This window comes from Megascapheus bottae, chromosome 3 (genome assembly GCF_031878675.1).
Source record: "Megascapheus bottae isolate mThoBot1 chromosome 3, mThoBot2.hap1, whole genome shotgun sequence".
In the NCBI taxonomy this organism is placed as follows: Eukaryota; Metazoa; Chordata; class Mammalia; order Rodentia; family Geomyidae; genus Megascapheus; species Megascapheus bottae.
In genome coordinates, this window is record NC_143511.1 from 87,997,478 (window position 1) to 88,137,849 (window position 140,372).

A 140,372-nucleotide genomic window follows, 5' to 3' on the forward strand; every position below is an offset into this window, starting at 1 on the left:
TAAACAGCTGTATGTATTGCAATACCAGATTTTTTAAAATGCAGATTTCAGGATCTTTAGAAAAATACTTTTTACCAGTTTTTCTTTAAAACAATGCAATAATACTTTTAAGACATAGGAAACATTCAAGCATAATAATTTTCTTGAAGTTTAGACTTAGATTTACCCAATTGCCTTTGTTTCAAATGAGCTCAACCATTGTTTTATACAGCATGCTGACAATTTAACCTTGAACATGTTCACTCACTCATTCACACACATTCATACTCAAAGATCATAAAGCGCGCAAAATTAATATCGGCCGTTCGTTTTCTGGAAGTTTGTGTCAAGAGAGTTTTGCCAATTTTACTCTTATAGGTGAGAACCAGGTTCAAAACAAAACTTTTTGCAAGGCAACTTAGCTGGAATTTATTTTTCCAGGGCTTGTCACAACTGCAGACATGGGGGAGCGGCCATGCTAGGCCCAGAAATGTTCAAATAAATAACAAGGATGTGTGCTTGAGTACGCACAGAAAAACCATAAGGATCCATACTTAGAAATGGTACCAATTTTAAAGACAAAACTGGACAAGAAAAAATATGTAACACAAACAAGACAGAGAAACGGAGACTTTTAAATAATCAGACATTGACATATAACAAGAAAATTGGACTCAATCAGATACACTTAACACAAAAAACATGAGCTCAAATGAATGTTTTCACCAAACAGTTATTTTTAGATTTAGACATGTCTTGCTGGTGGGACTCTCAGGTATGCCTTGTTATCGACAAGAAACTCAGAAGGGGAGGGGGGGTCAAGGCGTCCCTTGACCACCCAGGCCTCTCTTTTAGGCCCACAGTGCACCTTTTCAAACAAAAATAAAATAAAATAAAACGCAGACATACAAGGGGGTCGGCCGACTTCTACTTACCTCTGGAGGCCTTTGCTTTTCACCTGGGCATCTTTTACAAAAAAGGTTATTAAGAAGAGGGCTGGTAAAGACAAAATAATGTCACATATTAAATTGTGTAGAGTCAATAAATATGTTAAAAGGTCCCTACATAATAGTAAAAGGAGGAGAAACACAGCTCATATGAATGTGTGGAACAAGTGGATCAGTAGTAGTCCCGATTGACATGTACAAATAACTCAGGTCCTTCCCACGTCGCAGGATGCACCACTGGAGGGTTGGGGGTGTAGGCCCAGTGAGTCGCTGCTTGGATGGCCACTGTCACTCTCCACGATCCGAACGCAACGTTCAGGCAGCCAGCGGGCGTCATTTTCTCCTTGTGAAAAAACACATACATGCCCTCGACCCCAGGTTAGAACAGGATCGGGTCCATGCCAAGCACCAGTTAGGGGATCCTTCCACTTTACTAAGGCAAAAGGACGCTGCGCTCTTTTTTCCCAGAATCGCTGAGCAGCAGATAAATTATTTGAATCCAAATTCAAAAAATTTAAAACAAATAAGGCATGATTAAGTATATTCACAGGGGTAGCGGGATATGACTCTCCTTTCTGTATTTTAGCAATTTGATGTTTTAATAATCCATTAGCTCTCTCCACGATGCCTTGACCTTGAGGATTGTAAGGAATGCCTGTAATATGAGTGATATTATAGGAATGGCAGAAGGATTGAAATGCTCGGCTTGCATAGCCAGGGCCATTATCTGTTTTTATTTGCGAGGGAATCCCCATCTCAGCAAAGCATCGAATGCAGTGAGAGATACAATGTTTAGTGGCTTCCCCAGCAAGGGGGGTGGCCAAGATAAAATTAGAATAAGTATCTACAGTAACATGAACATATTTTAATCGGCCAAATGATGGAACATGTGTGATATCCATCTGCCAAATGTGATTAGAAAGCAGTCCTCATGGATTTATGCCTAAATGGGGGGCTAGTGAAAAAGGGACACAGTTGGAACAAGTCTTAACTATTTGTCGTGCTGCTTCTCTAGATAATTTAAACTGTCGGCGCAAGGCTCGACTGTTTTGATGATGGATGGCATGTGACTGCTTAGCAAGTTCAACCTGAGTTAAGTAAACTCTGGTGGCGGAGTCAGTAACCGCATTGCCCTCACTTAAAGGGCCAGGAAGATTTGTGTGAGCTCGAACAAAGCCAAAAAAACAGGTGTGGTTGCGAGAACAAAGCAAAGTTTGTACTTGGCGAAATTGGGTCTGAATATTGGAGTTAGTAGTTCCAATAAAGGGAACAGTTTCTATGACTTGAAGAGCACGAATTACATATTGACTGTCTGAGTATAAGTTAAAGGGCTCGTCTTGTAACAGGACGAGTGCTTGTAAAACAGCCTCTAATTCCACCTCTTGGGCGGAGGAAAAACCCGTAACCCAAGATTGAGTTTTCCCATTAATGGTCAAAGCAGCCGTTCCATTAGAGGATCCATCTGTAAATACCAAAGCAGCAGAAGATAAAGGCGAGGCCTGTACTATGGAAGGAAATAGAAACGTATGACACGCAGCAAATTGGAGAAGTTTGTTAGACGGGTAGTGATGCAAAATTTTCCCCGTATAATTGGCCCAAGCAATGGCCCAAGAATCGCAATGGGCGAATAGCCAATCTTGTTGTTGTAGATTATATGGGACACAGATAAAATGAGGTTCCTGACCTAAATATTTACGGGAATCCACTCAGCACATATGTATCAGATTAGCTACCAATTCGTAGTAGGGGGTCAGCACTTTGCCGGGTGTTGATGGTAGATAAAGCCATAAAAGTGGGCCATCCTGCCACAATACAGCAGTTGGGGAGTGAGAAGTAGCTAAAGTGTAAACTCCCCATGGTTTAGAATAGTCACAATAGGTCACTTGTTGCTGGGAAATTGCCTTTTCTACAATTTGGATGGCCCTCCTGGCGTCAGGATTTAATTCGCGCAAGGATGTAGGGTTGGTATCTCCTTTTAAGAGATCAAAAAGGGGTTTTAACTCTCCTGTGGAGAGCTTTAGATAAGGCCGAAGCCAATTTATATCTCCTAAGAATTGCTGAAAATCATGAAGAGTTCTTAAGTGTGAAGTTTTTAATTGTATTTTTTGGCTTTTAAAATAGTGTGGGCCTAATATATGGCCTAGATATGTAAAAGGGGGGTGTTCCTGAACCTTTTCAGCTGCTATTATAAGGCCAAAGAGGCTCAGATCTTGCTTTAGTTGTCCAAAGGCTTGTCGTACGACGATAGGGTCAGAACAAGCCAACAAGATGTCATCCATATAATGAACAATATAAACAGAAGAAAATTTTTCATGAGTGGAAGAAATGGCTCTAGCTACAAAACTTTGACATAAAGTTGGGCTATTTGCCATGCCCTGTGGGAGCACAAGCCAGTGATATCGCTTCATGGGTTCTTTAAAATTAACAGAGGGGACACTGAAGGCAAAGCGCTTACAGTCTTGAGGCGCCAGGGGTATAGTATAGAAACAATCCTTCAAATCTATAATAATCTTATAAGTATCCTTTGGGATTGCCATGGGTGAAGGCAAGCCAGGCTGTAGGGCCCCCATCAGTTCCATAGTGGCGTTGACTTTTCTCAAATCCTGTAACAGCCTCCATTTACCTGATTTTTTCTTTATAACAAAAATTGGAGAATTCCATGGAGAGTTAGAAGGGGCCACATGTCCCAAGTCCAGCTGTTCCTGTACCAGCTGCTGTACTGCAATGATCTTTTCTAGTGAAAGAGGCCACTGTTCGACCCATACCGGTTGTTCAGAGAGTCAATTTATGGGATCAGCATGAGGGAGGGGCAGGACAAACTACAGCCCCCGTTAAAGAATACCCTAATCCTTGTCTCGTAGGGTGAGACTGGGGTTGGAGTGGCTCTAGCTCCCCCTGTGCTGCTCGGCCTAGTCCCCTAAAGGGGAGGAGGCCTTGATCAAGTAACTGCTTAGTGACCGCAGCACTAGGACTAAACATATACACTCCCATTTTTTCCATGATATCACGACCCCATAAATTAATTGGCAGATGATCCAAGACAAATGGCTGAAAATGACCAGAGTGCCCTTCCTCATCTCTCCAAACAAGGATCGCACTGCTCTGCTGTGGGTCAGTTGCTTGCCCAACCCCCTGTAGGGAAGTCATAGAGGTTGTCAGGGGCCATTGGGCTGGCCAATGTTTTTTAGATATCACAGACACATCTGCTCCAGTGTCTAATATTCCTTTAAAGGGCTTTTCTTGTATAAATATAGTCATCTCAGGCCTCTCTTGTTTTATGCTTTGTACCCAATAGATATCAGAAGATCTAAATCCTCTCTGTCCACATGGGGAATTAGCAGTCTCCCCGGGAGGTAAAGGCACAAGTATTAATTGTGCTAATTTTTGACCGGCTGGGATCGATACCACGTGTTTCGGGGCAGAGGCCATAACTTTGATTTCTCCAGTAAAATCCTGGTCAATTTTGCCAGGTGTAATCTGTATCCCTTTAAGGGCTGAGCTACTTCGCCCTAACAGCAATCCAGCCACTCCCGGGGGAAGGGGGCCGAAGACCCCCGTGGGGAGAGCTTGCGTCCCCATCTCTGGGGTCAATACTGAGCAGGTGGAGGAACAGAGGTCCAATCCTGCACTGCCTGGGGTGGCACGGAGGAGGCCGGAGACTGATCTTGGGGGGTTGTTAGAAGATGCACTTGTGGCCGAGAAGAGGGAGGGACTGCCCCATGGTTTTGCGGGGCCAGGGGCTGGCCCCTTCTCCAGTTTCCCAAATACGGGCGGCCATTGCGATTTGTTGCTGACTTGCAATCTTTAGCCCAGTGCTTCCCTTTACCACAGCGTGGACATGTGCCAGGTGATTTTTCTCTCTTTTGCCTGGCCTGGCGTGGGCATTGCGTCATCCAATGTCCTATTTGTCCACAAGAAAAGCAACGCCCTGGGGGTCTAGCATCCCAAGAATGCTGCTGACCTCTATATTTTAGAAACTCAGTAACAGTCTTTCCTTGAGGAGCGGCGGCTAAGGTAAGGCCTTGTACATGGGAGGGTCCAATATCAGCACACAGTGAAATAAAGTCCGTGATTCCTCCCTTATTCCTATGGGGTCTGATAGCCGCCTTACAGGCGGCGTTGGCATTTTCATAGGCTATGTGTCTAACTATACTCTTCCTTGCATTCTCATCTTGTACTAGGCAGTCTGCAGTCTCCATTAATCGAGACAAAAATTCTAGATAAGGTTCATTTGGTCCCTGTTTAACTTCTACTAGATTTTTTGTACGATTGGAATTGCGTAACTTTTTCCAAGCCTCTCTCGCCGCAGCATTTATTTGTAAATAGGCCTCCTTTGCATAACCCAATTGATCTTCGGTGTTTTTATAGGTTCCCTCTCCTAACAACTGATCAAAAGTGTAAGGCAGGTTCTTAGACGTATTTGTTTCAATTTTAGCCCGACACTGTGCAGTGAACTCTGTCTCCCATAATAAGTACTCTCCTGCACTAAGGCATGCTCTGGCAAGCTGCTTCCAGTCATTTGGGCATGCAATACCAGCACATGCGGCCTCCAATATTACTTGAGTAAAAGGGGCAGTTGGCCCATATTGGGAGCAGGCATTTTTTAAATCCTGTAATAGTTTAACAGGAACAGGTTGATGGTATACTTGTTCATCATGATCAACTAAACTAGGGAAGCATCGAGGCCCTGAAATATCTTCCCTCTCTCTAGCAGCCTGAGTCAGGTTTAATTGCGATGCACTGTGCCTGGTTGTAGTGCCTGTTAAAAGGGACTTGTTGCTAGGGCCTTTAGGCTTGCCTAAAGGTTGAAAAAGGGATTGAGGCCGTAAGGCTGCAGCCGGAGGCGGTGGGTGTGAGGGGTAAGGTTTAGGATCAGACACCATAGTGGCCTGAGGGTCATATTTCTTTCCTACTTCTGGGGGGGCTCTCTGCTCTATCCCCATTTTCGATAGAAGATGTAGCATTTCTTCTAACTTCTTCTCTATCGTAGCCACCCGGCCCTCCATTGACTCATCATAACTTTCCTCCTTGATATTCAAACCTGAATTCTGATACTCAATATCTACTGGTTGTTGTTCCCTTCTCAAGATCTCACTTAGACTCTCTTGGGCTGCGGCATATGGCTCAGCCTCAGGTTCTTCAGAAGGGTCCTTTAACTCATAAAGTTCCCTTAATTCAAGATTAAGTTCAGCATTTTCATGTAGAGGATCTATGCATTCACTTACTAAATTCCATACAGTAGTAGCCTCTACTGGGGTCTTTTCGGGACCATATACATTATAATAATCTTGAATTCCTTTTCCTATTTGCTGCCAGGCTTTTTGGAATTCCTCCTCTATAGACCTCGGGTATGCCTCCTCGACAAACTGTAGGAAGCTCTGAAGCACCCCTTTTTCCACCCACGTTCCGTGGGCTTCAAGTAGGCCTGTTAAGATCGGTAGATATAACCTATGGCTATTAACTTGACCCATAATTTTTACTCCTGACTATACACTCTCTTAAGATCCTCTCTTAATAGTCCTAGGATGTGTTACTTACCACAGGGAGGGGTCCTTCACCTTCGTCCCAGATTTTCAGGGTCCCTGTTCGGGCGCCAGATGCCGTGGCCAACCGGCAGCAAACCAGGGTTCGCAGATTGGGGTTCCTGAAATAGGGGACAAGGACTAGGAAGAAAAAGAAGAGAGACAGACACACCGGGTCCGGGATGTCCGCAGTCCAGGCAAAGACTGCCGAGACTGCCGCGTTTATTTTCCACTCCCCCTTCTCCCCTCCTCCAGACCCCGGGAACCTCCAGGTGTTACATTCATATGGTAATTCTCAGGTCATTTACATAGAATAGGGCCAGAAAGCAATAAGACAATAAAGCCATCGTCTGATGCAAGTCAAGGTACAGTTTGATTCCACTCTGGCTCCCAACACATCTCTGCACTGTGAAAAGCTTGATCTGGTGATTTTGGTGATCTGATTCTGCCAGATGGGGGCCACGCTGTCCCCACTGGGACTCTGAGGAGTCAAACCTTTGCTACAGACCATAAACCAGGCCCTTCACCCCTTCTAGAAATAACCTGAGCTGGTCACTCAGCTCAGTGCGTGGGTCACACTCCGGGATAAAGGAGAATTAGTCATTGTGCCTGGGGGATTAGTCCAAGTTGAAAACGCCCACAGCTGCACCAGGAGAGCCCAAGCTGGCTGGGCATCGGCACAGAGGTAGTCTGGCAGTGGGTTCTGGGCAAGGTTGGTAGTTCCCAGTGTTCAGGGCTCCTTCTCCAGAGGCTGCCTTTTCCCTCCATGCAGGAGCTCCTTCAGAAAAAAAAAAAAAAAGCTCTGGGAAAGGAGGGAAGGAGGGTCTGCTGCTTCAGCCAGCCTTGCTTTGCCAACAGCTCTTGTGCCCCCAGCCCCTGACAGGTGCTCCCTACCCTGGACAGAAGCTAGGGTCCTTTCTCATCCCCCACCCAGGAAGCCACTCTAGTTTCCTCTTGCCTAGGTTGTGTGCCAACGTTGGCGACTCGGCCTGCCCTCTCTTGTGATCTAGCTCCACTTACCAGCTAAGCGGTCAGTCCTAGGAAGAAGTGGACTCAAAGCTGATCCCTAGGCTTGTCGGGGCGGAGGTCAGGCTGGCGATGCCTGCTGGCTACAGAGTGCATCTCCAGCTTACCCTGAGTCTTCTTTCTCTCTTGGTTCCAGGGGACTGGGCACTAGGTCCATGCCCATCGCTGCCCACCTGGGCAGACAAAAGTTCCATGGACCTCTGAGGTCCCTCTGAGTCCTGGCTGGAACAACCACACTGGCAGACCCTCTACTCCTGGCCTGATGACTGACTGCCTGGGAGCCACATACAGGAAGCTCTGGCTGGCTCCACAGGCAGGTGTGTGGCACATCTGTCTTCAAGCCCCTGCTTCCCTTAGACTTACCAGGGAACCAGGATCAATTCCTGCCTGAGGCAGCAACCACCTGTCTGCTGGAATGACTGTCCTCCTTCCTCTAGTTGACTGTATTTGAAATCCTGTTTTCCTATGTCCCCAGAACAGTCTGATCAGTAGAACAGTCAGGGTAGAAGGCGAAAAGCTGGTTAGGGGCTAGCACACACCACCTTTATTGAAACAAGTCCTAACACTATTAGAAAGGAGGCAGTCAGTCATGGCTGCTGTGAGGTAGGGGTAGAAGAAACTACTTCAGAACTTGTTCTGGGGTCCTGAGCAAGGAGCTAGTATCCAGGATTCATGTAGCCAGAGAGGAGGGGTCCAGAATGCTTTCCACGTGTTGAAAACTTCAAGCAAGACTTTGTGCAACAAGTGGGGACACAGTGGGATTTCAGGCACTTTGGCGATGGTGGAAACTGCAGGGCCTGCCTCTCGGAAGGCCCACTGCTCCTGCGTGGGCCCTGCCCTTAAGCCTCTCATCTTCTGCCTCCTGACTATTCCTGTGCCAGCATGGTCACAGAGGACAGCAGCCCCTGCACACCCATTTTCTGGTTGGATTTTCCCAGACTGAGGTAGGCAGGACAGGGCTGGCCTTCACCCATCTAGGGCTGCAAGGCTTTGCGTCCCCAGTCTGTCCAGTTAGCTCCTCGGCACGCTGGGGTCCTTGTCGAGTGTGGAGAAGCGGATCAGCTTCAGGCTGGGTGTCTGGAGCCTCCTGTTGTCCCATAGGTACTCGGACAGCACCTTAGACGGTTTGTGCAGGACGAAGCGGCGGTTCAGGTGGCTCTCTTCCTGCCAGACTGCCATGATGCCAGGATATCTAAGTGGCAGCCCCTAGTAAACTCATACACGTTGGCAACTCGCCCACCAAAGACCACCCCACCATAATAGAAGTCCCCCTCACTGTCTGCTACGAAGGCAGCAGAAGCTTGCCTGAGCTCGTAGGGGAACTGCTGGAGGGTAGAGAAGTAGCCTGGGTGGATGGCAGCCATCATGTCCCCCAGGGTCTCGGGGCCCCAGGGGTTCCGGAAGGTCATGTTCACATGGAAACAGAAGAGGTAGTGTGCCTCCCGGTGGGCTCTCCTGGCGATGTGCTAACTGATGGCCTCCATCCTGCGCATGGAGACCTCCTCCCACTGCGAGTGGCCCTGGGTGGAGGCCACGCTGAGGCGGCGTCCAGGGCCCAGCCAGACTCCAGGGACGGCTGTGGGGCTGGAGGTGAAGACGTAGTAGTGCACCCAGAAACCACGCAGGACGAACTCCTCAGCCGATTCCAGAACGTGCTGGAGGACCTGCGCGTACCGGGTGACCAGCGGTCAGGCCAGCACCACGGGCCAGCACGGCACTGGGGGTCACCCGCTCCCCACCTCAGGCGGGGACCCAGGGCTAACCGGGGTCCTCTCAGCTCTCCTGTCAAATGCACGCAGTGACCTGAATCTGAAAACCCAATCTCAGGGATTTGAGTTTGGGTCCTTCACTGGTAAGTTCTGCACAGAGTCCCACAACAGCCCAGCCCGGAGCCACGCCTGGTGCCAAGAGTGTGAACTCAGGGACGTCCAACCCGCATTGACCCCTTAGGAGCGTTACAAGACGGAGCCTTACTCGTGGTTTGGTGGCTTATTTTTCACGTGTTTTGGGCTTTGAACTAAGGACCTTGTATTTTCTTGGCTTGTTTGCTCAGTGGTCGCTCTACCACTTGAGCCACACCTCTAGCCCTGCGTTTCCCCGCCCTGGTTATTTTAGAAATAGTCTTGCAGACTTTCCTGCCCTGACTCGCTTTGAATTGTGGTCCCCTAGATCTCAGCTTCTTGAGCCGTTGGGATTATAGACATGAGACACCAGCTTCCAGCCTCAACGGTGATTCTCACAGAAGTGACACTGGCTTTTATTGAGCTCTACCGTTTCGTTTCCTTCCTTCCTTCCTTCCTTCCTTCCTTCCTTCCTTCCTTCCTTCCTTCCTCCCTCCCTCCCTCCCTCCCTCCCTTCCTTCCTTCCTTCCTTTCCTTCTCTCTCTTTCTCTCTTTCTCTCTTTCTTTCTTGTGAGTTGTGGGGCTTGCACTCGCCCTGGGCTCTGTCCCTGAGCTCTTCAGCTCAAGGCTACCCCCCTACCCTTGAGCCAAGCCCCACGTCCCATTTTCTAGAGGTTAATTGGAGATAAGAGTCTCATGTCCTTTTGTGCCCAGTCTGGCACAAAAGGTGATGTCTAGAGGGGTTACATTACATAAGTAAGGCAACGAGTACATTTCTTTTTAGACAATGTTACCCCTTCCCTCGCTCTGTCCCAGGCTTGACTGTTTTATTCCTTGTGTATTTTTACCTTGCTTGTTTTACAGGCAGGACTACGGAAGATGAGCAGAAAGGAAGTAGTGAAGAGCAAGTAGTGGGCAGAATCCAGGGAAGGTGGGCACAGAGAAGAGGATGGCATGGCTCTGTCCATGGCTGGGGCTACCTAACCATTGACCCAATGCTAAGGCCCGATTGCGGTTCCAGATGGAATAAAGAAAAAGTCCAGCCCAGTGCTTGTAGCTTATGCCTGGAATCCCAACTACATAGGAGGCAGAAATCTAAGGATTGTTGTTTGAAGCCAGTCCAGGCAGGAAAACTCCATGGGACTCTATCTCCAGTTAACCACCAATATGCTGGCAGTGGAGAAGTGGCTCAAGTGGCAGAGGCCAGGCCCGGTGTGGAAGCTCTAGGATCTGTCAGTACTCGTGCGTACAGTGTATGTTGAGGTGGCCACCCTTCCCCCGGGGTCCTCTCCCCGGCACACACTGCTCAGCAGCCAGCGAGGCCTGGGCACAGGGCCCACCTCTCCTGTGGACTGCCAGCCTCAGCTGCCCCAGGAGACTGTGCCCTGCGCCCGCCTTGCCGCTCCACTTCCCCACAGCAAACACGGTGATTCCGGCGGTCAAGTTCAGCAGCTGGTACAGGTGCTGCCGCAGCTCCGGGTTGAAGGTGCCCTCGGAGACAGTGGGTGCCAGCCAGGGCGTAAGTGTCAGTAGCTCAGTGGGCCTGGGGTGGAGTGCTGAAGGCGCGCCCACCCCCATCCCTGAAGCCTGGTCATCCTGTCCTTGCCTACCAACCACATCACACTGTGCGCCTTCCGTCAGCTTGGTCCTTGTTAGGCCTCAGTTTCCCTGTCTAGAGAAGCCTGGTGCTCCGCATGCAGGCCAGAGGGTAGCAGGGAGGGTGACAGGCACCGACCCAAGCATGCGTCACAATACCCTCCCTCCCTCCCTTCCTTCCTTACTTGAGATAAAAGAAGTGGCCTGCAGCCTCATCTCCTGCCTACATGTGCCAGCCTGCACCCCTCAGCTAGGACTTGCCCCCGTGTCAGCAGGAAGGAGCCAGAAAAGACCACAATATCCTTCAACTTTTTATACACTTGCAGGGTTTCAAGTGATGGCAACCTGCTTTGTTCTCATAATTCCATGCTGTTCCCAGGGCCCACTGACATCCTCTCCTGGGCCTTTCCAGGTTTTCAGGAAAACCGTACTTCTGACCTTATCCGAAAGCAGGGGATAGCCTTACCTGAGTGCTAGCAGTCAGGGTGACACCTGATCATTAAACCCCAAACAGGACAGTTTGGACTATAAATACCCAACAGGACAGGACAAGGAAATTCCAAAGAGTATCCCTCTAGAATGTATCAAAACCTAAGGGCTGGGAATCTGGTCTAGTGGTAGAGTGCTTGCCTAGCATGCATGAAGACCCGGGTTTGAGTCCTCAGTACCACATACATAGAAAAAACTGGAAGTGGTAGAGCTCTAGCCTTGAAGAAAGCCCAAGGACAGTGCTCAGGCCCTGAGTTCAAGCCCCAGGACTGGCCAACAACAATAACAACAACAAAAAGATGTTTAAAACTTAAAATGGCCCACATTCCCTTCTTTTTGTTTCTTTGACTCTGCTTGGTGTTACCCACAATCTTAGATCTCAGCTTCCCGGTGGCTAGGACTACAGGCGTGAGCCTCTAGTGTCTGGCTCCAGCTTCTTAACTACTATAGTCTGGATGTGGTTTGAGCGTGTCCTAGAGCTTTGTTCATATTTCACCTTCATATTTAATAGCCTCACTGTGCTATTTCCTGGAATGATAACTTGATCTGACTATGGTGTTTGGAGGGGGGGCCTTTGGGATATGAGTAAGATTAAATATGATTATCAGAATGAGGTCTCCGGGAATTCCAGCAGCTTTCCAGAAGATAGAAGACATACACACACCCGTGTGTACTTCTGTTTCTCGCCCTCCAATGCCCATGTCACAGGGGGACAGCACAGAGGTCATCACCAGATGTACCTTCTCAACCTTGGATCAGAACCATAACCTAAAATGTCTGTCTTTTTCTCTGCCTTTCTTCAGGGTCTTCTGCTGGATAGACAGGTATTCTACCTCTTGAGCCATTCTCCCAGGCTTTTTTTTGCTTCCATTATCTTTCAAATAGTGTCTCACTTTTTGCCCAGTCTGACCTGGACCCTGGTCCTTCTATGTATATTTACTGGCACGAGCACCTCACCAGATTTTTTGTTGGTGGAGATGAAGTCATGTGAGCTTTTTGCTCAGGCTGGCCTTGAACTGAGATTCTCCCGATCTCAGCTTCCTGAGCAGCTGTATGACAGGTATGAACCTGACTCGGAATTCTTCTTTATATCTGGGTCTGTGGCATGGTGTTATTCACAAAAGGAAATGAATTGAGACCATGTTTAATAATAAACATGTATATATAGATACATGGATAATACGTAACAGTACAACATGCCATGCAACATGTCTGTGGCCAAACCATACAGGGAGCAGCAAGGGTGCTCAGAGGCTGAAACAGCAACCTCACTTCACATCTGTGGCAGCCTATCAACTACCTAAACATGATGGCACCGCTCAAAACCATAAGCTGAAGGCTGGGCACTTTGGTTCATACCTGAATCCCAACTACTCAGGAGATCTGAGGATCATGGTGCCAAGCCAGCTTGTTCAGGAAAGTCCAAGGGACTCTTACCTCCAATTAAGCAGTAAACACTACCCCCCCAAAAATAACTGGAAGTAGAACTGTGGCTCAAGAAGCAGAGCACCACCCTTGAGAGAAAAAGCTAAGGGATAACATCCAGGCCCCAAGTTCAAGCCCCAGTACTGACATGCAACCTCCTCCCAAACAAAAATATTCTCCAGACAAAACCAGAATCTCCAGCTGAGGATGCAGAACACACAATGTGACCTTAAAAGCCCTCCTGCCTCTCTAAATGTGAGCAGCCGAAATGCCCCACCCCCAGGCCTCTACTTACAAGATTTCTGGGCAGGGGAGGTAGTAGGGTATATAGGAAACTGGCATCCAGTTCTCAACGTACACTCTGGAAAGGAAATCCACTACCCAAGAGCATGGTATGTATGTATGTGGGGAGGGGGGCCCTGTTACTTTAGGATCGATTTTTTTTTTTTTGACAATCCTGGAGTGCCAGAGCCAGCCGGCAGCAAATTGGGATTCCTGAAATAGGGGGAAGGGACTAGGAAAAAATAGAAGAGAGACAAACAGATGGGGTTCGGGAGGGCTACAGCCCAAATCAGCAGCCACAGCTTAGGAAGACTGTAGCCCGAGACTGTAGCCCAGTTTATTTCAAGTTCTGACCTCAAATATAATTCATTAAACTAGGGAACTGCCAGGGGCTACATTCGTACAAACAGTATCAAGTCCCAAACAGGTTAAAAGAAAAGCCACTGACCCAGCCCAAAATCATGATAAGAGCTACTTCCTTATGTACTCAATTGTGCGGGTCCAAGGTCACTGACTCCACAGTCACTGTCACTGACCCCACAGTTGGTCCCCAACACTGGGGCTTGAACTCAGGGCCGGAGCACTGTACTTGAGCTTCTTTTGCTCAAGGCGAGTACTCTACCACTTGAGCCACAACACCACTTCTGACTTTTCCTGTGTAAGAGGTACTGAGGAATGGAACCCAGGGCTTCATGAATAGCAAGGCAAGCACTCTACCACTAGGCCACATTTCCAGCCCTAGGATCTATTGATGTGCCACAGTGTCCATTGTATCGATATTGATTCTTTCATTGAGTTATGCACTTCTGGAGCATGTATGTTCTGGATGCTGAGCTTTATCTAAACAGTGGAGTGGGGTATAGCCTCAAGAACTTTCCAGAAGGCCGTGTGTGTGTGTGTGTGTGTGTGTGTGTGTGTGTCTGTTGGAATAGGGATCCTCATAGTATAGGCTGAAGGACAGTTTATGGGGAGGGGATATTGCAAGTCAAAGGTCAATATGAGGTGAAATTTGGAAGCCAAAGTTAGTCTTGTTGGGGAGGGGAGGGGAAGCGAATGAGTTGCTGAGATTGACGGGACCTGGAAACCCTCCGGGGAATCCAGGTTTCAGGGTTGATATGTAGAGGAGAGCGGCCTCCAAGGTGCAACTTACCACAGGGCCCAGAGCCATAGGCTGGTGGGTGACATAGTCCCAGGACAAAGGCTTGTCTCCCGTGGGACATTGCTGGGTGCTGGGCAGACTTCTTAAGCCTTGGCCAATCAGGCTTTCCTTGCCAGGGCTGTCAGGCTCTGGGCCTGCCTGCTCCCAGTCGGCCTCTCCCAGGTCCAGGGGCTCCTGCAATGGAATTTCCTTACTCCAGAGCAGCGGACTCCCTCCCCTGGGCTGCCCACCCATCCTGGCAAGGGGACCCCACTTCTCATCCCAGGCTCAGCTTTGGAAGGCCGATAGATGGCAGTGGCTCAGCTGCTGCCCCTTGGGAAGGCTCCTAACGGCAGACTTCAGGAAGCAGCAGTCCCTGCACTGAGGTCACGCCATTCCTTCACCACATGGGTGCACCGAGCATTGCCCCGCTAGGGAACAGGATGGCACTGCCAGGGACCTTGGGATGCTGGGGCTGGCTCAGCATTCTCCAGCGCTGCCGTCTACAGCAGGCACCACAGGAACCTAGCCCCGCCCACCCCAGCACCACAAGGACGCCCCTCACCCCCGGCCCAGCATTTCTACCTAGCCGTTCCCCTCCTGATCTCAGCTTTTCATTTGTAACATGGATGTTTGGGGATATCTAGCCCTTGACTCCGTAATGAGGTGTTCTTCATCCTTGAAGGACAAGGCCACCCGCGGGCAACCCTGGGGAGATGAGGCTTGGGTTCATGGAAGGAATTTCTAGGAGACTGGCGAAACTACCCTCTTTGGTACTCACTGACTCCCATCCCAGCCCTTGGCTCCAGGCTGGCACTTGACTTCACACCCCATCTTCAGCTTCACTCAGCTCTGGGATGCCAGAGAATCAGCTCTAGGATTCCCTAGAGCATTGCTGACTGCATGCTCAAAAGAAAAGTCTACATACCCGTGAGTGAGCCCAGGAGCAGGACACCCAGGCCTTTCCTCCCGGGCGGAGTTGGTGGGTCACGAGGCTGGGTAGAGGGAGCTCAGGACGGTGCACGTGGCTCCTGTGGCTCTCTGTGTGGTCCTCACTTTCCTTAGGCAGAGAACTTCTGTTTAGGGCAAGAGCCAGCATTGTGGCTGACAAGCAGTCGTCTTCACAGAGTCTTGGTTTGGACTCGTGGATGGCCTAATTTTGCCTTCCAGGGCCTTGTCCCCTGGAGGTGGACCCCAGTGCCGAATCACAAGTCTTAGCACATGTGTCCAGGCAGGGCGAAACGAGTTCTCTGAATTACATCTTGCAGCGAGCACCATTTTGCTTTTCTGCCTGTTAGACTTCTTTAAAACAAAGCCATCCATCCCAAGGTCAGGCAGTGCGTGCTGAGACCCGAAGAAGAATCCCACGAAAGGCAAGAAGACAGAGTAATCACATACGGGTAAGTTTGCCAGGGTCTGGTCCCTCCCATCATATCTTGTTTGAGCATGTAGTGACTTCTGTTGTTCAAACACTAGGTGGCACGCTAAGCCCAGGTTTTACTGTAGACAGCACAGAAACGGCTATGTGCTCCAGCTGCTCAGGTGTAAGGGCCATACACAAGTTCAAGGCCAGTTCAGCAGGACAAGCTCACCTCACCTTTCTGTGGCCTCGCCTGAGATTCAGCAGCAAAGGACTGAGGCCAGCAACAGGACATGAACTGGCAAAGTGATGCATACTCCTCATAGAAACTCTGTATTTTCCAGTTCCTTCTCTCAACCTGCGGTAACTTCCACTCCCTCATCTATGAATTCGCCTATTCTAGGTGTTCCTTAGAAGTGGAATTTTAACACTTTCAAGGTCTGTCCACATTCCAGTGTAGAGTAATAAGCTTTTGTCAGCTGTTGGCAGTGATACACAGTATTCTTATTTCACCTTACTTCTACAAAACTAGTGGTAACTTTCTCACTTTAATTTTACATTTTACAACTTACATCCTCCATTCATTTTTGCTACTTTGGGATATTCTAGAACAAGAATTAAGGAACACAATGCATGGTGAAATCAGTTACATTTACACATGTACTAAAGCATAACATCAGAAAATGAATAAAAGAAATGAAAGAAATTTGCAAGTTCTGACACCTTTGACTCATGTTTTGTGTGCAGTTGACTTGTATCAAAATTACACAAAACCCACACAACATGTATAGAGAAATTGTACCATGAAGCGACTCCAGCTCTCCATGGGGGTCTGGAGAGATTGGAGACTCCAGGACTTGGGCAAATCCTCATTGCCCTTGGACCTTACGGTGCCTCGTAGCTCAGTTCCCACAGAGTTGGGTGGGTTCACAGGAGCCCCTTGTGCCTGCGTGAGGAGGAGTTGGGTTTCCATGGCAGCCTACACAGGAGGCCTACACAGAGGAGAGTGGGATCACTCCTCACGTCTCCTGCACCTTGTGAGTGGCTTTTGGCTAGGGTATTGGACAAGGAGGGCAGTTGCTACAGTATGAGGGACTGGATGGCACTGGTGTCCTTTCTAAGAGGACACGTGGGAGGCATCCTCTAAAGCAGTGTCTATGGTGGGTTACAGGCTCACACCGAAGACCAGGCCGGCTGTTCTGGGCTGGGCTGGACTTGTAGGTGGGGTTGTTCTAATCCGCTCCCAGTGGACTGCAGACAGAGGGAAGTGGCAGACATGCTCGGGAGGTAACTCCCTTTCCTGCCCCTGACAGGAGTCATGCTGGGTGATCAGGAGTGGGAATGGCGCTGGGAAGGACCAACAGTCCTTCATTTTCACTTGTGGATTCTCTCAGGATCTCCCTGGGACAGTCGTTTTCCATTTCTGTGATTTCCACCAGGCCACCCAGGCTGCTCTCATCCCCTTTGTGTTCAGTAGACAGTGACCCCAACTGAGGGAGAGTTGACCTTTTCTCCTGAATTCCTCTCAGCAATTTGTTGGGCCACCTCTGGTGGGTCTCTTGAGAACTCCTCCACTAGAAACTCAGGGGAGTCACCACCTGACTCTCTGGGGGTACACACTGTTGTTTGGATGGATGATTCTAGTGACCCACTGTTTGTGGCCAGCGAGAGTCTTGGCCTACAAGGAATTGTAGTGAGGTTTTCCATGTCCCAGGACCCTGGCTCAAAACTGAGGACAGCCCAGCCTTCCTCAGGAAATGTGACCCTCTCAGACCTAAATGATGGCTGAGAGACCGGCTATCACCATTACCATGGTGACAGGAGATGACCACAGAGTGTTCAGAGCAAGCTCCGCAGTCTCTGTTCGTGGGCTAAACCCAGGCTTTACTCATTTAGAAAGAAGAATTTTTCCTTTGTAACGTTTATATATAAAGTTTATAAGCTGATATGCCCAAGAAGTCTGGCTTTAAAATGGCACTGTTTATTATAGTACTGATTATGACATAATCTTTTCTGCCCTCCTCCTTTAGGAATTGAGTCTTCTTATGTCTGAGCCTTGGTGGTGCCCTTTTAGGTTCAAGACTCCCAGGAAGGGATGTCACATGCATCTCATTCAATGCCAGCAAACTCTGAAAGTTTCCTTGACATTCTAGATGATTCTCAGTTTTCCCATGCCCCATCTGCATGGTCCAATCCCTTACTAGCCCTCTGCCATCTTCCAGTTCCTCAGAGGCATCCGTGCTTCCTGTTAAATGACTTGTCAAGTTTTTTGTTTTTTAGAATCAACTTTCAGATTTACTCTTTTTCTTTTTCTCTTGCTTTTCTTCCTTCCTTCCCCTTCTCTCCTCTTAATGTCTTTCTTTCTTCCCTCCCTCCCTCCCTCCCTCTCTCCCTTCCTTCCTTCCTTCCTTTCTTCCTTCCTTCCTTCCTTCCTTCCTTCCTTTTTTCCCTTCTTCCTTCATTTCTTTCCCTTCCTAGGGCTTAAACTCAGGACCTGGGTGCTGTCCCTGAACTTCTTTGTCTCAAGGCTAATGCCACAGTACCACTTCTGGCTTTTTCTGAGTCGTTGATTGGAGAGTCACAGTAGTTTATTGGAGTCTTACAGACTTTTGTGCTCGGGCTGGCTTCAAATGGCAATTCTTACATCTCAGCCTCCCGAGTAGCTACGATTACGAGCATTAGCCACCAATGCCCAACTCAAAGAGATTCTTATCTCCACTAAACGAACCCAAAAGCTGGAAGTGACACGGTGGCTCAAGGGGTAGAGTGCTAGCTTTGGGCAAAAGAAGCTCAGGGGTAAGTGCCCCAAGTCCAAGATCAAGCTCCAAGACTGGGACAAAGAAAAAAAAAAAGAAGATTTGTTAACTCACATTGCATTAATACTGGCAATCTTAATAACTGGTTAGTTGTCTCTACAAATATTCAAATATTCCTTATTTCTTCATATATTCTTTGAGTTCCTTTCTAGTATTTTTTTTCCATTTCAGCATGAAGGACGGACTCTCTTTGGTACTTAGAAACTCCCTTATTTTGTGTTTGTCTAGTAAGGTCTTAATTTCTCCATCTTGAAAGGATACTTGACTTTTTGCTTTGTTTTAGTGGTACTACGGTTTGAAGAAGGGCTTCAGTTTGCTCAGCTTGCTTGCTTGACTAGCACGCTACCACTCAGGTCATACCTACAGCCCTGCTTTTTGCTGGATATAATAATAATAATAATAATGATAACAACAGTAATAATAAGGGCTGGATATGTGGCGTAGTGGTAGAGTGCTTGCCCTGGGTTCCATTCCTCAGTCCTACATAAACAGAAAAAGCCAGAAGTGGTGCTGTGGCTAAAGTGGTAGAGTGCTAGTTTTGAGTAAAAGAAGCTCAGGGACAGAGCTCAGACCCTGAGTTCAAGCTACAAGATTGGCAAAAAGAAAAACAAAAACAAACATGATTTTTTTTTTTGCCAGTCCTGGGGCTTGAATTCAGGGCCCGAGCACTGTCCTTGGGCTTTCTTAAGACTAGCACTCTACCACTTGAGCCACAGCACCACTTCTAGCATTTTTTTTTCTTTTCTGTGTATGTGATACAGAGGAATTGAACCCAGGGCTTCATGCATGCTAGGCAAGCATTCCACCAGTAGGCCACACTCCTGGCCCCATATTATCGAGGGGATTTTTGTACATAAATGAGATCCAGTTTGTTCTTTCAAAAGTGGACCAATGGTTCCTGAGTCACTCATCAGGCCGTTGTCTCGGCTCTTCTAGGGTTTCCTTTCTTCGTGTTTCTGGGTGCTGTTTTTCTTATGGGTGTTGGGAGTTTTCCTTCTCCGGATTGTCTTGCCCACTCTGGTTACCTGGCATTTCACTGGCTGCTCATAGGGCCCACTGCATGTTTGCCTTACACATTCTGATCCTGGCTGCATCTCTCATGATTTCATCCAGCCTACCTGGTATGGCTACCTTGTCTGGTTGAGTTCCTTCCCTGCCAGGGTGTTGAACTCTCTTCCCACTCCCCCCAAGGCTGAGAGTTTGGAAAAACAGCTTCCTTTGCCCAGGGGGTCACTGCTGTACTGTGCAGAGTGATTTCAGATCATGATGGATTTCCCTTTCTTTGTGTTGGGTATGTAAGTTCATGCCTGTCTGTTATTCAGGAAGGCACCATTGCACAGGCTTTCTGGCTGGACTATTTATTGTAGGATCTCTCCAACTGATTTTTCTGCTTATATGTGCTTCCCACCCTCAGTGTCCTCATTGACTCTTTCAAAGCCTAGTTCACAATCCAGATTCTTACCCAGCCCTCCAGGCTCTGGGTTTATTTCTCTCAGCTAAATTCCTTTTCATGTCCACGGCCTTCACACTCGCTCTTGGCCTTTCTCTGTCCTTGTATCTGCATTTCTGCGTGGGTAGCAGCCAATCCCGCTGAGCTGCCTCCTTGCGTGTGTTCCTGACGCCTGGCAGGTACAATCTCACCATCCTGCATCGACGGGGTACGTTCCTTCCACCCAGACTCCTTCTCCAATTGAGTCGTGTGTGTATCAGTTCCTCCACTCGATTCAGTTCTGTGTTCAAATGCCCACTTGGCAAGGCTCACCTGGGCCATTCCATGGAAAACACGAATACCCCATAATCACTTTCTTTCATTTCCCTTTTCCTCATGGCACTTACTGCTTTTTGAAAGAACATTAATTATATGAATCTATATTCAATGAGGAAACAGGAGAGTCAACAGTGAGTGTTTACATAAGGAACAGTTAATAATTCTGATGTAAAGAGATTGATAAAGAGCATTGGTTGTAGGGAGCAGAGGGTGGTTCAGGAAATAAAGCTTTATTATTATTATTGTCACGGGGCTTGAACTCTGGCCTGGGCGCTGTCCCTAAGCTCTTAAGCTCAAGGCTACTGCCCTACCCTTGAGCCAAGCCCCACTTCCCATTTTCTAGAGATGAATTGGCGATAAGATTTTCCCGGCTTTGTATTGCCTGGGCTGGCTTTGAACCTTGATCCTCAGATCTCAGCCTCCAAAGTAGCTAGGATTGCAGGCGTGAGCCACCGTGCCTGGCTATTATTATTTTTTTGTGGATGGGGAAGTTTCCTGTGCATTGATCAAGTCAGGCCTGGTGGAAGGAGATGAGGTTGCAGTCCAGGGATGAGGTGGTGTGCATCGGTTACCTGGGCCAGCGCTGGCTATGTTCAGCACGGAAGGTAGCAGGTGGGGAAGGACAGTTTCTTCAGGGGGTAGGAAGGCTCGATTTCCCTCCTGGGACAGGTGTGGTAGGGCTGGGATGTCTTCAAGATTCTCCAAGAAGCCACTAGTGGACTCACTAGTGCCAGTGAAGCTTGATAGAAATCCATCTATTAGGGTCCACTGAGGTCCAGGTAAGCCAGTGTCCCTCCCCCCGGCTCCCCCCTCCCCCGCCATGCCACTGCAGGCATGCAGCAAGAGGATGATAAAGGAAGACGGGAGAGAGTCCTGACAGTAGAACACAAAACAGCCTGGTGCCCGGTCCAAAAGTGAAATGTCTGTCGAGTCCAACTCCGTGATCACTGAACAGGCAATGAAGGTGTGTCTGGAGCTTTTCTGCCCAGCCTGCTTTTGAACCTCGAACCTCAGATCTTTGCCTCTTGAGTAGCTAGCGAGGATCACAGATGTAAGCCACCAGTTCCTGGACCACATCCATTTTAAAACAGCACATTCATGTTTATTGTGGCCTTCAGAGACGTTTTTTATTTTGAGGTACGTTCGATGCACATCTAGAAGGAATAACAGAGTGACCACGTGTGCTCTTCACCTTGTTTGCTCCAACGATATCTTCCAAAACTTCAAGCTGGTATCACAGTATCCATACTGAGACTCAGAACTTTATCCCGAACCTCTCCATGTACCAACAAAGCCCCAGTCACGCCCTCCCCTCCTTCCTCCACCCCTGGCAGCTGCTCATTTGTTGTATGTCATTTGGTCCTTTTGAGAGATCTGGAGCCTGGAGTCAGGGAAAGGATGGCAACGGTGGGGGGACATGTTAAGATCCTACTTGACAGGCAGTGGGGCACCGGACTGGAAGTGCTAAGTGCCCCCGGGACCTACACAGCTCTCTCAGTGGCACAGATGGGAAGATGGCACCAGGGGCCAGGGTGAGGGAAAGAGAAACAGAGAACTTACTTGAGGGGAGGGGGGCAGGGAGCAATACTGGGGGCATCAGCGGGCCATGGAGGAAGTATTTGGAGAGGGCCTGAACCCCGCGTGGATCTGGAAGAACATGGAGATGAGGGGACTTGGCTGGTGGCGGGACTAGGATTGTGGATGTGGCCAAATGAATCCAGAGTGTTTTTCTGGACCAAGGATGCTCCTGGCTCCTGGGAAGGGAGGGAGGGAGGATAAACATTCCCTGTTGATCCTCCCCATTCTGAGGTGGGTCTCTCCTGTTCCCCATAACCTTTTCCATTGGACAGATCTTCTCAGAAAGAATCAAAGGTGCTCCTGACGGCTAATTAAACAAATTAGCACCATCCATTCACAACCACCCAAACAAAACTATGGACAGAGAAGTGGGGGAGGCATCTGTGCCAGGTGGAGGAGGGAGGCGTCCTGCTTCTAAGGCGAGGCAGCGGGATAAACAGCAGGCATGGGCTTCGGCAGAAAGGCTGGGAGCACAGAGTTGATACAGATGGAGGCCATGCAGCTGCTTCTGTTGACCACAGGGCTGAGCCTGCTCTCTGTGGTGCAAGCCAACACACTACCACTGACTCCTGCTAGCTCTGAGGAGGTGACAGCCCCGGGGGAGGTCCAAGGGGAGGGCCAGCTTGGGTTTTCAGGGTTGGGACTGTGGACCGGGTTAGGGTTTCAGGTCTGTTGACTGGAGCCACGGGTGACTGGGGTGGGTGTTTTGAGCCTTGTTAATGGTGGGTGTCTGCAAAGGAGGGGATGCTGAGTGGCAAGGGGCACAGAGGAGGGCTGTGAGCGTGGTCTCCTCAGGTTTACCTGGCTGAGGTCTTGCCATCCTGGTACCCAGAGACCCATTTCCTCCCTCTGCCAGTTCATGGGCCCAAGAAGCTTCTTGAGCAGACAGAGTTCTGTTCAGAATTTTATTTTTCCAAAGGAAGAGTCACACGTAACTACTTAAAATCATGGATTTCAAACTTTTATTTTTTTAATTGTATTTTATTGTCAGGGTAATATATAGAGGAGTTACAGTTACATTTGCACATTATCTCTCAAACATTGATACCCCTTTTTATGTTTTTGTCCCCCTTTCCCTCTCCCTCCTCAAAAGTTTTGACTTCATTTTACTTAATTTTTGGGTTGGTACTAAAGCTTGAACTTAGAGCCCCATGGTCTTGCCAGGCTTTTCACTCAAGGTTGGTGCTCTACCACTTAAGCCATACCTCCACTTCTGGGTTTTAGCTGGTTCAATGAAGCTAAGAGTCCCTTAGAATTTTCTGCCCAGGCTGGCTTTGAACTGCAATTCCTCAAATTTCAGCCTCCTGAGTAGCTAGGATTATAAGCATGAGCCGCCAGCACCTGGCTAAAAGTTTCAACTTTTCAAGGTTGTAGCCGGTTTTATGAGAAGAGTTTCGACTCTAGAGATGACTTGATACCGCCTAGTTCCTGTCACGAATACATGCAGCCACCTCGTGCCATCTTCCTTTATCTCTGAGATCCTTGTCCTGGTGGCTAAAGTAACTTAGTTTCAAACCAGTCCCTGGGTCCCGGTATCCCAGCTCTCCCCAGGGACAATTCAGCTCCTGCTCACATCCATCTTGACTTCTGAGATGCCTGTGGGGATGCTAGTTCCTCCTGCTGCTACTGGCTCCTGCTCAGGTTGCTTCTGCTCAGTCTCTCAGCACTTCCAGCCTGGCTTGGGACCCTGACCAAGGCTGGCTCCCATCTCCACTCTTACCTCAGTCCCCCCAGCTCTGCTCAGGGCTGGCTTTCTGCTCTAGCTTTTAGGACCGTGGTATGTACTTCAGTGGGGAGGACACATGCCCACTCCGCCATGGAAGTGGAATCGTCAGATGCCTCCTGTCTCTTTTGTTATAAACAATTTCAACAAACTGGAGTTCAGGATGAACATGCCGTGAGTATCCCGCTGTGGACTTCCTCTGCTCCTGGTGTCCTGTTCTCCACACCCCAGCCCCCACCTCCTTCGTGAGCTCAGATATCAGAGTGCTGCTCCGCATGGAGGCACATTTTCTGTTGTCTCAGCCCTGTGCTTGGCAACTCGTATGATGGCAGGAATGATGCCCACAGGGACACAGAACTGAACCCGGGGGAGGAGGTTTGGTGCCCACCTGTTACCCTCTGCATGGTGTTACTTGCTCCTGGAGAAATCCAGAGTGGGTGTCCTGCTCAATTCTGTATAGAGACAAAACCTTGGGATCAGCTAAGGTTTGCTCTGGGTTTGAGGGTCAGTAAGGAGCCCAGGGTGGTGTAAGGAAGGTCTAGGACTCGCTCGTCTTGGGAGAAGCATTTGCAGATTCAGGGCACAACCTGGCCTCCTACGTGGGAAATATGTTGACTGGGCAGGTGGGCTGTCAGGGTATCTTGAACTTGAACTTGAGTTTGCTCAGATTTTTGCCTACTGGTACTACTTAGAGTTGTATAGCAATCCAAGTCCTCGGGCTGTTGGCCTACTGTGATAGAGAAGGACAGGGCAGGAGGTCCTGCCTGGGTCTTGTCTGGAGTGCAAACCTCAGAGACCAGCTTAGTCCATATGGTGCCTGTGTACCACTAGGCATTGTCTCCTGACCAGCCTGCTGCCCTGAGGCCTTCTGTGCCTGTAATCCAGGCCTGCTGAGGCCTTTTCTAGTGATTCTTGGCAGCCCTGGGCTCCAGGGACCTGGGAATCTGAGGGTATGTATCTGGGGGAACGGTACCAACCGAGTTGAAGAGCCTGTACCGTCTGTGGATATTTCACACATCAGGAGGGAGGGGAGCATCTAACCTAACTTTGAACAGCTCTCTTGAGTGAGGCCAGACACAGACTGGGCGAGTGGCTGATGGGAGCACTGTGCTTGGATCATTTTTCAGAAAACCTACAGGATGTGTCCAGTTCAAGCTGCCCCTGGATGTAGGCACTGAACCTGGCACTTTCTTCACCTGTAAGCAGTTGATTCTGGCTTTCTTTCCGTAGCCTCTGTGTGAACAGACCCAATGGTCACCTAGTTTGTCTCGCTTGCAGGGTGGAAACACACCGTTCAAATTTACTTCATGCCGGACCGGAATTACACCTGTCTCTACTTGAGAGGCTATATGAACTATAAGTTCTACCACATGATGATAATGATGGGTATGTCACTGGCAGTTTTGTTGTTGTTGTTGTTGGTGGTGGTCACGGGGATTGAACTCAGGGCCCGAGTGCTGTTTCTGAGTGTTTGTACTCAAGGCTAGTGCTTTACCACTCGGAACCTCAGCTCCACTTCTGGTTTTCTGGTAGCTAATTGGAGATAAGAATCTCATGGACTTTCCTCCCGGGGTTAGCTTTGAACTGTGGTCTGTAGAGCTCAACCTCCTGAGTAGCTGACAGGCATGTGCCATGAGCATGCAGCTGCAGTTCTTTCTGAGCTCTGGTGTGGACTCTCGGGGCACTGCTTATAAGTGAACACACTGGCTCCACTGAGAAGTCGAGGATCCCTTCCTGGAATCCATTGGTTCTCAGTGGGGAAGGGATTCATATGCTTTTGACTTCACTTCTACTCAGTCCAGAACCTGAGGGCCACAACCCACTGCTGTCCAGCTCAACCTTGGCTTTTTATTTCCTGCCTCCGTCAACCATTGGTGGGCCCAGGCTCTGAGCAGCAATTTCTATGTGGCCCGTGTGTCTCAGGGTTGTGACTGGGGTGGGTTGCGTGCACCAAAGTTTGGATGTTGGAGCATTGAGCCACACCATGTGGTACGTACAGCTTCAACAGAATTCTCCTTCCCAGTGAGACACTGACCTCTACCTGTCCGTTACAACATCTCCAGCCATCAGCTCACATCACACTTCGGGTCCCCACCAGAATTCTGCCAAAGGTCCTGCCCCTGTAGAGGCGACTGGGCTGCCTCCCTCACCCTTGTCCAGCTGCACCTCCCCTCCCCCCACCTCCCACTGCACCCTCATCTTGGGCACCCTGGGACACTCCAGTCCCACAGGGTCTAAGGGGTGTCTACGTGGGGGCTTGGACCAGGCCAGGCAGAGATACCATCCCCTGGGCCACACTCAGATTAAGACAGTGAGTCTCGGAGCCCTTGGTGTTGCCAGATTCTCCTTGGTGTTCCCATGTTATTTTTCACCTCCTTTTCCTAGATCAAATTTAAGAAGAGCTATGACAGGGCAGGGCAGGGTGTGTCCTGAATCCCAGGAAGTACTAATGCAGGGAAGTCCACATCTGGCCTCTGCTCTCCTTGGCCAATGCAGGTGGGAGCCATTTCCTGTGGGGACTTCAGATGAAGGAAATACCCTACTGCTGACTCCCTGGCTCAGGTGGTGCTGGTCCCAAACCAGACAAAACATTGTTGCCTCCCCTGTCAAGGGCTCCCCTTGCAAGGGCTTCTTCTTAGGTGTTTGGTCTGAGGAAATCCCATCCTCCTGTCTCCAGTCTTCTAGGATAGCAGCCTCCTTCCTTCAGTGTCAGGGCTGTCACCCCTCCAGTCCAGAGTGAACCTCCTCTCCTCCCCCGCCCCACCGTGGACTCTCCTGCCTCCCTCCCACTTTCACACTGTCTGGTCTGCAGGTCGCATCTCAGAAGCAAGCGCAGAATCTATGAAGATTTTCAAGGCGTTTATAGCAACTAAGTTTTCGAAAACAACCAAGTTCTTCCGTCCTCCCAGCTCAGGTAACGACAATGGACGTTTCTCTGTTTCTTCTCCTCTTGTTTTGGTAGTTCCAATCACCCAGAGAATAAATGGTGACCCCCTGAAGGTTCCCTTTTTCTCTCTCTGTCCTCACATCTCATCTCTTTTGAAATACCATCCTGTTCATTGTCTCTTTCTGGGTCCACAGACGCCTGTGACGTGGAATGAGATTCTTTGAGGACAGGGAGTGCTACAGAGATTGCTGAGGGACAAGGAGCTGGGACCCCAGCATCCTCTGTACCCTGACAGGAAGAACTCCAGGTGGCAAGGAGGAAAAGCCTCCATCACTTACAACCCCTCATCCTGTGGCTTTCAATAAACTTGGTCACTATTCCCTGGCCATGTGTGTTTCACAGGGTCTTTTGGGATTGGGTTTTGTTTTAGTCGGGTGCGGGAAGGTACTCAGGTGTGATCATGAAGACCAGGAAGAAGAAATTTCCTTATCCTCACAGGACCGTATGCCAGTCCCTGCCACAGCACGTAGACTGGCATCAGAGCAAGCTGGGGAGGCGGGAAGAGGCACATGTAGGATGGGCTGGTGTGAATGATTCTAGATCCGGGCTCCCAGAATGGCCCCTGGGGCAGGGGTAAGTGCCGTGGATAGAGGTTCCCGTGTGAGTTCATCGAGCTTGCTACTGACTGGCTGAGTGGGCTGAAGTCTGATCACTGTCCATTTCCCATGGACATGGTATTGAGCAGAACCATTCCTGTACACAAGAATTGTGATATTGAGGTTTGCAAACCAGGAACCACTGAATTCCTCATCTCATTAGCAGCTTTGTCTCCTGGAAATGTCCTGCTTTAGTAGTAGATCTGAGCCTTGTCATAGGACAGAAGGACCAGAGCTTCTGTTGCTGAAGAAATCCATGCCATCCTCGGCTGGCAATGGGCCCTGGTAACCCTGTATTACAGTCTTAGACAAAGATTAAAAAAAATAGGAAAGATCAATTTATAATCCTAGCTACTCAGGAAACTTAGATCTGAGGATTGTGGTTTGAATTCAGCCAGTCCATGAGACTCTTATCTCCTGTTAACCACCGAAAAGTCAGAAATGGAGTGTGGCTCAAATGGTAGGGCACTAGCCTTAGGTGGAAAAGCTCAAAAGCTCAGGGACAGCACTTAGGCCTTGAGTACCAGAATACACACACACACACACACACACACACACACACACACACACACACACACGCGCGCGCGCGCACACACATCCCATCACACCATCAATGTCTACACATGGAGTGCCAACCCTTTCTGTTGAGAGAGTGCAGGAAGGAGGCAGGGGAAAACCTGCCTCATGATTGTATTGGGTAACATATTAAGAGGGTTCCCAGTTTACTTGCCTTTGTTTTCTGTGGTGTTTCTTGTCCCTTATAATTTTGGCATGAAACATCAGTTTAGGGAATTAGGCCAACATGTTTGCACAGCAGGAGCTCCTTTGACTTGATGGGTAAATGTGAGGGGACATCGGATGACCACAGGAATGATGTCTAATAGACTCCTTCAAGGTTAAGGGATGGCACAAAGACCAAGGGGGAATTATCCAAGATGTGGGGAAACTTCATGTTATTATATGCTGTTGGACAGGCCTCAATATCAAGTCAGATGTTAGGCAATCTGTTAGAGCAGAACCAGAGCATGTGCTCTGAGTTGACTTTGTGGTGTGTGTGTGTGTGTGTGTGTGTGTGTGTGTGTGTGTGTGTGTGCACGCATGCGCGCATGTGTCTGTGTGCATCTGTGTGAGTGTCCATGTCTGTGTGTATCTGGGTATGTGTTTGCCAGTACTGGAGCTGGAACTCAGGGCTTTGTGCTCTTTCACCCTTTCACTCATGGCTGGGGCTGTTCCACTTGAGCCACACCTCCACTTCTGGCTTTTTGCTGGTTAATTAGAGGTGAGAGTCTTTGAATTTGTCTGCTCTGGTTGGCTTTGAACTGCAATCTTCAGATTTCTATTTTCTAGGTAGCTGAAAGTACAGGCATGAGCACTAGCACCTGGCTTTTTAGTTGACTTACTAATTTTGGAGGCCACAAACCTGGACAGGACATTCTTGGTCCCCGCCTACCTTGCTGTGCAGGTGTGGGCTCTGAGGACGTTTACCTAGGCTACCTTACAGAATCTTTTTTTTTCTTCCTTTTGGTCAGTCGTGGAACTTGAACTCTGGCCTGGGCACTGTCTCTGAGCTCTTCAGCTCAAGGCCAGAGCTCTACCACTTGAGCCACAGCACCACTTCAGCCTTTTCTATGTATGTCATAACAAAGAATCGAACCCTGCCTGTTCTTTGAACATGACCACAAGACCATGCTCCTGGCCACCGTAGAATGTTGAAGGCTGTTTTTGCCGAAAAGTGTTTCATTTGGCCTAGGCTATATCTGATGGATAACTAACATGGAATAAGCATCTCCCTTGCTTCTTTTTTCTCCAGTCACTTTTAAAAGCTTTTTAAAATTACGTTTGTTGTTTTAAGTAGTTGTACAAAGGGGTTGTCATTCAGCACGTCAGTTTATGCATCTTGATCAGTGTCCTCCCTTCATCATTGCACTCCATCCCTGCCAACCCCACCTATCCACTCAGTTTTTCTAATTTTTTTTCCTTGCTGTCTTAATCTTTGAGTCAGTTTCTACTCAGCACCGTAGGTAAGGTGTATTGTTCATTTAAAAAAGTGTTTCCACTGGCAGCTGGGTGCCAGTGGCTCACACCTGCAACGCTAGCTACTCAGGATGCTGAGATCTGAGGATCACAGTTCAAAGCCAGCCTGGGCAGGATAGTCTGTGAGACTCTGATCTCCAATGAACCCCCAGAAAACCAGAAGTGGTGCTGTGGCTCCAAGTGGTAGAATGGGACAGCGCCCCGTCCCTGAGTTTAAGCCCCACAACTACCAACAACAACCACAAAAAGTTTTCCTTAAGGTTGCATATAATACAGGGTGAACTTGGCCTATTGCCCATTACATGTGGTATGAATTTCTTCCACCATATTTCCATCCTCAAGTGCTAGAAATCCTTTCACCATATCAGGAGCACACTCTCTAAAGTCAGGATGTTTGTGCGAGATGATGATGCTACCCCAGGGGAGACTGAGCAACTCCAGGGCTCAGCTGACTATACTTTTGCCTAAAAACCTGAAGAACTAGTACGCTTGTATGGAAGAAGGAAAACATCTAGTGTATCAACACCATCAACAGGGGGAAACCAATTAAAGCCAATACTTTTGCTGTGTGCATCTGTTTGTTCACTTTTAGCTCCTCTTTTCTTCTGGGCTGAAGTCTTCATGTTCTAGTTATTCTTATCTAGTTCATCTTGTTGAGGATGACTCAGTGATTGTATAATCCTCACCTTGTTACCCACAGTTGCTGTTCAGTATGGGCCATTTGCCATTTGTGGTTTCCCCATTATGCTTATGACCTTTAAAAATAGCTTGTAATTTATATGCATCAGAGGACAACTATGAGACAGAGCCACATAGTTTACATAATGCATAATTAAAGCAAGCCACTAAGAGCAGAGAACTGGGTACAGGAAGGAGGAATGGGACCAAAGCAAGGCTGAAACTCAGAAGGGAAGGTGTCAAATCCTGTAGCCTTGTGTGTGCATCTTGGGGACATGGTGGTATAGGGTGAGCTCTCATGTTGGCAAAGCTCAGTCTTTTCCCCACATGGCCTCTCTCTTGGACTGGTTCCACTCATCCTCTGTAGCTTTCCTTGCCAGACATCCCAGGAACCTGGCATTTCCAACATCCTGAGGTCTCTGTTGTTGCTCAGATTTCACCCTCACACATTCACACATTTCTCTCCAGGGAATGCGTGAAGGGATGCCAGCACTGTCACACATTTCCTGGTCTCCCAGCCCCACCTCTGAAATCTGGATAAAACCTCCATGACCCCATGACTCTCATGTGACACAGACTAAAAGCATAGAAACCTACTCAATAAAATCATGGCAGAACTTGCTTTGCAAATCTAGGCAAATATATGGATATCCAAGTACAGGAGGCATTTATAACCACAAAGAGTCATCCAGAGAACTTACCCTTGTAATAGTCTAGCTAAGATGCGAAGAGTAAACAACAACAGCAACAACGACAAATAATGGAAGATGCAAGAGGGGAGAACCAATTATTTACACAGGCAAACTTTTCGGAGCAACAGATCGTGAGAACATGGGGTGATGGGTTTCAGGCCCCAAACGATTATAACTGCCCGCTTAAACGCCCATCTCTGAATAGTTATCCTCCCAGGCTGAAGGAGAAATGAACTTTCCATGATGAGCATAAACTAAAGCAATTTATGACCACCATGTCAGTATCACTGAAGACAGGTAAAGAAATAGTATATGGCCGGGAGCGGTGGCTCACGCCTGTAACCCTAGCTACTCAGGAGACTGAGATCTGAGGACAGTGGTTCAAAGCCAGCCTGGTCACTAAGGGCTGAGAGACTCTTATCTCCAATTAACCACCAGACCTGCACATATAATAACACACAGCTTTATGAACAAACATTCCTGCAGGAGTAAACACACTGAATGTCAACATGGATGTACACACACACACACACACACACACACACACACACACACACACGTAAGAGACACAGATCTAACTACAAATCCCCAATGGAACCACGCATATACACCTGCAGAAGCCCTGGAAGACACAGATAAGCACACGTGTGTACTAGCAAAGGCCAAGTTCACTTGCATACAATCACACAGGTGCTACAGCCATGGGATTCCTTCAGTCAATCTCCCATCTGCTGAGCTCTCCTAAAACCTAGAATGAGGGATGGGATGGTCACCCTGGGAGGATGTGGAGATGAAGACACTCTAGGTTCAAGTGGCCAGGCTGGTGGGAGGCAGAGGGAGCAAGCATTCTGTGTTTCCCATGGGGAGACAGAACAGGAAGAAGAAAGCAGCGGAGCCTGCAGGGGCCTTGCCAGTATTGTGCTTGGCATTTGAAGGTGGGGAGGAGGGAGATGGGTGGCAGCTTTGTTTTGGGTGGGGTTTGGGGTCTAGGTACAGGCCAACGATACCAGAGAGCATGTCACAACCAAGGCCAGTCCTGGCTCTGGGGAAGGCAGGCGAACAAGGAGCTCTTGTGGCTACTCTGAGGCACAACACTTGGGTAACACAATTCTTCCTCAGCCAACACTTCTTGAAATGCATCAAAGGATGTTGTGAAAGCTAATTTCACAAATCAATACCAGCCATTCTCTGCCATTCCAACAGAATCCTGTGATTGACGCTACCTTCAAGTATGTGTGTGTGTGTGTGTGTGTGTGTGTGTGTGTGTGTGTGTCTTTGTGTAGATGAGGGCAGTGAGATCCTAGCGCAGAATAAAAGTCAGTGGCAGCCAGGAGGCTGGGACACAGAGCTGCCATGAAGCTCTTACAGCTGCTTCTGCTGCCCAGTGTTCTGAGCCTGCTCCCTGCCGTGCAAGCTAAGGGGCCTGACCTCACTCCAGCTCGTTCCTGGGAGGTGACAGCCCTGGGAAGGACTGAGGGTGGGGCCTGGTCTTGAGATGAGGACCCTGCCCTGAGAGTCTCAGGCCTGTGACTGGGGCCGTAGGTGGGGGTTGGCAGTGAGTTCTAGGCATGGTTTCCGAGGGAGAACGGCCTTGTCCCATCTCTGGAAGGGACCCAGAGGCCGTGGAACTGCAGATTTCTAGGGGTTAAAATATCTTAGAAAACGCATAGCATTGTGTATCTGGCTAACTACGAGCCTTTCATTGGGAAAGAAAAGTTCTAAGTAGAATCCCCTCTGACGAGCAGAAAGAACCTTCTTTGGAGCCCAGGGGATAACAAAGGGAGGACGTGAGACGCTGAGCAGCAAAGACAGCCCAGGATCTGATGGGAAAAAGCTGGGGACGCTTCCCACACTGCCCCTCGAGCTCTTGCAGTCCTGCTGAGATGGTTTCTCCCCTCCAGCTTTTAGGAGATTGGTACATAGTCCGCTGGGCAGGAAACATGCCTATTCCTGAAAAGAGGAAAGCCCACCCTCTGCCTCCCTTCACGTTTGTCATAAACAAACTCCGAAAGCTGGAGTTCAGGATGAACATTATGTGAGTCTCGTGCCCAGGCTGCCCATTATCTCACCCCAGCCCTCACCTCCTGCACCTCCTGCATCGCCATGTGAACCATGGCATCCCCTGCTACTCTCTCAGCCGTGTGCCAGGAACACATCCGAGGTCTCTGTTCCTGCGGAGTGCTGACTCCCGAGCAACTCCAGGTGACAGGCTGCAGAGTTAAAGGGTGTGGGCTAGCTGCGCGCATCCATTGTTTGCAGGCCCTTGGCAACTTCTCTGACTGTGGGGCCCTTGGTGTGTTGGAGAGGACGGGGGCAGGCAGTGTCCTGGGGGAGAACCATGATTGGCTGCTGTGTTCTAGGAAACCAATTGGATGCATTCAGTTCAAGCTGCCCCTGGACGAACATTCTGAGCCGGGTCTCTTCTTTACCTGTAAGTAGCCACACAAGTGCACGCTCTGTCCTTCAGTGGAGAGGGGTCATAGAAGCAGAGCCGGGGCTCACAGGACTTTTGTTGCTGCCCCAGGGTGGAGACATAGGATTTACATCCGCCTCCTTCCGGGGAAGAAGCACGCCATCGCCTACTTTAAGGACAAGGTGGACGCCATCTTGCATCAGATCATGATGCTCATGGGTGTGTTCCAGTGCTTTTGGAACTGGAGGGAACGGAATGGGAACTTCCTGCATGCTGCTCAAGGATAAATGTCCCCATTCCTGCCCAGCTGTCTCCAGCTCCTAATGCCCAGCCAGCCCTGGCATCCCTGGACCCTGTCACCCTCGGCTCTCATGCAACAAATCCCAGCCCATATACACGCTTGAGCCCTCCCCGAGGCCCCTCCGTTCCCCTCTCGGGCTGCACTTGGTGTGGGCATGCGTGGATCAGGAGACGTGTTTGGGTTGTAGTCCCTGTGGGATGTGCACCGCAACATGTGCTGTTGTCTTAATGGCAGATTCTGGCATCCAGTGGGTGGGGGCTGGGGCACTGGTCAAGACCCTACTATGCGCAGGTTGCCTCCATGGGAAGCAAACTATCCCAGTAGTCAGCAGGGTCCAGGGTGACACCTCGGCTTCAGCCTCATCACCTTCAGGGCCATTCTCCACCCTCAGCCTCTCAGCTCTCCCCACGCTTCCAGTCTCTGCCACAGCTCTCCAGGGCCTCTGCTAGGGAGCCTCGCTCGTTTCCTTCTTTTTTACTAGCAGGCTACGCCTGCCACCCTTGTTTACTGGTGCTGTACCCCGCTCTGTCCATCCCCCATCCTCAGCTTTCTTGAAGACTCTGCATCTACACAGCCCAAGGAGTAGACTGTGAGGGAGCCTTGACTGGACCAGGAGCGCATGGACAGAACTACCCAGTCCTTAGAGACTGGCCTTCAGCTCCTGATCCTGCAGCTCAGAGCCACTCACAGTGCCCAGATCCGTTACATCTCCACAGATCACTTTCTACCTCTCTCTCTTAGTTCAACTCCCAACTCCTCCTCTGGGTCACCATGTTCTGGTTTAGGGGGAAGGCCCCTCAATTAGGGCCCAGGGCTGCATGGAGCCTGTGCTGCACTGGATTTCTTAGGCAGGATTTTCAGGGGAGGAACATAAACACTGTTAGGAGGGTACAGCCTTCGAGACCCAGTCTCCATAGGGAGGAGAGCTGGCCAAGGAGGTGACAGGAGGCCTGGGGGAGTAGGGGCACACAGGGACTCTCCTTACAGGATGAGCTCTGATGTTTCAGAGCAGGAGATGGGCTCTGCTTGGAAGAAGCAGAGAAGCTGATTGCTTCAGGGGGAAGTGTCCATGATGGGTGGAGCTTTCATCACTCTAGAGGTGTCAGTCATCCATCTCAGGGCTAGCTGATCCATCAGTCTCACGCTGTCCGTCAGAGAAGGGCTGGCCATGACAAGACATGGCATCTGTGAAGGGAATTCTCTGTCCACCTTCTGCTTTCCGCCGCTGGGAGCCCCTTGCTCTGAAGGCTTCACAGAGCGCGTTACCAGCAGTCGTCAGCTTTGAGAACCACTATCCTGGCCAGGGGCTAGTGTTCCAAACATGATGCAAACACCATGCCTGCCTCTCGGCTCACGCTGGCTGACTTCTGTCTCAGGAGATCAGGGCTGGGGAGGCTCCATCCTGGGATTGGAATCTTCTCAGTGCTCAGGAATCTCCTGGGCGTGCTGTGAATCTCACGCCCTGATAATAGCCTTCACTCTCCTCTGCCCACGTTACCCTGCACTGTGGCCCCTGTGTCCTGCCCACCCTCATTCTGTGTGCCTCCAGGTCGTTCTCTGGATGAAGACGCAGAGGCTGTGAAGGCGTTTGTGGAGTTTGTGGACAGCACAGGGCTAAACAGAACAGATATGGTCCACCCTAACCATGTTGGTAATGTGAAGATTTTGTTCCTCCTTAGTTCTCTTTAGCTTATTTATTTATTTATTTATTTATTTATTTATTTATTTATTTATTGCCAGTCCTGGGCCTTGAACTCAGGGCCTGAGCACTGTCCTTGGACTTTCTCAAGGCTAGAGCTTTACCACTTGAGCCACAGCACCACTTCCAGCTTTTTTCCCTCTCTATGTGTGGTACCAAGGAATCGAACCTAAGTCTTTGTGTGTGCTAGGCAAGCACTCTACCAGTAGGCCACACTCCCGCCCCCTTCCTTTTTTCCCCCATGATTCCATTCACCTAGGGCTTGTGCCTTTGGATGTCTTCATCCTGTGCATTGGTGATTCACTGATATCCTCAACTCTTGTCTATCTCTGGTCTGCAGGAGCCTGTACACTGCCCCCTACGACTTAATGTGTGGAAGGAAGACCCACAGAAAATGCCCTGGAATTCAGAGCCAAGGACCATGTCTGCCTTCTGTGTCCTGTGGGGAAGCAGGGAGAGGGAACAGGCCACCACCCACACCTTCCAAACCTCTCTCCCTGACTTCCCCGAGAGAGCAGAGCTCTAGATGTGTTTGTGAGTGCATTTGCAAAGGCAATCAGATTACGAAGGGTTCTGATCTAATAAATGGTTTAATTTCTTGTTGTATTAAAATTTTGACTATAACCTTGCTTGATCATGGGTCTGTTGAAGGTGGAGGCTGGTTGGAGAAACAGAGTCACTGGCACACAATGTCACTGAAGTGTGTATTTTGGCCTTTGCCCCTCCAGCTCCCCTCAGGACTCCCTGGCTATTATAAAGTGAGTGGACTTCTCTGCTCCAGTCTTACCCGTGATGTTCTGCCCAGCGCAGATCCAGAGCAACCAGATATTCTTGAACTGAAGCCTCTGGAACCATGAGTCAGAATAAATTTTTGGGTTGGGAGTCTGGTCTAGGTAGAGTGTCTGCCTAGCATGCATGAAGACCTGGGTTCGATTCCTCGGTACCACATACATAGAAAAAGCCAGAAGTGGTGCTGTGGCTCAAGTGGTAGAGCTCTAGCCTTAAGAAAGTCCAAGGACAGTGCTCAGGCCATGAGCTCAAGCCCTAGACTGGCAAAAAAGGGGATAAATTGTTCCTTAAGTCATTTCCCTCAGGTACTTGTCACAGTGATGAACACACACACACACACACACACACACACACACACACACAAACTTCCTAATATACTCTGCTTTCAGTAGAGGTGTACAGTGTTCCCTAGTCATCTAGAGTCCAATAGGCACAGGCTTTGTTTGCTTCATTGGGTGTGGAAGGAAGCACCATTAAGGGTTCACAATGGTCAGGAAGGTAGACTTTCGATCAGTTCACGGACCATGGCATTCAAGGCCTCTGAGAGGGCAAGGCAGTCTAAGGGGGCTGGCCTAGGGTCTACTAGAGTGGGAGAGTCCAGGGCCTGGCCTCTCAGTCGTCTGGTACCTGGTGACGGGCTGTGGGCATCACGCGGAGAGGGTGAGGTATGCCTCAGGAAGGAAAATGGAGCTTGCAGCTGGAATCAGCACCACCTCTGGAAATCATGGAGAATCAATTTCCTCCATGTTTGGTGACAAGCACTCACACGCTCTGGTCCCAGAAGTTCTGGGGCCACCTCAGGGCAGTGAAATGATCACGAGTCCTGTGGCAAGGACCAAAGCCCCTCCCCCTCTTCACAAAGTCCCTGGGCATCCTGCAAGGTGACCTGTTTCACATGAAGTGGGAGAACCTTTGTCTCACCATGAAATAAAAGAACAAAACCATAATGACAAGGCTATAGTGGAAACTGAATTTTAATGTAATATAGTGGACACCCCGGTACACCTCAGTACGTGGTTGTAGAGACAGCACTGTAGAGGAATGCATAGAGTTCAGTCCTGTCCTGCAGATACTTGATTCAATTCTCCTATACCCAACAAAGCTGAAATTCCCTGTATCACTGAAATTAAGCACATTCAATGCTCTTTTGGGAGCTTAGGAAGATTCTATAGTTCTTATCTTCTCTTTTTGGGTACCATTCCAAAGGGAAGCACCCGGCAGACACACAGTGATTTAAATCACAGATGATAGTGTGGCTTGTCAGAGCTTTTTTGCATCAACTGAGTTGTATAATGCGTTCATGGATTTTTTTTTTAAGATTTCTTATTTTTCAAAAAACTCCTTATTAGGTTTTTCTTCCCCAGTGCTGAGCTTGAATTCAAGGTCTGTGCACTGTGCCTGGGCTTTCTCAAGGCTAAGCTCTATCACTTGAGCCACAGGACCACTTCCAGCCTTTTCTGTGTATGTGGTACTGAGGAATTGAACCTGGGTCTTCCTGCATGCTAGGCAAGCACTCTACCACTAGGCCAACCTCTCAGCCCCTCCTTGTTAGTTTTTTTTTTTTAAACCGTACTTGGCCCGAATCATGTCTAATAAATTAGTGAATAAGGCAGGCTTGCTATGTTCTCTCACCTGGAAAGGGTCAGGGTACAAATGGAGGGCAGAGCCTAGGAACAAGCAAGGCTCCCCACCCTGGATGGATCACGAGGCAAAAGTCAGTGGAGCCTCATTTCCAGGGATCAGAAGGCACTTTAGGTGGCAAGTCAATCCTGGGAGAAAGATATCTGGAACTGATCTATTCTCATCTTGTCTGTTTGGTGTCCTGAACGCCTGTACCTGGATGGCCACCTTTCAAGTAGGAGAAGCTTTTTGCTGTTATTATTATTATTATTATTATTATTATTATTATTATTATCATTATTGCCAGTCCTGGGCCTACATACTGTCCTTGGGTTTTCTCAAGGCTAGAGCTCTACCACTTGAGCCTCAGCACCACTTCCAGCTTTTTTCTATGTAGGTGGTACTGAGGAATTGAACCCGGGTCATCATGCATGCTAGGCAAGCACTCTACCACTAGGCCAAACTCCTGGCCCTACTACTATTATTATTGACTGTTTTCTGGGCTACTGGTTTGAACTTTTCCTTCCTCTGTGCTTATGAATTATAAGTTTGGTCTTTTCTTCTTGCTGGCACTGAGGCTTCAATTCAGACTTGGGTGCTGTCCCTCTCTTAGTTTTTGGCTTAAGCCTGGTACTCTACCACTCACACCACAGCTCCACTTCTGTTTTTTTTTTTTTTTAGCGAATGATTGGCAATAAGACTCCCATGGACTTTCTAGCTTGGGTTGGTCCTTAGACCTCAGCCTCCTGAGATGGCATGAGCCACCCTGTGCCTGGCTAGGTTTTGCCTTTTAATATATTTACTTTGCCTGTAATCCTAGCTACTCAGGAGGCTGAGATCTGGGGATCAAGGTTCAAAACCAGCCTGGGCACAAAAGAATGTGAGGCTCATCTCCAATTAACCTCCAGAAAATGGGAAGTGACACTGTGGCTCAAGGGATAGGGAGGTAGTTTTGAGCCAAAGAATTCAAGTCCCACGACCCATAGAAAAAAAGTTTAAAAAGTAATGTACAGACGGATTACAATTGCACGAGTCAGGTAAGGAGTACATTTCTTTTTGTACAGTGTCTTCTCCTCCCTCCCTCCTTCCCAGTCCCCCATCCTGTCCCTACCCAGGAGCTGTGCAGTTCATTTTTATCCAGCTCCACTGCTGCACTTTCTCACCCTTCTTCCACTGAGTTCTACACCCTTCCTCTCACCCTCCCCATACATATAGGCAAATACACCACACATAGGAAAAAAAGTAGTCATCAAAAATTCAAATAATGAAAAAGAGATCTCTTATTGCCATATCTTAGAGTTCATTTTGACACTCACATATATATATATTATGGGTCTTTTTTGGTGTTTTCCTTTTTGGTACCGGGAATCAGACCCAGGACGTTGCCAAGCCACCGATTTGCCACTGAGCTGTATCCCAGCGCTCTAGTATTTTATACAACTATAAAGAGGCACATAAGCAGTGTGCCTTTGTGTTTTTCTCCTAGGAATATCGTCTTTCAGTCTCACTGTGTGTAAGTGTCTACAATCCTGTTAATCATGACCCAGTGTATTTTAGATATCATTTCCACATATCACAGGGAACATATGCCAGTCGTCTCTAGTTCTGTCCATTTTCCTGCAAATGGTATAATTCTATTCTTACTGATGTCTGTGTAAAGGAACATTTTTGGACTTATTCATCTACGTGGGGCATCTGGGTTGATTCTGCATCTTGGTTATTGAGAATCGCGTGGCAATGAACATGATGTGTGTGTCTTTATGATGTCCTGGCTCATGGCAGATGCTCAAGTAGCTGACCAGGACTAGTATGGCAGGGCTGGGGGGGGGAAGGTCTTAGGCTTAGTCTTTTGAGGAACCTCCAGACTGCTGTCTGGAATGGTTGTCCTAGTTTCCGGGGCTGCTGTCTGGAATGGTTGTCCTAGTTTCTGGGGCTGCTGTCTGGAATGGTTGTCCTAGTTTACAGGACTGCTGTCTGGAATGTTTGTCCTAGTTTACAGGACTGCTGTCTGGAATGGTTGTCCTGGTTTCTGGGACTGCTGTCTGGAATGGTTGTCCTGGTTTCTGGGACTGCTGTCTGGAATGGTTGTCCTGGTTTCTGGGACTGCTGTCTGGAATGGTTGTCCTAGTTTCTGGGACTGCTGTCTGGAATGGCTGTACTAGTTTCCGGGGCTGCTGTCTGGAATGGTTGTCCTGGTTTCTGGGACTGCTGTATGGAATAGTTGTCCTAGTTTCCGGAGCTGCTGTCTGGAATGGTTGTCCTAGTTTCCGGGGCTGCTGTCTGGAATGGTTGTCCTAGTTTACAGGACTGCTGTCTGGAATGGTTGTCCTAGTTTACAGGACTGCTGTCTGGAATGGTTGTCCTAGTTTACGGGACTGCTGTCTGGAATGGTTGTCCTAGTTTACGGGACTGCTGTCTGGAATGGTTGTCCTAGTTTACGGGACTGCTGTCTGGAATGGTTGTCCTAGTTTCCGGGACTGCTGTCTGGAATGGTTGTCCTAGTTTCCGGGGCTGCTGTCTGGAATGGTTGTCCTAGTTTCCGGGGCTGCTGTCTGGAATGGTTGTCCTAGTTTCCGGGGCTGCTGTCTGGAATGGTTGTCCTAGTTTACGGGACTGCTGTCTGGAATGGTTGTCCTAGTTTCTGGGACTGCTGTCTGGAATGGTTGTCCTAGTTTACGGGACTGCTGTCTGGAATGGTTGTCCTAGTTTACGGGACTGCTGTCTGGAATGGTTGTCCTAGTTTACAGGACTGCTGTCTGGAATGGTTGTCCTAGTTTACAGGACTGCTGTCTGGAATGGTTGTACTAGTTTACAGGACTGCTGTCTGGAATAGTTGTCCTAGTTTCCGGGGCTGCTGTCTGGAATGGTTGTACTAGTTTACAGGACTGCTGCCTGGAATGGTTGTCCTAGTTTCCGGGGCTGCTGTCTGGAATGTTTGTCCTAGTTTACAGGACTGCTGTCTGGAATGTTTGTCCTAGTTTACAGGACTGCTGTCTGGAATGGTTGTCCTGGTTTCTGGGACTGCTGTCTGGAATGGTTGTCCTGGTTTCTGGGACTGCTGTCTGGAATGGTTGTCCTGGTTTCTGGGACTGCTGTCTAGAATGGTTGTCCTAGTTTCTGGGACTGCTGTCTGGAATGGCTGTACTAGTTTCCGGGGCTGCTGTCTGGAATGGTTGTCCTAGTTTCCGGGGCTGCTGTCTGGAATGGTTGTCCTAGTTTCCGGGACTGCTGTCTGGAATGGTTGTCCTAGTTTCCGGGGCTGCTGTCTGGAATGGTTGTCCTAGTTTCCGGGACTGCTGTCTGGAATGGTTGTACTAGTTTCCGGGGCTGCTGTCTGGAATGGTTGTCCTAGTTTCCGGGACTGCTGTCTGGAATGGCTGTACTAGTTTCCGGGGCTGCTGTCTGGAATGGTTGTCCTAGTTTCCGGGGCTGCTGTCTGGAATGATTGTCCTAGTTTCCGGGGCTGCTGTCTGGAATGGTTGTCCTAGTTTACAGGACTGCTGTCTGGAATGATTGTCCTAGTTTCCGGGGCTGCTGTCTGGAATGGTTGTCCTAGTTTCCGGGGCTGCTGTCTGGAATGGTTGTCCTAGTTTCCGGGGCTGCTGTCTGGAATGATTGTCCTAGTTTCCGGGGCTGCTGTCTGGAATGGTTGTCCTAGTTTCCGGGGCTGCTGTCTGGAATGGTTGTCCTAGTTTACGGGACTGCTGTCTGGAATGGTTGTCCTAGTTTCTGGGACTGCTGTCTGGAATGGTTGTCCTAGTTTACGGGACTGCTGTCTGGAATGGTTGTCCTAGTTTACAGGACTGCTGTCTGGAATGGTTGTCCTAGTTTACAGGACTGCTGTCTGGAATGGTTGTACTAGTTTACAGGACTGCTGTCTGGAATAGTTGTCCTAGTTTCCGGGGCTGCTGTCTGGAATGGTTGTACTAGTTTACAGGACTGCTGCCTGGAATGGTTGTCCTAGTTTCCGGGGCTGCTGTCTGGAATGTTTGTCCTAGTTTACAGGACTGCTGTCTGGAATGTTTGTCCTAGTTTACAGGACTGCTGTCTGGAATGGTTGTCCTGGTTTCTGGGACTGCTGTCTGGAATGGTTGTCCTGGTTTCTGGGACTGCTGTCTGGAATGGTTGTCCTGGTTTCTGGGACTGCTGTCTAGAATGGTTGTCCTAGTTTCTGGGACTGCTGTCTGGAATGGCTGTACTAGTTTCCGGGGCTGCTGTCTGGAATGGTTGTCCTAGTTTCCGGGGCTGCTGTCTGGAATGGTTGTCCTAGTTTCCGGGACTGCTGTCTGGAATGGTTGTCCTAGTTTCCGGGGCTGCTGTCTGGAATGGTTGTCCTAGTTTCCGGGACTGCTGTCTGGAATGGTTGTACTAGTTTCCGGGGCTGCTGTCTGGAATGGTTGTCCTAGTTTCCGGGACTGCTGTCTGGAATGGCTGTACTAGTTTCCGGGGCTGCTGTCTGGAATGGTTGTCCTAGTTTCCGGGGCTGCTGTCTGGAATGATTGTCCTAGTTTCCGGGGCTGCTGTCTGGAATGGTTGTCCTAGTTTACGGGACTGCTGTCTGGAATGATTGTCCTAGTTTCCGGGGCTGCTGTCTGGAATGGTTGTCCTAGTTTCCGGGGCTGCTGTCTGGAATGGTTGTCCTAGTTTCCGGGGCTGCTGTCTGGAATGATTGTCCTAGTTTCCGGGGCTGCTGTCTGGAATGGTTGTCCTAGTTTACGGGGCTGCTGCCTGGAATGGTTGTCCTAGTTTCCGGGACTGCTGTCTGGAATGGTTGTCCTAGTTTACAGGACTGCTGTCTGGAATGGTTGTACTAGTTTCCAGGGCTGCTGTCTGGAATGGTTGTCCTAGTTTCCGGGGCTGCTGTCTGGAATGGTTGTCCTAGTTTACAGGACTGCTGTCTGGAATGGTTGTCCTAGTTTACATGCCCATTCACAGTGCAATAGGGTTGTTTGGTCTTTTTTTTTTTTTTTGGTCAGTCTTGGGCTTGAGCTCAGGACCTGAGCACTGTCCTTGGACTTTCTCAAGGCTAGAGCACTACCACTTGAGCCTCAGCACCATTTCTGGCTTTTTTTCTATGTATATGGTACCGAGGAATCGAACCCGGGTCTTCATGCATGCTAGGCAAGCACGTTACCACTAGGCCAAACTCCTGGCCCCTGTTTGGTCTTTTAATGGGAGTTCAAATCAGGGTCAGGGGACTTTGGCATGGTCCTTATTCTGTTTATTAGAGTTGGAGCATGTAAGATCTTCATCTTTGTTGTGTTCATCCTGGAATCAAAACTGACCTGATCCTAAACAGGCCCTGTGTCATGGCCAATGGCCAGGCAATGCGCTCTCTCTAGTGACAAGTCCAGTTGTGGGCCCATCCGTCCTCAACCCAGAGTCTCTCCATGGTGACTCCAGCAAGCTGGCCAGTTTCTTGTGCCAGGCCTGGGCCTGGGAACTGCCCCTTTTACACAACCCCCTGGACTGGGTCCTCTCTGTTCACAGAGGGCAGTGTGTGTGTGTGTGTGTGTGTGTGTGTGTGTGTGTGTGTGTGTCCCACCTGCGCACAGGAAACAAATGAGATCACAAGCACGTAGACCCCAGGCAGGAAGAAGGTGGGAGCTGGTGGTGCGGCTAATAGGGAGGTCATGCTTTCAAGGACAGGGACTGTTGTGTGCTTCTTGGCTATTGGCGCAGCACTAATGATGGGGAGCATCACCACTGCCTGGACTGGGAGAACCACTCCTGACAGCAATCTGGAGGGCACTCAAAAGACTAGACATGGAATTTCCTGTCTGGGCTAGATTTGAACCACAATCCTCACATCTCAGCCTCTGAATAGCTAGGAGGATAGGCGTGAGGCATTGACGCCAGCTTGGAGCCATGCTTTGTCATAACAGATTTATACTTTTTTGTTATTGTTGTTGTTGTTGTGGGGCTTGAACTCTGGGCCTGGGTGCAGTCCCTGAGCTTTTTAGCTCAAGGTTACTACCCTATCCCTGGAGCCACAGCCCTACTTCCCATTTTTTAGTGGTTAACTGCAGATAAGAGTGTCACAAACTTTAGTGCCCGGGATGGCTTCGAACCTTGATCCTCAGATCTCCTCCCGAGTAGCTAGGATTACAGGTGTAAGCCATTGTGCCACGCTTCAGAGTGACATTTTTGCCCTGTTGCCTAGCTACCTCCTGAGATCTGAGCTCTGTCTACTGTGGCCCCTGGCCTACTCTCTTGTGTCAGCCTCCTGAGTATAAAGGCTTGACTTGGTCAGTCAATTGACTTTTTCTCATCTTCTGGGGGACTTGTGCAGGGTCCTTGGTTAGAGCCCATTCTAGCTGGTGTATTATGCTTAGACTCCCTGCCTGCCCTGCTGGCTACTCCCACAGATGAGGACAAGAGGCCAGCATGTGACTGAACATCTCAGGCCCTTCGGCCTACACTGAGACATATTGATTTCTTATTCTCTGAGTGTTCCGTATAAGCCAAGCACTGGTAAAGCCAATGTCACAAAGACTGACACATCCTCTAAGGGTTTTTAACTTTTGCCTCCCACATTCATGTCTGATCCATTTTGAGTAAAGTTTTGCATGTGGATCAGATCTTTGTGGTCCTTTCACAGTCTGGTGGTCTTAGAGCCACTTATTGGAGTCTGTTCTTTTTCCTTTTCTTTCTTTCTTTCTTTCTTTCTTCCTTTCTTTCTTTCTTTCTTTCCTTCTTTCCTTCTTTCCTTCTTTCTTTCTCCAGTTCCAGGGTTTGAACTCCGGGCCTGAGCACTGTTGTTGGGTTTTCTCAAGGCTAGAGCTCTACCACTTGAGCCACAGCACCATTTCTGGCTTTTTCTATGTATATGGTGCTGTGGAATTGAACTTGGGTTGCTGTGCATGCTAGGCAAGCATTCTACTGCTAGGCTAAACTCCTGGCCCCGGAGTCTGTTCTTTTCCCACTGACTTGCCTTGGCTTCCAGGAATTCTGAGGTCTGTGGTGCTGGGTGCTGTTTTCCTTCCTGGTCTTGGAGTGGTTCCTGTCTGTGGCTGTCTTCCTTGGCCTGTGGGGTAACAGCCTCTGCCACATACCTGGCCTTTCCAGGCCACTCATGGGGTCTTCTGCAGACTTCTGGGGCTCCTCCTGTGCACGACATTCCTGTCTGGGTGTTTGTTCATAGCTTTAGATGGTAGCTAAGGGCTTCAATGCCACTCTCCTTTGTCCACAGAGCGAAGCTGCCTGAGGCCTCTTGTGTCTCTTCTCTGTCACAGCATTGGAGTCCCATCTAGACTTAGAGCTGTGGTGGCATCGGTGACACCATCCGTTCTCCTCACTGAGAGACTGCAACTGCACTAACGTGGTCCAGTATCGCAAAGCAACCACTGCATGGGTTCCCAACTCAGTTCCTTGCACTGTGGTCTGAGAGTGAGTCTGTGCCCTATCACTCGATCCTGACACCAAGTTAGGTGTTTCTTACTGTTATTTTGGCTTGGATGACTGCATATTCCCCCCCCCCCATCTCTAGGTTTGTCCCCCACCCCTCCATCAATTAGCCATTGGAGTTGCCCTTTAAAACAAATCACATCCTGATGCTGGCACCCAGCACCTCCCTATTTCAAGCTGTTCTGCATTTTATATGTCCTCTTTTGGGCCACATTCCAATACCAGTGGTCTCCTTTATCCATTTTGTCTCCAGTCTGTTCCTGGCACCGCCCGGGCTCCCTCTCCCCTCCCAGCCTGCACTGGGGCCTCCCAGCGGACTCTTCCTCCACCCAACTCTCACGGCTCATTTCCCCCACTATCTTCAACTGTGGGTTCAAATGACACCTTGGGGAGGTGGCGTGCGCCATTCCATTGAAAATACAAATACCCCCTCTTGTCTCAAGTTTCCCTGTCCACCTTGTTCCCTTTGCTTTTTCCTTATCACACTCGTGACCTTTCAGAGTAGTTTATAATTATACAGATCAGTGTTCAGTCGGGAGCCAGGGTCACACAATGGCTGGCACCGGGAGGGTGTGTATGGAGAACCATCTCCAGCACCACTGTGGGGAGGAGAGGAAGCCCGGGCTGCAGGGCAGCAGCTGAGGAAGACTGACTAGGAATGAGTCCCCACCTGCTGAGGTGGGCGTGCAGCCTCCCGTGGAGGGCATTCTCTGGGTTGCCTGGGCAGTGTATGCAGCTGGTGCGGGAAGTGGGGTGGCCAGACAAGCAGGAAGCCTCTCTTCCCCTCCAGGGACAGTGGGCTGGGCTGGGAAGCCTGGGGTCTTCCCTGGGAGCCCGCCAGTGAGGTGTCGCTGAGCTCAGCAGGAAGCCAGCTGCTGGGGCCTCTGGGGTCAATGTGAATGAGAGCTCACGACACAGGCCATCACACAGCAGGAGGATGGACAAGAAAGAGCCAGGAGCATCCTGGGCCTGGAAGGGAAGGCCCTCTGAAAACATGGCTTAGGTTCGTGCTAGACTTCGCGGGAAAGAGGATTGCCTGCTGAGTCGTCTTCATCACCTCTGAGCAGGCAATGAAGGGTGTGCTTGGAGCTGGAGGCAAGACCTTGATCTGAGCACCATACTTCCCTCATGTACATGTACTTTGTTTATTTCATCCCCTGCTACTAGAACATGAACTTTAAGACCCTTCATGAATGCATGCTTTTAATGTGTGGCCTATGGAGAATGGGAAAAAAAATCAGTGAATACATGAATAGATGTGTTTTATTTCTTTAGCCCCTATGCTATGTCATCTCATGAAACATTTTAAAAGCTGTACTGCTAGACAGGTGCTCTACCACCTGAGTCATGTCCCCAGCTCTGTCTTGCTTTAGTTAGTTTTAAAGTAGGCTCTCCCTTTTTGTCCCAAATGATAATCCTCTTACCCATGCCTCCTGTATAGCTGAGATCACAGGCATAAACCACCATACCTTGCTTATTAACTTTTGTCCAGGCTGGTCTCTTAATACCTATCCCCTGAGTAGCTGGGATTACGGGTTTGAGCCTCCACCCTCAACCAATAATACCTTTTCTGATTCCTTGTGTGTGGCGGTGGGGAGATAGTATAGGAAGCCCAGAAGAGTGGGTTCATTCTGCAGTGCCTTACCCCCAGGATGGTATTCCATGCTGACCTGAGTGTTCCCTCAGTCCCATAGCCAGCAAGATAAGGAGAGGGGTATGGCAGTGACCTTACCTGGAGCCATAAAGACTTTCTTGAATTCCTTGACATGGGGAATGGATGGGGAGAAGGAAGAGATGGGAGAATGAGAAAGAAAGCAAAGCAAAAGCCCTTAAAAGATGTCAATACCTGATATTATATTTAATATACACTATAAAAAAAGATAAACTACTGCCAGGAGTCAGTGGCTCAGGCCTGTAATCCTGGCTACTCAGGAGGCTGAGGTCTGCGGATTGCAGTTTGAAGCCAGCAGGAAAGGAAAGGCCTCGAGACTCATTTTCAATGAACTACTCAGAAAAAGCTGGAAGTGGCTCTGTGGCTCAAATGGTAGAATGTTAGCCTTGAGCAAAAGAAGCTCAGGAACAGTGCCCAGGCCTGAGTTCAAGCCAGAGGACCAGCAAAAAATAAAAACAAAAACAAACAAAACAAGCAAATAAAGAACGATGTAACTTACTGGTAAGGATGGGGGAAAGTGAAGGAAGGAATGATATTGCTTAAGAAGCATTGATTTATGAACACTGGAATCCCTTTGTACAAATCCTTAAAAAATAACAATAAAAATTAAAAGGAAGACCCACCCAACCGAAAGCATCCTGGTGAGTTATTATTTATCCAAACTATAGCTGTGGGCACGTGTAGGGGTCTGCTCTTGTCACACTGTCTCCCCATGGTATTTTGACAATGGGCTGACTTTACCTCCTTTCCCATCTCCCGGGAGCGTCTCCCTTGCGTACACCAGGGCCTCGAGCTTTGGCTCCTATGATAACTTCCTGCCCCTCTTCCTCCCGAGGGAGCCTGCTTCAGCATCGCTGGCAGTCGTGGTAGAGTCCAGCCTGCAGGACATAGAGATGGGTGATGGACAGCCTTTGCTGACAAAGCCTTCCTGGTGGCGTCCTCCACTGGCTGGCAGTTGTGTGCCTTTTGTTTCCCCGCCAGTGTCGAGCATTGGATTACATGTGCCAGTGTTGCCAGGTGCTCAGATCAATGATTCACACAGCAAGTGAAATAAGAGGAAATACTACAAGTCTTCCCCGGCAGGGAGAGATGCCAAGCTGCTGTGCTTGATAGCACAGTCCCTGCCCTGTCTCACGCCTGGGCAGCTTCTGGCTCTGCACCATGCAGGAGGCCAAGTACTGGCTGATGTCACTGCCTCTGGGCGGCTGACCCCAGGTACACTAGAGAGTGCTTATTAGTTGTGTTCATGGTGTACCTGCTCTGTTCCATCAGGCCAGAGAGGCACAAAGACGCCATTGTGGGCTCCCAGCATCGGGGCCTAGAATCTGGATCTCAGGGCAGGCAACTGAGGTCCAACAATTGCAGGGTCAGGGAGAGACTAAGCAGGGAAGGGAGCTGGGGCCAACGGCAGCAAAATGAACACTCAGAGTAACGCAGCATGAGCTGTGCTCGCTTGCAGCCTTTCTGGGCCTTTGACCCATTTATCCAAAGAGAACGAGATTTAGGCCAGCTCTGAAGAGGGAGAGCAAGGCTTGGGGAGCGGATGGTTCCAGTGTGATAAAGTCAGGATCATTGCACAAATGTGAGCCCAACACAGGCTGTGATGGACCGTGGCTGTGAATCTGAGCCAGGAAACAGGGAAGAAACCGGTGTCCAGGGACAGCGTGGGGTCTCCACATGCCCCCTCATGCCCGTGCACACTGCCAACTCAACACAGGGGCTGAGTGCCTTGAACCTCCTGGTTCACAGATGTGCAATAAACAAGGCTTCCTCCATTAGTGGACAAATAATCGTGACCCCACACACACGGCTGGGAGCTCTTCAGCGAAGCCTGGATGAAGTCAAGCCTCTACTCTTGGAGAGCATAAAGGGGGTCGAGGAACCTAGCAATGGCCACAGGTGGGAAAAGGCAAAGCGAGTGGCATCTGGGAGTGGTCTGCAGGGGCAGAGCTGGCTGGGTGCAGAGGGCGGGGGAAGTGGGGGCGGGGGAACAGGGAAGCTGGGCCTCAGCGTGGCTGGGCCTCAGCGTGGCTGGGCTGCCCTGAGCAGTGCTCTTCAGCAGACCCGTCCATGCCACTCCCAGAAGCCCAGGGTGAGGCACGGAGTGGAGGAGGGGCGGGGACTGCAAGGCGCAGGCTGGGGCTCTAGGGAGCTGGGGGGGGTCTGTGGATCCGTTCAGCCCCCTCCTCAGGGACGTGAGGTGACACGCAGTCTCCCAGGGCGCAGGGCCCAGGCTGGGCACAGGTGGCAGGAGGGCGGGATGGAGGGAGCGTGAGGAAAATACAGAGGCCTGTGCCGCCCGGGGTGAAGCGCCCTCCACGTGCTGCTGTGAGCGGCTCCTGCGTGCCGCAGACCTGGGTCAGCGCTGGCGTCTCTCCTCTCCAGGTGGACCTGAGCTGCTCTTCATCGGATTCCAACAATAACACCTCCACCGCCATGATGGACGTGGACTTGGCCATGACAGCTGGACAGGAGGGTGGGCTCAGTGCCACGTGGGCACAGGCCGCTGGCCGGGGGGATAAAGGGCACCTGGTGAGAGGCCAGAGCAGCCTGGTGCACACAGCACAGGAGACCTGCCTGGCCTGTGAGCCCGGAGCCCAGATGAAGACCCTGCTCCTGACCGCCGTGCTGCTGGGGCTGGTGGAGGCCCTGCGGGCCCAGGATCCTTTGTTTTCTCCCCCACAGGAGCTCAATGTGAGCTTGGGTCAGGCGGAGAACGGGGGCAGAGAACGGCATGGTGGCTGGCCATCTGACATCGGCCTGAGTCCTGTGTCAGAGGTGTCATTAAAGGCTGGGTTCCCATCCTGCAATCCCAGCTGGGCCTGTCAGAGATTGGGGACTCTGGTTCCCCAGCAGACATATGGCTGACTGCCTGCCTGCCCGGGACAGGGCTGGAGTAGGGGAGTGAGTTCGGGTGAGAGGGCTGTTGATTGAATACCCAGATCCTGGCAGCTCTCAGGGCAGTGTTTTCAGGGGTGAGAACTTCCCTAGTATTGGGGCTTGGACTCCCTCAAAGAGAATGGGCATCTGGGGTACAGATACCCACTGCCTCCACCAGGGCGCTGGAGCCTTGAGTGCTGGGCTCCACTGAACAAGGGGGTGCAGGCGTGTGTGGGCGCGTCCCTCACTGGGGCAGGGCCTGCCATGGCTAGACTGTGGGTTGGAAGGCCGGCGCGGGAAGCTGGGCGTCGGCGGGGGAAGCCGGGCAGTCTGGGCTAGCTCACGGCTGCCTCCTCCAGATCACCGGAACCTGGTACGTGAAGGCCATGGTAGCCAAGAACATGTCGGAGGAGAGAAGGCCCCGGGAGGTGTTCCCTGTGACCATTAAGGCCTTAGAAGAGGGGGACTTGGAGGCCAAGGTCACCTTCAAGTGAGTGCTGCTTCTGTGGATCCTCTCCATCCAATTGCTTTCTCCTCTTCCATCACATTTTGGGTATCAACAAAAATCCCTGTGTGGCTCAAAGCTCAGGCAAGGGTGGAACGGGATTCTTAGGGACACCAGGAACGCTGACTAGGGCCTATGAGGTCATTCAGAGAGCCATGGCCCCCTGTGTCTCAGGTTTAAGGGTCGGTGCCATGAGAAGAAAGTTGTGATGCGGAAAACTGAGGAGCCTGGCAAATACAGGGACAGTGAGTCTGACCTGGCGTGGCCTGATCCCTGGGGGCAGGAGGTCTATCCTGTTCACCTCCTGGGTGGGGCTGTCCTCTCCCTTCCTGGGTGCCTGAGGCCCTGACACCAAGCACCATCAGATGCTACAGGCCTGGGCCTTCCTGCCTCTGCGCAGTCCAGGTTATGACCTTCTCGGCAGCTGAAGTGTAAGGGCCTGGGAAGCAGAGCAGATGGAGCAGAGCCTGGGACCAAGTTCCCACCTGACCTCTTCTGCCGTCCATCGTCTGGATTCCTCAACGCCTGTGGGAGAGACTTCCTGCCCAGTGGCAGAAGCCACGGCAAGGCCTGGGCTCAGGCTCGCTGGGTCTCCCACCAGCGTGTTCTAGACTGTTCCTCAGTGGCTTCTCCAGGAATGAATATGCTAAAGGACTATTTTTTTCTTCATCTACAGCAAAGGGACACAAGGTCGTATATGTAGAGCAGCTGCTCACGAAGGATCACATTATCGTGTACTGTGAAGTCCAGCGCCATGGGAAAGCATTCAGCATTGGAAAGCTCTTGGGTGAGGGCCCCTCAGAGGCCCTGTCTCCTGTACCACCATGTTGGCTTTCAGTAGAATGGGTAGTAGCTGCAGCTTGGCATGAAGACCCCTCCCTGGCCTGCCTCTGGTGAAGGGTACAGTGTACTGCCTGGGGACAGTCCAGGCTCCGTAGAGGGTCAGCTGCGCAGAGATTGTCCGGGACAGGGACCTGATCCCGGAGGGAGCAGACCACCCTCGCTTGTGAGGCTCACTCAGTGGTTTGGGGGTACTCCCGCCCCAGAGCTGCCTGTCCACTGCCTGGCCTCCCCGCTCCTGCCTTAGGCTGCTGTAGGGCAGAGCCCCTGGCGCTGGGTGGCGCTTGTCCTGTCCCCTGCATATACTGTGGGCTCTCTGCAGAGAGAAGCCATTGCCACTCTCCTCACTCCTGCCACCCCTCCCTGCGCAGGAAGGACCCCCGAGGCCAACCCAGAGGCCCTGAAAGAATTTACAAAATTCACCCAGCACAAGGGACTCCTGCAGAAAAACATCATCATGCCTGAGCAGAAGGGTGAGCGAGCTCGGTCCCCACCCCTCCTCTGTGTCCCCCGTGTCCCTCCATGTCCCCAGTGGTCCCCGAGCCCCTCACACCCTCCCATGACACCGTGTCTCCTGTCCTCATCCTCCTGTGTCTCTCATGTGTCCGTCCATGTGTCTTTGTGGGAAGACACACGGACAACAGGACCCCACCTCATTCAGTTCTCGGTCACTGACAGATACACACTTCCTTCAGGCATGATGGGCTCTGGGCCGTTTCTTGGGCACCTCCTCACTCTTGTGTTTTCTTGGCTTCTGCAGGTAACTGTGTCCCTGAGCAGGACTAGGGTGAGTGCCCCTCTGGGAGAATGAAAACAAACCAAGCTGGGTTCTGGAGTTGGAGGCTCCATCAGTTGTGGCCCGGCTCCCTCCACCCAGGGAGGAGAGAGCTAATCAGGTGGCATGGCCCCCTGGGAGGCAGTCTCCACGGGAGGCGGGCCCCACGGGAGGCGGTCCCCACGGGAGGCGGGCCCCACGGGAGGCGGCCCCAAGTGGCCTTCCTGAAACACTGGAGGATTTCTTCCTTTGATCCACATCCTGCCTTGAGAATTCATCTGGAGATTTCAGCTGGGCATACACTCTTCATGGCAGAATGGCCTTTCTTTCCTGGGAAAGCCCTTCATCTTAAACAGTGCAGGAGAGACAGCCATGGAAGAGGGAGCAGGGAAAGGACATGGCTCCAGCCAGCCAGATCAGTGAACCAACGCTGCTAGCCAATGGCGGATAGACATCACAGCCCGATCATCCCCACATCCCAGTGTCCTTTGTGTTACCACCATCCTTCCCCTACCTTGCTTCCACATGATCCAGCCCCCCTCCCTACATATGCACCAGGGATGTGCAGAGACCTGGCTGGTCACAGAGGCTGTGTGATGGCTCTGGGGGCTCATAGCGTCCCAGGAGGCCCGGGGATGGCACAGAAGCTCAGGGAAGGGACATCCCAACCCAGCACCTGCACCCTGTCCTGCAGCCTCTACTTACCTGTGGCTCCGACCTGAAGGCCCTGACCTCTGCTCCTCTTCCTGTCACAGCAGCCACCAGGCTTGTTGCTTTCAGCCACCCTGCCACCAACACAGCACTGGGAGCTCCCTGGACCACGTCTTGTGCCTGGACCGCCCTTTCTTCTTAAACCAGACTTTGTGCCTTATCCTTCCATCTCCACACCCAGCCTTCCTTGATTCCAAATAAAGCATTACAGCAATGACTCTGGTCTTGGCAAGTCTGTGAAGGGACCTGGGCTTGGGTCCCTAAGAGCTCTCCTAGGACGGGGAGATGACTCCAGTAAGGACCCCAGGAGGTGCCTGACTGTTCTGTAGGAACATGTGACAGCCTGAGGCGGGGCACTAGGTGAACCTTCACCCCAGCTGGCTTTGGGCGAATCGGAGGTCCTGGCTGGATCATGTAGGAAGCCCTGGGGGAGGCGTGGATAGGAGAGGGAGAGGCAGGGCTGCTGGCAACGTGCAGGCCCTTGGAAGAGTTTCTACACCAGTGGATCCTAGGGGAGGCCCAACTTTGAGCTGCCTAAGCTGGTCCTGTACTTCAGAGGACAGCAGAAGCCTGAACTGCCTGTCCCGATGGGAGCAGGCCTGTCATAGCATGAGTTGGCACTGTGTTAGCAGGGGATTATATTGTCTGCCATTAGGAATAATGTAAGTTCTTCCTTTACTGCTGGTATCCTTTAATTTCTTTTTCTTGCCTCATTTCTCTGGTTAAAAATTCAAGTGCTGGGGCCGGGAGTTTGGCCTAGTGGTGGAGTGCTTGCCTAGCATACACAAAGACCTGGGTTCGATTCCTCAGTACCACATACATAGAATAAAAGCTGGAAGTGGTGTTGTGGCTCAAGTGGTAGAGCTGTAGCCTTGAGAAATGTCCAAGGACAGTGCTCAGGCCCTGAGTTTAAGCCCCTCAACTGGCCAAAAAAACAACAAAAAAAATTCAAGTGCTGCATTGAATAAGTGTGGAGAGAGTAGACACGATTGTCTCATTCCTGATTATTTTAAGGCACAGTTGAGTGGCTATCCTGGATGGTGTTATTTACACTCTTATCCCATATACAGATTTATATTCGTCAGTGTTGAGCCTTAAAACAAGTAACAGTTGCATATTATAGTAAGAAACAAGCAAGACTGAATAGTACATGTAAGTTTCCATGACCCAGGCTTCTGGCAGGGATTGGAGGTAGACCGCATGCTCAGACATTTCCTGTAGGTGGCGCTGTTGTTTTCCAGGTAAAAAGGGGCGTTTGAACACTCACCCTAAGGACAGGATAGTGAGGTCCGGTGTGTATGCAGAGACATGGTTCTAATTCTCCTACCCAACTTGCATTCCAGAGGGGGGATGGTTCTATTACCCCACCACGACAATGGGGACAATGCTTAACAGTATCCACCTCAAATTCTGAATCAACTCACTCCAGCGTTCGAGGGGAAGTCAGTTAGCTGTGTGTCCACTGTCAATACCCGTGACTCTTCTCTGTGGGGTTATTTTTATGGAAGCCCCTAGAATGCCTTGGAATCCTGGGCCTTGTCATTCCTCATCTGAGACTCAGGCTGGAGAGGCCGTCGACCCTCTCCAGGGCTCTTGGCAGCCAGGCTTCCTGGACCACTGTCATCTCAACTGCTTCCTCAGGGTTAGGAGCGCAGTGGGTGGACTTTCCTCTGGAGACCCACGTGCCCAGGTCCTGTGTGACACAGTGGAGGATGGGCCAGCACCTCAGATCCAGTCGTGGTGCCCACACGGCCTGATGACTCAGCAAGCTGTGCATGCAGGGGCTGGACCCCAGAAGAGCTGTGCTGCAGAAGTGGAGTTACAGTGGCATGGGTGTGGGGGAGGGAGGTGCAGGCCAGGGAGGGGGACATGTGGGGGTCAGAATGGCCACAGATACTGTCACAGCTGTCCCACTGCTGATTTTCAGCCATGAGGAATGAGACGTCTCAATAGGCAATAAGACGTCTTTAGAGCTGTAGCAACTGACCTTTAAATGCAAGAGATAAAAACCTGCTTATCTCACAGCGGAAATCCCTGCTCCCAGACATGTGTGCAACGCACTGTTCCGGAGAATGCCAGCTGTGCTATCTGTGGCATGGTGGCTTCAGTTGAATTGGCCTTCTACTGGAAGCATGCATTGTCCTGCACCCATGCAGAGCCAGCCTGTCACCTGTCACAGGCTGTCCTTGACTTGGCCCTCTGGTGAGGAAGTGGAGCTGGGAGCCACTCCACGTCCTCAGGACTGGCTGTCAGGGGCTTCAGCAGCCTCCATGGCATTTCTGGAGTTACAGGAAGCCAGAGCTTTCTCTCCATTTCTCTCCTGCTCTTCTCCTCTCCCTTCCCCTCCAAAGGCAGATGGACACAAGGCAGGACATTTGCCACATATTTCAAGACAGCCCTTGCGGAATCACAGAAGAAGGCAGGGGTCAGTGGACAGGTTGGCTAAGCTCACACTTTGGCTGTTACATCTGCAGTCTATCAGTGCTCCATGAAGTTATCACGAGCTGTGGGCTCTGGGGTGCGTCAGGAAGGGTTTCTCAGCGTCCTTTCCGGGTTTGGGGAGGCCCTCCTCATTCCCCCAGGAGTGGAGCCCTGGACTTCTGCTGGCCTCACGACCTATGGCCTCAGCTTCTTCACAGCCAGGCCTTCTTTCCTGTGGATGAGTTATGTGAGCACACGCGTGTGTTTCTCTTGTGTCTGACCCATCACAGCACCAAATGTAAGCCTTTGGGCCTTTGAACACTTGCTCAGCAGGGCACATGACCTCTTAGAACGCATGTGCTTTCATATGCAAACCACAGGACAGAGGAAGGTCACTGAGCCCCGAGCCCAGACCCCTCTGCCCCCCACAACCCTTCGTGACAGTGTACATACCAGGCAGTCGCGTGGCCACGAGGGGTGTTCACCGCCACAGTATTCTCCTTTGGGGGCTTCCTACAGAGGAAGCCCCCCCTGCCAGCTTTCATCTGGGTCCAGTCCTCTGGACAGCCGCCTGTCCTGGCCATGCTGGGGGTGGAACGTGCTTATTCAGTGACTTTCAACAATAATGACATTTATCAGCCCCGCTGCGGAGCTGGCCGAGGTTTGTGGTCAGGAAGGGACATGTCCGTCCTCCGTGCCAGGTTCCCCCTGGCTCCAGGACCAAGTGGTATAAAGGGCAGCTGAGTGAGGAGCCAGCACAGACTCCCCCAGCCCCACGAGTGACTGCGAGCCCCGCAGTGAGAGCAGACCCAGAGATGAAGACCCTGCTGCTGAGCTTCAGCCTGGGCCTGGCTGCTGTCCTGCAGGCGCAGACCCTTCCCACTGTGGGGGAGGACGAGAAGGAGGTGAGCCACATGGGTGGGGCTGTATGTGGAAAGGAGACTGAGATGGCCTGGGTGAAAACCCCAGTTTTCTCTGCATCCTTGGAGGCCCTTATTTTAGGGTTAATCCCCGAAGCCCTTCCAAGGGCATGTGTGACAGGGCATCAGATGGCTGGCAAAGATGGGCTTGGGGTACAAAGAAGTCATGGTAGCAGCAGGGCCCCCTACATTTTGCTCTTGCCTGGATGGAATGAGGTTGGGATCCTGGGTGACCTATGGCGACTCATAGCCTGCACTCAGATGGGCTAGGTGAGTGCAGCTCGGGGGAAGAGATGGAGGAATATCCAGACCTGCTCTCATTGGAGGTCATGGTGCCATCGGCCTGCAGGGTAGGGCAGGGCACCTTTGCAGGGAGTGTGCCCCAGCCATGACAGACATGTACCATTCCCAGGACTTGGGGACCTGGTATTTGAAGGCCGTTACATCCGAGAAGGAGATTCCTGAGTTAAAGCAGTGGTCTGTGTCTGTGACCCCCATGAATGTCGAGATCCTGGAAGGGGGCAGCCTGAAAATCTCGTTCACACTTGGGTGAGTGTCTGCCAGCCAGGAGGTCGGGAGCGCCTTCAGCTTTCTCTGAAGAGAGTGGACCTGGGCCAGACAGGAAGTTGGAGGTCGGGAAAGGAGCTGGGGCACTGCAGAGGCCAGGGAGCTGCCACACACCCTGAGACATGAAGGGCTGACTGGTGCCTGGACCTGAGACACAGTGAAGGCTGCTTCTCGGGCCTGGCCCCGCCCTGTGACGGTCCTCAGAGCAGAGACCCAGCACAGACACAGCTGCTCACCGACCTTCTGTGTTCTAGGATTGCAGGTCACTGCAGGGAGATAAGCAGCACCATGCAGGAAAGCGAGGAACCTGGGACATACACAGCCTGTGAGTCACAAAGCCCGCCACGTCTGCTCCCACTGCTGCTGGAATCCAGTGGCAGTGTTGGTTCAGGGTGGCCTGTGGGTGGGAGAACCTTTCTCTCCATTCTGCACCCATTGTGGACACACTCTCAGCTCCCGTTGGCCAATTGGCCTCCAAGATCCAAACACTTGGCGCCAAGCCCTGTCCTCAGCCCGGACTCTCCAGGCTTTCCCCGAGGCTATAGCTGAGCCCAGAGTGGGACCACAGCTGCACCTGGCCTCCTGCTGGGGCCCAGTGGCTGGGGATGCGGCCCCCGCCCTGACGTGTGGGCACCTGGCCTGGGCATCGCACTAGGCAGGAACTGGGTGAGGACCCCTGGCAAGCTGTCAGGTCTGGATGCGGAGGACTTTCCCAGATGGGGCGGGGGCTGGGGCGGGGGCTGGGTGTCTTGGCACCCGTCGTGCTGTGCAGGATCCTGTCTTACTCAGGACCGGTTCCTGACCTCTGCAGATGGCGGCAGGCACGTGGAGCAGATCGTTAGGTCGAGCGTGGAGGATCACTACATCTTCTATGGCGTGGCTGACGTGCACGGGCATCAGGTCCGGACAGCTAAACTTGTGGGTGAGTCACGAGAAAGGGGGGCCGAGGCCTCCAGAGCAAACCTTGAGCTCCTTTCCCCAAGGGGCCTGGCAGGGCAGCAGACAGGATGGGAAGACAGGGCCACACGCAGAGTCCACCCATCTCTGAGCGGCCTCTGGTGTCAGTGCCCTTCCCGGCCAGGCAGAGAGGCCAGGGCCCTGCTGTGCCCTCCCAGGCCAGGCATGTGTGAGCAGGGAGCAGAGGGAAGGTGGGGGGCCCTGAGCCCCCCTGGTCGGGAGCTCGCTCCTCCAGGGGGTGTTCGTCCTGCCCCTCCTGACCTGGAGGAAGGGTGGGGTGCCGGCAGGAGAGGGTCTCCTGTCTCCCAGGTCAGCTGCCATGGGCTCCTGCCCCTACTGTCATGGCTCCCTGGTGGTCCTTCCTGGCCAGGCTCTCCTCCCAGCCCCAGGCCTCCAGGCCAGGCCCCTGGTGGGTGGGCAAGGCCTCCCTCAGCCCAGCCCTGCTCAGTCCTCTGGACCAGGGTGACACGCCAACGTGTCCACCGCCTGTGGCCCACACGCTGTCTCCTCCACCCCTGCTGCAGGCAGAGACCCTGCCATCAACCTGGAAGCCCTGAAGGACTTTGAGAATGTCACCCGGGCCAGAGGTCTCAGCTCAGAGACCCTCGTCATCCCCACGCAAAGGGGTAGGAAAGAGGGCCCCGTTGAGCACTGCCAGACCCCACGGAGGGAAGGCCACTGTGTCAGGCCTGGGAGCAGGCTGCCTTGTGTGGACTTCCCACTGTGGGGCTGTGGGGGTGCGGGTGCTGGAGGAGCTGGGGTCCCCAGTGTAGTGCTGGGGTCTGAATCCTGCTGTTCTTTCTTTCACAGAAACCTGCTCTCCCGGAGCTGACTAGGGTAAGTGGTGGGTTTCAGGACGTGGGAGAACACCCTGTGCTGGGGGCGAGTGAGATGTCAAGAGCCTCTGTGGCCTATTGGCCTTTCTCCTGCACGGACAGGGGAGGGCGGAGCACAGATGTCCTCCCTGAATGTCACTCCTGCTTCAGGGAGGAACCTGCCGCATCTCCCTTCTTCTCTCCCTTCCTGGCCTTGCTGATGCTCCTTCCCTTCCAGGTCTCAAGGTAACGTGGCTTGGCAGCAGACCTGTGGCATCACCCTGATCTCGTGCTAGGGCACATGGAACCAGCCCCTGCCACTATCTGCCCTCTCCCTCCCTCTCCCCTTGCCCCCGTTTCTCAATAAAGAGTTTCAGCATTCCCTGGTGTTGGCACCGCCTGTCTGTGAGCCCCTTGGTGGCTGCTCTGGGCTCTCTTGGGGTGTGGCTGGAGGGAGGAATGGGTGGGGAAGCAGGCAGGCAGGCGCAGAGGACCCAGCCCTGTTCTGGTCCCTCTGGTGCTGCTTCCAATCAAAGACCATGAGAAGCCTGGCAGAGACATGGCTGCAGCCTCTGCCTCAGGGTGCTCTGGGTGCTTTCTGCAAATGTGCCACCCACAAAGCCCTGGTTTTGTTGGCTGGTGTGATGGAAGACAGAGATGTAAGGAATATAGGGGCTTCAGCCAAGCATCCAGGACCTGGCAGAGCTCATGCACACGGGAGCAGTGTATGTACTAACACTGTCCATAACGTGTCATGGTCAAGTAATAGCTTCCATTTATAATCACATATACCACACACACACACACACACACACACACACACACACACACACACACACACACACACACACTGTACCTACAAGTTTCTTTATTTATTTATTTTTTTATTTTTATTTTTTGCCAGTCTTGGGCTTGAGCTCAGGGCCTGAGCACTGTCCTTGGGCTTTCTCAAGGCTAGAGCTCAGCACCATTTCTGGCTTTTTCCTATGTATGTGGTACTGAGGAATCGAACCCAGGTCTTCGTGCATGCTAGGCAAGCACTCTACCACTAGGCTAAACTCCTGGCCCACCTACAAGTTTCTTTATGTCTTTTTCTTTCCCTTACTTAATGGTTCATCTTTGCCTTGTTTCCTTCCTCCATTTTCAAATTTATATTCAGAAATAACCCTTGCAAGAATGTTTAAATTTAGACATAATTACTTTTTCTCAACAAATCAATTATTTTACATTAATGACTTATTTTTTATTTATATATGTATTTATTTTTGTGAATCATGGAGCTTGAATTCTGGGCCTGGGTGTTATCCCTTAGCTCTTCAGCTCAAGGCTACCACCCTGGCCTTCAGCCAAGCCCCACTTCCAGTTTTCTAGGGGTGAATTGGAGATAAGAGTCTCAGGTCCTTTTGTGCCCAGGATGGCTTTGAACCTTGATCCTCAGATCTCAGCCTCCTGAGTAGCTAGGATGACAGGCGTGAGCCACAGAGCCCAGCTAATGACTTTTATTTTTGGTCTGTCATGGGGCTTGAACTCTGGGCCTGGATGCTGTCCATGAACTCTTCAGCTTAAGGCTAGTGCTCTACCCCTTAAGCCACAGCACCACTTCCATTTTTATGGTGATTAATTGGAGATAAGAGTCTCATGGACTTTAGTACCCAAGCTGGCTTTGAACCTCTATCCTCAGATCTCAACCTCCTGAGAAGTTAGGATTATAGGAATGAGCCACTGCACCCAGCCACAGCATAATTTTTTAGGCCTTAAACATAGAACTAGGGGCCAGGAGTGTGGCCTAGTGGTAGAGTGCTTGCTTAGCATGCACGAAGGCTTGGGGTTGATTCCAGAAAAAGCCAGTATTGTGGCCAGAAACTTGAAGCCCCGCCTGATAGCCAGAGACCAAAGATCAATGCAAATTGCAATGAGTCGTTTATTGACGAGCTCGAGCACGGGTCTCTGCGCACTGATAGTCAAGTGCAGACCAGAGGCCCCGAGCACAAGATTACAGCCCCTTTTATACATTTTTTTTGGTAGGGGGAAGGCCCCAGCAAGTAATAGCAACAAATCAATACGCCATGCGGGAAATTTATACTATAATTCCATTAAATGATTGGTGCGATACAAAGCAGGAAAGGGGTCGTGGCTAATCATTGGTCAGTCTAGCTGGCTGTCATTTTAGGAGGATGGTTTTAGGCCAGATATGAGTCTAGAGGGATCTCCATGGTAACGGGCTTGTGATTGGTTGACATCTGCCCTAGTTTGCTGGCCCTTACAAGTCCGACCTTGTTGGTACCAGATGGCTACTATCTCCAGCTCCCGGCTTGGAATGTGTATACTCCTTACTTCAGCTTAGCTCAGTCTGGGAACCAAGGACAAATGGATGGTTGTAGATTAGCCACAAGGACAGCAGTTGCATTTCTCAGGGTTTTAGCAAGCAGATATACAGAAGCAGAAAGGCAAGTTAAGGAAACACAAGTGTAACTATCCAAATGAATACAAGTATGAAAATACAAATGGCTAACATAGGTTTATAGAAAATATATAGATATTTTCTATGCTCCTCACCAGAAGTGGGGCTCTGGCTCAAGTGGTTAGCCTTGATCAAAAAAGCTCAAGGACAGTGCCCAGGCCCTGAGTTCAAGCCCCAGGACTGGCAAAAAACAAAAACACAAAACTAATTGTGCTAATTCAACTTTTAGTGAAGCGTTGGGAAGCAGACATCTTGAACTGCTTTTCTGTGCACCAACAATTCATGAAAACATATTTATTAACAGACCCAAATATATGCACATGTGCACGTGTGTGCACACACACACACACACGCACACACACGCACAGACACATACACACACACACACACACACACACACACACACACACACGCACGCACGCACTTAAGGTCCTGGCACAGGCAACAGATGAATTCCAGGTCATCTGGAAACCAGGAACAGGAGCCAGACTGGAGCTGGAGATGAGGCTGGGGTGTGAGTCATGCGTTCCAGGCCTTGTGGCTGTCTTTCACCTGTGCGGACAGGGTCAGCACTAACTCCTCGCTGGCCTCTGGGGGGAGCACTGATGAATCTAACCTTCATGGGGCTTGAACTTGGCCTGGGCACTGTCCCTCAGCACTTCAGCTCAGAGCTACTGCTGTACCCTTCAGTCAAGCCCCACTTCCCATTTTCCAGACTTAATTGGAGGTAAGAGCGTCAGGTCCTTTTGTGCCCGGGCTGGCTTTGAATCTTGATCCTCAGATCTCAGCCTCCTGAGTAGCTAGGATTACAGGCATGAGCTACCACACCCAGCGATGAATCTAATCTTTAGAGGAAGCAGCACACACAAAGGAAGGAGACGAGGCCTGGACACTGGAGCCACTCACACCCTGTTGTGAATTATGCTGATTGTGGTCTGCAGAGGGAAAGCAGACTTCCTAGGAATACAGTTCCTTCATCCTCCCATCCATCCTTCCACCTTCCCACCCACCCACTCACCTATCCTCCCATCCATCCTTCCACCCTCCCACCCACCCATTCACCTACCCACCCATCCATCCTTCCACCCTCCCACCCACCCATCCACCTACCCACCCATCCATCCTTCCACCCTCCCACCCACCCATTCACCTATCCTCCCATCCATCCTTCCACCCTCTCATCCACCCATTCACCTACCCACCCATCCATCCTTCCACCCTCCCACCCACCCATTCACCTATCCACCCATCCATCCTTCCACTTTCTCACCCACCCATTCACCTACCCACCTATCCATCCTTCCATTCTCCCACCTACCCATTCACCTATCCACCCATCCATCCTTCCACTTTCCCACCCATTCATCCACCTATCCATCCATTCATCCTTCTATCCTCCCACCGATCCATCCACCCATCCTTCCAGCCATCCATCTATCTTCCATCTGTCTTCCATTCACCCACCCTCCCTTTTCCCCATCTACTCATCCATCCATTCACCCAACCTCCCATCCACCCATTCTTACATCCATCTATCCAGCTATCCACCCAAAGCTCTGTTCACGCTAGGCCCTACCTGTCCTCCTGTCTCATCCTCCCACACTGAAGTGTTCAATGTAGCCATTCCAGAAACCTCTCAGAAACATCCAAGACCAGCCCTCCCCTGGGGAATACCATCCAGAAAGCCCTGCCCCTGCCCGTCCAGATCAACCTGCTCGTGATGGCGACAGCCTGCCTGTCCCTAGGAACTCCTGTTCCTTACAGGCCTCACAGCCATCTTGCCTTTGTGGAGATCCTGACCAAGCCCTGCTCCTTCCTCTGCTCCCACTCCAGCCCCAGCCTCTCTGCCCTTCATCCTGCTGAGACGTGGCTGCCTCCTCCAGCTTTTAGGAAAGTAGCACATAAGGCTCTGGGCAGAAACATGCCCATTCCTGCAGTGAAGAAGACCAGCCCACTGCATCTCAGGACATTGGAGTTTGGGATGAAAATCGAGCGAGTGCCTGGTCCACCTCCCGAGTGTGCCAGCTGGATCAGCCTAAGCTGAGCAGGGGAGAGGTCTACTTGTACGTTTTCCCTCCTTGCAGGACTCTATCCCCGGACCAGACCGCATTCAGCCAGTGAACCCTGGCATCTCCTCGGCCCGGAATATTCCTTGGTGCATCTGGCTTCAGAGGCTACACCCTGGCTGGCAGTATGGCACCCGACACCCTGCAAGTCCAAGGCATGGACAGGGAGCACGCCCTGCCCTCCCCTCCGCCCCCACCCCAGGCTTGGAGTCATTCCTGTGTCTTGTAGTCTTTTGGGAATGCAGACTCGACACAGAGGGATGTGTAAGCTCTTCTCATCCTCAGCTCAAATCTTTCCAGAGGAACCCTGAACACTGCAGGCCACACCGTGGACTAGGCCCCGGTGGTTTGTCCTGTACTGGAGTCAGGGTGTCCCCAAAGAGAGGTGAGGCAGGAGATTCTGTCTAGGAGAGGTGATGTGAGCTGAAGACACCTGGAAAGTTGGGTTAGCACTGAAGGCCCTGAGGTCCAGGGTGGCCATCTGAAGATGCAGCAGATTGTAGATGCGTCTGCTCCTGTCTCCACCTCCAGCCTGAACCCACACACAGGTTGTTCCTTGATCCTCGTGGACCCAGACCCTCCCAGGGGGCAGAAGACACTTTCTGTCTAACTTCTTTCTCTTAAGAAAAAGGAGCAAAAATGTCTTCTGTGGCACTCGGTGGTGCCTGTGGATACCCAGAACCTCTCTGAAAGGGTCTACCAGTTGATGGCACCCTCTGGGCCTATGGGAGTTGTAGTTCACAGGATTTTTCAAAAAAACCTCTCTGGCTCTGGCCCCTCTTTCCCATGTCACCTCTGCAGGCCAGTGCTGTGTCTGATGTCCTCATGCGCAGGACTAGGAGAGAGCAGTTCTTCTTCAAAACCATCCACCCTGCCCAGTAAAACACCCCAGGGCCAGGCTCTGGCTAGCACAGCCCTTAATTGCCAGGAGCCCAGGGGGCACCCCACTCTAGGCACACCCCCCAGAAAGCCCAGAGCAGTCCACCAAGGGACTCCACAGATAAGCAATCACCAGAGATTGTTGAAGCTCTTTATTGAGAGGAAAGGGAGGAGGGTGAGGGCAGAGGGAGGAGGGTGATGGAGAGATCTGGACTTGGGAGGGGTCTAATTCCATAGCCACTGGATCAGAAGTTCAGCCTCATGCCTGCAGGGCTGCTTCTAGGCCATAGTTCAGTGACCTGGAAGGGAGGAGGTGCCCATGAAGCCAGGAGAGGGGAAGAGCAGGGCAGGGCGGCGGCGGGGGGGGGGGGCTCTACCCAGGACATCACGGCAGAGGGAGGGAAAGCTTTGGGCCAGTCTGCCCACAAAGCTTCACATCCATGGGAGAAGAGGGACAGGTGACTTCAACAAACAGAATGACAGGGGCAAGACAGAGAAATGTTGGGACTCTTATCCTGTCCCTGTCTGGACAGGAGACCTGAAGCCAGCTCTCAACCATTCCATGGGAGACATGAGAATTCTGAGGGTCTGCAGCATGGCTGTCACCCTTCTCTTTGCTTTTGTTTGTTGGGTGTGTGTGTGTGTGTGTGTGTGTGTGTGTGTGTGTGTGTGTGTGGTCTTGGGGCTTGACCTCAGAGTCTTCTGGCTTCTACCGTGCTTTATTTGAGTTGAGCAGCTTGTAGACGTTCCTACCCAGACTGGCTTTGAATGCGTCCTCAGGTCTCAGCCTCCTGAGTAGCTAGCTACAGGCGTAAGCCACCAGTGCCTGGCTGGCAGTCACCTTTTTTTAAAGCAGCCCAGGGGAGGATGATTCTACCTGGCCACACCTGCCAGGAGCCCAGCGTCACGACCAGGCTCAGCTGAGAGTGGACAATGAAGCAGTCATCACTACAGAAAGCCAAGACCAGGCTTTCCCTTCAACTAGGGGTGCACCCAGAGCCACTGGGGCTCCTTGCCTACAGAAGATATTGAGACTCCTGCTTAAGGCAGCATCCTAGATGCACAGGACTCCCTGAATTTGTATCGGAGGAAGCTGGGACTCAGACATGCCCAGTGGCATCCATGGACGTAGACCTGGTGTCGCAGTGGAGGACTGGGATCTGGGGGGAGGAGGCTGGGTGCCTCTTCCCACAGAGGAAGACTCCTGGACGCTTTGGATTATATAGCCAGGTAATTCACACCAAAGCTCCATGGTGATTTTCAGAAAGAATGTTTGGCGGTATGGTCATATATTCAATGAACACATGTAAAAATGGAACTAGGAGAACTGAGGGGATGGGTGGGGCTGAGAGAAGTGGGGAAGAATGACAAGAGATGACAGCCCTCAAGAAGCATCAGGCTCATAAACTGACACTACGATAAACTCTATAATAACACTTTCAAGATCATTCTTGTGATACATTGTAAAACATGTTATAAGCTGACATGTTGAACTGAAACCTATTTGTACAATGACTAAAAGATACGTTGAAAAGAAGAAAAGAAAGTCAACAGAATGCAGAAGCCAGACAACTACTGGATCTCATTCTTTCTGCCTGGGAATGCCACTGGAAGGAAATCTGAGCTCAGTGCTCACGGGGAGAGACTCCAGCAGAAGCAGAGCACACCCACTGGACAGGCGGGCTCTCCTGCGAGTCAGGAACAAGGGTGGGAAGACAGACCACAGGGCTCCAGAAGCCCCATCAACAAGCAGCTGTGGAATGTTGCCCAGTGCCCCCTAAAACTGACCTTTATCCTAATCACTTCCCACAGAGCAGGTTTCTGTGAAAGAAAGAACAGCAGGATTCAGAACCCAGCACTTCACTGGGGACCCCAGCTCCTCCAGCACCCGCACCCCCACAGCCCCACAGTGGGAAGTCCACACAAGGCAGCCTGCTCCCGGGCCTGACACAGTGGCCTTCCCTCCGTGGGGTCTGGCAGTGCTCAATGGGGCCCTCTTTCCTACCCCTTTGCGTGGGGATGACGAGGGACTCTGAGCTGAGACCTCTGGCCCGGGTGACATTCTCAAAGTCCTTCAGGGCTTCCAGGTTGATGGCAGGGTCTCTGCCTGCAGCGGGGGTGGAGGAGACAGCGTGTGGGCCACAGGCGGTGGACACGTTGGCGTGTCACCCTGGTCCAGAGGACTGAGCAGGGCTGGGCTGAGGGAGGCCTTGCCCACCCACCAGGGGCCTGGCCTGGAGGCCTGGGGCTGGGAGGAGAGCCTGGCCAGGAAGGACCACCAGGGAGCCATGACAGTCAGGGCAGGAGCCCATGGCAGCTGACCTGGGAGACAGGAGACCCTCTCCTGCCGGCACCCCACCCTTCCTCCAGGTCAGGAGGGGCAGGACGAACACCCCCTGGAGGAGCGAGCTCCCGACCAGGGGGCTCAGGGCCCCCCACCTTCCCTCTGCTCCCTGCTCACACATGCCTGGCCTGGGAGGGCACAGCAGGGCCCTGGCCTCTCTGCCTGGCCAGGAAGGGCACTGACACCAGAGGCCGCTCAGAGATGGGTGGACTCTGCGTGTGGCCCTGTCTTCCCATCCTGTCTGCTGCCCTGCCAGGCCCCTTGGGGAAAGGAGCTCAAGGTTTGCTCTGGAGGCCTCGGCCCCCCTTTCTCGTGACTCACCCACAAGTTTAGCTGTCCGGACCTGATGCCCGTGCACGTCAGCCACGCCATAGAAGATGTAGTGATCCTCCACGCTTGACCTAACGATCTGCTCCACGTGCCTGCCGCCATCTGCAGAGGTCAGGAACCGGTCCTGAGTAAGACGGGATCCTGCACAGCACGACGGGTGCCAGGACACCCAGCCCCCGCCTCAGCCCCCGCCCCATCTGGGAAAGTCCTCCGCATCCAGACCTGACAGCTTGCCAGGGGTCCTCACCCAGTTCCTGCCTAGTGCGATGCCCAGGCCAGGTGCCCACACGTCAGGGCGGGGGCCGCATCCCCAGCCACTGGGCCCCAGCAGGAGGCCAGGTGCAGCTGTGGTCCCACTCTGGGCTCAGCTATAGCCTCGGGGAAAGCCTGGAGAGTCCGGGCTGAGGACAGGGCTTGGCGCCAACTGTTTGGATCTTGGAGGCCAATTGGCCAACGGGAGCTGAGAGTGTGTCCACAATGGGTGCAGAATGGAGAGAAAGGTTCTCCCACCCACAGGCCACCCTGAACCAACACTGCCACTGGATTCCAGCAGCAGTGGGAGCAGACGTGGTGGGCTTTGTGACTCACAGGCTGTGTATGTCCCAGGTTCCTCGCTTTCCTGCATGGTGCTGCTTATCTCCCTGCAGTGACCTGCAATCCTAGAACACAGAAGGTCGGTGAGCAGCTGTGTCTGTGCTGGGTCTCTGCTCTGAGGACCGTCACAGGGCGGGGCCAGGCCCGAGAAGCAGCCTTCACTGTGTCTCAGGTCCAGGCACCCGTCAGCCCTTCGTGTCTCAGGGTGTGTGGCAGCTCCCTGGCCTCTGCAGTGCCCCAGCTCCTTTCCCGACCTCCAACTTCCTGTCTGGCCCAGGTCCACTCTCTTCAGAGAAAGCTGAAGGCGCTCCCGACCTCCTGGCTGGCAGACACTCACCCAAGTGTGAACGAGATTTTCAGGCTGCCCCCTTCCAGGATCTCGACATTCATGGGGGTCACAGACACAGACCACTGCTTTAACTCAGGAATCTCCTTCTCGGATGTGATGGCCTTCAGGTACCACCTCCCTGAGTCCTAGAGAAGATACTCCACTGTCACCTCCACTAGAGCTCATCCCTTGGTCTGTAGGCCTAGACTCATTTTCACATGGAGCTTCCTCCAGTGTCCCACCCACCCAGACCCCACCTGCAACTGTCCCTTGAGTGCAGGCCCTGAGTCTCAGAACGTCAATCACAGGCGCCATCCATCTCAGGAAAGATGGTGGATTTTCCCCTCCCATGCCAGCCTTCTGTGCTCTGGGCCCATCTGGAGCAGTCCCGCTGCTCTGGCTCTTTGTGAGGCCAGGGATTCAGGCAATGGTCGGGCAGTGAGGGCCTCTTTGGATGTAGGTATGGGTGGGCTCTTCAACCAGCTGTCTCACTCCTCTTCCCCTGGATGTGCCCTGCTAATCTGAGACTCACCTCCTGCACCTCGTCCTCCCCCACAGCGGGAAGGGTCTGCGCCTGCAGGACAGCAGCCAGGCCCAGGCTGAAGCTCAGCAGCAGGGTCTTCATCTCTGGGTCTGCTCTCACTGCGGGGCTCGCAGTCACTCGTGGGGCTGGGGGAGTCTGTGCTGGCTCCTCACTCAGCTGCCCTTTATACCACTTGGTCCTGGAGCCAGGGGGAACCTGGCACGGAGGACGGACATGTCCCTTCCTGACCACAAACCTCGGCCAGCTCCGCAGCGGGGCTGATAAATGTCATTATTGTTGAAAGTCACGAATAAGCACGTTCCACCCCAAGCATGGCCAGGACAGGCGGCTGTCCAGAGGACTGGCCTCAGCTATGAACTGGCAGGAAATGAGTGGGGGGGGTGTGGTTTCCTGTGTGGGCATTTCCTGGGGGCATGTGGGGTGTGCCAGTGACTCCTGATCCCACCCCCAGGGCCACTCAGGCGGCTGCCACAGAGGAAGCTGGTAGGAGCCAGAGTATCCTGACCTCTGGTCTCAGGACCTCCTTTCCCCTCTTCCCAGGCACATCAGGGTCATCGTAGATAAAGAGGGATGCAGCTGGCATGGGAAATCCTGTGCATGTCCTCCTGGGAAAGGTACACAAGGCCCCTCTGGTCCATACTCCAAGTGGCCGTGGGACAGACACAGAGGGAAACAAGATAGGTGCATCACACACGTGTGCTAACCTGCCCACAGTCGGCAGTGGGTGTGAAGCCCTGGCTTCAGGATCTGACCCTCCAGTCCCCTGGTTTAGTCTATGCTGGCAGGATGGTGGAAGTCATTTTCTAAGTCCTGACAAGTCACTCTCAGAGAACCTTCCAATGTATTCTGCTTGGTAATAGAGCTCTGAAATGGCGCTGCCTCTGTGGAGAACAGCCTGGAAAATGTCTCTAAATGCTTAAGCCGGGAGTTAAATCTACCCATGGCCCAGAAATTCGATGCCTTGGTGTAGAGAGGAGGTAGCCTCGCTATGAAGGCTTGTAGTAGCATCATTCTTAATAATCCTAAAATAGAAATAATCCAGTCTATCCGCTAAAGAATAATTAAACAAAAGATGGTCTATCCATGGAATGTCTAAGGCACACACACACACACACACACACACACACACACACACCCTCCCCTCAACACACTAATGAAGTTCTGACCCATCTCCAGGGAAGGAACCCGGTCACAGAGCCATACCCTGTGTGGTCCCCCTCACAAGACATGAGAAGAACAGAAGAGTCCATAAATGAATTTACAGTTCCAGCTGTGGTAGGGTTGGAGATGGGTTGCTAATGGATGAAAAAGACATTGTTGGGATAGGAGGATATTCTAAAACGAGACTGTCCAGATGGCTGCACAGCTCTGCACAGGGACAGAAAACTGTCATTTTGTACACCTGAAGTGGATGGACATTACGGGATGTGAGTCACATCGCAATAAAGTCGCTCTAAGTCAGCCATCAGATGTGACCAAGAAAGGACTCTGCCTCTACCTGAAGCAAAGGAAGAAGAGAGAAGGGACATCTGCAGAAGTGAGATTGGCTCTCGTGGGAGCAGAGACCCGCACACGCCACGGGCACCCACACCCTCGTGGCAGAGCCACGTCGGGCAAAGGCCCCATGTCACAGATTCTGAGGTTGGCTTGCACTGGAGCCCTGAATACACAGGATTTCCTCTTGAGAGAGAAGCGTGTTTTATCTCTGCTGCTTAAAGGTCATTCTGTTGCCTGTCAAATGCTTTGTGGCTTGTGGTTGGGACTTGGCAGTGGCTTCAGATGGCGCCCGTGGCTGTTCTGGCCCCCTCACCTCCCCCTGACCCTCAGCATACCTCTCTCTGTGTTCACTGTCCCTATCATGACAATTTCCTAATGTACAGCACCCACTCGTCATGGCTGATGTCCCAAGCACAGTGAACAGCTGGAGTATTTGGGTGTGTGAATGGCAGAGAAAGCACAGGGCACAGTTCAAGGAATGCACGCCCAACACCCGCACTAGAGACTCGGGTAAAATACATTTTAAGATCAACATCGGTACATGCAGACCTGAGCAGCCTCAGATTGGAGAGTTTAAGGTGGCACGAGGGACACGCACAGTGTGAAGGTTGGCATATTCAACTTTTCATCCCACTGCAGTCACGCATCAGACACCTGCAAGCTCAGAGGAAAGTCAGTGCTTTCAGGGAAAGGGCCTCCATAGTCCTACAATATGGCCTAGGAAGCCGGTCTCATAATCCACAGTGCCGACAGCTGGCTAGTGTACAGCAAGCTAGCGGAATAGTAGGTGACCTTCAAAAATGGTGCTTTCTTTTTATGTCAGCTAAAGATGTTTTTATTAGATTACTTGTTTCTTTTTGACAACTGCAAGGGAGAGAGATTTTCTGTGGACTCTGTGATTCTGCTAGATCTCCACCTCTGTGGATGCTGGGAGTTTACTGAGGGCCAACTGAGGGACAAGGCCCTTCCCGAGTCGTCATTACTCCTTGCCTTTGTCACCTACATGGCCATGACTTGGACTGCAACAAGGGGCTCTGAGTATGTAAACATTGTGGCCTCTCAAAGCAAATGGAAGCACGCTTATGACTCAGAAGCCATGGCCTGTTTGACCACAGATTGGCCCTTTATCCCTTTCCCTTCATCCCCACCGGCGTCAGTGGAACATAAGCTGGTGAGCAGGAGAGAAGATGCTGCCCCATTGCGTGGAGGACCAAGGGACCAGCAGAAGACCAGAAGGTGGCAGGAATTTGGGAAAGTGTGTTTGTTGGGAAGATGGCCACTGGTGTGCTCTCTGACACACAGAATTGTGCTTTCCTAATCTCCTGTGTGATGCTCAGGGAAATGAGGGAGCAAGCGTGATGAACCCTCACAGCCCTCACAGACGTGTGGGACAGGGCTGGGTGACAGACTCAGACCCTCCATCCCACAGGCACTTTGACTGTTGGACCAACCCCACTCTGTGGTTTCAGGGCACTGTCTGTATGTCTCCTTCCAAGCTTTCACAGGGTCACTCTGGGCACCTGCTTCAAAGTACAGAGAACTCAAGAATAAACAGCCTCTTGATGCTTCTCAAGTATCTAGAAGAGCAGGAACAACTTCCATCCGCACTTGGCAAATCCAAAGGAAGATTAGGGCGGGTAAAGAACAACAACTGTCTAAAACACTATCTAAAATGGACTAAAACACTTTGAAAACTCACCAAAAGAAACACTTTTTTTTTGAGTAAGATATAAGATGGAGGCTGAGATCTGAAGATAGTGGGTCAAAGCCAGCCAGGGCACTTAAGTCTGTGAGACTCATCTCCAATTAACAACTAGAAAACCAAAAGGGACTGTGGCTCTAGGGGTTGGGTGGTAGCCTTGAGCTGAAGAGCTCAGGGACAACGCCCATGCCCAGAGTTCAAGCCCCATGATAGGACCCCCTCCTGCAAAAAATGAAGATATAAGATGGATAAACCCGTATGTAACTTGAAGAAAAGGAGGCAGAAATGGAAGGTGATATGGGATGATATTAACAAAGGAAGAGGCATGCCAGGAAATGTCAGGATCATGAGGGGATCCTTTCTAGTGGACATACTGTATTTCTCCAGGGTGACCTGGAATCACTGGATGGGTCCGTGGAAAGTGCTGCTATGTCTCTCTGAGTGGACAGCAGCCTGGGAGCTAGGTGCCTGGACATGGAGGTCCCACAGAGGATGGCACAATCCTGGGCAATCCCTCTTGGCTCCAGACAAGGCAGTCCTATGCTGCTCCAGTGTGTGCGGTTATCTCAGGGAAGTGAGGCGGAGTCATTGCCCTGGCTGGGAGAGCAGGCCTCCTGATTGAGTTGAACACGCTAGGTCCAGCTGAGACAGGAGGGGCAGGCGAGACTCTCAAGAACCCGTCATCAGCTCTGGGGCTCCCAGGCTGGGCTCCTCTAGCACAGCCATTCTGGCTTTCCTCCTGGGGAGTTGGCCGCTGGAGGCAACTCCATCACCTGCTGCTGACGGAGTAATGAATCAGCCAGGGCCCCAGAGAGGGATGCTGAGGCTCCTTCTCCTCCTGCCCTGCCTTCCCCCAAGCAGAGGCCCCTGGGCAGGCAGGGGAGGCCCCCCACCCCGTCTCCCCTCTTTTCACTCTGTACTCTGACCGAGCCCCATGCAGGCAGGGCTGAGCTGGGCTTGGCTGTGGAAATGACCGCCCTGTGTGCCCAGCCTCAGGCCGCAGGGGGAGATCCCAAAGCCTAGCAGGGCAGAGAGCAGCGGACAGCAGAAACACCGCCAGGATCCGCACTGAGGCCGGGATCCTCTGGTTGGGATCAGAGGGCACAGACATGAACGAGCCAGAATACCAAGAGGGAGCTCCGCTCAATCGGCACAGAGTGTGGTGCATGGAAGGCCCAGCCCTCAGGCCCGGGAGGGAGATGTGTGCACAGACAGGCTGTGTGGCGGGAGAACGGTGGAAGGAAGGTGGACAGGCAGGACACATGGCCTGGGGTGGTGCCAGCTACCCGTGCTGTGTACAGCCTTTTGTAAGGCAGTGCTGACAGCCAGCCTTACATTGAGCAAGTCCCAGCTCCCAGGCTCCCACTCTCAGGTGCGGTCAGCCAGGCCCCGTGCTCCCACTCTCAGACCTGGTGCTCCTACCCTCTGGCTGTTCAGCCAGGGCTCACGTTCAGGTCTCCAGGGGTGGGGTTGTGGCCTCGACTGAGATCGAATCTGGGTCAGTGGCCATAGCCTGCTAGGCTTGTGGGGACGAGGTGGATCTGAACCCCTGAGGCCTGCCCACCAGGCAGCCCACACTATCTCAGATGAGGCCTTGGATGAGAGAAGGACGGGAGACAGACAGGTGGGGGAGAGAGGAACCCGAGAGAGACGGAGTCACCACAAATCACAGCTTTTCCAGACTGGACCCTGGAGGCCGGTCACCCGGTTCCATTTCTTAGCAGTCAGGGCAGCAGGTCAGGCAATCTCAAGGGGAGGGAGGGCTAAGTACCAGGAAAATCCAGTGAGTGTGACACCCCACAAGGTGACATCTAAAGAGCTGACACAGGGCTCAGGTCTGTGAGGTGAGGGAGGGCCTGGCCGGCTCTGTGACAGGAGATGACCTGTCACAGCTGATGACCTGGCAGGAAGCAGCCCTCAAGGGCTCCCCAGGGAACGGGGGTGCGGGGTCATGGAGCCCCTGAGAGACACAAGGTCAGGTGCAGGGTCACATCTGGATGGATGGGGGGGTTGTGCTCATGACCCCACGTGTATGTGTCTCCCCCACGGAGGGCACTGCGGCCCAAGTCACCTGGGGACAGTGGGCTGGGGGTTGGGGTCAGGGTCACGCTGGCTAGTGGTGGCCATGGTGTACGCCAGGAGAGGACAGGAGGGGACAGGGAGAGGTCTGCTCTGAGGAAAGGGCTCAGGAGAAAGGTCGGGGAGAGACGACGTCCCCTCCTGACAACAGCCCAGAGAACTCAGAACCCCGGGCGCTCAGGCAGCCGCAGTCCACACAAGCCGTGGACAGAGCCCTGTGTGGATCATGCCACGGAGGAGATGTTTGGTTGTTGTTGTGGGATGGGTGGAGGCTCAGGCCTGAGGGAAGAGCGGAGAGGGCGCTGGGGGCGCCCGGCCCCCACCACCGCCTCTGGAGATTGTTCCGGAAGACTTCCCAGGTGACACGGGGCAGCCCAGGGCAGGACACGGCTGGGCCCCACCTCCCCTGCCTGCTCAGCACCGCTGTCCCTGCTGGAGTGCGTGCGTGTGTGTGTGTGTGTGTGTGTGTGTGTGTGTCCACACTCGAGCCAGCGTGCGTGGGGGGTGGGGACATCGTGGTTTCTGGGTATTGCAGCCGAGTGAGTGGCCATGGGTGTGGTGGCAGGTCTCCAGATTGCATGTGGCCCGTCCCTGCGAGGCGGTCGTGGACGGTGAAGAGGAGCTGTCCGCAGGCGTGGACGAGGCTGCAGTCAGGGCTCTCCCGGCAGGCTCCCTGGAGGAGCAGGCCTCGCCTGGTGCCTGCCCGTGGCTCAAGGACCCCATCTTCACCCACACCTTCTTCAGCGCCTCCAGGAGGCCTGGGGACCCCCGGCAGGGCCTGGACCTGCTGCTCACCAGGTGAGTGTGCCCTCGAGCAGCACGGGCGTCCTCGCTGCGGTGGGAGCCATGGGAGTGGAGCGTGGCAGGCGGGGCTCGGGACACTCCCCCCTCCCCCACAGATGCAGTGGCTGGGGTATCACACGGGGAGGTCCAGGCGAGGAAAGGCTGGCCAGGCGCTGTGCAGTGTCCTGTCGGGCGCCTCCGACACAGCAGTGCGTCTACTTGGCAGGAAGGGAGCCCATTCTCTCTGGGAGGACGGTCCACGCGGGGGCAGAGGGAGCAGGGGCAGCTGGGGGCCGAGGGATGGCTCCTGGGCCCACAGGATGGTCAGGACCAGAGCTGCTTGTCCTCCTCTGTGGCAGAGACAGGCAGCAGCTCCAAGGCAAGGGCCACCACGCAGGCAATGAGCAGAATGGTGTGGGAAGAGCAGGAACTTGCCGGCTGTCCTGGTGGATCTGGCCAGGGACACTCGAATCCCTCCACAGGTTCGGGCCTGTGAAGCCCCCACCGGCTCCTTTGGACAGACTGGCGCCCTGCCCCACCCCAGCGAGGAGGTCATCCCTGGGACCAGCTGTGCCAGTGAGTGGCTTGGTCTCCAGGGAGGGCGTGTGTCTCCAGAGTGGTGGTGACAAATGTGTGTTTTGGGGTGGGGAGGCTTGGCCACCTCGGGGGCTCTCACCTCTCATGTTGTCACGAGGGCTTGAGCTGTGGAAGATGAAGCCTTGGGCTTCATCTGCAGCAGGAGGAAGACAGCAGGCTGGGGTCCTTTTGAGCCCTGGCAGAGGCCGGGCTCAGCGCTGAGCAGGATGTGAACCCAGCCTCACCACCGCCCATACCCTGCCAGCTTTGCCAGCACACCAGCAGCTCCAGAGCAGGGCTAGGGGCATGAGACCATGCTCAGAGCCCTGAGATGGTGCTAGGAGTGTCAGTGAGAGTGCAGGCCAGGCTGGGGCATGTATACACACAAATACACACACACACACATACACACACACACACACACACACACACACACACACACACACACACAGGAGAATGGTGTGGAGATGAAAACAACTATGCCAAGAGCAGAGAGCTGCTACGAAAGGTCTGGAGAAGGAGGAGGAGGCAGAGGGCAGAGGTGGAGGGGCACACGGGAACCGGTGCCATGCTGGAGGGGCGGGGGAAGCATTGCTTTCTGTTCTCTCCAGGCAGAAGGCAAAGCAGAGTGGGTTAGGCCTCATGCAGGCCGGGGGGCGTGGCGTCCGAGGAGGCCTTTGGGATGGGATGTTGTGGGGAACTCAGGTTGATCGGGGAGGCCAAGGACCCCAGCACTGGGGCTCCTCCTACCCCAGGGCCCACCTATCCCACTGTTGCCCCGTGTGCTGTGTGCCCAAGGGAAGGTAGTGGCCTTTCCACAAGCCATGCTGGCCGGCCTCCAGGCTGCCTCGTCTGACTCTGCCCCCCCAGTCAGTGGAGGCGCTGTCCTGAGAGGCCTGCTCCCACAGGGGTAGGTGAGGGAAGGAATGAAAGTGGAGACGTTCCCAGTGACGGCTGCAATTACCAGGCAGAAGACCCTGGGGAACAGAGGACCCGAGCACACCACAGACCGGTCAGACCCAGCAGGTGTGTGCAGAACTGCACTCAGCCACAGCAAAGTTGTTCCCCAGGGCCATTCATGTGGCAGGCCACCAATGAAGATGATTTATAATGTATTTTTCCAACTGCCATAGTATGAATCTTGAAATCAAAAACAGAAGGAAAGTTGGAGCATTTATAATTGTGAGGGAATTAAACAGCATAATCTCATACAATCAGGATGGTCTCAAGAGAAAGAGAAGATACTTGAGTCAGTGAATAAGAAACACAACAAGCCAAAATTTAAGACCTGCAATTAAAAGCTGTGCTGTGAAAAGCAGGAGGAGGAGGAGGAGAAGGAGGAGGAGGAGGAGGAGGAGGAGGAGGAGGAGGAGGAGGAGGAGGAGGAGGAGAAGGAAAAACCTAATTTCAAAATAGAATCCAAGCTGTATTTTTTCTTTTTTCCATGTCTTGGGGCTTGAACTCAGGGCCTGGGTGCTGCTCTTGAGTCTCTCTTGTGCTCGACGCTAGCACTCTACCACTTGAGTCCCAGCATGAATTCCAGGTTTTCGTGAATGGCTTCTTGGAGATAAGATCCTCACAGACTCTCTTGCCTGGGCTGACTTCCACTGGAATCCTCAGATCTCAGCCTCTTGAGTAGCTAGGGTTACAGGCATGAGTCAAAAAGCAATAACTGCAAATTAAAATGCAAAGTTAAGGAAAAAATGATAACAGTTACGGCAGGGATATGAAGAAGACAAAAGCACAAGGAATCTGAAATGGGTCTCGCGGGAGGTTTTATTTGGTTTTGTCGGCTTTTCCCAGTAGATCTGGAAGTCTGTAGATTAATAGTAATAATAATTTTTTAAAAATGTACGATAACAAGGGTTGTGAAGAAGGTGGAGAAATCGGGGGCTCCTGCTCCGCCAGTGGGACTGGGAAATGGTGCAGCCACGGTTGAAAGCAACCAGCCTGGCGGCGGTGCTCCACCCGGCTGGGCATGGGGCGGTGGTGCTCCACCTGGCTCACCCGTCTTGGCACGTGGCAGCGGTGCTCCACCCATCTCGGCACGTGGCAGCGGTGCTCCCCCTGGCTTCGCACATTGTTCTCTGCGGTCCAGAAATTCCACTGCTGGGTGTACAGCAAGACGCCTGAACCTGGACGTCCACATAGGAGTCGGTAGGACTCACACTCAGGACCGCCATCCTATCAGCCCCCGCATGGAGGGACCCGTAGAACCTGAGGATGGAGTCAGCCTTCATCTGCAGTGGGAGGGGGCTGACTGTGAGCGCACACAGGAGTGTTCTGAAGCTAGATTGTGCTGAGGCAGCCCAGCCCAGCAAAGGAGTGGAAGGTCATCAAGCCGCTTGCCTGAAGCATGGGGACATCATGGGGTGTCAGTTATATGTCAGCCAATGCTCAGCGTTGGTGGTTGGGGTGACTTAGAAATGACTTTTCCTGAAGCTAAAGGCAGAAAAGGGAACATGTTCCCCAGGATGAAATCAGAAACTGCCCAGAATGTCTGATAGGGGCCTCCTGGAGCTCATGCTGAAGTGTTTATTTGCTGGAGCTTCCTCTTGGTTGCTGTGCAATTCCGCGGCCATTTCCCAGCATCCATGATTTCCTCCCTCCTTAGAACTAAACTGGAGAGAGAGAACAGAGGTTAGGACCCTGGCAATATGCACAGAAGGGCTGGGGATGTTGACTTGAGCCTTGGCAGGTGGAACAAGGTTCCCTTCCCTGGCAGAGAGCACAGGCAGCCTTGAACCAGCTCCAAGTTGCACTTTCTCACCTAAGGGCCAATGCGTGATGTCAACAGGACACAGATTGGAAGTTGTCTCCATGGGCACAGCATGCTTCGCTGACACACATTTCCCCGTAGGAGAGTCAAGTCAGGCGAAGCCTCCATGACACAGATAGAGAGGTTGGCTTGCCCTGGAGCCCTACTGTCTACACAGCCATTTGGGAGTCATGGTTTCCCATTGGGAAAGAAGCATGTTTTATCTCTGATGCTTAAAGGTCAGTTGCTAGAGCTTAAAAGACATGTCCTATTGCCTGACAAATGCTTCATGGCTTGCAGTCACGAGTCGACAGTGAGGGCCAATGTCTAATGGTGCTTGTGGTTGTTCTGGACCTATGCCTTCTACTCTTCTACCAGCACCCCACCCCCCAACACCTGCATTGCTGTCCAAGACACAGTATCTACTAGACCCTGCTGGTTCCCCAGGCCAAGCCAACAGCCAGGATTCAGCTTTGGGGGCTGGGGTTTGGTTGTCCATCTTCTATTGTGTCCCACAGAACCTGAGTTCTTGCTGTCTGGACTAGAGAGAGGGTCACATGATGGGCTTGTGCCATGAGGCCTCCTGCTGTGGTTCTCAGAAGCCCTCTGCTGGCCGCTCTGTAGCCATTCTGCCCATAGGCTGAGCTGTGCGGGGCTGTGTAGATGAGACTCACAGGCAGGTGGGTGTGTGGTCGTGGTCCATGGGGGCCCCGCCCCCAGTGGAAGAGGGAAGTGACCGTCATCCCATCCTGCACATCTGCCCAGTGTGTCTGTCCCCCACTCCGTCCACAAGCTGCCCAGAAAGAGCCCTGGAGGTGTGAGGCCCCAGAGGAGGGGAGGCCAGGGGACTGGCAGGAAATTATTCCGACTAAACTCCACACCACACGGCTGGCCAGCCTAACCCTGGGCCAGCCACTGGGATCAGAGAGACATTATGGAAAATGTTCATTTTTCTTAAAAAGGTAAGGTTAGGGACCAGAAGTCTGGCCATGCATGAAGACCTGGGTTTGATTCCTCAGTACCACATACATACAAAAAAAAAAAAAAAAAAGCTGGAGGGCTGGGATGTAGCTCAATGGCAAAGCGCTGGCCTACCAAGTGCAACGTCATGGGTTCGATCCCCAGTGCCAAAAGAAAAGACCAAAAAAAAATACAGATAAAAAAAACCGCTGGAAGTGGTGCTGTTGCTCAAGTGATAGAATGCTAGCCTTGAGAAAACCCAAGGCCAGTGCTCAGGCCCTGAGTTCAAGCCCCAGGACTGACAAAACCCCCCCACAAAATAAAACAAAAAAGGTAAGGTAATGCAAACATATGATGTCATACTTAATGCAAGTAGCTTTTCCTCATTTTGCATGTACAAATCATAATGGAATGAGGAAACTTCAACAACAGGAGTTAAACGTCCTGTAGGTGGCTCCCTGCCCCAACAAGGATAGGTGGTCATTTGAGGAGCAGTAATAAGCCAGAGCTCATAAAAATAGGGAAAGGAAAGGCAGGAGAGACGTGTTTTAAAGACTGGCATGGGTGGGGTGAGGGCAGCGGGTAGCTGGGCCCTCGGCCTTGCTTAGCCCTGGTGGGGTGACAAGCCAAGCGGATAGCAACTTTCCTAGGTCTTGTCTGCATCTCTGGGCCCCTGTGTTGCAGGACTAGCTGGATTATCTGCTGTGGAATGCACACTGCACCCCCTTTCTCCAGAGGACTTTGTGGTGCTCACCTGGGGGGATGGGTAGGGAACGGGTAGAAGGACCTAGGAAGAGGGCCTTCTCTCCCCAGGGCAGTTGATTGAAGGCTCACTTGGCCACTCCAGCCCTCTGTAGGGAAGCTGCCGGACTAGGGGCCAGGAGGCCCAATTCTGACCTGGCCAGGAGTTTCCCAGGAGGCATCCTGGGCAGATGCACCCTGCTCTCCCTTCAGTGGCCCCAGAGTGGAGATAATTGCCTCCTCCTGTTCGTCTCTTTCCGTCCTGGGGTCTTGCAGGAACATGTCCCTTGGGTTTACTACCTGAAGACCATTATTGGGCTGAGCTCTGGTTCCCTGTTCCCCCACTTCCCTGAAGCAAGGCCTGTGCCTCCCTCCTCCCCTGCACCTCGTCATTGCTCGCAGGATGAGGGGCCTGGGCTGTTCTCTCAGGACCCACGCTGATTTCATCTGGAGAGCTGGCTGGCAGGACCAGATGCCGACCTTCCCCTGATTAGAACCAGCCTCCTGGAGCGAGGGTTTGAAGGACCCATAAGGAGTCACCAGGCTGGGGAGGGGGGCAGAAGGGCTGGCCATGCTCCTCCCAGACCACGTCCACTGGCGCCAATCTGCCAGCCAGGCGGGAGGACACAGGTGGTCCAGGAGGCCTCCCGGCCCCCTCCTGCTGGTGGGCATTCCCAAGGAGGCAGTGAAGGGGAAGCCTTGGGAGCCAGAGTGGAATCAAACTGTACTTTGATTTGCCTCAGACAATTGCTTTATTGCCTTACTGTTTTTTGGCCTTGTTCTGTTTAATTGAGCTGAGATTTACTATATGAATGTAACCTCCAAGAGTTCCCTGATTTACCATCTGGATGTAACACTTGGCAGTTCCCTGGTTTCAAGAAAGGATATAAGCCTTGATTTGGAAATAAACGGGGCTGCAGTCTTTACCTGGGCTGCAGACCTCCCAGACCCCATCTGTTTGTCTCTCTTTTTTTTTTCCAGTCCCTGTCCCCTATTTCAGGAATCCTGGTTCGCTGCCGGCAGGCCCCGGCAAGTGGCGCCCGAACAGGGACCCTGAAAATCTGGGACGAAGGTGGAGGACCCCGCTGTGATGAGTGACGCGTCATAGGACTCTTAAGAGAGGATCTTAAGAGAGTGAGAGAGCAGGAGGCTGTATAGTCAGGAGTAAAAAATTATGGGTCAAGTTAATAGCCGCAGGCTTTACGTGCTGGTCCTTAGGGACATACTTGAAGCCCGCGGAATGCGGGTGGGACAAGGGCAGCTTGAAGGTTTTATACAGTTTATCGAGGAGGCATGCCCATGGTTTCCAGAGGAGGGAACCCTAAATTTAGAAACCTGGCTAAGGGTAGGGAAAGGAATTCAAGATTATTATGGTGTAAATGGCCCTGAAAAGACCCCTACAGAGGCTATTACTTTATGAAATTTAGTAAATAAATGTTTAAATCTTGGACATGAGAATACTAAACTTAATCTTGAATTATAAAACCCTTCTGAGAAACCTGAGGCTGAGCCATATGCCACAGCCCGAGAGAGTTTAAATGAGATTTTAAAAAGGGAACAGCCAGTAAATATTGAGTATAAGAATTCAGGTTTGGATAACAAGAAGAAAAGATATGATGAGGACCAGCTGGCTATGGTGGAGGATGTTCTGGGGTCAAGAGGAGGGGAATCCACACCCCTCCAGGTGGGGATTCCACGTCCCACCAGAGTCCACCACACAGAGACAGTCTCATATAAAAAGGTGGATTTATTGGGAAAGTAGATGATGAACTGAGCCGCCAGGGACACAGTGCAGACTCGGGAGCTGACACTGTGACTCCGAGCAGTGCTCATGCTGGGTTTTTAAGGGCAAAACCCATGCGGTTGAATCTGGCTGTACACAGGTGGCCAATGGGATAGTTAAGTACACAGAGGTACCATTGCCAGCTCTGGCCACACGCAGGTTGCCAATAGGGTTACAGCCCAGTGTTTGAATTTACCTATCACCTTAGTTGGAGTTGGTGCGCAAATTGGGAAGGTCTCTACACAAAGCAGGCCCTCCCCCACCTAAGTGGATATCCGTCCTCATGGGGGGTGGGGAGAAGGTCAAGGTTGCCCCTCCCTAGAAGGGCAAAGGTAGCTGGGGTGTACCAGATAACCCTCCTCATGGGGGGGGGTGGGGAGGTCAAGGTGGCTGGACTGTACCATTGTCGACTTTCCACAATGGGGGGGGGGGAATCTTAAGCATTCCAGATGGCGCCAGTCCCTCCTCCCCTTAACACTCCCCGCTTTTTTTTAGCCTAGTCAAATCCTTGACTAGTTTACTTTAGTACAAACCGGGTTATACCGGCTGTGTAGGATCATCAGTTTTATAACTCTGATCCTTTTTTTACTAAGGACATCATTTCATTAATTACACATGGGCCAATCAACAGTAATATTAAAATAATCACCAGTGGGCCAATCATGGCTGAGATTAGAGAAGTTGCCCAGGGGACCAGTTGTACAGCCTCTCATACCATCCTCGGGACCTCTGTCTCTCCCTTTCTCTCTCATCTAGTCTCCTCTTTACAGCTGCCAGGCTATCTTTTATTACTCCAGTTCACCCAGAAGCAACATTCTCCTCCCAGGGCGACACTCTGTCCTCTAGGAACAATATATCTAGTCCTCTTCTGTTCTAGAGGACGACTTCAGCTAGGGACCTCAGTGAGTTCTCTGGGAGTCTGAAAGTCCAGGATCCTCACACGCTGTCTTCGCCTAGGAGTGATGAACCCAGGAGCTCGTTCCTGCTACCTTCACAGTGATTGGAGTGCTGGGAATCACAGTGCAGGTTCACTTGAGTGCCAGCGTACTGGAAACCAGATGATGAACACGTCCCCAGATCAACTTGTAAGGCCTTAAGGACTGGATTGAATCATGGTTCACAATGCCAGCTGAGATAACACATAACCAGATTTAACGAGGCTAGGCTTCTCTAGGCAGGTATAGAAGACTTGAACCTGTAGCCATTCCCCACAAGTGCAGTCTCCTATCTTGCACATCTGTTACTACTCTTTCCCATGTCTTTAATTTATCCTGTCTCACTTTCCAAAAATGACTCTGGTCCCTTCATCTCAAGGGGAGTTGATGGGCAAAGATTCATCTTCTATAACTTCTTCAAGCTGACTCAGGGGCGTTGTCTCTATACTTGGCTAGGGACCCTAAAAAGCTTAGACTATTTTATCAAGGGGTTGCAAGGATTAGATATCAGGAACAATAATTTGCTCCAACCTAGAGATCATATTCAACACTTAACAACTGCACAAACCTTCCATGAAATTCTCCAGTTTTTGTTATAAAAAAAAATCAGGTAAATGGAGGCTTTTACAAGATCTAAGGAAAGTAAATGCAACTATGGAACTGATGGGGGCCTTACAGCCCGGCTTGCCTTCACCCATGGCAATCCCAAAGGATACTTATAAAATTATTATAGATTTAAAAGATTGCTTCTATACTATACCCCTGGCACCTCAAGACCGTAAGCATTTTGCCTTTAGTGTCCCCTCTGTTAATTTTAAAGAACCCATGAAACGGTATCATTGGCTTGTGCTCCCGCAAGGCATGGCAAATAGCCCAACTTTATGTCAAAGTTTTGTAGCTAGAGCCATTTCTTCCACCTGTAAAAATTTTTCTTCTGTTTATATTGTTCATTATATGGATGATATCTTGTTGGCTTGTTCTGACCCTATCGTCATACAACAAGCCTTTGGACAACTAAAGCAAGATCTGAGCCTTTTTGGCCTCATAATAGCAGCTAAAAAGGTTCAGGAACACCCCCCTTTTACATATTTGGGTGTATATGAGGCCCTCACTACTTTAAAAGCCAAAAAATACAATTAAAAACCCCTCTTTGATCTCTTAAAGAGATCCCAACACCAGGAGGGCTATTCAAATTGTAGAAAAGGCAATTTTGCAGCAGCATATAAACTATTGTGATTACTCGTTACCCTGGGGAGCTTACATTTTAGCTACTTCTCACTCCCCAACTGTTGTGTTGTGGCAGAATGGCCCGCTTTTATGGCTTTATCTGCCATCAACACCTGGCAAAGTGCTGACCCCCTAGTATGAATTAGTGGCTACTCTGGTACATATGTGCTAAGTGGATTCCTGAAAATATTTAGGCCAGGAACCTCATTTTATTTGTGTTCCATATAATTTACTACAACAAGATTGGCTATTCGCCCATTGCGATTCCTGGGCTATTGCTTGGGCCAATTATACAGGAAGAATTTTGCATCACTACCCATCTAACAAACTTCTCTAATTTGCTGCATGCCATACGTTTCTTTTTCCTTCCATAGTACAGTCCTTGCCTTTATCTTCTGCTGCTTTAGATTTTACAGATGGATCCTTTAATAAAACGGCTGATTTAACCATTAATGGGAAAACTCAATCTTGGGTTACGGGTTTTTCCTCCTCCCAAGAGGTAGAATTAGAGGCTGTTTTACAGGCACTTATCCTGTTACAAGGTGTGCCCTTTAACTTATACTCAGACAGTCAATATATAATTCGTGCTCCTCAAGTCATAAAAACTGTTCCTTTTATTGGAACTACTAACTCCAACATTCAGACCCAATTCTGCCAAGTACAAACTTTGCTTTGTTCTCATAACCACTCCTGTTTTTTTTGGCTTTGTTCGAGCTAACACTAATCTTCCTGGCCCATTAAGTGAGGGCAATACAGTTACTGACTCCGCCACCAGAGTTTATTTAACTCAGGTTAAGCTTGCCAAACAGTCACATGCCATCCACCATCAAAACAGTTGAGCCTTGCACCGACAGTTTAAATTATCTAAAAAAGCGGCATGACAAATAGTTAAAACTTGCTCCAACATGTCCCTTTTTCACCAGCCCCCCATACAGGAGTAAATCCACGAGGTCTGCTTTCTAATCACATTTGGCAGATGGATGTCACACACTTTCCATCATTTGGCCAGCTAGAATATGTTCATGTTACAGTTGATACTTATTCTAATTTTATCCTGGCCACCCGTCTTGCTGGGGAAGCTACTAAACATTGTATTTCCCACTGCCTTCGCTGTTTTGCTGTGGTGGGGATTCCCTCACAAATTAAAACAGATAATGGCCCTGGTTATGCAGGCTGTGCATTTCAATCCTTCTGCCATTCTTATTACACTCATATTATAGGCATTCCTTATAATCCTCAGGGTCAGGGTACTGTGGAGTGAGCTAATGGACTACTAAAACATCAAATTTTCAAATTAAAGAAGGGGGAATTGTATCCTGCTACCCCTGTGAATATACTTAATCATGCTTTATTTGTTTTAAATTTTTTTGAATTTGGACTTAAATAATTTATCTGCGATTCTGGGAAAAAAGAGAGCAGCGTGCTTTTGCCTTAGTAAAGTAGAAGGATACCCTAACTGGTGCTTGGCATGGACCCGATCCTGTTCTAACATGGGGTCGAGGGCATGTATGTGTTTTTTCACAGGAAGAAAATTATGCCTGCTGGCTGCCTAAATGCTATGTTCGGATTGTGGAGAGTGACAGTGGCCATCCAAGCAGCGACTCACTGGGCCTACACCACCAACCCTCCAGTGATGCATCCTGTGACGTGGGAAGGACCTGAGTTATTCGTGCATGTCAATGGACTGCTCCTGATCCATTTGTTCAATACATTCATATGATTCCCCAGTGTGTCAATCATCAATATTACTGAGACTTCCTCACAGCTACTAGATGGGTCAGGAGCCAATTCTACCCAGCTCCTCCTATCAAAAGAACATTATGAGCTGTGTTTCTCCTCCTTTTGCTATTATGTATGGACCTTTTAACATACCCATTGATTCTACACAATTTAATGTAACATGCGATAATTGTTCTTTTACAAATTGTATGCTATTGAGATAAAGGATTGTTTTTGTTCTTTTCTTTCTTTTTTTTCCCTATTCCCCTTCACCCATTGCATAAGCAGTAGTATTGTGCCCAGAAACCTGACCCCCCCACCCTAGCCAGAGACCAAAGATCAATGCAAATTGCAATGAGTCATTTATCGACGAGCTCGAGCACGGGTCTCTGAGCACTGATAGTCAAGTGCAGACCAGAGGCCTCAAGCACAAGATTACAGCCCCTTTTATACATTTTTTTGGTAGGGGGAAGGCCCCAGCAAGTAATAGCAACAAATCAATACGCCACGCGGGAAATTTATACTATAATTCCATTAAATGATTGGTGCAATACAAAGCAGGAAAGGGGTCGTGGCTAATCATTGGTCAGTCTAGTTGGCTGTCATTTTAGGAGGATGGTTTTAGGCCAGATATGAGTCTAGGGGGAGCTCCATGGTGATGGGCTTGTGATTGGTTGACATCTGCTCTAGTTTGCTGGCCCTCGCATGTCTGACCTGGTTGGTGCCAGATGGCTACTATCTCCAGCTCCCGGCTTGGAATGTGTATACTCCTTACTACAGTGTAGCTCAGTCTGGGAACCAAGGACAAATGGGTGGTTGTAGATTAGCCACAAGGACAGCAGTTGCATTTCTCAGGGTTTTAGCAAGCAGATATACAGAAGCAGAAAGGCAAGTTAAGGAAATACAAGTATAACTATCCAAATGAGTACAAGTATGAAAATACAAATGGCTAACATAGGTTTATAGAAAATATATAGATATTTTCTATGCTCCTCAGTAGTTTCTTTACCATTCCTCTTCTTAACAACCTTTTTTGTAAAAGATGCTCAGGTAAAAAGCAAAGGCCTCCAGAGGTAAGTAAAAATCGGCCGACACCCTGTATGTCTGTGTTTTGTTTTGTTTTTAAAAAGTGCACTGTGGGCCTAAAACAGAGAAGAAAAAGCTGGATGCAGCAAGCTCTCTAAGGCCTGGGTGATCAAGGGAGGCCTTGACCCCCCTTCTGAGTTTCTTGTGGATAACAGGGCATGCCTGAGAGTCCCGCCAGCAAGACATGTCTAAGTCTAAAAATAGCTGTTTGGTGAAAACATTCATCTGAGCTCATGTTTTTGTGTTAAGTGTATCTGATTAAGTCCAATTTTCTTGTTATATGTCAATGTCTGATTCTGTTTCAGAGCCTTTTGTAGGTAGGTTAGGATGGCCTCCGTCTGCCAGCTACCAGGGAATGGAAATCTATCTTTCCGTCACTCTGGTCGTTTAAGGTCAGGCATGCTGTCAGAAGTTTAGGAGTTACTTAAAAGTCTCTGCTTCTCTGTCTTGTTTGTGTTACATATTTTTCCTTGTCCAGTTTTGTCTTTAAAATTGGTACCTGTTCTAAATATGGATCCCTATGGTTTTTCTGTGTGTACTCAAGCACACATCCTTGTTATCTATTTAAATATTTCGGGCCTGGTATGGCCCCTCCCAATCGGCTATAGTTGAGGTGAGCAGAGGCCAGTTAAAACAGCTGCAGGCTTAGTCTAGTTTCCTGTTTCCTAACTGAGGAGCATAAAAAAAATCTACACATTTATATTTAGATAAACCTATGTTAGCCATTTGTATTTTTTATATACTTATATTCTCTTTCAACTCGCCTTTCTGCTTCTGTATACTTGCTTGCTAAAACCTTGAGGAATGTAGCAATTGTTCTTGTGGCTAATCTACAACCACCCATCTGCCCTCGGGCCCCAGACACTCCGGGATATGGAGACCCTCCACCTAAGCCTGGAACTAGAGATAGTGGCCATCTGGCTCCTACAAGGTCAGACACTCCCGGATATGGAGCATGAGTTAACAACCCTCCCGGTAGGGAGAACGTGACAAAGTACCATGGAGATCCCCTAGGGTTCCGTCCAATCAATTCAAAGCAGACCACCAATGCTTAGCCTCGGCCCCTTTCCCGCTTTGTGTTGTGCCAATCATCGCTAGAAGATTGGCATGAATTTCCCGCGTGGTGTATTGATTTGTTACTAATGCTTGCTGGGGCCTTCCCCCTATCAAAGAATGTATAAAAGGTGCTGTAATTTTGGGCTCGGGGCCTCTGGTCTGCACTCTACTATCAGTGCGCAGAGACCCGTGCTCAAGCTCGTCAATAAACGACTCATTGCTGTTTGCATTGGTCTGTGGACTCTGGTGATCCATCCGGGGGGCTTCAAGTTTCTGGGCATTATACTAACAACCTGCTAAAGTGACAGTCTGGAGACAGTTGGTGGCAGGACACAAACTTCAGTCTTAGTTCTCCTAAGTTTAAGACTCCCACCCAACTTTCATCTGTAAAAAGTATTATGGTAATATGTCTAATATCAGAAACTAGCTCTAAAAAAATAAATTTCAGCTAGTCACCTTGTTAAAAAGCTTTGTTTTAAAACTTGGTTGTCACCCACAAGAATAAGATTAGCAAAAAATCTCTTGTCACTAAACTTCTGGAAAATGTACCCCCGATATTAATTTTGTGTGTTTTTAAGATCTTTGAGTATAAATGTGTATAATTGGGTGTAAATAAATATGATCAAGGTTAAATTTTCAGCATGCTATGTAAAACAATAGATAAATTTATACTTAAACACAAAGGCAATTGGGTAAATCTAAGTTTGAACTTCCAAAAAAAGTATTAGGTTTAAATGTTTTCTATGTCTCAAAGGATTATTGCATTGTTTTAAAGAAAAAACTGGTAAAAAGTATTTTTCTAAAGATCCTAAAATCTGCATTTAAAAAATCTGGTATTGCAATGCATACAGCTGTTTACATTGCCAACATTGTATCCTGTTTAGCACAGAGGTATTAGGGAATTTGAAATTTATTACCTTAAGTTAAAGTTTGGAGACATGTATTAGAGATTAAAATGTAAGTTTGTTTATTAATGTCAAAAATTTTGCCTGTCTGTCTTTTCTTGCAAACTGTCACTGGAAATCTGATGATAAAATGTAGATAATGTGAATGTTTAAAGGTTTATCTCCTTATGATTTGGTTTCATACTACTTCACAATTGGGTGTATTTTAAAAAAAGAAGGAAACTAAGTCTAGACTTAGACTTTTGGTGCGCTGATGTTCGTAATTCTTACATTAGGAAAAAACTGTTATTTGAGTTTAAACTATTATTGGAGTTCTAGGCAGTAATCTAAACTGCAGAAAAAAACAAAAAGCCTCTTCTAAAGGCAAAGGGAGTGCCTTGAGCCCTAGGGGGCCTGGAGACAAAAGGAGTCCTTTGAGTCCTTAAAGGTTTTTCAAATGCAAATAAAGACTAAGGTGTTAATTGTTTAAGCAAACATCAGTAAAAGTTTTTAAGAACATTGGAAATGGGTTTCTGAACAATATTTAAAAGTAAAGTTGTCTTAAATGTTTGTTTGAAAAAAGAGAAAAAAGGAAAATTAAGACTACCAAAATGACTGCTTAATTGCTATTTAGCCTGCTCTTGCAAGTGTCCTTATAGCAATTCCTCCTGGGCCATGAAAAAGGACAGCAATCCTATTCAGATGTAATTTTGGCCCTTACCAGTTTCCAGGTAAGATCATGCTTAGAGACTATTTCTGAGCTGACCACCTTGTTACTTCTAATTGGAGTAACGTGGCCTTTTGTAGGACTCATTGATCTAAAAGCTGCAGTTTCAAGCCAACCCGGGCAAAGCAAAGTCCCTTTAATCAAAGTAATCACGTGAGTCTTGTCTTTGATTCTGTTTATGTACTGTCTACCAAAGAGATTGATCTGTAATTCTATTTTGGATGTCCTTTTCTGATTTTGGAATGAAGATAAGATTTCCTTCACAAAATTACTTTGGTAGGCTTGCTTTTCCTTTTATTTCATCAAAAAAGTTTAAAGACTCTTTGTGCTTTTTCTTTTAAGTTCTCGTGGAATTCAGTAGTGGGTTCTGAGATTTTCTTTGTTAAGAAGTATTTTATTACTGCTTATTATAGATTATTATTTTTGCCAGTCCTGGAGCTTGAACTCAGGGCCTGGGCACTGTCCTTGAACTTTCTCAAGGCTAGCGCTCTACCACTTGAGCCATAGTACCACTTCTGGCTTTTTCCATGTATGTGGTACTGAGGACTTGAACCCAGGGCTTTACACATGCTAGGAAAGCACTCTACCACTAGGCAACACTCCTGGCCCTATTATACACAATTTAAGAGTTCAATTTTGGTACATCTAGAAATATGGCTATTCGCCCTTCATTTTTTTTTCCAGTCCTGGGGCTTGAACTTGGAGCCCAAGCCCTCTCCCTGAGCCTCTCTGTGCTCAAGGCTAGTACTCTATCACTTGAGCCACAGTACCATTTCTGGCTTTTTCTGTGTGTGTGGTACTGAGGAATTGTACCTAGGGCTTCATGCATGCTAGGCAAGCACTCTATCACTAGGCAACACTCTCATCCCTCCTGTTTTCTTAAGGGGAGACCAGGACTCAAATGCTGTACCTGATACTTTGCTCATCAGCTAATGTTCTACCAACTGAGCCACACACCTTCAACCTCCTCCCTTCTTTTAGTTGAATTGGCTAAGTATTTATCAATTGTACGGCTAAATCCCAACTTTCTGTTTAATTGGTTCTATAAACTGTTGAATCACTAGTTAATTGACCTCTTCCCTCATTTTCTTTTGCGGTCCTGGGACCCAGAGCCTCAGTCTTTTAGGCTGATGCTTTACCACGTAAGCATGCATTTGGTGGCAATTTTAGAAACGGAGTCTAGTAAACGGGAGTGGCCGTGAATGAAAATCCTCTAAATCTCTGGGTCTTTGTGTACTGGTTGGAGACCGAGTTAGAAATTCATGAATTCTTCACAAATAATCATGACCCTGAACTCATGGCTGGGAGCTCTTCAGTAAAGTCCAGATAAAATTGTGGGCCACATAGTCAAGTACCTATTTTTTTTTCTGCCAGTCCTAGGGCTTGAACTCAAGGCCTGAGCACTGTCCATGGGCTTTCTCAAGACTAGAGCTCTACCACTTGAGCCATAGCACCACTTTTGGCTTTTTTCTAAGTATGTGGTACTGAAGAATCCAACCTGGGTCTTTGTGTATGCTAGGTAAGCTCTCACCAATACGCCCAACTCCCAGCTCCAAGCCTCTACTCTTGGAGAGCATAAAGGGGGTTGAGGAGCCTAGCAATGGCCACAGGTGGGAAAAGGCAAAGCGAGTGGCATCTGGGAGTGGTCTGCAGTAGCAGAGCTGGCTGGGTGCAGAGGGTGTGGGGGTGGGGGTGTGGGGAGGGGGACAGGAAAGCTGGTCCTCAGCGCGGCTGGGCTGCCCTGAGCAGTGCTCTTCAGCAGACCCCGTCCATGCCACTCCCAGAAGCCCAGGGTGAGGCACGGAGTGGAGGAGGGGCGGGGACAGCACAGGCGCAGGCTGGGGCTCTAGGGAGCTGGGGGGTCTGTGGATCCGTTCAGCCCCCTCCTCAGGGACGTGAGGTGACACGCAGTCTCCCAGGGCGCAGGGCCCAGGCTGGGCACAGGTGGCGGGAGGGCGGGATGGAGGGAGCGTGAGGAAAATACAGAGGCCTGTGCCGCCCGGGGTGAAGCGCCCTCCACGTGCTGCTGTGAGCGGCTCCTGCGTGCCGCAGACCTGGGTCAGCACTGGCGTCTCTCCTCTCCAGGTGGACCTGAGCTGCTCTTCATCGGATTCCAACAATAACACCTCCACCGCCATGATGGACATGGACTTGGCCATGACAGCTGGACAGGAGGGTGGGCTCAGTGCCACGTGGGCACAGGCTGCTGGCCGGGGGGATAAAGGGCACCTGGTGAGAGGCCAGAGCAGCCTGGTGCACACAGCACAGGAGACCTGCCTGGCCTGTGAGCCCGGAGCCCAGATGAAGACCCTGCTCCTGACCGCCGTGCTGCTGGGGCTGGTGGCGGCCCTGCGGGCCCAGGATCCCCTGTCTCTCCTCTCGGAGGCACAGAGTGTGAGGCTGGGGGGGGGCTGGGCGGGGTAGGAGAAAGGCTGCTGGCTGGTGGCTGGTGGGTGAGCAGTGGTCCTGAGCCTCTTTCAGGAGTTGGTGGCTTAGAGTGGTCAGGTACAGGTGTCCTAGTGTCTGCCTTCAGACACGGGCTTTCCTGGGCACGGGACGGGGACACGGGCTCTCCTGGGCACAGGGACGGGGACACGGGCTTTCCTGGGCACAAGGACGGGGGCACGGGCTTTCCTGGGCACAAGGATGGGGGCATTGGCTCTCCTGGGCACGGGGATGGGGACACGGGCTCTACTGGACATGGGGCTGGGAACACAGGCTCTCCTGGGCACGGAGCTGGGGACACGGGCTCTCCTGGGCATGGGGATGGGGGCTCAGGCTTTCCTGGGCACAAGGATGGGGGCATTGGCTCTCCTGGGCATGCAGGAGGGCATGAGTTCTCCTGGGGACAGTGATGGGGACACAGGCTCTCCTGGGCACAAGGATGGGGACACGGGCTGTCCTGCGCACGGGGATGGGGGTATGGGTTCTCCTGGGCACGGGGATAGAGGGGGGAGGGCAGCTTCGGGACAGCGGCACCATCCAGGTGACCCCAGGAACCAGAAGTTCTCACAGGGCAGACCTTCAGGAGTATAGATTCATTTGTTACCGGGTCCAGACCCCAAAGAGAACAGATCCCTGGGGAGCAGATGCCCTCTGCCCCCCCCCCCGCCACCCGGGGCACCATCCGTGAGCGCTGGCCATGCTTTGCTGAGTGTGGTACTGCAGACGTGCCCGGGTCCAGCTCATCTCCGGTGACAGTCTGGAGGTCTGTTAGACTGCAGGCTGCGAGTCAGGGTGGGGAGAATCGGGGAGCACTGGAGCCCCTCACTGCTTGTCCTGCTCTAGTTCACAGGAACCTGGTACACAAAGGCAGTGGTAAGCGACAAGAGCCTGCCCAAGGGGAGGCAGCTCACGGAGGTGTTTCCTGTGACCGTGACAGCCCTAAAAGGCGGGAATTTTGAGGGCAAGACCACCATCATGTGAGTCTCACCCTGAGGGTCTCCTCTGCCCTAGTGGTCTCTCACCTATGTTCTGGGTGTTGGTGACAAAAATCCCCAGATGGCCTCCGAATGCATATGCAGGGGTGGAGTGGGATTTTCAGCCACACCAGGTGAGGAAGACCAATACACGAGGTAAGCTGAGCAAGGCCAGCGGGCATCCTGAGAGCACTGCAGCCTCTGTTTTCTAGGTATTATGGTCGGTGCCATGAGATAAAAATTCAGATCCAGAAAACCAGTGAGCCTGGAAAATACATAGATTGTGAGTCTGGCTGTCTGGGCCTGGTCCCTGGGGATAGGAGCAGGGGGCAGGGAGGGGCCTGCCCTCCCAGGGGGTCTCTCTCTCCCCATGGGTGCCAGGTGTCCCTGGCGTGTTCACAGCTGAGATGGCCTTGGTTTTCTCCCCCTCCAATGGCCCGGGCTCCTCCACTGGGAAAGTAAGGCCAGAGGGAAGCAGGGCAGGGTAGAGACGGGAGACTGAGGCCTGGCTCCCACCGTCTCCTCTGCTGTCCATCCTCTGGCCTCACAGCTGAGGTCCAGGAGGGGCTTCCTGTCTAGTGGCCGAGGCCACAGCCAGGCCAGGGCCAGGCTGGCTGAATCATCATCAAAATGGTCTAGACTGTCCTTCATGTGGCCTGAATGTTTCCTCCAGGAATGAAGATGCTAAAACAATATTTTCTTTCTCTACAGTAGAAGGAAAGAAGGTCATTCACTTAGAGCCTCTGCCCACGAAGGCCCACGCCATCTTCCACTGCGAAGGCCAGCATGAGGGGGAAAGGTTCCGCATCGCAAAGCTCATGGGTGAGAGCCCTCCGGAGACGCTCACCCTCTGCCCCACCCTCGGGGCCTCTAGAAGCAGGTGGAATGGGCAGCACCTGTGCCCAACGGGGCTAAGACACCCTCGGGCCTGCTTCTGGGTGCTGGCCTCAGTGCTGCCAGGGAGCCCCTGAGCACTGAAGGGAGAGAGGCCAGCTGGGTGGGGACCGCAGGGGCAGTGTCCAGTCCCCAGGGCTGGCAGGAGCCACTTCCTGGGATGTCGGGGTGGAGGGGGCATGGAGACCGAGGGGCCTTCTAGGCCAAGTTGTGAGCCTGCAGGCCTGCTCGGGGCCCCAGGTCACCTGGCGTGTCCTGGCCTCAGACTTCTGCATCCACCCTTGGGCCTCTCCACCCCTACCCTAAGCCACTGCAGGGTGAAAACCTCAGTGCCAGTGAGTGGCCAGGTTCTTCCACCACCAGCTGCCAACAGAACTGAGCTGCCACTGCCCTCTGCTCACCCGGCCCCCACCCCCCAGGAAGGAACACAGAGGAAAACCCGGAGGCTCTGGAGGAATTTAAGAAATACGTACAGCGCAAGGGATTCCAGCAGGAGGACATCTACATGCCCAAGCAGAAGGGTGAGAGGGCTCTGCCAGGACCCTCCCCCAGGCGCTCCCCTGGGCCCCTCCCCCAGCCCCTCCCTCCAGCCCCTGTGTCCCCCAGTGTCTTGGTGTCTCCCCTGTGGCCACCTGCTCAGGTCTTGGTTGTGAAGGAGTCAGGCCCGGGGTGTGATGAGCTGGGACCCTGGCCAGAGCACCTTCTCACCCTGGCTGTGCCTCTGCTTTGCAGAGACCTGCATCTCTGGGAGGAGCTAGGGTGAGTGTTTCCCAGGGGAGGAGACAGGGGAAACGTCCAATCCTGAGTTCCTTGGTGGCTTTCCAGGGTTGTGGCCTGGCTCTCTGCCCCAGCAGAAGGGAGCCCACCTGGTCTGGGTTCTCAGGGGCATTTGGGAATTCCTGCCTTTTGTCAACGTCCTTCCTGGGCACTGTGTGGGGAGCAGGGAAGGGCAGGTCCGCGTGCACTCTGGAGGGACCCTGGGAAAAGCCACCCTCTTCAACTGGGGAAGGTGCACAGGAAGCACCTGGAGCAGGGGAGGGGACTTGGGATGGGGGAGGAGGAATGGCTGCATTCCCAGCCCCATGCACAGAACCCACCCTGGCAGCAATGGCTGACACATGCGCGGCCAGATCTCCAATCCTGTGACTTTTGTTCACCATCCCCGACTCCAAACACCCCCAGACCCTCTCAGCACCCACCAAGGATGCTTACAGACTGCTGGCTGTGAAAGGGCCATGATGGCTGCTGGCTACACTGCTGCCCAGCAAGCACAGTGTGGCACAGAAGCCAGGAGCTGGCAATCCCTGATCTCCTGCAGCCCTGTGCAGCCTCTGCCAACAACAACTTCCCTGAGCAAGCCCTCACCTCTGCCTCTCCCCACCACAGCAGCCTCTGGATCTGCACCTTCTGGGCCTAGGCTGCCACCAACACAGAACCAGGGCTCCCTGGACTCCCCCCTCACACACAGCACTGTCTTACTTGTCCAGCCCCCCACTTCTTTCCCCAGCCGTCTGCTCCCCTCACTGACCCCACTGACTGCAAATAAAGTGCTTCAGCAGCTGCTCTGGCTTTCATCTGTCTGAGCAGATCTTGGGTCTTGGCTGGGTTCTTCAAGAGCTCTGCCATGGAAGCCCTGGGGGAAGTGGGGAGACATGGGACCCAGCCGAGTGCAGCTTTGAAGTAACATGGAGCCCAACAGCCCTGCAGAGCCATACATGCTGCCTGGGACAACTGCCAGGTACATGCCCCCCCCCCCCCCCCCCCCCCGTGGCTCTGGAGGAGGCTGGCTCTGGGCAGGAGCATCTGGGAAGCTGCCTGGCAGGACAGGACTGGAGACAGGGTCCTTGGCTAATCTCAGGCCAGCCAGGACTTTGGGGATGCTAGTTGGGGTTCTACTTTCACCAGCCTGGGCCCAGTGGTGAGGGTGGAGGGAGAGTGGCTGGTCCTTCACCCCTCAACAAAGCCAGGCATAGCCTCCCTGGGTCCTTGTCCCTGCCTTAGCCCTTTCTGTGGTTGGCCCATGAACCAGAGTCTGTGTAGGACCACAGGGACATGGGGGTCACAGAAAGGGAGGAGAGGTCCTTTACCCCAAATGACCAACAGTGCCTCAAGCAGCCAGGCCCAATGGGCCTGGGCTCCAACTGGATGAAGTCACACAGTGTCTGCTGTTCCTTGAGGCTCAGCCAGGTGACCATCAGCTCAGTGACCCTTCAGTGTGACTCTGACCATGACCTGTCTCCTTGCTTTTCTCCTTGGCTCTGGGTAGGGGCTGTTGTGCAGTCTTCTGTGAAGCCAACCCAACAGGTACCAGGTACAGCCCAAGGCAGCTCCCTGGAGGGAGGAGAGAGGCCTGCCTCCAGTCTACCTAAAGGATCACAAAACTCCTCAGAAGCAGAACACCTATGGATACACATCCCAGAAGAAAATAGAAGCGCCCTTCTCCCCTACTCACTCATCCCCATCTCCCACAGCACGTTCCTTGAAGTTAAATAAAAAGATGACATTTCTCATGTTTTCTCAGGTGGCAGGGCAACCCTGGGGTATTGTCTGATCTCCCCAAGTCTCCTAAGTTTGGCACACTTCTATTTTCCTACGAAACCTGTGCTTCCCCGCAGGTGGGGAATTCCCCCTACTTCTTCGCTGGCCTGTGAGTAGTCAGGGGCTGCACTACTCCCTGAGGTGCTTTAAAGAAACATGGCAGCAACGGCTGTTGGACTTTAGAATCTTAGGTCATGCATGGCTGTGGAATATTTGTGGGCTGGAGGTCTAGACCTGTCCACAGGTGGGCAGAGCCAGACTCCAAACTGCATCCCCGGCCTTCTCTCGTCATTTTGTTGGCCTGAGGTCACCTGTCCCCTTTCTACACGTGGACATGGCACTCTATTTTGCAACTATGAAGGATCTTATTGTGGAATCTCCACACATGCTTAAAATGTACTTTGGGTCCTATTCACCCCTTCTATTAGGGGATTGTTTTTCTGATTTCTTTATCAACTTGTTTGTTCTTAGTCTACAGAAAATCTAGTCTGTTTTTTTCTTGCACATAGATTTTGAAGCCTAATACTTTTTCTGAACCTAGCATAGCTTGTGTGCCTGGAAAGGATCTGCCCCTAAATAGAGGCATCTCATGTGTGCGCCTGCCTCTAGGAGTTTTGCAGACGGGGTCTCCACCATCCACTGTGTTGGTCTGGGACCCTTCCCAGGACAGGGGACTCTGGGCAGGGCATCTCTCACCGCATACATGAGCAGGCCCACCCCAGTCACGCCAACTCCTGCTCTTGGCACTAACCATGTGTGTTCTGGTCCTATGGATTTGCTTGTTCTTAATATTTCCTCCAATCGGGGCTCTGTGGTTTGTGTTTCTGCATCTGGCTCCATTATGAAGGAACACGTTTCCAGATTGATCCATGCTGTGGCACAGTTCAGAACTGAATTCCTTCCCATAGCTAAGCATTGTGCCATTGTGTGGCTGGGCCACATTTTGTGTAATGATTCCTTTGTGGGTGAACATTGGGCTTGGTTCTGAAATCTGAATAAGCCCTGTAGCTTCATACACTTTTAGTTTCTTGCATTGACTGTTTTTTTCTTGTTTGCTTGTTTGTTTTTGTTTTTGTTTTTGCCAGTCCTGGGCTTTGATCTCAGGGCCTGTGCGCTATCCTTGGTCTTTCTCAAGGCTAGGGATATACCACTGGAGCCACAGCACCATTTCTGGCTTTTTCCTATGTATGTGGTACCAAGGAATCAAACCCAGGTCTTCATGCATGCTAGGCAAGCACTCTACCACTAGGCCAAACTCCTAGCCCCAGGCTGGTTTTTGAAAGCATGAATTATGGGAGTCTCATAGATGTCAATCTAGTCTCCTACTACCTTCTGCTAGACCTCACCTGTGACATGTAGATTCTGAAACTGATGGCTTCCTAGGCTATTTTTGAAAATTTTAAGAAATACTTTTCTGGGGTGAGTGGTTCATGCCTGTAATCTCAGTTACTCATGAGATGGAAATCAGGAAGATTATAGTGTGAGACCACACTAGGGAAAAAATCTACTCATTCCCATTCAATAAATGAGCTGGTCTCTTCCTGAGCAAAAGTAACACTGAAGGTATCGCACTACATGAGTTATACAACACACCAGATGTGCATGAACTGCATAGATGAAGAATGGTATAAAATGCCCAAAAATACTCCCTTGCAGTGGCAGCCCACCTGAATCTTGGCACAGATGCATATTAGAGAAGACAGTGTCATCAGCAATTGGTGCTGGGAAAAGTGGATATCCACATGCAGAAGACTGAATGTGAGCGCTTCTCTCAAATCAGTTCAAAATGGACCAGAGACCTTAATGTAAGAGCTGATCATTTGAAACTAAGGACCCCAGACCAAAACTTTGGCCTCTGCAGCTCCTTGTCTGCAGATGGGTAGACAAGACCAAGCAGCCCGCAGTTCTCCACTCATGGAGGCGGAAGGGCGCGGGGAGTCGTGGGGCCTGAGGCCCTCAATGACTCATGATCTACCAGCCCTGGTTCTACCTTCCCTCCACTGTCAGCCTTTTCAGTGGTTCTGAGCAGGTCTCTGCTCAGGTGCATCTGCTCCCAGGTCACTGCACAAGACCTGGAAACGTGTTATTGTTCTGATAACAGACTTGGGTGCTGACAATAGAGGAAGCTGGAGCGCTGCTTAGCACCATGGTGTGCACAGAATGTCTCTCGCAGGGACTCCTTCTGAGAGGCCAGCATGCCCAGGGGAGACCTCCACGGCTGCCTGCCATGCTCACTCACTCACCAGGGTCATAGCCTGACCCTCGGCTCTCACCACATTGTGGGTCTTGCTCTCTGGGTCTCTCCAGGGCTTCTGCTCCCAGGGGAGCCTCGCTGGGCTGCCACCTTGCTCTTCTGCAGGTCTCTCTCTGACGTTGGTCCTGAGCAGCCTCAGTGCTGCCTCTGGGGCTGCCCAGGCCTTTCAGCTGTCCCAGGTCAATGCCGTCTCTGTTCCTGGTTGACTCTCACCTCATCCCTCCTCTCCTCTCCTCTCTACACTGGGCAGGAGAAAGTGCCACATGGGCCAGGGCTAGTGCAGGCTGCACCTGGGATGTGCTGGGTATGGATCTGACCAGTGATTTGAGATGAGGAGCCAAGAGATGACACATTACCTTAGCTCCTAAGGACCCTGAGCCAGTCCCACTTCCACTTTTCTAGAGATTAATTGGAGATAAGAGTCTTGTTACGGGATCCCTGTGAGGAGTCCTTGTCCCACCAGAGTCATGCAGAGACAGTCTCATACAAAAGTTGAATTTTGGGGTAAGTGGATAGCGAGCTGACCGCCAGGGACCAGTGCAGACTCAGGAGCTAATACTGTGACCCTGAGCGGTTGCCAAGCTGGGTTTTGTTTGTTTGTTTGTTTGTTTTTGCCAGTCCTGGGCTTGAGCTCAGGGCCTGAGCACTGTCCTTGGATTTTTCTCAAGGCTAGAGCTCTACCACTTGAGCCTCAGCACCACTTCCAGCTTTTTTCTATATATGTGGTACCGAGGAATTGAACCCCGGTCTTCGTGCATGCTAGGCAAGCACTCTACCACTAGCCCAAACTCCCGGCCCCCCAAGCTTGGATTTTTTTTTTTTTGCCAGTCCTGGGCTTGAGCTCAGGGCCTGAGCACTGTCCTTGGACTTTCTCAAGGCTAGAGCTCTACCACTTGAGCCTCAGCACCACTTCTGGCTTTTTTCTAGGTATGTGGTACCGAGGAATCGAACCCGGGTCTTCGTGCATGCTAGGCAAACACTTTAACCACTAGGCCAAACTCCCGGCCCCCAAGCTGGGATTTTAAGGACAAAAACTATGCAGTCACGCCGGGCCACACACAAGTGGCCAATGGGATTGCAGCATGCACAGAGAGAATGCATAGCCGTATCTGGCTAGACTCAGGCAGCCAAAGGAGTTAGAGCCTGCCTTGTCGGAGCTGTTTGAACTAACTTATCATTTTGGTTGGAATTGTTACGCAGATTTGGCAGATCCACATACAAAGCAGGTGGATATTCTTACTTATGGTGGCTGGGACAAGGTTGCTTCTCCCTGCAAGGACTGTCGTTAAGCTCCAACGTTTCACCCAGTGGTTGTCAAGCGGACTACAGCAGACAGGGACTTTTCAGACAGTTTCACTGCAGAACAGGCAGGGCTTTTCAAAAATTTACACAGTATAGCTCAGGTGGTGGTTAGGATGGGGTAGGGGAGTTGGCTATCAAGAAGATCTGAGAGCTTACTGCCAGTTGTCAGAATGGGGTAACTCCTGTCAGCCTTTCCACCTGACAATCTTTGCAGCTCAAAAGAACCCTTCCCAGCTGGGTGAGGTGGCTCACACCTATAATCCTAGCTAGTCAGGATGCTGAGATCTGAGGATCAAGGCCAGCCCAGGCACAAAAGAACCTAAACTCATATCTCCAATTAACCTCCAGAAAACAGGAAGTGGGGCTTGGCTCAAGGGTAGAGTGGTAGCCTTGAGCTGAATAGCTCAGGGACAGTGCCCAGGGCAAGTTCAAGCCCCCCGACCCACAAAAGAATGAATAAATAAAATAATAAAAGACCCCTTTCCCTTTTAAGTCTCACGTTCTTTAGTGCCCGGGCAGGCTTTGAACCATGCTACTTAGATCTCAGCCTCCTGAGTAGCTAGGATTACAGGTGTGAGCCACCGTGCCTGGCATCACTTCCACCTCTCTGAGAGTCACAGAATGGCATTCCAATTCCCTTTATTAGACCTGATGGCTCCTCATTTACAGAATCCCACAGACAGTGCTAGGAAACAGCTTTGCTGTGGCTGAGTGGAGTTCTGTACACACCTGCTGGGTCTGACCGGTCTGTGGTGTGCTCGGGTCCTCTGTTCCACAGGGTCTTCTGCCTGGTAATTCCAGCCACCACTGGGGACGTCTCCACTTTCATTCCTTCCCGAAACCAATGCTACTTTATTTTAGGGGTATTCAATGATTTGCCATATCAGGTTTCCAAGAGCTGTACCTTCCTGGAGAATTAAAGTTCTCAGGGTGACATTTTGGCTTTTTCTACACTTTATTCCTTCTAATAAAATGCCATTACAATGAAATATATTCATTATGAAAACTTTGTTTGCACAGTGTAACTGTTTTTCCAATTTTTGCTCCTTTCTTCCTTCCTGTCTTCATTTTGTAGGTCCTGGGGCTTGAACTCTGGACCTGGGCACTATCCTTGAGCTCTTCAGCTCAAGGCTACCCCCTTACCCTGTGCCTGTGCATTGCCCCTGAGTACTTCAGCTCCAGGCTACCACACTCAACTGAGCCACAGCCCCACATCTCCTTTTCTAGTGATTAATTGGAGGTAAGAGTCTCACCTTCTTCAGTGCCCAGGCTGGCTTTGAACCTTGACTCTCAGATATCAGAGCTCAGTCCCACAAGGTTTCCATGACACTGTCTGGAAAACTCGGCCAGCTCTATCCAGAGCCCTTCCCGCTGCCTGCAACTGCAACTGGCCACAGGTTCCATACTTGGCTGGCCTGTGCAGAACCAGTGTAACATATCCCACCTCTGCCCACCACCCTCCCTCTAGACTCTGCCAAGCCCCAGCTCTGTGGATCCAGCTCCTCCTTCCCGTCTGCTAGCTCACTCCTCAGCAGGGCCCATATCTGCCAGAATGGGAATCCCTCTCTCCTTGGCAGCCTGGGGAGTGAGGACCAAGGTGGACAGAGCTAGGCAGGGCCAGGCCTTCCCTCTCTCTGGCCCCCTGGCCCACGTCCCAGGCACTCACCTTGTTTTGCATCCACCTGTGGTCTCCTTTGAGCTGCTTCTCCTTCATGGCAAACCTGCAAATCTCCTGCCAGGATTGAGGACTTTGTCAGGGAGGGCTCTTGCCGTGCAAGCAGCCTCAGAGGTCAGCAAGCTCGTCCGGGACCTCGCCCTCCCTCTTTGTGTTCTTTTGGGGATTCTTTCAGGTCTACTGATAGACTCAAGGCCTGGATGGGATCTTTGAACTCTGAAGCTCAGGCTGGTGCTCGACCACTTGAGCCATGGCTCCTTTCCCATGTGGGAGAATTCAGCTCCCAGGTTTGACTGCCAGGCCAGCTGTGAAGAGCAATCCTCACGTGCGGTCTTCCTGAGGAGGAAGTGGACTGGAGGCGCTGGTGAGCGGGGCCTGGCCCGGCCTCTGTGCCACAGCCCTGGGCCGCCCACAGCTGCAGTTGCGCACTGCGCCTCTCCACTGTGGCTGAGCATGAGCTGCATCTGCTGTGGTGGAACCCAGAGCCGCACAGGGCCTCCACATGGAAAGGGGGGGTCTGGAGGTTTGGACGGAGCCCAGTGGGTCCCCGGCACCGGGCCCCGAGGGCAGCCCTCAACTACCCCTGTGGGAGTGTAATGCCCAGAAACTTGAAGCCCCCGGAAGGACCGCCAGAGGCCAAAGATGAGTGCCGTGTGCCCCTCCACCTCTGCCCTCTGCCTTCTCTTCCTCCTCCAGACCTTTCGTAGCAGCTCTCTGCTCTTGGCGTAGCTGTTTTCAGGAGAGACGATGGTTGCCAGCTTGTGGAAGGTGAGCAAGCTTTCTCTGTCGCAGGGGCAGATGAGAAGCTGACAGTTGGGAAGGTGGGGGAGGAGAAGCAGGACTCCATTTTGCTTGGGAAGCAAGCCTCGCAGGTGCCCACAAGAGGGATCAAAAGGGTTCATTGAGCCCCAGGAACACATGGGGCAGGAGTGAGTTCTTCCTCCTGTCAACCCTGTGCCACCCACATCCACGAGGCAGCTCTGCTGTCATTTCAAGGAGGAGGAGAGGCCAGGCCACCAGACTAACCCTGGAAAGGCGCCATGCCTGTGTGTGTGTGTGTGTGTGTGTGTGTGTGTGTGTGTGTGTGTGTGTGAGTGTGTGTGTATTCTTAAGGTCAAATTTGAGCAGACAGGAGCTGCCTGAACATAGCTCAAGCTGGGCAGGGGCTGTGTGTGTCGTAGCCCAAGTCCCAGGCCTGGCCTCTGGCTGGGCTCAGTGAAGGTGATGCCTGCCCTGTGTGTTCACAGGACATCTCCCTGGGGAGAGGAACCCACTGGAGACCTCCAGGATGTGGGCCCTGCTGGCGTCTTCATGCCCAGGTCCCCGAGGCAGGTGGAGAGGACGCAGGAGCACACGTTGTTAACGTGGGTCATGATGGCCTGGATGGTGGGGGCCCGGCGCTCCTGGCCCTTCTTGTGCCTCGGGGACCGGAGGGAGCCCAGACTGTGGTTGGGCACTGCCTTCTGGAACAGCTCCTGGGGAAGAGTGCCACACTCAACAGGCCTTGTCACACACAAATACACACACACACACATACATACACATACAAACACACAAATACACATACACACATACACACACATATACACACACATACACACACATATATACACACATACACACACATACAAACACACACATACAGACACATACACACAATACACACATACACAATATACACACATACACACATACATGTATACACACATACATACCCACTCATACACGTATACATGTATACACACATACATACACACATACATACACATATATGCACACATACACGTACACACATATACACACACACGCATACACACACACACACACACACACTTACCAGGGCCCAGGCCCAGGCCCTCACCAGCACGTGGTGCTCAGGGCACAGAGGTCAGCCCTGCAGCCTGTGGGAGTCCTGGGTCTGCTGTGCTGACCTCTGATCCTACTCGGCACCGGAGGGACGGTGAGGAGAGGTGGTGGGAGAGGAGAGCAGTCTCCCCTCACTCTTCTCTGTGCTCACAGAAGCCTGCATGGCCCCGGCGGCACCTTCTTCGGCCCTGGCCAGCCTCCTGTTGTCTGGCTCCTGGCCCACTTGCCACGTCCTCCCCCTAGGTCGAGGGCCCCGCCTCGTGTCTGGCCCCGGCTCACATCAGGCACTCAGCAGGTGCCTGCCTAATGAGTGCTGAGGTTCACAGCTCAGCTGGCTCTCGAGGGGCCTGGCTGACCATCTGTCTGCCCCAGGCTTGACTCTGCCCAGCTCAGGGACAGGAGCGCTGCGGCTCTGTAGGCATTGCACTTAGCCAAGTGGTCCTGGACAGCGAGGACCTGGGCAGGCCAGGCCCTCTGTGGCCGAGCCATGGTGGCCTCTGTCTCTGTGGCAGCTCTGGTGACTGTGCTTCCTCAGCGTGGAGCAGCCCTGAGGTGGAAGGCGCCTCCACCACAGCACGGCACGCTGGTTCCGTCTGGCGGCCCAGCCCCATAGTCAACGTGACTCCCGATCAGCCGGGGAGGCTGCTGTGTCCTCAGGTCTGAGCTCCCCAGCCACGGTGGAACCTGGCTCTGTCTCGGCCTTCCATGCTGCTCTTTGGGAGGCTGGTGCTCCCCCAAGGCAGAGCACCAGGGCTGGAGTCTGCCCCAGACACAGCATGGCAGCCAAGGGTAGCACAGCCTCCCACTCCTCATTGGAGGAGTGAGATGTGGACCCGGGGTGACATGTGGGGGCCAGGTGACGGGCGGCTCCCGGGCAGCCCTGGGAGTGGGGCCTCGTCCGCTCTGAACTCCAGAGCCCATGTGGCACTGCGCTCCCTCCTGCACAAGAGGCCATAGCTCTGGCCACACAGAGAGCCACGGTGGGTGCTCCTATCAGGGAGAGCAGAAAAGGTGGTGCTCATTCGAGGCAGAGCACCAGACTGAAGGTCAGAAGCCCCCCAGCTGGGCACTGGAGGCTGGTGCCCTGGGATGGAGGAGCCGAGCCCGGTGGCACAGGGCTCCTCCCTGCAGTACAGGCTCTGTGCACCTGCGCCAAGGTGGCAGCTGGCGCCGGTTTGGCAAAGGAGCCTACGGCTCTAATGACACAGAGCACCCGTCCGTGCTCCCATCACAGAGGGCACCGCAGCTGGTCCTCCGGAAAGAACCAGCCGCAGAGCCGGAGGAGGAGCCCTGCCCACTGGGCACTGGAGGCGGCTACTCCGGGACGGAGGCTGGAGCCCAGGCGCCTCGCGGCTCCTGTCAATACTGCACGCGGAGCTCCACCAGCGCCGGGCTCCGGGGCCCTGGAGGAAGCTGGCTCCGACTTGGCACCAGGGCTGTTGCCACACAGAGCGCCGGGCCAGGAGTCCAGCAGAGAGGGCAGCCCGGCCGGAGCTCCTCCAGCCAGGAGCGGCTCAGCAGAGGGCAGAACAGCCCCAGGTCAGCACCCGGGCTGCAGCATGGCTCCATCTCCCCAGCGGACCTGCTGTCTCCTCCACACAGAGCCCCGGAGCCCAGGTGCCCCCGGGCTCGGGCTCAGCGATGACTGCTGCAGGCAGGGATGCTGCTCCGGTTCCAGGAAGTCCTCCAGGTGGCAGTCCAGCCAGGTGCCCAGGAGGAGCGAGGTGGAACTAGGGGCAGGTGGGTGGGAAGCAGAGTCCACCTCCAGCCAGCAGCTCCCTGCTCCCCCTCATGCCCCTGTGTGGTGGCCGTCCTTGTAGACACCAGCACAACCAACACCAGCCCTTTTACCTGTGCCACCAGGGGCAGGCCAGGCCCGAGGAGAACGTGGAGGGAGGGTCCAGACCAAATGCTGGAGCAGCTGTGTCCTCCCCCACATACCAGCCCCTTCATCCTCTTTCCACTAGGCTCTAGCAAGGCTGGTTGTCTCCCCTCCCATGGGTTATGGTCACATGGGACACGTAACTTCATTTAACCTGCAAAAAGCCAAAAGTGGAGGTGTGGCACAAGTGGCAGAGTACTAGCCTTGAGCGAAAAGCCAAGTGAGACCTCAGGGGCCTGAGATCAAGCTCCGTACTGGCACAAAAATTAATAAAATAATTATAATGAGATACCAGTGGGTCTCACCTGTAATCCTAACTATGCAGGAGGCTGAGGTCTAAGGATTACAGTTTGAAGCTAGCCTTGGCAGGAAAGTCCCTGAGACTCTTGTCTCCATTTACCACAATCAGCTGGAAGAGGAGCTGTGACTCAAGTGGTACAGCACTAGCCTTGAGCACAAAATCTCAGGAGCAGTCCAGTCCCAATGTTCAAGCCCCAGAACCACCTGTGACATAAAACGACATCAAACAAACCATTCTGTGCAATGAAAAATTTTATTGACAACATAAAAAGTCGAGCCACAACGCAGAAATGTAAAACACAGATTGGTAAAGAACAGTATAAATTATACAAATAACCCTCAAAATTCAATGATAAAAAGTAAACCAATTAAAACTTGGGCAAATGGTTGTCTGGGCATGGGTCGAGAGGAAAGACTCTTTTCTAGCCAGCATGAGGTATTGGGTTCAATCTCTAGTCCCCCCCCCAAAAAAGTGACAAATGACAAGTATGAAAAGACGAGCCACATCAAATCATCAAATGTCATGAGACCCACAAGGCAAAAGAAGATATTTCTAAGGACTAGTAGCCTCACACCTGTAATCCTAGCTAGTAGAGAGTCTGAGATCTGAGGAGTGCAGTTCAAATCTAGCCTAGGAGGGAAAATCCATGGGACTCATACCTCCAATAAACCACTGAAAAGCTGGAAGTTAAGCTGTGGCTCAAAAAGCAGAATGCTAGCCTTGAGCACAAAAGCTCATGGACGATGCCCAAGCACTGAGGTTAAGCTTCAGGTACTAGGGGGGAAAAAGATATGGAGGCAGGAACCAGTAGCTGACAGCTGCAATCCTAGCTATTCAGGAGGCTGAGATCTAGAAGATAATGATTTGAAGCCAGCTTGACTAGAAAGAAAAAGTCCAGCAGACGTCATCTCCAAGTGACCAGCAAAATGCTGGGCTCAAAGCATGACATAAGGCAAAGCACCAGCTGTGAGTGAGAAAACCAAGAGAGTGCACAGGCCTAGATTTCAAACCGCAGTGCTGGCACAGGAGCAACAGAGACACAGAGTGAGGCAAGTAGCAAAGTGGCTAAAGCTGGAGATCGGATGCCACCAAATGCTGGTGACAACCCAGAGCAACAGGAGCATGCACTCATGCCTGGTTGAGGGTACAAGATCACGTGAAGCTAATGGACAGAGTGAGGAAGCTTCTGCAAACATTCAATCCCCTTCAGGGTCCAAACGAATGGAGAATTCATTATCTGTAACTGCTCCAACCTGAGGTGGAGCCCAGTACCTCCCCACCCATGGGTGGGTGTTGAAGGAATGCCACATTCAGACCTCAGACCACTTGGCAACCAAGAGGACACCCAGCAATGCCCTTCTCACAGATCCTCTCACCGATAGAGCAGGAGCCCGGGACAGAAGGGGGCAAGGGCTCTGTGCATCATGGGTGTGCATCTGCCCCGCTGACCCTGGGGTTGACCTGAGGGAGGAGTGGCCAGGATCTTCCCCAGGAAGGCCAGCACTGCTTCCTGACTACAACATCAAACTGTAGGGATAACCATGGGGGAAGTGGGGAGAAGAGCGCGTGGGTCCCCACTCCCGCCCCACACCACTCATTCAGCTGCTGGCAGATCTGTGACCTTTCTAAGCTTAAGGAACTCTGGGCCTGGGTGCTGTTCCTGAGCTTTCAGCTCAAGGCTACCGTCCTTCCCTTGATCCACAGCACCACTTCGAGTTTTCTGGTGATTAACTGAGATAAAGAGTCTCACAGGGAGGGTGTGGGGGGGGGAGGGAAATGGGTACCAAGACATGTGAAAGGGTATCAATGTATGTGAATTAATGCACCTTCTATCTGGCAAATACCATGTAACCCTTTTACTAATTACAATAAAAAACAAAAAAGAAAGAAAGAAAAAAAGAGTCTCACAGACTTTCATGCTCAGGCTGGCTTTGAACCGTAGTCCTCAGATCTCATCCTCCTGAGTAGCTAGGATTACAGATGTGAATGACTATACCCGGCCAATAACCAATACCGCCATCAACAAACCATGGTTAATAACAAATGTTCGTGGAAATCCAGCCGTCATCCTTCAAAAGCCCAGAGAACCACAGAGAGGGGGCCGGGAGTTTTGCCTACCAGTAGAGTGGGCTTACCTGGAATGCATGAAGACCTCGGTTCAATTCCTTGGTATCACATACATAGAAAAAAGCCAGAAGTGGTGCTGAGGCTCAAGTGGGAGAGTTGTAACCTTGAGAAATCCCAAGGACAGTGCTCAGGCCCTGAGCTTAAGGCTCAGGACAGCCAAAAAAAACATAAAACAGAGAAAGTGCAAAGGATCAGTGAAAGCAAGAGAAAGCCAAAACAGCCTGGCAGACAGTTCAACACTGAAAACCACACAGGGGCCAGGCCAGCTGGCAAGACCTCCTTGGAGCTGAGCTAAGCTCATGGCCTCCACATGGCAGAGCACAGTAGGAAGGTCGTTCTCAAATGTCTGTTCTGCCACCAGGACCCAGGGAAGAGTAGGAAAACAGCCTGAGAATGGAGGCAGATCTGGCACCAGGCCCTCAGTCCTCCATCACCTGCCCAGGGGGCTGAGACCAATGGCCTCGCACTCAGCACTTCTCAATATCAGAGGAAGAGACAGCCCTGACCTTTTGCTCTAAAACCATTTCAGCCCAGCACGGGGAGAGGGCGCCCTGGCCCGGCCTTGCTCCCAGACCCTCCCTGAAGTCCTGTGCCTATCGGTTCCTGATTTCCGGGTGGTTCTTGTACACAGCGACAAACCGCATCTTCTGTAAGACAGAGGGGCGGGGGAGCATGCGTGGGTCCCACAGGTACTCCGGGGACAGCACCTTGGTGGGCTTGTGTAACAGCAGATACTTGTTCAGGTGGCTCTCGTCGTGCCACACAGCCTCGATGTGGTTGTCCCGGTCGGCCTGCATGGCCTCGTGGCAGGCCCTGGTGAGCCGGTGCACCTCCTCTACCGACCCCCCAAAGAAGGCCCCCATGTAGTAGAAGTCCCCCTGGTCCAGGGGGATGTAGGCCTGGGACTGCGGCCGGCGCTCATAGGTGAAGGACGCCCGCTTGGCCTGGTAGAAGCCGGGGTGCAGGGTGCCGAAGAGCGGGGTCAGGATCTCCACGCCCACGTGGTCCTGGAACTTCATGTCCACGTCCACACACACCAGATAGTCCATCTCGAGGCGGGGGCGCTGCTCCAGGAACCGGCTGATCATCTCCATGCGACGCATGGACACGTCCTGCCAGCGCGGGTAGCTGGGCACCGACTGCACCACCAGCCGCCGCCCCGGCCCCAGCACCACCTGCGGCACGTCGGCCGGCCGGTCGGTGAACACGTAGTAGTTGACCCGGAATCCCACCATGAAGTGCTGCTCAGCAGACTCCAAGAACTGCCTCAGGAAGGCGACGTACCTGCAGGACGCAGGCGGCCATAGAACCCACCCGGTGCCGGCTCCAGGCAGCACACCCCCACCCTCTCCTGCCAGAGGTGGGGACCCCAGGCTCCCCACAGGACAGCAGATTTGAGCTGGAGGCTTCCTGTGGCCCCACCTCCAGGCCACCATTCCCACAGCGCATCCTGGCCTGAGCCATGCTCCAGGAGGCCTGGCAGGGGTCTTGGGGGCCACAGCTCTGTGCCCTCTTCTATGCCTGTCCCTCAGGCCCATCTCAGGGAAGAGTCTCTGTACCCAGCCCTTTCTTCATGACATGAGGGGTCCTTGGGACCATGACCTCAGTTAACCATTTCTATGCCTACCCAGCAATCCCTCTGCTCACCCCCCCCCACCTCTGGGCTACAGAGTGAGACTCCACAGAGCAGGGGGACCACGAAGAAGGGGCAGGGCTTGCCTGGGCCTAGACCTTAGATCCAAAAGAAGAGCTTGCAGCCCAGGGAGTTTCCATCTGCCTCATGGCATGTCATCCCTGGAGGCTGTCCAGAGCCACATGCCCCTACCATGGGACAAGGATCTCCAGCATCTGACAAGCACACCATGCCACCCTTTGTGCCTGCACAGCACTGGCTCCTCAGTGAATTCCTCACAAGGCACCAGAGCAGCGGCTGCCAAGGCCTCAGCCCTGGCTGACAGCAGTGGGGTGCCCGGCTGCCTTCGTGCAGGCCCAGCACCTGCTCCTGTCTGGGAAGGACCACGCCAGGTCCAGGGAGACACTGCACATGCGCACATGTGCAGCAGGGCTTCTGTGCTGGGGACTCGTCTAGTCCTAGCCACTGGGAGGAGAGCACCCACGCTGCTTCCGTGCCCATCTCAGACCCTCATCTACCCTAGGGCCTGGACAGATCTGGGTGCCCCCAGACCTCTGCCCTCCACCATCTCTTACTTTTTGATGGCAAACACAGATAGTCCCACGGTGATGTTCTGGAGCTGGAACTGCTCATTCAAGATGTCAGTATTGAAGGTCCCCTCCCAGACGATGGGAGCCAGCCACGGGGTCAGGACAAGGACATCTCTCCTACTGCACAGAGAAAGAGCGCCAAGCCCAACCTGTGGCCCAGAGCCCTGCCTGCCGCCCTCCCATCCTCCTCTGCACCTCCCACTGGCAAACGCGGTTTCACCAGGAAACCAACCAGAGGCAAATCAGACTCAAGGGGTCAGGCAGCAGGTGTCACTGGTGGGCCCTGCTGCTGCAGAAGGAGCCAAGACGAGCTGGCAAGGGTCAAATAGTCCATACACCCCCTACCCAAGCACCTTAGGGACCCATGCCTCTGCAAGGAAAGCAAGTCAAAGAAACAGACAAGTTGGTCTGGGACCCCGAGTCCCATCCAATACCAGGAAAAGAAAAGGGTTAATAGAAAATGGAGCATTAACCCAGGAAATTCTTGAGGCTTTGTTTGTTTGCTTTTTCTTGCCATAGGGAAGCATGGTAGCCAAGCCACATCCCCAGCCCAAAGAAACTGCCTCCATGTCTTTCCCACAGGTCTTTGTGCCACTTGCAGTGGCAGTAGATACTCACGTGGGCATCAGAGTCATCGGCTGGGGATATATCATCCTGCAAACCAAACACAAGTGTGCACAGGAGTCCTTTTGGCTGTGGAGGCAGGCTAGACGACCTCACCCTCCAGAACAGTGGAGGTGGGGCTGAGGCGGGGAGAGACCTAATGCCTGGAACTCACAGGGGGCTGAGCAGCAATCTCTCTCCTGGAGAACCAGCTGATACCCAGACCAGCTCCCCTGGGCCCCATACTGGCCTGTTGCAGTTCTAGTGGCCTCTGAGGCCCAAGATTCCTGTCAGAGGCCAGCCTCGATGGCAGGCTGAAACACTGTCCACGTCAGCCCTGTGACCACAAGCACTGGACCCAGAAGACACGGAGCCTGCAGGTCAAATGCCTGCAGCAGCCATGATTTTTGTGTGGCTTCCAGCAGTAGGAGTCAGCTTGAAGAGGGCAGGCAATTACAGTGTAGCCTATAACAGGGGTGAGCCCTGATGACATCTGTGACCAAACCTGGCCAGTCAGAAAATAACAAACCCAGCCGGTGCAGTGGCTCAGGACTATAATCACAGCTACTCAGGAGGCTGAGATCTGAGGGGAATAGTTCAAAGCCAGCCTGGGCAGGAAAATTTGTGAGACTCTTTTTGTCTCTAACCAGCAAAAAGCTGGAAGTGATGCTGTGGCTCAACTGGTAGAGCTCTTGCCTTGAGGAAAGCCTAAGGACAGTGCTCAGGCCCTGAGTTCGAAGGCAGGACTGGTAAAACAGAACAAAACAACAACAAGAACAACAAAAACAGCTACACAGTAGTGGTTGGGATGGAATGAGAAAAGGGGGATGATGAGAGAAGCGGTGGCACTGCCCAAAGACAAATGTACTGGTTACTCTACTTATGTAACTCCTCTGTGCGTCACCTTCATAATAACAATATTTTAACCTTAAAATAGGTTTTCTTGGGGATGGGAGTTTGTCCTAGTGGTAGAGTGCTTGCCAACATGCATGAATACCCTGGTTTGACCCTTGGAGCCACATACATAGAAAAAGCTTAAAGTGGTGCTGTGGCTCAAGTGGTAGAACAGCAGCCTCAGGAGAGCACAGGACAGTGCTCAGGCCCTGAGGTCAAGTCACAGGGCTAGTAGAAAAAAACAAGGTTTCTTTAGAGCTAGGACTTAGCTCAGTGGTAAAGTGCTTGCCTACCAAGTGACAAAAATTGGGTTCAATCTTCAGTACTAAGTAAACAAAACAAACAAGTTTTCTTTAACTAAAAAAGTCAGGGGAAGCTGGGCCCTGATGGTTCTCATCTGTAATCCTAGCTACTCAGGAGGCTGAGGTCTGAGGATGGCCATTCAAAACCAGCCCCCGAGTCTCTCATCCCAATTAACCTCTAGAAAAGAGAGAGTGGCCTTGTGGCTCAAGGGTAGGGTGGTATCCTTCAGCTGAAGAGCTCAGGGACAACACCCAGACGCAGAGTTGAAATCATAAGCTGACCAAAACAAAACTGTCAGCGGGTGCAAAGGAAGCCTGTGCCCCGTGAGCTGAGCCCCGTGAGCTGAGCCCCATGAGCTGAGCCCCATGGTCTCTCTGACCCCAGTAGGAGGCAAAGGCAGGGAAGTCACACTGTGCCCAGCTCCCCCCCACACAGCCCCTCCGGCTCGCACACATGGCAGTCCCGAGGCTCCCCCACAGGACACTGTACCTGGACCTGGATCTGCTCTGCTGGTCCTCCCGCTCCACTGCAGCCACCCTATGGAGACACAGGGTCAGGTCTCAGCCCTCGTGCTGGAGACTGGCTGAGGCCTGGGGAAGGAAGGGGAGCCCCAGAAACACCGCCCCTCCCCAGCTGAGGCCAGTCAACCTCCAACCTCAGGGGTACAGCCCTCAAGAGCCAGCCTGCTGTGCCCAGGGGTGGGGGCACAGCTGCCTGCTGCCCCAGCCACTCAAGACAGGGAGGCAGAGGACTTGCAGTGTGAAGCCAGCCCAGGCACAAAGTGAATGTGACAGGTCCCCAACCAAACCGAGTGTCAGCACACACGTGGGACATGGAGCCATGCTGGAGCAGATCCGGAAAGCCAGGCCCACATTACATGAAGGTGGCAGTGGCACAAGGCAGCCCCTGCTGAATGCTGTTCTCCCTCCCTCCATGGAAGGCCTGCAGAGGGCAGCCAAGGCCACACCCAGACCCAGGGCAGCCTCTGTCACTCTAGAGAAGTCTATGCATAAATTCTCTCTACCTCTCTCTAACACACACACACACACACACACACACACACACACACATAGAAAAGTCCTGTTAACTAGAAGGCTGTGTGTCCAGGCTCCTGCTTTGGTTCAATTGCTTTGAGTGTTATATTTGTTCAACAGTGGGATTCTCCTTTTCTGTAAAGAAAAGCCACTTGCCTTTTAACTTCTGCCCTCTAGCACAAACCCGGTCCCTCTCCGATTTAATCCTGGAGTCTGCGTCTCTCCCACCTTTCATCTGAATTCATGGACCCCTGACCCTCTTCCCAGTTCCCTGGCCCCAGTCCCATGGCCCCTTCCTGTGCAAGCCCTCCTCTGGCTCACCGCTCCCTAGCGCTGCCTGTCCTGTCCACGCTAACCGACCTCTAATGTATACCTGGAAACAGGTCATCTGGAAACTTTTTTTTTCTTTGCCATTCCTAAGGCTTGAACTCAGGGCTTGAACACTGACCTTGGACACTTTTTGATCAACACTAGCACTCTGTCACTTGAGCCACAGCACCACTTCAGGCTGAATATATGGTACCAAGGAATGGAACCCAGGGCTTCATGCATGCTAGGCGTGCACTCTACCTCTAGGCTACACTCCCAGCCCTGGAAACCATTGTTATTAGGGAATTTTGTTCTGTTTTGGTTTTTGCCATTTTTTCTTTTTTCATTTCTCTGTTATTCTTTCTTCTTTACAGTCTGTTTTATTTATTTATTTTTTTTGGATAGTTGATCATGGGGCTTGAACCCTACACCTGGACAGACAGCCCCACTTCCCTTTTCTAGTAATGTGAGCCACTGGGCCTGGTTTCTTTTTGTTTTTCTACTCTTCTTCCTTCTTGATTGTTGGCATTAACTTGTTTTATTTGTGTGAGTCTATCAACCTACTCAGCTCACCTCACTTCACCCTCTACCCTAACCCAGCACAACACAAATTCAGTTCTGTTCTACTCTGCTCACTCCACATCCTGCTCACCTCTCCCAGAAGGCTGGGCTCCAAGCATTTCCTCCACCCCACCACGAACCCAGCGTCTAGTATTATTCCACCAGGACCAGCCCCTCTGACTCCTTCCTCCAGCTGCCCAGTGAATGGTGACAGCACAAAACCACACCTCACATCTATCTAAAATGATCAGAGAGGTGAGAACTGGTTATCATGAGATCTCTGCACAGACCCAGGCGGCACAGACCAGCCTGGGGAGCAGCATCCTCACCAGGCCTGGACAGATCCTCACCAGACTTGGACAGCATCCTCACCAGGCCCGGGCTGACCCTCACCAGGCCTGGACAGCATCCTCACCAGGCCCGGGAAGACCATCACCAGGCCCAGACATTTGCCAACCCAAAGCAACCCACACCACCACACCCAGGCATCTCCCCATAGGAGAGGTTGGGACTAACAGGGAGCACGAGAGGGTGAATTCAGCTGAAACTGATGGCTTCCAGCTATGAATAGAGAAGAAGGAAACCTGCTGAAAAATGTAGAGGGGATAAAGGGGTGAGACTCATTATAATACACTTACAAATGCCCAGAAATATAACAATAACAGCTCCCTACTGTGTAACAAATAGAAGCTAATAATAACAATGAGTAGCCTGTTCCTCTGGCCCCCACTACTTGGTGATGGAGAAAGTTCAAAGCTGGTCTGCAGCAAAGCTGGAGATGCTAGCTGAAAAAAGTAGGAAAGAAAAGAGGGAAGGAAGGAAGGAAGGAAGGCAGGCAGGCAGGCAGGTCGGCCAAAAAAAGTCTTCCTAGCAAATACAAGGCCCAGAATTGTCAGAACTAGCCGTATCAGCAGGTTGTATGACAGGTCGTGAGTGGGTGCACCACTGAGCAAGGCAGAACCAGCCAGAACACAGAGCAGGACAGAGCGAGACACCCAGCCGAGGGAAGGAGGGCTGGAACCTGGCCTGCCTGATGCTATGGAGGACAGACTACACAGCAGCAGGGGTCTGCGGGGGACACAGCGGTGGGGTCCAGCCACACAGGGTCTCCTAACATGTCCCAGGAGGAGGGATCTGCTCCTGTGAGGGGAGGGGTCAGGCAGATGAGAGACAGATGAGCACGAGGCTCCTGCAAGGTGAGAACAGCCTTGGCACAGCAGAGCTGAGGAGGCACAGAGAAGCCTGCAGATGTGGAAGACATGAAGAGGCGGTGAGGGCCTGGGGACCTCCTGGTGCTGGGGCGGGGCAGGAGGGTGGAAGGCAAAGCCATGAGCTCAACAGGCTACCCAGGCAGATGGCACAGACGGGGAGGAGAGCCCGGAGTCGGGAGTTCAGATGGGAGACTGAGGCCCAGGCCAGCTGCAGGCAACCCTGTAGGGCACCTGAAGTGGCAGAGGCTGCCCGAGGGACACACAGGCAGACTCCCAGCACAGGGCACAACAGGCAGCTCGTGCCTCCCCCACCGTCACTCACCTGGTCGCAGCTCCCAGGCCCCCGAGCACCTGCCTGGTGGGGGTCAAGACCCCGTAGCTACAAGAAAGAAGTGGCAGAGACAGGTGCTCAGGATGCAGCCCCGAGCAGCCTGCTCCCATTCCCCACCCTCCACCCTTGCCCAGAGCACACAGCTCCTGCCAGGCTTCAGGGCCTTGTGGCCCCAGCAAAGCTGAACCCTGTGCGACACCCCGCACAGGAGGCAGTGAGGGAAGGACTCCTGGGCCCCAGGGCTTCCTAGCCACCATGGATATCCGCAGAGCTGGCGGTGGCTTTGCTTAGGTTCCAGGGCCTTCTGCATCTGGGAATAAATAGCAAGCCCCAGACTGGCCTCCCCACACCCCTTCCCCAGGAAACAACCCAGCCCAGAGCCCCTCAGTGAACGGTGAAGTGGAAGGAAAGGGGGCGGAGGGAATAGGCCAAGGCCGGACACCCCACGGCTGGAGCAGCACCCTGGTCCTGCTGGGCCTGTGAGAATGGAGCGCAGCCCAGGGGCTCCCACCGGGCTCCAGTGGGCCACCCGCCAGCCCCATGACCTACCCAAAGAAGACCAGAGTGACAATCATCAGGAGAAGGGTCCCCGGGTGAAGCAAGTAATACTTCAGGTTTCCTGAAACAAAGCAGTGGAAAATTCAGTTCCTTCCTCTCCTCCCCACCCCTCCCCGAGAGCCATCACATCTCCTGTGCCACACAATGCTCAGCATAGATCCAAGACACAGCCAAAACCAGCCCTAGCTCCTCCCAGGGGCTCCCTCATCCACTCTGGGTCTTTGTGCTCCTGCCCCTGGCTTTGTCATTCCACTCCAGCACTCCCAACTACAGAGACAACCATAAACCACAGAGAGGCCAGGGCAGCTTCCCCCACTCTGGGGTCGCCTGGAGCTCCCGGCCTGAGACTTCTCATCATGGGCAATATAGGACCAAACTCAGGACCCTGTGCATGTTGGGTAAGAGTGGGTCACTGAGTTTTGGAAGGCGTGTACTTCCATGGTTAAGAGTAACAAATAGGGGCCAGGAGTTTGGCCTACGGTGCTTCCCTAGCATGGTGAAGACCGGGTTCAATTTCTCAGTACCACATACATAGAAAAAGGTGGAGTTGGTGCTGTGGCCCAAGTGGTAGATCTGTCTCCTACCACACAGAGCTTCATAGACAAGTTATTCGTCTTCAACAGGCACCATCACTTGTAGTTGAGATAACACACACCGTCAAAGAGTTGTTTGACCAGTTTCAGCACTATGTTCCCTCCATGAACAACTTAAAAGGTTTGCTGATGACCTTTGTTGGTCCACGCATGTTGCTTCTAATTATTAGTATTTGCCTACCGTGTACAGTGAACACCTTGCCAAATTTGTTACTAATCCTTGCGGGTCAACTTCATAAAATCAAGCTCCAGATAAATTGAGTTTTCCCCGGGAGGAATCGCAGCCAGAGACGGGTAAGAGCGTCAACTACTCTGACCAGCCTAAGACAGGGCCTTCAGCTTGATCTGAAGAAGCTCCCCACGACGGGTAAGGCAGAGTCAGCGATCCACCCAACCTAAGACAGGCGGATTCGCTTCTTCTAACATAAAGACGGGGAGACGTTGGGAGCGAAGTGTGGGGTCAGCTGACGCACGGATCTGCATTGCTGACTTAAGACAAGCACACAGGGAGATGGAATGTTATGTCTGAAACTTGCTTGTGTTGTGTACGAAAGTAACCCCCGGATGTGTTCAGTTTTAAAGGTAGTATATAAGACTTGGACCAAAATTAAACGGGGCTGCAGTATTAAGCTTCAGAACTCCTGCCCCCCGCCCCCCAAAAGAAAAGAGTAACAAATACGGGCCAGGAGTTTATCCTACTGGTAGAGTGCTTGCCTAACATATGTGAAGACCGGGGTTCGATTTCTCAGTACCACATACATAGAAAAAGCCAGAAGTGTCGTCATGGCCCAAGTGGTAGAGCTCTAGCCTTGAGAAATTCCAAGAACAGTGCTCAGGCTCTGAGTTCAAGGCCCAGGACTGGCACACACACACAAAAAAGAGTAACAAATACCAAGGTTGGAGGCATGGTTCCGTTCATAGAGTCCTAGTGAAGAAGCAAAAGCGTCAATTACTGACTTTCAGTCATAGTTGCAGACCAAAAAAAAAAAAAGGAGAAGAAAGAAACAAAGCTGGGTGTAGAGACTCACACCTGTAATGCAAGGTACTCAGGAGGCTGAAATGAGATCTGAGGATCCAGGTTCAAAGCCAGCCCGGGCACGAAAGTACCTGAGACTCTTATCTCCACTCACCCACTAGAAAATGCGAAATGGAGCTTGGCTGATGGTTAGGGTGGTAGCCTTTAGCTGAAGAGCTCAGGGACAGTGCTCAGTCCGAGTTCAAGCCGCATAACCTAGTAACCTAGAGAGAGAGAGCGACAGAGAGAGACACAGAGAGAGAGACACAGAGAGAGAGAGAGAGAGAGAGAGAGAGAGAGAGAGAGAGAGAGAGAGAGAGAGAGAGAGAGAGAACAGAGAAAAGGAGTTCAAATATCCCTAAATGCCTGCTCTGAAAAGATTTTACGAAGTACTACACACACACTACCACCCATGCTTCGGGTCCTTCTGCAATCAATCCTTTTCAACTACCTGTACTACTGGTCTCTCTTTACCTTCTTTTTCCAAATCCCCTGATCATGAAACCAATAACTCCTAACAGTTTCTGGAAACAAAGGAACAGGGGAGGGAACCCCTGACCTCTCATTTACTTATCTGGCCAGTACTAAGGTTTGAACTGAGGTCTCATTCCTGCTGCGCTTGCTTGCTCAGCCTGCGCTGTCACTTGAGACACACTCCCTGCCCTGTTTTTGCTGGTTATGGAGATGGAGTCTCCTGGATTGTTCTGCTGAGGGGTGGTTTCAAACTGTGACCTTCCTGGTCTCAGCCTCCTGAGAAGGTAGGACTATAGGTACCTGGCTGCCACGTACCTAAAAGGCATCTTTCGCTTGGCTGTTGGGAAATTAAGTGAAAATCACTTCTCTCCCACCTCCACCCACCAGCTGTGCACTTCACTTTCATCAAGTCCAGTGTCCTCCACTGTTGCATTTTTCACCTCTTTTCCTCTGATTCTACAAAAAGAATTCTGTGTGAAGAATTCAAAATCATCAGTAAAAATTAAGAAAGAAGTCCTTTGTTCCCACATCTCTGGAGTTCAGTACGTCGATTATATACACATGGAGGAGAGCACCTTTGTGATTCTCTCCTAAAACTCTCCTGTGTGTGAGCGTCTAGAACCCGGTGTAACTTGTCATTTCCCAGTGCCTTTGAGATGTAACCTCCACACACCAGGGAGAACATTCACTGTTTGTCTTTCTGAGCTTGAATTATCTCACACAACATGATTTGTTCTAGTCCAATCTATTTACCTGCATATGACAAAATGACATCATTTTGTTCTTTCTCCTTCCTTTCCTTTCCTTCCTTCCTTCCTTCCTTTCCTTTTCTTTCCTTCCTTCCTTCCTTCCTTTCCTTCCTTCCTTCCTTCCTTCCTTCCTTCCTTCCTTCCTTCCTTTCCTTCCTGTCCTTTCTTCCTTCCTTCCTTCCTTCCTTGCTTTCCTTCCTGTCCTTTCTTCCTTCCTTTTCTTCCTTCCTTCCTTTCCTTCCTTCCTTCTTTCCTTCCTTCCTTCCTTCCTTCCTTCCTTTCCTTCCTTTCCTTTCTTCCTTCCTTCCTTGCTTTCCTTCCTGTCCTTTCTTCCTTCCTTCCTTTCCTTCCTTCCTTTTCTTCCTTCCTTCCTTCCTTTCCTTCCTTCCTTCCTTCCTTCCTTCCTTCCTTCCTTCCTTTCCTTCCTTCCTTTCCTTCCTTCCTTCTTTCCTTCCTTCCTTCTTTCCTTCCTTCCTTCCCTTCCTTCCTTCCTTCCTTCCTTCCTTCCTTCCTTCCTTCCTTCCTTCCTTCCTTCCCTCCTTCCTTCCTTTCCTTCCTGTCCTTCCTTCCTTCCTTCCTTCCTTCCTTTTCTTCCTTCCTTCCTTCCTTTTCTTCCTTCTTTCCTTCCTTTCCTTCCTTCCTTCCTTCCTTCCTTTCATTCCTTCCTTCCTTCTTCCTTCCTGTGTGGGCCATGGGGCTTGAACTCGAACTAGGCACTGTCCTTGAGCTCTTCAGCTCAGGCTACTGCCCTACCCCTGCACCTAGATACTGTCCCTGAGCTCCTCAGCTCAAGGCTACCATCCTACCCTTGAGCCAAGTCCCACTTGCTCTTTTCCAGAGGTTAATTGGAGTTAAGAGTCTCCGGTCCTTTTGTGCCTGGGCTGGCTTTGAACCCTGATCCTCAGATCTCAGCCTCTGGCATAGCTAGGTTTACAAGCATGAGCCACCATGCTCAGAAATGACTTCATGTCTTTCTAGTGGCTGTGTCAAAATTCATTGTGTAAAGGTTCCACATTTCTTGATCCATTCATCTGTTGTGGGGTATCTGGGCTGCTTCCATACCTTGGATACTGTGAACAGTGAAGCAGTGAATATGGATGTGTAGGTGTCCTTGTCGTGTTCTGTTCATGATGCTCAGGGTAGATGCCTGGAAGTGCTGTGCTGCGTCACAGGTGATGTCTAGGTGTTTTTTGAGGACCCTCCAGACTACTCTCCAGAGTGGTTTCTAGCTTATAGTCCCACCAGTAGTGCAGGAGGGTTCCCCTTTCTCCACATCCCCACCAGCAGTTGTTGTCTGAGGTCAGACTGCAGTGAGGCAGAACCTCGGGATTATTTTCATTTGCATTTGCTTTACTATGGGAAGGATGAGGAGCATTTGCTCTGGTGTTTCGTTGACATTCTTCCCTCTTCTTCTGAAAAGTCTCTTCTTAGCTCCCTTGCCCCCTTAGTAATTGGTGTGCTAAGTTTGTGAGAATAAAAGAAAAATGATGCCATCCCTATGGAAACATTGGCCAGCTTCTTTAAAATGTCAGACTGCTCTTTACCATGTGAGCCAGCAATTCCAATACAGAATATCTACCCAGAAGAAATGAAAGTACTCGTCTAGACAATGCCTTATACTTCATAAGAACTCCTATGTGTTTGTAGCTGTGTTCCACCAAATAGCTACAAATGTGTTCCTCAACGGAGGACTGGGTCTAGTCTGCCCACATAATGAAGTATTATAACTCATCAATAAAGGAAAGGAAAGTGCAGACCCATGCAGCTACACAGATGAACCCAAAACATATTTACGCTAAGTGAAGTTATCCAGATGCAAAAGGCCACTTTCCATGGGACTCCATTGTCCAGAGGAGGCATAGCCACAAGAGGCAGAGCAGGAATTCTGATATGAACACAAGACATGCTGGGTATATTAGGACAACACTCCTGTACGCACTCCACAGCTCTGAAAATGCCCTGAAAATAACTGAGTAGAACATTCAGGACATGTGGCAATTATGAAGTGAAACGATAACTCAAGAAAACAGCACTTTGCTTTAATAAAGTGTTGTCAGAGCACAGCTCACTGGCAGTACTGAAGTTTAAACTGTGGGCCTGACACCGTAAGCCGGTGCTCCCCCACTTGTCACTCTGCCACCCCCCTTTTGCTCAGGTCATTTTTGCAATAGGGTCTTGGTTTTGACTTGGGCTAGCCCTGACCACAGTCCTCCTATTTATACCTCCCAAAGTAGCTGAGATGACAGACTGTGCGACCATATACAGCTTTTTTAGTCGGGAGGGGGTTTGGGGAACTTTCTGCCTGGGCTGGCCTTGAATTTCAACTCCAAAACTCCAGGTGCTGGGCTGGGCCCTGGTGCTGAGAAAAGGGCCAGCAAACTAGCCAGCAGGCCAGCTGAGACTGAAGTGTGCAACTCCACCCTACTGGCCAAAGCCCCAAACTGCGGGCCCACTGCAGGGCCACTGGTTGGACTAGCTGACTGCTAGCAGTGCAGCGGCACACAGCCTTTGGGAACTTGCTGACACACCTGTAAAAGCTGCAAACTCTGATCCAGTTCACAGCAGAAATAATTTGGCTGAGATCTATACTTATACACAGATTCCTAGAACCAACTGGCCCAACCCAAATAACGACCGCCACCTATTGACAACAGAGCAAACCTATATCTACAGTCTCAGTTCCAATGTGGTGCAAATCACAGTGACAAATCATGAACTATATGAATAATCAAAGTCCCACACAAACCCCAAAAGAAAACAAGAGTGAAGGGACAAGAGAGTTGTCACCATCCAAAGAAATGACACCTGAAGAGATACAAAACATAACTCTGTTCAAGGAGATGATTGTGGACATGATTAAAGTAGAATTCCAAAAACAATTCCAGGAACATAAGGAGGAAATCACCAAGGAGTTCCTTGATTTCAAAAGAGAAATGGAGACAAAAATATAAAAAAGTTATACTTCCCTAGAAGAAAAGATTAATGCCCTCAGAGCAGAGATGATCAGCTCAATGTCTACAGTGCAAACAAAAATGGAAGCATTAAGCAACAAATAGACAGAGAAGGAGAATAGAACATCAGGAATGGCAGATAAAACACAAGAGCTGGAACAGAGAATCATCAGTCTGGAGAAATCAGTCAGAATTCACCAGAGAACTCCAGGACCTGGCAGACACAGACAAGAAATCTAATCTTCCTACAACAGGAATTGAAGAAGGGGAGGAGTTTCAAACTAAGGGAATGCAACACTTATTCACCAAGATCATAGCAGAGAACTTCCCCAGCCTCAAAAGGGAAAATACTCACATTATTGAAGGCTTCAGAACTCCAAGCAGGCAAGATACTAGAAGGAACTCATCCAGGCACATCATAGTAAAACATTAGACTCAAATACTAAGGAGCTGATCTTAAATGCCACAAAAACAAAGAAAGAGCTATACTACAATGGGAAAAAATTAGAATAACTGCAGACCTCCCCACGCAAACTCTAAATGCAAGAAAAGCTTGGAAAAATACCACTCATGCTCTGAATACCAACAACTGCCAACCCAGACTGATATATCCAGTGAAACTAGCATTTGCATTTGAGGGAGAAACAAGAATATTTCATTCTACAGAGAAGCTATATGAATACCTGCACACTAAATCAGCATCACAAAAAATATTAAATAATCAAGAACAAATTGCAGAAGAGCAGGAATACCCATCAAGAAGCTATCACCTATAAATCAGTAAACACAAAGGGGGATAAAAGAGAGAGAAACTCAGAAGTAAAAATAAATAATTACAAAGGACACTAACCACATCTCCATAATTTCCCGAAATGTGAACCGGCTGAACAATCCAATCAAAAGACACAGAACAGCAGACTGGATTAAGAAATAAGACTTATCACTATGTTGCCTCCAAGAGACCCACCTCCCTGCCAAAGACAGAAACAAACTCCAAATGAAAGGATGGAGAAGAATTTTGCACTCAAATGCACCGAGCGAAAAAGCAGGAGTAGCAATCTTAATCTCTGACAAAATTAACTTCTCAGTAAAATCATTACATAAAGATAAAGGTGGCCACTACATATTAGTAAAGGGTACAATTCATAGCCAGAATATTACAGTTATAAACATTTACTTACCCAACATGGGAGCACCTAAATTTCTCAAGCAAACTTTCTTAGAATTACAGAACAAGATAGACTCAAATACAGTCATAGCAGGAGACATCAATACTCCACTCTCAACAAATAACAGGTCAACTCAACAAAAGATAAGCAAAGACACCATCAACTTAAACAACAAGATAGCCCAGCTGGGCTTAACAGATATATACAGAGTCTTCTACTCAATAGCGAAACTTGATACATTTTTCTCAGCAGCACATGGAATATACTCCATAATAAATCATATAATAGTTCATACAGAAAACTTAAGCAGATACAAGAGGACTGATACAATCTCATGCAGTCTATCAGATCGCAGTGGAATTAGAGTAGTTCTGAACAACATAGTAAAAGTCAAAAAACATTCAAACACTTGGAAGCTGAACAACACACTTCTGAATAACTCCTGGGTTACAGATCAAATCAAAGAAGAAATTCAAAACTTTCTTGAATGTAATGACAACCAAGATACATCACAAAGGAACTTATGGGACACAGCAAAGGCAGTTCTAAGGGGCAAATTTATCTCACCAGGAGCCCGTATAAAAAAGATAGAAGATCATGTAAATAACTTAAAGAAGAAATTGAAGCGCCTAGAGGAGCAAGAAAAGGTTAATTGTAAAACAACCAGAAGGACAGAAATAACAAAAAATTGGAAATATCAGACACTGAAATAAGATCTAGTATACATAAATTCAATAAATCAAAAAAATTGGTTCTTTGAAAGAGTAAACAAAATTGACTGACCCCTGGCAAGATTAATCAAAAAAAAGAAGAAGGGAGCCTCAAATAAACAAGATTAGAGACCCTAAGGAAACAATCACAACTGATATCCAAGAAATACTGTCCATTATGAATAAGTATTACCAGGGCCTGTATTCAAAGAAACAGGAAAATCTAGTAGAAATGGATGATTTTTTAAATAAATACAGGCTACCCACATTGAACCAAGAAGAGGTAAGCAAATTGAACAAACAAATGTCATATAATGAAATAGCAGAACAATCAGGAAAACACAAACCAAAAAGAGCCCAGGTCCAGACGGTTTCACTGCAGAATTTCTACAAGACTATTTTAAAGATGAAGCAATACATATACTCTTGAAACTCTTCTAAGAAATAGAAGCAGAAGGAGCCATACCAAACTCATTTTATGAAGCTAATATTACACTCATCCCCAAACCAGGGAAAGACCCAACAAAAAAAGAGAACTACAGACCTATCTCTCTAATGAACACAGATGCAAAACTCCTCAATAAAATACTAGCCAACAGAATCCAGGAACAAATTTAAAAAATTATACACTATGATCAAGTATGATTCATCCCACAAATAAAAGGCTGGTTCAACATTTGAAAAATCAATGTAATACATCATATCAATAGAGCTAAGGATAAGAATCATATGATAATTTCTCTGGCTGTGGAGGAGGCATTTGACAAAATACAACATCCATGCATGTTGAAAGCACTAGAAAAAATAGGAATAAGAAGCTCATTCCTTAAAATAAAGCCATATATGACAAACCTACAGCCTGTATTATACTAAATGGAGAAAGACTGGAACCATTTACCTTAAAATCGGGAACTAGACAAGGATACCCATTCTGTCCACTTCTCTTCAATATAATGCTGGAACCCTGAGCCTGAGCCGTAAGGCAAGAGAAGGACAGCAAAGGGATCCACTTAGACAAAGAAGAAATTAAACTATCCCTATTTGTAGATGACATGATCCTCTACCTGAGTGACCCAATAAGCTCCACTCCCAAACTCCTAGAATTAATAAGCCACTTTAGCAAAGTGGCAGGATACAAAATTAACCTGCAAAATCCAGTAGCAAACAGAAGTACACAAACAGAAGGCCAAATCAAGAAAATGATCCCATTTGCAGTAGCCCCCAAAAGAATAAAATACTTAGGAATATACTTAACCAAAGATATAAAGGAATTATTCAATGAAAACTATAAAAGCCTAATGAAAGAAATTAAAGAGGATACCAGGAAATGGAAAAACATCCCATGCTCATGGCTAGGGAGAACCAATATAGTGAAAATGGCCATACTGCCAAAATTGATATACAAATTTAGTGCAATCCCTGTCAAAACCCGAAAGACATTCTTTACTGAAATAGAAGGTATAAGTCAAAGGTTCATATGGAACAAAAAAAGACCTGGAATAGTCAAAACAATTCTAGGCAAAAAAAAGCGATGCAGGTGGTATTACAATTCCAGACGTCAAACTCTACTATAGAGCCATAATAACAAAAACAGCATGGTACTGTCACAAAAACAGACCAGAAGATCAGTGGAACAGAATAGAAGATCCAGAAATAGAACCACATACCTATAGTCAACTTGAATTTGAAAAAGGAGCCAAAGATATACAGTGGAACAAACACAGTCTATCCAATTATTGGTGCTGGCAAAACTGGGCAGCCACATGACCTTAGCCTTGTGCCATGCACAGGCATTAACTCAAAATGGACCAAAGACTTCAATATCAGCCTGGAAACCTTGAAACTGCTACACGATAGAGTTGGAGAGACACTGGAACTCATAGGCACAGGCAAAAACTTCATGAACAAAATCCCAGGGTCACAACAGATTGGAGAAAGACTCAATAAATGGGACTACCTAAAAATAAAAGTTTCTGCACAGATAAAAGCATAATTACTAAAGTAGAAGCATAGCTGATAAACTGGGAAAAGATACTTACCACTAATACATCAGACAAATGCTTAATATCCAGTATCTACAGGGACCTCAAGAAACTAATGCCCCCCAAACCAACAAATCAATCACTAGATGGGCAAGGGAAAGAGAGAGAGACTTATTAAATGAAGAGGCTAAAATGGCAGAAAAGCATATGAGAAAATGCTCATCATCCATAGTCATAAAGGAAATGCAAAGATACCATCTCTACCCCAATTAGAATGGCCAAGGTTTTGAACTCAGACAATGACAGTTGCTGGTGGGGTTGTGGATAAAAAGGAACCCTACTCACTGCTGGTAGAATTGTAAACTAGTTCAGCCACTCGGGAAAGCAGTGTGGAGGTTTCTTAAAGAACTGAAAATTGACCTTCCCTATGACCCAGCCATACCACTCCTGGGTATCTATCCTGAACATCGCAACCCAGGACATGATAAGGACACCTGCTCAGCTATGTTCATCTCTGCACTATTCACAATAGCCAGGTGATGGAAACAATCCAGATGCCTTACCACAGATGAATGGATACGGAAAATTATATATATATATATATATGTATATGCAAGGGAATATGTGTGTGTGTGTATATATATATGTGTACACACACACACACAATGGAATTCTACATAGCCAACAGACAAGATAAAATAATGGCATTTGCAGGGAAGTGGATGAATCTAGAGCAAATCATGTTGAGTGAGACAAGTCAAGACCAAAGGATCAAAAGGCGCATGGTATCCTTAATATGTGGCTATTAAATCCAAAGAGTACAAGAGTGATGACTCAATATTTGTGTACCCAATGCTATGGACATGGTATTGGAAATATAAACATAATTGCATAGACATAAAAACCTATGACCCTACAGACATGTTTTATTACATAGATTAATATGAATCTATAGCAGACAAACCCTCAGCCTGATTTTAATTATGTGCTAAAATCTAAGTGCCAGTGATTGTATATAGACATTCCCTTCCTGAATACTTGTCTGTTAAACACGTCATTTGAAAATGTTAATAAATTCTTTAATAAAAAAAATAGTAACCAGCCAAAGTGGGGCTAGAAGTGCAAATCAAGCAGTACAGCAGCAGCCTAGCAAACAGACTCTACACGAGCAAGCCACCCAATACACCACAGACCATAACAGAAAGGAAGCAAGAAAGAAGGGAAGAAAGAATCCTCGTGAAGAGCTGCAAGTATAGGAAACAGATTTCAACATGATTAGTCATTAGGAGAAGTCCACTAAAAGCACAAGAGGAGATGCCATTTCATGCACTAGATAAGAAAGAAAAGGCTGAGGTGGGAGGCAGAGGAGATGGGAGCAGCTGGAGCTCGCAGAGGCCACAGGAGGGAACGGAGAACCACTCAAGCACTTGGGAAATCGACCGGGACTCCCACCCAGTGGGGCAGGAGATGGGTGGCTCCAAGAAAGACCCCTCTGCAGCTACCAGCAGCAGCTTCCTTTCCCAAAGGCATAGCTTAGAAGCAGATGGGGAGCTGGGGTGTGTCCATACAGTGGGAAGCAGGGGAAAAGAACTGGGCGTGAACTCCATCCCCTGAAAGAGTCTCACGTTTAATTATTCCCCGTGGAAAAGTCAGACAAAAGGAGCGATGGCCTATGGAATTCCTTTTCTATAAAACTAGACTAGGCTGGGAGTTTGTCCTAGTGGTAGAGTGTTTATCTAGCATGCACAAAGACCCGGGCTCGATTCCTCAGACCCACATACATAGAAAACGCCAGAAGTGGTGTTGTGGCTCAGGTGGTAGAGCTCTAGCCTTGAGGAAAACGAAAGGACAGTGCACAGGCCCTGAGTTCAAGGCCCAGTACTGGCAAATAATAATAAAAAAAACTAGACAAGTGCCGGGATTTTGGCCTAGTGGTAGAGTGCTTGCCTAGCAAGCACAAACACCTGGGTTCGATTCCTTGGTATCACATACATAGGAAAAAGCCGGAAGTAAGGCTCAAGTGGTAGAGTTCTAGCCTTGAGAACATCCAAGGACAGTGCTCAGACACTGAGTTTAAGCCCAGGACTGGCAAAAACAAAAATAAAATAAAATCTGACAAGCCAGTTCTAGTGGCACATGCCTATAATTCTAGCTCCATAAGAAGCAGAGATCTGAAGACCAAGGTTTTAAACCAGCCAGGGAAGGAAACTCCATGAGAATCTTATTGCCAAGTAATCACCAAAACGGTGGAGATGGAGGTGTGGCTCAAGTGGAATGGCACTAGCCTTGAGCATAAAAGCTCAGGAACAACACTCATGACCCAAGTCCAAGCGCCAGGATGGACACCACCACCAACAAAAAAGAGCCAGGAGTGGAGGTGTGGGTCAAGTGGCAGAGCTCCAGCTTTGAGCAAAAGAACTAAGTGAAAAAATAAGACCCTGAGTTCAAGCCCCAGTACTCTACCACCACACACACACCACACACACACACACAAACACACACACGCACACGCACGCACACACGCACACACGCCTCGAATGCTCAAAACACAGGGGTACAAGAAGCTGAGCAAATGTGCACAGATGCATCTGAGCCTGTCTGGCGACAGAAGTCTCCTGTAGTGGGGTCCACAGGTGGACAAACTATGAAGCCACTCAGAACACGATTGAGATGTTCAAAGTTTATTGAGCAGGGAAGGAGCTGACGCATCAGGACTACACCCCACGCCGGGATCTCAGAGGGCAGCCCCAATCTGTAAAGCAGATAATTTATAAAGAAGCCCAGCAAACATGCTGGGGATTCAGACCATAAATCTCCTCCTTCTTTATATATAGTCAAGATGCATCCGGTTGTGCGTGCCAGGATGTCTCAAGATACAGCTTTTGTCTGGGTGTGTTTGGGTGTAATGAGTTAAAAATTAACATTCATGGGAATTGTCAGCACAAGGTAACTTCAAAGACAACAGTTACCAAAAGCTTATCAAACAGAGAATCCTCAGGCAAACAGTAAACTTATCAGAAAACCTCCAGGCAAACAGTACTGGGAATGAAGGTCATGCCAAGGTTATGTGGTCAACTTGCAAAAGACAAGCATTTAATTCCACTTCCTTTCCTGCTTGCTTGCATGAGGCACCAATTTTGACGTTCCAGGGATAGGTTCATTAGCATGGCTGCCATATAGCCATTGACCCTGCTTTTTGAATTCAGGGCTGATCATGCCCAAGATGAGTTAGCCTCAGCCGGTCAGCAGTGCAAGAAACTTCACTCTTTTTACCATCAGTCTGGGTTGGTGACTTTAATTGGGTCCCAACCCACTTCATGGGTAAACTAATGGCAGGGGAAAAGGCTCAAGTCTAGGTCAACAGCACCAGAGGGAAGCATGCTGGAGGGTGGTAGGTCTGGCTAAACAATGGCCCAGGAAAGCTGGGGAAGGGAAGGGCTCTAGACCTTAGTCCCTAACTTCCACAAGTCCATTACAACAATACATTGTCCTCAGCTCCCACCTTACACTCCCTGGCCAGTGTCTCTAGCCCAGCCGCTTCTCATCCAAGCAGAGTTCAGGCAGGTTACTCTGGTTTCCTCTCCCAGGAGGATGCTGGGAGCTCACTGGCCCAGCAGTGCACAGAGAGACCGATGTCTGCGGGCTGTCCAGACAGGGCCTGAACCCCCTTCCCCGGGACAAGGCTCTTCCTCTCACACCCCCTCCTGGAAGGCCCTGGCATTCCAAGATTCAGGAGCCACCGACTCAAGACCCCTGCCACCTGCTCCCTTGGGGACACTGGCTCTCCTGCCTGATCTCAGAAGCAGGGAGATACCCAGGGCCAGGAGTCAACTCTGAAGTAGCTGCAGTTAGTACCTTGATCCCTGTGGAGCCTCAGGCTGGCACCTGCTGAAGAACACCACAGCAGCAGGAAGGTCGCACACCCTGCTTCCTCTCAGAGCTCCCCTCCGTCCACTGGCTGCCTCGCCCTTGCAGAGGGCCACAGGTAAGAGGGTGAGGAAGCGGAATCCCAGCCTGCCAGCAGCTTTGAGGAGATCCACCCAACCAGCCAGGCCATCACCCGCTTCCAGGGAGACCAGCAACACCCTGAGCCCCTTGCTGCTCTGCCTGTGACCTGCCGCTGCTCTCTGAGCTGCTTCCCTGCTCTGAATCCAGCTCCCCAGATCCCCTTGTGCTCTGAGAGGCCCAGATCCCCCATCCCCGAGTGCCCAGGCATCTTGGTTCCTCGGCAGCCATGATGGGCTGGGCCAGTGGTGATACCCCTGGAATCATTACCAGCCAGTGGCAAGGAGGCAGTGCGCTTCAGGGGCCAACAGTACCAAGGTCACCTGCTGGAAGGAGAGATACTGGCAACACAGGCGTGACCAGAGGAGGCCTGGCTGGACGCCCAACCCCTCCTTGCCTCCATTCCTTCCTCCTTTTTTCTTCTCTCTTTTTTTTTTTTCCAGTTGTGGGGATTGAACTCAGGGACTGGGCTCTATCCCTGAGCCTCTCTGTGCTCAAGGTTAGCACTCTACCACTAGAGCCACAGTGCTACTTCTGGCTTTTGTGTATATGTAGTACTGAGGATTTGAACCCAGGGCTTCATGCATGCTAAGCAAATGCGTTATCAACAAGCCACATTCCCAGCCCTCTATCTTGCTTTCTAATTGGTAGTTGTGGTTGGGCAGAGTGGCTCACGTTGTAACCCTAGCTACTCAGTAGACTGAGATCTGAGGATGAAGGTTCAATGCTAGAGGACCTTAGACCCTTATCTCCAATTAACCTCAAGAAAACGGGAAGTGGGGCTTGGTTCAAGGGAAGGGCAGTGGCCTTGAGGTGAAGAGCTCAGGGATAATGCCCAGGCCGAGTTCAAGCCCCATGACCCACAAAAATTAATAAAAATAAATTAAAAATAAAATGAATGGTTGTCCTGGGTGCTGTGGCCTAGAATAGTGACCACCCACCAGACCCAGGGCCGCCCGTCCTGCTTGCTTTCTCTCCACCTCTCCTAATAGATCTGTGATTTCACATCTCCCCCTGTCCACCTGAGCAGGTACAGTGGGCACCCAGCAGAGGGGACAGACAGCTAACTAGCACCCACAGAGCCATGCCTGCCAGCTTTGCTTGGCATTACACTTTCCACTGAGGTCCAGCCCTCGACCTAATGCCACCACGGTGTCCCCACCACACACATACATTCACACACAGAGAGATCACACACACACACACACACACACACACACACACACGGAGATCACACACATGCATACACACACATACACACACATCACACACATGCATACACATACACAGGGAGATCACACACATGCATAGACACACATACATAGACACACACACGGAGATCACACACATGCATACATACACACACACATACACACATCACACACATCACACATACACAGGGAGATCACACACATACACACACACACACACACACACACACACACACACACACACACACACACACACCACATACCCCTAGGCTCCTGCTGCTCCACCAGTTGTCTCTTAACCTCTAGCTCAAAGCTCCAAAGCCAAGCAGAAGGTGAATCCCGTCCCTTCAGCTCACCTCTGGGATCCATGGCTCCGGGGGCCTGGTAGTAGAAAGTGTCAGGAGACAGGAGCTCAGCACAGGCTAGACTTCAGGCACTGAGTGAGACCCAGCTCAGAACCTAAGCCTGGCCCAGCCATCCTTTGTCCTTTCTGGGTGGAGAAGTACTCTGGCACGATTCTGATTGGCCCAGGTCTGTCTACAACAACCGTCCTCTTCCATTCATTGCTCCCCTAGAGTCAGGTCAGTGCCTTGGCCACGCCTCACAGCAGGAGGCCCTGGATGCTCCTCCTGCTGGCAGGCTCCAGCCTTCCTCCTTAGAGCCCCAAAGCTCTCTGGTGCTCAGCCTTCAGCTCAGGGTGCCCCAGCCCCCCAGCTTTGAGCCCCTGTCTCCAGCACAGGGAGCTCACCCAGCCCCCCAGGCTTACCAGGTAGCACCATTTGCTCCTGTGGGCTGGCATGGGGACCAGACCAGAGACTGCCACCTGCAGCTAAAGGTGAGCCTCAGGAAGTCCCAGCAGTAATGGCCCTCCCTATCTCAGGGGCAGCCTTACTAGGTAGACTGAGAGGGGGCCTCCACCTGGCCCCCTCATGCCTGGCTTCCTGCCATTGTCACAGAAAAGAATTAGAGGGCACACCAAGGCAGAGACCAAGGAAGTTTACAGGGAAAGCAAAGCTAGAGAGCAGTGTGCGACCCAGGAGGGAGAGAGAGCACATCAGTGACAGGAGCCTTCAACACCCTTCTGTCTCGGGGCACTTAGAGGGAAAGAAGGAAGCTGAGAGCCAGGTGGCTGTAGTCCTAGCTACTCAGAAGGCTAAGATCTGAGGATCACAGTTGAAAGCCATCTCAGATAAGAAAGTCTGAGAAACTCTTATCTCCAATCACTCACTGGAAAACCAGAAGTAAAGCTGTGGCTCCAAGTGGTAGACCAGTAGCCTTAAGCATAGAAACTCAGGGACAGCACCCAGGCCTTTAGTTCAAACCCTATGACAAGAAAGAGAAAGAAAGAAAGAAAGAAAGAAAGAAAGAAAGAAAGAAAGAAAGAAAGAAAGAAAGAAAGAAGGAAAGAAGGAAAGAAGGAAAGAAGGAAAGAAGGAAAGAAAGAAAGAAAGAAAGAAAGAAAGAAAGAAAGAAAGAAAGAAAGAGAAAAAAAGAAGGGAGGGAGGGAGGGAGGGAGGAAGGGAGGGAAGAAAGGAGGGAGGGAGGGAAAGAGAGAGAGGTGGGGGAAAGAGGGAGAACACAAGAAAGAAGGAAGGATGGAAGTTGTGGTTTTGAGGCTCACCTTCACCTCATGCCTGGCCTGCTCTGTCACTCTCACTGTGACACTGTTATTGGTCCCATCAGACTTCAAAGCCTGCTCACTAAACTTGGATCATCTAATCAGAGGCTGGGTTCCGTCTCATGCCTTCTTCATGGCAGGTGTCCATCCTTGAGACAACACATTTCCAGATATGCTTTGTGGCTTCTTTCTGTGGGAGGCACCATCGTGTGTGAGGAGCTGCTTCTCGGCCACTCCCTCTCCTGACTCACCACTCTTGGCTCTTGCTGAGGAGCATGTCGGTTAGGAAGCCTCGCCTCAGCCATGGCCTTTCAAGACACCGGGAAAACACCTGTGGGGCTGGAGGTGGGGATTCACCGGATTTGGATCACCCTCCCCAGCCACCAGCTGAAGTCTCTGGAGGTCTCTGCTGCCCTGATCCGAGGCGCCAAGAAAAGAATCTGAAAGTGAAAGGACCAGTGCGCATGCCTACCAAGACTTTGAGATTCACTGCAAGAAAAACCCCTTGTGGTGAAGGTTCTAAGACCTGGCATGGTGTCCAGATGAGGATCCACAAGCAACTCATTCACTTACACAGGTCCTTCTGAGATTGTCAAGCAGATAACTTCCATCAGTATTGAGCCAGGAGTGGAGGTTGAGGTCACCATTGCCAATGCCTAAGTCAAATATTTTTCATAAATTGACTTACTTATGGTTAAAAAAAATAATGCGTTGTGCCAGAGAAAGTCATTTACCTAGAATAAGTATCTCATTTAAACATTTCCAGTGGGTCACACCTGTATTGCTAGCTACTTGGAAGGTCGAGATCTGAAGATTACAGTTCTAAGCTAGCCCATGAGACTCATTTCCAATTAACCACACACAAAGAAGACCAGAACTGGAATTGTGGCTCAAGTGGTAGAGCACAATCTTGAGCAAAAATGTTAAGGGACAGTAACCAGGCCCTCAGTTCAATTCACAGCAAATAAACAAATAATAAATAGCATGCTAATTAACTGGCCAAATAGACAGGATCAGAAAGAGAGAGAACTACTCTGTTTCTTTCTTTTTTAAAAATATTTTTTTGATCAATAGGTTTACATTATATTCTGTTGTACCCGAATTCCTAGAACCCCAGAGACCACAGTCAAAGCTAAAAAGCAAGGGTCATTTATTTAGTAGTCTAGACTCGGGCCTCCGCGTACCCCTAGCCGGCAATGCTGAGAGGCCTTGAACAAGGATTTTACACAGCTTTTATAGGGGAATTCCATAGTTACAATCACCTGATTGGCTATTTGGTAACTCAAACCACTGGTCGAATCAGAGCTCAGGTGTAGATGGGCCCTGAGCAAGGGGGGAGGGAGTCATTCCCAGAACAGGGGAATGATCTTGGCACAACACTCCCCTCTTTCCCATGATACTTCTAGAGCCAATCTTGGATCTATCTCTGCATACCATAATTATACAAGGGCCTAAGGGTCCAGCTAAGGCAGAAAACAAGGTTGTCAACCAAGGGGAAAAATTCCTTCACTTTGCTCCCTTTCCCATTTTAACACCATTAGGTGGAAATGCACAACTATGAGTATTTACCCACACAAAGTCCCTGTCCAGATACTGCCTATAACTATTATTGATTTTGGCGGCATAACTTAATATTTAGTGGGCTACTTTTGGTCCGATCAATCTTCCAAGTTGTCTCGGCCGAGGATTCTATGAGGTCTGGAAACGGGTCCACTGGCTTGGCATGGGTGTAATGGATCCAAGAAGCTACTCCGTCTACCTTGAGGGTGGTGGGTGTTGTCAGGATGACCTGAAAGGGTCCATCATGGCTCCAGATTTTCTTGCTGGTGGCATTTCATGAGTACCCAATCACCTATCTATAGCGATGAGGCACCAGAGGTGGTTCTGTCTGGTACAGGTCCCTCAGCTTGGGCCAGACTTCTTGGTGAGTCCTTTGCAGGGCTTGGAGTGAAAACAAAAGTTCAAAATCACCATCCTCTGCTTTTTAAACAAGATTTTCTTTAAGATTGGGTATTCTAGGGGGAGGTCTACCAAACATTATTTCATAGGGGGTAAGTCCTAGTTTAAAAGGGGAATTTTGAACCCTGAACAGAGCATAGGGGAGAAGAGCTACCCAGTTTGCACCATTCTCCATGGTCAATTTAGTTAGGGTCTCTTTTAATGTTCTATTCATTCTCTCTACCTGTCCTGAACTTTGGGGTCTATAGGCACAATGTAATTTCCAATCTGCCCCAAGTATGGAAGCCAGTCCCTGACTTACCTTTGAAACAAATGCAGGTCCATTGTACGAACCTATCATTACTGGAAAGCCACACCTGGGTAAGATGTCCTCTAGTATCTTCTTGGCCACTATTTGTGCAGTTTCCCTTTTAGTGGGGAAAGCCTCCACCCATCCTGAGAAGGTATTTACAAAAACTAGCAAATACTTATATCCATACTTCCCTGGTTTTACTTCAGTAAAGTCAACCTCCCAATAGGCTCCTGGCTTGTCCCCTTGCTGCCTTGCCCCTGAATTTTGCTGGTTTCTCCTTAAATTATTTAGCTGACATACTCTGCAACCTGAAATAATCTGATCAATTTTGATGGCTGCCTCCTTAATTCGTAGTCTGGTTTGTCTTATTAAGTCTTGCATCTTTCTGGCTCCCAGATGAGTACTATGGTGAATTTTTTGTAGCACCTTCATCCCTAATTTTTCTGGGAGTATTATGTGACTCCTGGAATCTCTCCACCATCCATCAAGGAGCTGTACCATAGGTAGTTTCTCAATCCATTGCAAGTCTTCCTCCGTATACCCTGGGATCGGTGGTAAGGCTCTGGGTCCTGGGTCTGGGAGTTGGAGGGCTAGAGCTGGAGTTGAAGATAAAGCCACCTCCCGGGCAGTCTTATCAGCCAGATGATTGCCCCTGGACACCAGATCTACAGGTTTCTGGTGTCCTGGGCAATGGACTATTGCCAGTTTCTTTGGTTCCCAAAGAGCAGCCAGGAGTGCCAATGTTTCCTCCTTATTTTTGATAGTCTTTCCTTCTGCTGTGAGGAGGCCCCTCTCTCTGTATATTGCCCCGTGTATATGGGCGGTGGCAAAAGCATACCAACTGTCTATATAAACTGTCAGTCTTTTATCCTTACCCAGTCTTAGAGCTTGGGTTAAAGCCACCAGTTTCGCTCTTTGTCCTGACATTCCTGCAGGCAGGGACTCAACTCAGATTACTTCAGTCTCTGAGACTTCTGCGGCTCCCTGAATACCTCTGTCCTTGGTGCATAAAGCTGCTTCCATCGGTGAGCCAGACAATCTCCACATCTGGCAGAGGCTTATCTCGCAGATCCTCTCTTACTCCACGCACTTGGGCCAAAACCTCAGCACAATCATGAAGTGGGGCTTCCAGGTCTGGATCGGGCAGTAGTGAGGCTGGGTTAAGGGCAGTTGGATGCTAGAAGAGAATCTTGAGAGGGTTTAACAATAGTCCTTGATAAAGAATGAGCCAGGCGTTACTGAGCCATCGGTCTGGGGGCTGTTTGAGAATGCCCTCGATAGCATGGGATGTTGTGACCTGTAACTCCTGTCCCAGGGTCAACTTATTTGCATCCTTTATAAGTGCCGTGGCCGCAATCATTCGGAGGCAGGGAGGCATACAGTAAGAGGGCCAAGTCGGGGTGTTTTTGTCTGTACTCACTGAGCACCTGTGTCCACTAAAAATTGGACAGGAGTCCCCTCCACCTGCAAAGTTACCCTAGGTTCGGAGAGGGAATCTGAACCCCGTTTCGCCTAGTCCTCCGCGTCATGAGTGACTAACATGGAAGTTTTTCATTGCCACTGATCCGATATGTTTTTATTTTTCGGGCACTCCCTAGCCCAGTGACCAAACTCTTTGCAGTAAGCACATTGATCTTTGCTCAAATCTCGACCTGGGGGCCTCGAAGATTGTGGGCCATGTGAACCTCTTTGTGGTGGTCTTCCCTGGTGAACTACAGCAGCCAGTACTTTCGTCATGCTCTCTGTTGCTCTCGGCTGTTTCTCCTCTGGAGCATCTCTATTATTAAAAACTTTCTGAGCAATCCTGAGTAAATCTTGGATACTTTTTCCTTCTGGGTCCTCTAACTTCTGTAGCTTCCTCTTATATCTGAAGCTACCTGATTAACACAGCTACCTGATTTTCCAGGGCCTCAGGGTCCATTGGGGTGAACCGTCTAAAGGCTTCCATTGGTCTCTCTAAATACTCAGAGGGAGTTTCTGCTTTACCTTGAAAAACTGAATACACCGTAGCCAAATTAGTGGGTTTGCGAGCAGCAGCCCGGAGACTCACCATTAGAGTCTGATGATACACCCGTAGCCTTCCCCTACCTTCTGCTGTGTTGTAGTCCCATTTATTCTAAATGCAAGAGTGCATCAAAAGTCTCAGATTTCTACAGATAGGTGACATTGATAAACAAATTCACATTTAAATCTCTAAAACTTCAAATAGCCAAATTCCCTAATACCTCTGGGCTAAACAAGATACAATGTTTACAGTGTAAACAGCTCTACCCAATTGAGTTTAAAGCATGCAAAATTAATATCAGCTGTACATTTTCCGGAAGTTTGTTTGAAGAGTTTTGCCAATCTTACTCTTGCAGGTGAGAACCAAGTTCTTTTACAAGGTAATTTAGCTTGTTACAACTGCTGCCATGCGCGAGTGGCCATACCAGGCCCAAGACCTAGAAATACCTCACAAAACAAGACAGAAGTAGAAACCTTTAAGTACCTCTAAATTTTGATGGCATGCCTGGCAGCAGTCAAAGTGAGGAAGACTCCTGGGGCCCTGAAAACTCTCAGAGGGTGCCTCCCCATGAAGACTTCAATTCTTTGGCAGCCGGCCGGCCAAGGCCATCCTACCTATCAGGGGAGCAAGAGTAACACCTCAGTCCTGGGGGAACCAAGACTGATGCCTGTGTCCTGCCGCCAATTGTCTTAGTGACAAGGACACAAAAAACAAGAATCCATAAAAACATCTAACAAAACATTTAGGGCTGGTACCAGACAAGACAAAAACATCTAACAGAGAAGCAGAGACCTTTGAGTAAACCCCAAACTTTCTCTTTGAAATGTTGCAAGACCAAGTCTGGGTTAACAGTAAGGAATTTGATCAGGGTGGCCAGATCATCCTGGTAAGAAAACTTTCTCCCTAACCTTCCAAATTGTGGGGAGGCTAAAAGTGCCCTCTGGGGGCCATCCAACATCAAAGGTCAGCCACTCGGAATTACAAAGAGTAATTAGTTTGTCTTTACTCAAATCAAAACCTCTGCTTCTCACATCCTTAAAATTTGTCATTAGAAGAGTAAGCGGAGTAGTACCCATCTTGGAGGGAAATACCCAAATCAAAAAAAATAAACAGAAATACCCAAATCAAAAAACAAACAAACAACAGAAACAACATACGTATGCGTGCCTAGACTGATAACCAGAAGGGAATTGTTAGACAGAGGGGTGGTCGCAGCACGGCCGTCCTAACAGCAGTTCCCCAATACAGCCTGAGTGGGACTATCAGACAGAGGGACGGTCGCAGCATGGCCGTCCTAACAATAGCTCCCCAGAAGGGCGCAGGGGACGTCTCCCACTGGCCTCGTCAATAATCCTATAGCGTGTCCTCCAGGACTCTTCCTTGATCCAGATACAGAACCTATAGGCAACCCAGATTAACAGATTATCAGATAAAACATAATACACAGAGACAAACGAAGCCGGCCTATTTACTGTGGTTTTTCTACAACCCATTGACTAGGTGTCTGAGTGGGCTTGGGGGTTCCCGGCCCATGCACCAAATGTTGTACCCGAATTCCCAGAACCCCGGAGGGGTTCCTAGACCACCAGAGGACACAGTCAAAGCAAAAAAGCAAGGGTCATTTATTACGAGTCTAGACTCGGGCCTCCAATGTACCCGTAGTCGGCAACGCTGATAGGCCCTGAACAAGGATTTTACATGGTTTTTATAGGGGAATTCCATAGTTACAATCACCTGATTGGCTAACTCAAACCACTGGTTGAATCAGAGCTCAGGTGTCTAAGCACTGAGCATCAAGCTGTTGCCACCTTAGGTTCAAGTACATGGGCCCTGAGCAAGGGGGGAGGGGGTCATTCCCAGAACATGGGACAATCTTGGCACAACAAAACTTTACAAGTCATGAGAGAATGTAAGGCTTAGGAAAAAAAGGATGCTGAGGCCAGGGGAGGTGGCTCAAGCCTGTGATCCTAGCTACTCTGGAGGCTGAGATCCAAGGATCATGGTTCAAAGCCAGCCTGGGCACTACTAAGCTGGGAGACTTTTTTTTTTTCCAGTCCTAGGCTTGAGCTCCAGGCCTGAGCACTGTCCTTGGGCTTTCTCAAGGCTAGAGCTCTACCACTTGAGCCTCAGCACCACATCCAGGTGTTTTCTATGTATGTGATACTGAGGAATCAAACCTAGCTCTTTGTGCATGCTAGGCAAGCATCCTATCTTTAGGCCAAACTCCTGACCCCTAAACTGGAAGACTCTTATCTCTAATTAAATCTAGAAAATGGGAAGTGGGGCTGTGGCTCAAAGGTAGGGAGGTAGCCTTGAGTTGAAGAGCTCAGGGACAGCGCCCAGGCTCAGAGTTCAAGTCCCATGAGCCCCCCCCCACAAAAAAAAGAGGCTGATCAGTTTTTTCTTTTGTTTGGTTCTGGGTCTTAAACTTGGGGTCTGGCATAGTTCCTGAGATCTTTTTGCTTTAGGCTAGCACTCTACTTTTTTCAGCCATTGCACCACTTCTCGTGAAGCTGGTGGTTAATTAGAGACAAGGGTCTCATGAACTTTCCTGCCTGGGCTGGTTTTAAACGGTGATCCTCAGATCTCAGCCTCCAGAGTACCTAAGATTACAGGTGTGAGCCACTGGCTTTGAATGAAGCTATTCATTAAAACAGCAGCATTTGGGGGGGTGTGGGGGAGGGAAATGGGGACCAAGACATGAGAAAGGGTATCAATGTACGTGAATTAATGTACCTTCTATCTGGCAAATATAATGTAACCCTTCTATTAATTACAATAAAAAGTATATGAAAAAAATCACCATTTGTCTCTGCATCCATGCCTCATTTTCCCCCATCGGTCCTGCCTCTGCAGACCTAAGCACCTCTTGTGGAATCCATCAAGTCACATCCCACGCACAACCTAACATCAATGACCTACACATAGACACTAAATTCTAAAACTCATACAAGAAATCACAAGGACTTCTTGATCTTGATTTAGTGATTTGAGTCTAAGAGTAACACACATAAACATGCACACACACAGCCAGGCACAGTGGCTCATGCCTGTCGTCCAGCTACTCAGGAGGCTGAGATCAAGGTTCAAAGCCAGTCAGGGCACAAAAGTCCAAGAGATTCTTATCTCCAATTAACCACCAGAAAACCGGAAGTGACGCTGTGACTCAAGGGATAGGGTGGTAGACTTGAGCTAAAGAGTTCAGGGATAGCACCCAGGCCCAGAGTTCAAGTCCCACAAACCAGCCAACCAAAAAAAAATCACACACACACACACACACACACACACACACACACATACACACACACACATTCATCTAAATTGAAAACCTCTCTGTACCTAATGATACTATCAAGAAAATGAAAAGAAAAGCTGTAGAATGGGAGAAAATACGTGCAAGCTGTCTACATGCTAAGAGTCTGACATCCAGAATATACAAAGAACTCCTGCAGGTCAGAAAAGAAACTTAAAAACACAAAGGCCATTAACCGACATTTGTCCAAATAAGAAATGCAGATGACCAATGACCTAACGAGAGGTCAGGCACCACTCATGGCTGCCATCTAGGCCACACGAGAGGCTGGGATCTGGGGACTGCAATTCAAAGCCAGCCCACGCAGGGGAAGCCATGAGACGTTTATCTCTGATTAATGGCAAAAACAAGCTGGACATAGAGCTGGGGCTCAAGTGGTACCGTGCCAGCCATGATATAAACAAAAAAACAAAAAAAAAAACAAAACGCTTCAGGGACAGTGCTTAGGCCTGGAGTTCAAGCCCTAGCACTGGCACAAAACAAAAACAAAAATAAGGCCGGGAGTTTGGCCTACTGCTAGAGTGCTTGCCTAGTATGCACGAAGACCAGGGTTCAATTCCTCATACCACGTACATAGAAAAAAGCCAGAAGTTGTGCTGTGGTTCAAGTGGTAGAGCTCTAGCCTTGAGAAAGTCCAAGGACAGTGCTCAGGCCCTAAGCTCAAGCCCAGGACAGGAACAAAGAAATCTAGGAGCTTTCCTCTGACATCAGCACAAGATAAGAATGTTTGCCCTTGCCACTTGCACTCAACACTGTCCTGGAAATACCAGTCTAGGAAGTTAAGCAAGAAAAGAAATAACAAGCAGAGAACCCATGGCTCACAGCTGTATCTTAACCACTCAGGTGTTTGAGGGCTGAAGATCACAGTTCAAAGGCAGCCTACAAGAAATTTCATAAGACTTATTTCCAATTAACCACTGGGGGAAAAAAAGCCAGAAGTGGAGTTGTGGCTAGAGTGGTAGAGTGCTTGCTTAGAGACAAAAACTCAAGGATAGCACCCAGCCCTATGTTCAAGCCCCAGGACCAGCATCAAAGGGGAGAAGGGTGGGGAAGAGGAGGAGGAAGGACAGGAGGAGGAGGGACAAGAGGAGAAGGAGGAGGAGGGGGGCTATGAGGAGGAGGAGGAAGAAGAGGAGAAGAGGATGGGGAGGGAGGGAGGAGGTACAGGTATTCAAATTGGAAAGGAAATAGTAAAACTATGTCTTCTGACAGATGACAAGATCATACATTGGAAAACTCTCACAAATTAAAAATTTCAAGTGAAGATATAAGGAAACCAAAGCCATTAAACAATGCTGATATCATTACAAGATGTAAGAGACACCGTGGATGGTACTTTGAGAGTTCCTTTAAAAAAGTAAGGCCAGAGAAGGTGGCCCACGCCTGTAATCCTAGCTACTCAGGAGGCTGAGATCTCAGGATCAAGGTTCAAAGCCAGACTAGGAACAAAAGGACCTGAGATTCTTAGCTCTATTTAACCTCTAAAAAATTGGAATTGGGGGGGCCGGGAGTTTGGCCTAGTGGTTAAAGTGCTTGCCTAGCATGCATGAAGACCCGGGTTCAATTCCTTGGCACCACATACATAGAAAAAAGCTGGAAGTGGTGCTGAGGCTCAAGTGGTAGAGCTCTAGCCTTGAGAAAGTCCAAGGACAGTGCTCAGGCCCTGAGCTCAAGCCCAGGACTGGCAAAAAAATAAAAAAATAAAAAAAAATTGGAATTGGGGCTTGGCTAAAGGGTAGGGAGGTAGTCTTGAGTTGAAGAGCTCAGGAACAATGCCCAGTCCCAGAGGTATGGCAGTATAATTGAGCTGAAGAACTCAGGGACAGCACCCAGGCTGAGTTCAAGCCCCATGACCTAAAAAAACAAAAAAAAAAGCTGGATGCCTGTGGCTCACACCTGTAATTCTAGCTACTTTGGAGTCTGATCTGAGGATCTTGGTTCAAATCCAGCCTGGGCACTAAAGACTGTGAGATGGAGCTAGGCATCAGATGGTCCACACCTGTAATCCTAGCTTCCCAGGAAGCTGAGATCTGAGGATCATGGTTTGAAGCTTGCTCTGGCAGGAAGGTCCATGAAACTCTCATCCAATAAACTACTGAGAGAAAGACAGGAATGAAGCCCTGATGCAGAGTAGAGTGCTAGCCTTTAGCAAAAGAAGCCAAGCTACTGTGTTCAGGCCTGGAGCTTAAGCTTTAGGACCAGTACACACACACACACACACACACACACACACTCAAGGGTAATGTGATAGCC

General features: G+C 50.7%; 7 protein-coding genes and 1 pseudogene across 7 annotated transcripts; 5 read left to right on the plus strand and 3 right to left on the minus strand.

Moving 5' to 3' along the window:
- Nucleotides 1-8,485: 8,485 nt before the first annotated feature.
- On the minus strand, nt 8,486-10,893 carry Gbgt1 (globoside alpha-1,3-N-acetylgalactosaminyltransferase 1 (FORS blood group)). The gene is given in 3 exon segments (XM_090329400.1): nt 8,486-8,661; nt 8,664-9,138; nt 10,711-10,893. Coding segments are annotated over 3 exon segments (834 nt in total).
- A 12,487-nt stretch (nt 10,894-23,380) lies between these two features.
- Nucleotides 23,381-26,726, plus strand: LOC150066083 (vomeronasal secretory protein 2-like). Its single transcript, XM_090329235.1, has 5 exons — nt 23,381-23,664; nt 24,618-24,688; nt 24,769-24,876; nt 26,303-26,404; nt 26,572-26,726. The coding sequence occupies exons 1-5, from the start codon at nt 23,570-23,572 to the stop codon at nt 26,589-26,591; spliced, it is 396 nt and encodes a 131-aa protein (XP_090185361.1). The 5' UTR covers nt 23,381-23,569; the 3' UTR covers nt 26,592-26,726.
- A 5,139-nt stretch (nt 26,727-31,865) lies between these two features.
- Nucleotides 31,866-35,219, plus strand: LOC150066084 (odorant-binding protein 2b-like). Its single transcript, XM_090329401.1, has 6 exons — nt 31,866-31,889; nt 32,339-32,472; nt 32,798-32,868; nt 32,962-33,069; nt 34,701-34,802; nt 35,191-35,219. The coding sequence occupies exons 2-6, from the start codon at nt 32,378-32,380 to the stop codon at nt 35,217-35,219; spliced, it is 405 nt and encodes a 134-aa protein (XP_090185527.1). The 5' UTR covers nt 31,866-31,889; nt 32,339-32,377.
- A 13,720-nt stretch (nt 35,220-48,939) lies between these two features.
- LOC150066085 (odorant-binding protein 2a-like) lies at nt 48,940-97,099 on the plus strand. Its single transcript, XM_090329402.1, has 8 exons — nt 48,940-49,116; nt 49,506-49,708; nt 49,898-49,968; nt 50,400-50,510; nt 92,521-92,622; nt 92,692-92,860; nt 94,717-94,748; nt 96,999-97,099. The coding sequence occupies exons 1-8, from the start codon at nt 48,940-48,942 to the stop codon at nt 97,097-97,099; spliced, it is 966 nt and encodes a 321-aa protein (XP_090185528.1).
- Nucleotides 55,216-58,111, plus strand: LOC150066086 (von Ebner gland protein 1-like). Its single transcript, XM_090329237.1, has 7 exons — nt 55,216-55,375; nt 55,803-55,939; nt 56,212-56,282; nt 56,769-56,879; nt 57,439-57,540; nt 57,725-57,751; nt 57,968-58,111. Exons 1-6 carry the CDS (start codon nt 55,286-55,288, stop codon nt 57,748-57,750), a joined length of 537 nt encoding a protein of 178 aa, XP_090185363.1. The 5' UTR covers nt 55,216-55,285; the 3' UTR covers nt 57,751; nt 57,968-58,111.
- LOC150066087 (von Ebner gland protein 1-like) lies at nt 64,931-67,382 on the minus strand. Its single transcript, XM_090329236.1, has 6 exons — nt 67,264-67,382; nt 66,741-66,877; nt 66,398-66,468; nt 65,801-65,911; nt 65,141-65,242; nt 64,931-64,956 (listed from the first exon to the last, which is right to left on the minus strand). Exons 1-6 carry the CDS (start codon nt 67,354-67,356, stop codon nt 64,931-64,933), a joined length of 540 nt encoding a protein of 179 aa, XP_090185362.1. The 5' UTR covers nt 67,357-67,382.
- Nucleotides 97,100-106,612: 9,513 nt separating the features above from the next.
- Nucleotides 106,613-108,922, minus strand: LOC150066088 (histo-blood group ABO system transferase 2-like). The gene is made up of 3 exons (XM_090329238.1): nt 108,888-108,922; nt 108,255-108,389; nt 106,613-107,330 (listed from the first exon to the last, which is right to left on the minus strand). Exons 1-3 carry the CDS (start codon nt 108,920-108,922, stop codon nt 106,640-106,642), a joined length of 861 nt encoding a protein of 286 aa, XP_090185364.1. The 3' UTR covers nt 106,613-106,639.
- A 21,931-nt stretch (nt 108,923-130,853) lies between these two features.
- On the plus strand, nt 130,854-131,210 carry LOC150066089 (small ribosomal subunit protein uS10 pseudogene; annotated as a pseudogene).
- The last annotated feature ends 9,162 nt before the right edge of the window (nt 131,211-140,372 follow it).

Coding starts and splice junctions, on each gene's coding strand:
- LOC150066086 (XM_090329237.1), top strand. CDS start 55,286: ATGAAGACCCTGCTGCTGAGCTTCAGCCTGGGCCTGGCTGCTGTCCTG. Junction 55,940..56,211: donor AAAATCTCGTTCACACTTGG/GTGAGTGTCTGC, acceptor TCTGTGTTCTAG/GATTGCAGGTCACTGCAGGG. Junction 57,541..57,724: donor CGTCATCCCCACGCAAAGGG/GTAGGAAAGAGG, acceptor TTTCTTTCACAG/AAACCTGCTCTCCCGGAGCT.
- LOC150066087 (XM_090329236.1), bottom strand. CDS start 67,356: ATGAAGACCCTGCTGCTGAGCTTCAGCCTGGGCCTGGCTGCTGTCCTG. Junction 65,912..66,397: donor ACCTGGGACATACACAGCCT/GTGAGTCACAAA, acceptor TGACCTCTGCAG/ATGGCGGCAGGCACGTGGAG. Junction 64,957..65,140: donor CGTCATCCCCACGCAAAGGG/GTAGGAAAGAGG, acceptor TTTCTTTCACAG/AAACCTGCTCTGTGGGAAGT.
- LOC150066084 (XM_090329401.1), top strand. CDS start 32,378: ATGCCTATTCCTGAAAAGAGGAAAGCCCACCCTCTGCCTCCCTTCACG. Junction 32,473..32,797: donor GAGTTCAGGATGAACATTAT/GTGAGTCTCGTG, acceptor GCTGTGTTCTAG/GAAACCAATTGGATGCATTC. Junction 33,070..34,700: donor TCAGATCATGATGCTCATGG/GTGTGTTCCAGT, acceptor GTGTGCCTCCAG/GTCGTTCTCTGGATGAAGAC.
- LOC150066088 (XM_090329238.1), bottom strand. CDS start 108,922: ATGATATATCCCCAGCCGATGACTCTGATGCCCAC. Junction 108,390..108,887: donor CCGATGACTCTGATGCCCAC/GTGAGTATCTAC, acceptor TTCTCTGTGCAG/TAGGAGAGATGTCCTTGTCC. Junction 107,331..108,254: donor TCTGTGTTTGCCATCAAAAA/GTAAGAGATGGT, acceptor TGCGTCCTGCAG/GTACGTCGCCTTCCTGAGGC.
- LOC150066085 (XM_090329402.1), top strand. CDS start 48,940: ATGAAGACCCTGCTCCTGACCGCCGTGCTGCTGGGGCTGGTGGAGGCC. Junction 49,709..49,897: donor GAGGCCAAGGTCACCTTCAA/GTGAGTGCTGCT, acceptor CCTGTGTCTCAG/GTTTAAGGGTCGGTGCCATG. Junction 92,861..94,716: donor CATCTCTGGGAGGAGCTAGG/GTGAGTGTTTCC, acceptor GCTTCCCCGCAG/GTGGGGAATTCCCCCTACTT.
- LOC150066083 (XM_090329235.1), top strand. CDS start 23,570: ATGCCCACTCCGCCATGGAAGTGGAATCGTCAGATGCCTCCTGTCTCT. Junction 23,665..24,617: donor GAGTTCAGGATGAACATGCC/GTGAGTATCCCG, acceptor ATCATTTTTCAG/AAAACCTACAGGATGTGTCC. Junction 24,877..26,302: donor CCACATGATGATAATGATGG/GTATGTCACTGG, acceptor TCTGGTCTGCAG/GTCGCATCTCAGAAGCAAGC.